This window comes from Hevea brasiliensis, chromosome 16, assembly GCF_030052815.1.
Source record: "Hevea brasiliensis isolate MT/VB/25A 57/8 chromosome 16, ASM3005281v1, whole genome shotgun sequence".
NCBI lineage: Eukaryota > Viridiplantae > Streptophyta > Magnoliopsida > Malpighiales > Euphorbiaceae > Hevea > Hevea brasiliensis.
In genome coordinates this window covers 67,332,296-67,437,088 of record NC_079508.1, presented here as the reverse complement: position 1 = coordinate 67,437,088, position 104,793 = coordinate 67,332,296, and the positions used below count along the sequence as shown (strand labels likewise).

General features: G+C 35.3%; 7 protein-coding genes and 2 pseudogenes across 8 annotated transcripts; 4 read left to right on the top strand and 5 right to left on the bottom strand.

Moving 5' to 3' along the window:
• Window positions 1-9,343: 9,343 nt before the first annotated feature.
• Window positions 9,344-10,477, bottom strand: LOC110631837 (uncharacterized). Its single transcript, XM_021779808.2, has 2 exons — window positions 10,244-10,477; window positions 9,344-10,157 (listed from the first exon to the last, which is right to left on the bottom strand). The coding sequence occupies exons 1-2, from the start codon at window positions 10,301-10,303 to the stop codon at window positions 9,570-9,572; spliced, it is 648 nt and encodes a 215-aa protein (XP_021635500.1). The 5' UTR covers window positions 10,304-10,477; the 3' UTR covers window positions 9,344-9,569.
• A 4,646-nt stretch (window positions 10,478-15,123) lies between these two features.
• LOC110631784 (putative transferase At4g12130, mitochondrial) lies at window positions 15,124-18,159 on the top strand (annotated as a pseudogene).
• Window positions 18,160-19,209: 1,050 nt separating this feature from the next.
• Window positions 19,210-24,675, bottom strand: LOC110631787 (probable leucine-rich repeat receptor-like protein kinase At5g63930). The gene is made up of 5 exons (XM_058138641.1): window positions 23,863-24,675; window positions 23,201-23,461; window positions 22,756-23,062; window positions 20,285-20,850; window positions 19,210-19,942 (listed from the first exon to the last, which is right to left on the bottom strand). Exons 1-5 carry the CDS (start codon window positions 24,290-24,292, stop codon window positions 19,461-19,463), a joined length of 2,046 nt encoding a protein of 681 aa, XP_057994624.1. The 5' UTR covers window positions 24,293-24,675; the 3' UTR covers window positions 19,210-19,460.
• An 8,747-nt stretch (window positions 24,676-33,422) lies between these two features.
• Window positions 33,423-34,137, top strand: LOC110631849 (probable calcium-binding protein CML13). The gene has a single exon (XM_021779845.2). It carries the CDS (start codon window positions 33,511-33,513, stop codon window positions 33,952-33,954), a length of 444 nt encoding a protein of 147 aa, XP_021635537.1. The 5' UTR covers window positions 33,423-33,510; the 3' UTR covers window positions 33,955-34,137.
• Window positions 34,138-37,028: 2,891 nt separating this feature from the next.
• LOC110631821 (40S ribosomal protein S13) lies at window positions 37,029-39,096 on the top strand. Its single transcript, XM_021779790.2, is given in 5 exon segments — window positions 37,029-37,165; window positions 37,257-37,329; window positions 37,411-37,549; window positions 37,639-37,825; window positions 38,746-39,096. Coding segments are annotated over 5 exon segments (459 nt in total). The 5' UTR covers window positions 37,029-37,142; the 3' UTR covers window positions 38,783-39,096.
• A 653-nt stretch (window positions 39,097-39,749) lies between these two features.
• LOC110631820 (uncharacterized) lies at window positions 39,750-46,158 on the bottom strand. Its single transcript, XM_021779789.2, has 8 exons — window positions 45,933-46,158; window positions 45,150-45,275; window positions 44,326-44,424; window positions 43,403-43,545; window positions 42,534-42,642; window positions 40,978-41,085; window positions 40,509-40,649; window positions 39,750-40,368 (listed from the first exon to the last, which is right to left on the bottom strand). Exons 1-8 carry the CDS (start codon window positions 46,002-46,004, stop codon window positions 39,946-39,948), a joined length of 1,221 nt encoding a protein of 406 aa, XP_021635481.2. The 5' UTR covers window positions 46,005-46,158; the 3' UTR covers window positions 39,750-39,945.
• A 2,926-nt stretch (window positions 46,159-49,084) lies between these two features.
• Window positions 49,085-64,617, bottom strand: LOC131174702 (UDP-glucuronate 4-epimerase 5-like; annotated as a pseudogene).
• A 4,302-nt stretch (window positions 64,618-68,919) lies between these two features.
• Window positions 68,920-86,594, top strand: LOC110631819 (amine oxidase [copper-containing] gamma 1). 2 transcript variants are annotated; one of them, XM_021779788.2, is made up of 6 exons: window positions 68,921-70,270; window positions 70,375-70,488; window positions 70,573-71,022; window positions 71,223-71,320; window positions 71,421-71,649; window positions 86,362-86,594. In XM_021779788.2, exons 1-5 carry the CDS (start codon window positions 68,987-68,989, stop codon window positions 71,629-71,631), a joined length of 2,157 nt encoding a protein of 718 aa, XP_021635480.1. In that variant the 5' UTR covers window positions 68,921-68,986; the 3' UTR covers window positions 71,632-71,649; window positions 86,362-86,594. The 2 variants fall into 2 exon arrangements, with proteins under 2 accessions (XP_057993443.1, XP_021635480.1); XM_058137460.1 differs by lacking the exon at window positions 86,362-86,594 and having other exon boundaries at window positions 68,920-70,270; window positions 71,421-71,774.
• Window positions 86,595-90,906: 4,312 nt separating this feature from the next.
• On the bottom strand, window positions 90,907-94,125 carry LOC110631846 (flavonoid 3'-monooxygenase CYP75B137). The gene is made up of 2 exons (XM_021779841.2): window positions 93,063-94,125; window positions 90,907-91,759 (listed from the first exon to the last, which is right to left on the bottom strand). Exons 1-2 carry the CDS (start codon window positions 93,999-94,001, stop codon window positions 91,139-91,141), a joined length of 1,560 nt encoding a protein of 519 aa, XP_021635533.2. The 5' UTR covers window positions 94,002-94,125; the 3' UTR covers window positions 90,907-91,138.
• Window positions 94,126-104,793: the final 10,668 nt, after the last annotated feature.

Below are 104,793 nucleotides of genomic sequence, written 5' to 3'. Positions count from 1 at the left end.
ATTATTTAAAATTTTTCGGATTTTAGAAATCGGGTTCGATTTTCCGAAAATAAAAACTTTGATGATTTTTAAAAATTAATTTAAAGACCACGTGACAAAACTAAAAATATATTTGGAGTCTATAAATTTTTCTGAGTTTTCTAGAATTTTTTCTGAATTTTTGGGTCTCGTTTTCTGTCCCAAGGCAGAGTAAAAATTTAAAATTTTGTATTCTGAATCGAACTGGCCAAATCGAACCGAACCGAATCGGACCGGCTCCTTCTCCTTCTTCTTTTTCTTCCCGCGTCGCGTCGCCTCTCTCTCTTTCACTCCCGTTTTCTCTCTCCTCTCACCTCCTCTCGTCGGTCAGCCGCCTTCCTAGCCACCCCAGCTCGCCGGCGCGCCTCCCCAACCGGCGCCTCCCTAGCCACCCCATTGTGGCGACTCTTGAACGCAGCGCGTCGCGGCGACCCGACGCCTGTGCCCGCCGTCTTCTCGGCCGATCCGGCCACCATTTGGGCCGGGTTTTGTGTCAAACACTATCTACACCTCGAGAGCTTTCCATAGACACTAAGAACACCAAAATCCATTGAGCGGTTTGTCCAATTTTTGTCCGGGAAGTTTTAGCCCATTTTGAATTTTGGGCTAGATTTCTCGCAAACCGTAAACCCCACGAGAAAACCGAGAGTACCAGAGCGCTACACTCGTCGAGAGCTTCGCGGGAATATAAATTTCAAAATTTTCCGACACCGATTTTCGGTGGGTCCCACGGAACTTCGTAGTGTTTTTCCGAGTATTAAATGTGCTTAGAAAATTCCGTAAAATTTATGTACTAACCCCCGTGTTGTGGGCTTCGTGTAAGTATCTTCAATTCGCGGAAATTCGACAGTTGTCCAGGTCTATAAATTTCCGGCCAGACAAACCGGCTACTGAAAAGGTCTTCGAATTGGATCGAGATTTTAGCTACCCCACCATTGTCAGACGTCCCGAGTGCGTCCCCGAAATCGGAATCGGCATGAGTAAACCCGAACTTTACTTTTTCGTAATTTTCTAGTACTTAAATGAGATTAAAAATTCATAAAATATTCGTGGTAGCTCAGAAAATTATGATTTTTTTTGCAAGAGCCTAGTAATATTGCTAAGGACCGCGGGGCAAAGTTTTAGAATTTTTAGAGTTTATTTGGGCAGTTTTTGCAAAAATGATCAATTATAAGGACTAAATTGTAAATTTACATATTGTGATTAAGGACTCTATGGATGGGTCCAGGAGGGGCTGTGTGATGTGATTGAGTTGTGAGTGTATGATTTGTAAATATAGAAGTGCGTTTTGAGCCATTTTGCAGGTTGGGTAAGTCCTAAGTATAGGGGAGACTCTGTCGGATTTTCGGTATGACTTAGGACGTATTTGATCTTTTCTTAGTTTGTATTGAGTCAAATTTATTAAATAATTATAATAAAATTGTCAGGTGAGCCGGGACAGCCTTCTTCCTCAGTCCAGCCATCACAGTGACTGCTGTCAAGTCTGTGAGTAAAATATTAATTTTAATTGTAATTTCGATATTATTATATGTTCAAGCATGTACATGCATCACTTATATGCATATATCTATGTAGTTAAACTCTAGGCACATTTTATGTTTCATTCACAATTGTTAAAGTATCATGTATGTTGTTGTGGTAATTTGGAGCAGTGTGCGTACGTTGGCGTGCGTGTGATATGGTGTTGGCTATAGATAGGACGAGTAGACACGGCTTGAGATCTTCGCTGGGACTCGGTCCTTCGGGGTAGTCACGGCTTGAGTTCTTCGTTGGAACCCCGATTTGGTTTATTAAGCGAAAGTCCTGCTTGAGTTTTTCGCTGGCACAGGTTGGATTTAAGAGAGCTGTATAGGGGATCAGTTCCCATATATTTATGATTTGACGTTACTGGGTGCGTGAGTGCTCCAAATTACCTTTTTGCTGTTATGATGTGAAAATATTGCTGATGTTGCATTTCACTCTACAGAGTGCATTAGTTTTAGATAGTTATAGAGATTATGGTTAAAATTGATATTTTACTCGCTCACTCCTGTTCAATATTTTTCCAGGCTACAGGAGGATATTTTTTAGGTTAACCTGCTTTTCTCCCTCGCAGGTCGTTCATTAATGTTTGTATAAACCTATTAACTCTTAGAATTTCCGCATGGGTTAGAAATATTTATTTGATTTGGGTCTGTAATATAAATTGTTATTTTGGACCTGTAAACTTATTATTTTATGCATGTTGATGGACTGGATGAGAGAGCTGAGCTCCCATTTATTTTTATGTTGTATGAGTATGTAGAGGGTGAGCTGAGCTCCCTAATTGATTATATATTGTGTTTACAGGTCGGGTGAGTCAAAAACTCCCCATTAAAAGGTCCATTTTATAATTGGATTTTGTCCGGTTGATTTTTTGAAATGGGACCCAAATGAGCCTTAGAGTTGGGTTAAGGAATAGTTAGGCTTACTACGGGTCTCGGGGGCTTTAGGCTGGCCCAGGTCTTAGCGCCGATCCGGCTCATAGGTTGGGTCGTGACATAATTAAATCCATTCTCAAGCAAAGTTATGCATATTTAAGCCTTCTTATATTCTGTGAGAGTCTATAAAAAATTTAATTTGGTTGAGGTGGGTTAATCTATATGTTATCCTTTTGGTTGTGTCTAATTTAAATTAAAACATCAAATTTCGATTTAAGACAAATCAATTAGTACAGAATCGTAGAATAACCAGATAGTAATAATCAAAGTGGCTTAAAACAATTACGTAAATTTTCGTGCAATGGAAGAAAAACTTGAACCAGCAAATAAAAAATTTTGAAAACCCAACGGAGGCATAGAGCCGCAAGTCGCAGCTTGTTCTTGAGGCTTTTATTTTGGTGATTACCTTCAGAAGAACAAAAGAAGAAAATTGACAAAATGTAAGAGCTTCTAAGTCTAACTATCCATGTTTCTCCTACTTTCTTCTCTTAAACTCTTTAGTTTGTGCGATCTTTCTTAATGCAATAATTCTGTAAGGTGAGAAGAATGTCAAGATACATGCATGAACTTTCATCTTTTAATGGCGGCATTAGGGGAGCAGAAACGACTTAAAAGCAAGAAACCTCTTTCGGACAAAAAGGCTTTTAGAAGAAATAAGGACACCTGGGACTGATTTTTTTTTGTCATTTGTAAGATTTAAGTCTTGCAACAATTTGTAAGTTTACCACTTGTAGGTTTTTGTCCGTTGTTTCGTGGTGACTAAATTTTTATTACTTCTTTTTAAATGCATACGTATGGGGTAACTGAATAACATTTGCTATTCTGCCAAGAAATTCTATTCAATAAGTAGTGGTGGGATCAAACTGCACAGTGAAGACCCCTTCAGAGTGGAGACTACGGGACATAAATTGAAAGTGTGCAAAATTAATAGTTATCAATTTAGATTTCCATTCATTATAGGCTAATAAACAAATGTGGTTTCTACGCTAAAATTTTCATCGGTTGAGAGTTCCATTAGTAGGAAGTTGCATAATACTTGTAAGTTGGTCTTTCACGCCTTTCTGTTATAATACAAGTGTTCATTCTGTCACCAGAAAAACTCCATTTGAGGTAGTTTATGGGAGACCTCCACCTGTATTGCTTTCATATGTTACAGAATGACTAAGGTTGCGTGATCGAACAAGAGCTGGTTGACCGTGATGTTTGTGATTCAAGAACTCAAGGAAAAAATACAATGGGCCCAAAATCGAATGAAGCAAGTCTATGACTTAAAGCACCAAGAGAGAGAATTTGTGGGTGATTTAGTGTTCCTCGATCGCATCCTTACAAGCAGAGGACTCTTGCTTTGAGAAAGAGTTACAAATTAGCGGCCAAGTATTATGGGCCCTTCAAGGTATTACAGAGAATTGGTGCTGTTGCCTATGAATTGGAACTGCCGGCCGGAACCAAGGTACACCCTGTGTTTCATGTATCTCTTCTCAAGAAGCATGTTGGAACTAAAAGCACAATACAGCAGCAGTTGCCATTCTTGGATGATGGTGGTGAATTAATTCCGCAACCAGAAGCTATTTTAGACAATGAGAACCAAAAGAAGGAAGCGAGAAGTCTTGATTCATGGCACAATTTATCTCCAAGTGAGGCAACTTGGGAGGAATTAAGTAAGATTAAACAGAAATTTCCAGATGCTTCTCTTGTGGACAAGAGAGTTGTTTAAGGGGAGGGGAATGTCACGTGACCCTTTCTACTCTTTGAATAAGTCTAAGTAATTGATTTTTTGTTTTATTTGTTAATTAGTTGCCCTTTTTCTTTTTGTTGACTAGCGAGTTTACTTCCATGTAAATAGCTATTCGTTAGCTATACCGCTATTTAAGTGAATGAATAATCAAGTCCAAGGCAGGAGAAATAACTTAAACGCGTTCTTTTGACGTTGAGGCCTTGGTTTCCTCCATTAAACCTACTTTACTTTTTTTTTTTTCCCTTAAGCTCATATCGAATAGGTTCAAGAAGTAAAAAACAGTTTGTACCAAAGTGGTATCAGAGCTCGGGAATGGACCAGAGAGTGGAACAATTAGAGCAAACTGTCCAGTCACTTTCTGGTGGACAGGAGGGAATTGCGAAGCGTCTAGAAGAGCTTTTTCCCAATCGAATGTGCGAATGGATCGGTTAACTTCCCAATCTTCTCAAAGGAAGGGCATCGATTCGGATCTGACAACTCGAGAATCCGTGATACGACCCTACGATTCCGGCTACCTCCTCTTATACGCCAAAGATGGTTAAATTGGACTTCCCACGCTTTGATGAAAAGAAGATGCCACGAGTTGGGTTTGTCGGCGAGCAGTTCTTCCAATTTCATCGAACCCCGATGAGGATAGAGTGGAAATAGCTTCCTTCCACATGATTGGAGACGCCCAATTGTGGTATCAAGTCTTTGCGAAGGAAAATCCTTCTATTACTTGGGACGAATTTAAAGAGGGATTTTAATCACGGTACTGCGCAAATCAACTAACAGATTTTTTTGGTGAGTTAGCGAAATTACAGCAGCAGGGCACTGTGCAATCGTATCAGGTTCAGTTTGAAAAACTGCTAGCCAAGGTGGGAGATCTATCACAGGCTAGGCAGGTGAGTTGTTTCGTCAGTGGGTTGGCCCCTGCGATTCGGACAGACGTTCAAGCCAATCGGCGAAATCTTTATCGAAGCCATTGCGCTTGCTCTACTTTGAAGCAAGAAATTCAGCTACAGGAAGGGATTCTCGCCACTCGCACAACGCATCAGGCACCACGTCAAAGCCCAACTAATTCTCCTCAGCCGGCTACTGGTAACATCAAGAGACTGACTTGGGATGAGCTCAACGAACGGAAGAGATTGGGTCTGTGTTTCAAATGCAATGAGAAATTTGGGCTGGACATAGGTGTAAAAGCTTTTTCTATTCAAGTCGTTCTTGAAGATAGCGATGATGATCTTGACATGGAAATAGAGGAGCACGATCCTACGGAAGAGATACCACCATCTCCTTACACGCGATTCTTTGGTTTTGAAGGACCAGAAACAATGAGACTTACTGGAACAGTTGAGAAATTGAAGGGAATCATTCTTGTTGATTCGGGCAGCACTCATAATTTTGTGAGTGAAAGTTTCGCAAAAAGAGCCGAGATTGAGCCGACTAATGCAAAGAAATTGAAGGTACAAGTAGCATCCGGGGAGGAATTAATAAGCCCAGGTAAATGTACACAAACACAAATACTCATTCAAGGAAGCACAGTAATTGTTGATTTGTACATTTTACCAGTAGAGGGCTATGATCTGGTTTTAGGGACTCAGTGGTTGCAAACACTCGGTCCAATAATTTGGGATTTTTCGAAACTTCTAATGGCATTTTCGAATGGGAAGCATGTAATTTTTCGTGGCTCTCAAATTCCAGAAAACAGTTGTGTCAATTTGAACACATGGAGCGACTTGTGAAGCTTCAAAGCGGGATTCCTATTGCAAATTACGGGGAGTACACAATCTTGTTAACAGGTTCCCGAAATGCATCCCGAAATACAAGGTCTGTTGGAAGAATTTAGAGGAGTTTTGGCCAAACCAAAGGGACTGCCACCACAACGCTGCCATGACCATAAAATTCCACTGAAGACCCCAGAACCGATTTCGGTAAGACCTTACCATTACCCCCATTATCAAAAATCCGAGATTGAAAAGATTGTTAAGGAGTTACTTACTGCTGGGATAATTCGGCCAAGCCAAAGTCCATATTCTGCCCCTGTTTTATTGGTGAAGAAGGCAGATGGATCTTGGCGAATGTGCGTCGATTATCGGGAATTAAACAAAAATACAGTCAAAGATAAATTTCCCATTCCTATTGTTGAAGAGCTGCTGGATGAACTTGAGGGTGCTCAATTCTTCACCAAATTGGACCTCAGATCAGGTTATTATCAAGTTCGAGTTAGCCCTCCAGACATTGGAAAAACAGCTTTCCGAACTCATCAAGGACATTACGAGTTTCTAGTAATGCCCTTCGGCCTCACCAACGCTCCATCAACGTTTCAGTCTTTGATGAATGAGGTATTCCAAAAATATTTGAGGAAATTTGTCCTTGTGTTCTTTGATGACATACTTATCTACAGTAAAACTTGGAGTGACCATATTCAACATTTAAGAATTGTATTTTCAATTTTGCAATCTCATCAATTATTTGTAAAAATTGAAAAGTGTCAGTTCGGCCAAAGGGAAGTTAAGTACCTTGGTCATGTGATTTCTAATGGTGGAGTTACTGTAGATCCAGCAAAGATAGAAGCTATTCAGAATTGGCCAAAGCCTTCATCACTGAAAGCTTTGAGGGGATTTCTGGGGCTGTGTGGTTATTACAGGAAATTTATTCAACATTTTGGGAAAATTGCTGGTCCTTTAACCAACATGTTGAAGAAAGATGGGTTTCGGTGGTCACCGCTGGCAGAAGATGCATTCAATAAATTAAAAGTGGTGATGACTGGTGCTCCAGTTTTGGCTCTACCGAATTTTAGTAAGCCATTTATAATTGAATGCGATGCTTCGGGGTCGGGCATAGGGGCAGTACTTATGCAGGAACGCCCAATTGCTTTCTTCAGTCAAGCTTTACATGGTAAGCACCTCCTTCTATCTACTTATGAGAAGGAAATGTTGGCACTGGTTTTAGCTGTGCAGAAATGGCGATCATACCTCCTCGGTCAGAAATTTATTGTTGGATGATCATCGAGTTTGAAGCACTTGTGGAATCAAAAAATCACCACTGCTGTCCAGCAGAATTGGTTGATGAAATTAATGGGGTTTGATTTCATTATACAATACAAGGGAGGCAAAGACAACATTGTTGCCGATGCTTTGTCTAGAAGGGAGGAATATGAGACTAATGGCGGGCAAGTTTTTGCAATCTCTTGTCCAATTCCACATCGATGATTCAATTAAGGAAGAAACTAATTCTCTTCGACTGAAAGCAAAGGTGCAACAAGTCCAAAAAGGAGAGAGGCACTGGGACCACAGGAATATGTAGATGGCATCTTATTTTTCAAAGGAAGGATTTATTTGTCTAAAAATTCAGCTCGATTCTGATATTATTGAGCAATTCCACAACAAAGACTCATGAAGGTTTTTCAAGACCCTCCAGAGGATAAGGTCCACTTTTACTCACCAAATCTTAAGAGTAAAGTGCGAACCTTTATAAGGGAATGCGATGTCTGTGACACAAAGTTGAAAACACTCTTCCCACGTGTCACATAACCACTTCCAATTCCTAATAGAATTTGGGAAGAAATTTCTATGGATTTTATTGATGGCCTACCAATTCGGTGGCAAGACTACCATATTTGTGGTCGTGGATAGACTTTCAAAATATGCCCATTTTGTTCCCATTTCCCATCCTTATACTTTGTGACTATTGCTCAAGTATTTTTGATCACATATTTAAGTTCCATGGAATGCCACCGTCCATTGTGTGCGATCGTGATCCGGCTTTTACTAGTTCATTTTGGAGGAATTGTTTGAGCTCAATGGTACTCGGTTCAATTTGATTCGCTTATCACCCACAAACCGATGGGCGTACAGGTGGTAAACCGAACATTGGAGATGTATCTCGGATGTTTTACAAGTTCCAAACCCAAATTATGGACTAAGTGGTATCGTGGGCGGAATATTGTTATAATACAAGTGTTCATTCTGTCACCGTAAAAACTCCATTTGAGGTAGTTTATGGGAGACCTCCACTGTATTGCTTTCATATGTTACAGAACAGCTAAGGTTGCGGCAGTCGAACAAGAGCTGGTTGACCGTGATGCTGTGATTCAAGAACTCAAGGAAAAAATACAGCGGGCCCAAAATCGAATGAAGCAAGTCTATGACTTAAAGCACCAAGAGAGAGAATTTGCTGTGGGTGATTTAGTGTTCCTCAGACTGCATCCTTCCAAGCAGAGGACTCTTGCTTTGAGAAAGAGTTACAAATTAGCGGCCAAGTATTATGGGCCCTTCAAGGTATTACAGAGAATTGGTGCTGTTGCCTATAAATTGGAACTGCCGGCCGGAACCAAGGTACACCCTGTGTTTCATGTATCTCTTCTCAAGAAGCATGTTGGAACTAAAAGCACAATACAAAGAAGATTGCCATTCTTGGATGATGGTGGTGAATTAATTCCATAACTGTAAGCTATTTTAGACAGCAGAACCAAAAGGAGGAAGCGAGAAGTCTTGATTCAGTGGCACAATTTATCTCCAGCTGAGGCAACTTGGGAGGAATTAAGTAAGATTAAACAGAAATTTCCAGATGCTTCTCTTGTGGACAAGAGAGTTGTTTAAGGGGAGGGGAATGTCACGTGACCCTTTCTACTCTTTGAATAAGTCTAAGTAATTGATTTTTTGTTTTATTTGTTAATTAGTTGCCCTTTTTGCTGCTGTTGACTAGCAGAGTTTACTTCCATGTAAATAGCTATTCTGTTAGCTATACTGCTATTTAAGTGAATGAATAATCAAGTCCAAGGCAGGGAGAAATAACTTAAACGTTCTTTTGACGTTGAGGCCTTGGTTTCCTCCATTAAACCTACTTTACTTTTTTTTTTTTTTTTCCCCTTAAGCTCATATCAGAATAGGTTCAAGAAGTAAAAAACAGTTTGTACCACTTTCATAGTCTTATTTTATCAGTTTGAGTTCAAATTTGATTTGTGTTGCATTTGCTGTGTAGTGTTTCACTGTACAACTATGATCATAGTAGAATTCTCTGAGTTGTGAATTAAACTGAAATTGAAAAGACGATATAGTACTGGATTTGCCCTGTTCATTTCTGTAAATTAATTCTTGTAATAATTATAATTAAGCTATCGGGGGATAGAGAAGCGAGGAGCAAAAGATGGTCAAGGGCAAATAACTTTACAAATTACACATGAGAATTAGAAGATGAAAATGCATCCATATGTTTTGTGAATCATATGAATCTTATCTATGAACAGAAACCTTTCCAAGCCAAAAAGGAGAGGGAAAGAGGGGGAAGCAGAAGAAAAAGTATGTACAAGTTAAAATTCTATGCAAAAAAAAAAAAAACCAGCAAGAAAGAAGTTCATCATCTCCTAGGGGAAATTACTTTCGAATGACATGTTCCTCACCAGATTGTGCATCTATGTGCTTGATCCATCTTTTCTTACCCTTGCTTAACCCAGAATTTCCCCCACTTGTAGCTACATGTGCAATATCAAGTCCCTTTCCTACAGGCAGAAACACAGACCTGACCAGGCGCCTGGACCCTCCTTCAAGAACTCCTATCCATCTGAAACTTGAAGCTCTCAAGCTAGCATTCTTGCACACCAGAACTGCACCCTGGTTGCCGAGCTTTGCTAGTCTCAACACTCTAGCAAACTCCTTTGGCCGCGAATCCACCACCAAGAAATCAATGCCTACTAGCCTCTGCAAAACCTCCTCTGGTTCCCCAAAAACGACTTCTGGTGACATCCCAGCCTCTTCCATGGCTTCTGCGTATTTAGATCTTGACTGTTCATCAGGGACTATACAAACGTGTCTTCCACCTGTGTGACGGCTAGCAATGGCTAAACCAATGCTTGTGGCAATAACTCCACCTTTTGACCACGTTTCTACAATAAGTTTGGCGTTCCATCCTGCAGCCATGGCTGAAACAAGCTCGGCCACAGCGGATTCTTGAAAAAGCTCACACTGCAAACAAAACCCAACAACAATTCCATGAGAAAACAGGACCAAAAAAAAATCCTGGAACAAAAATTTCCAGGAGAGTAGCTTACCGATTTAACCGTCTCGATATAGGCCTTCAAAGCAGTTTCAGGGGACCAAACGAGCTTCATTTCTTCCAAAAATCTTCTTTTTCTTTCTCTTCCTGGAGTTGTGTTTTACTTTGTTGGCAAGTTATAATGGTGTTGACAAATGAGAAATTGATGCTTGGCTTTTTATTTGTGAGTCTGAAAATGGTTTTTATTGGACCGTTGACATTAAACCGCGCAAATCCAACGTGTGGTGCGGTGTAGATATTGAGATTAAGATGAGATTAGCATTAGAATATAAGTATTTGTCCACCAACCTGATTTTGGAATTCTTCTACTTGTCATTTGCTTACAGGGCTTTACACCCATGTTTTCACTATAAAATTACGACTATGTTACCAACCAACCCATTAACAAATCACACTTATTTTTCTTCTTATATATATATATATATATATATTAACTTGTTCTTGAGTTAGCCATTTACCAGATAAGATCCACTTTGCATCTATACCAGTACACGTACCCAATTCAAAATTGTACAAGTTTCTTGATTAAGAATCGGATTAGCCTCGCTGTATTTCTTTAATTTAACAACCCTAGTTAATTACTTTCCTTGCAGTATCACGCCTGGCAACTGGCAAGTGCATAATCTGATACCTAATATTGTTATTAAAATTGGAAATATGATACCAAAGAGAGAAATTGAAAAATCGAGAAGATGAGACCAAAGAGAGGGGAGGGTCAAATAGAGTGGGAGAGAAGAACAGGTGAAGGTTCAGAGGCCACCGCGTCAAAATAAAAGAGTGTGAAATCTAGAGGTCCAACCATTTTCTCATGCCAAAAAATAAAACGGAAGTATTTGTTTTATCGGACCAATTGCCACGTCATTCATGAACTCATTCTTCAGCTGACGTGGATGTCTCGTGGCGTCAAGCCGACCATCATCTTGCCAGCTAATTAACGATTGTGTTATTGTAAACACAAACCCTTCTTTGGAACGTTATGCTGTGCCTGTCTTGCGGTTTACATTTTTTTTTTTAATAAAAGTATTATTTTAGATGTTAAATAAAATAATTTGAAAAAAATATTTTATTATTTTAATATTTTTATTATTAAAATTTATCAAATTTAATTTTAGATTATTTTTTAATATTTTCTGACTAGTATATCTAAAAAAGTGATTTTCTCAATAGCATTTTGTAATGTCCTTGCTCCAACTACTAGAAAAATTTTTCGCTTTAGCCCACTCCATCCTGAGCCTCACGATTTTGTCTCATAGATGGGATGGAGAACTTCATAGGAGGTCACCCATATTAGAATTTCTCTCAAGTGAACATGTTTAACCCAGAGTTCTTCTAACTCTCCAAGTCATTCCACCAAAATACGCCTTAACTGATTAGTTTTTCCCATTTTAATGTATGATTCGATTCATTTATGTGCCATGCATTACACTACCCTAAGTAGCCTCACCATCCTAGAAGGCTGTTGGGAGTTTACTCTCTTATGCCACTCTCTGTCTTCATTAGATTACTTTCTTTAGTTGGGTCTTCACACAGTTCTAACAGTAATGCCAAACAAGTCTCATCGTATTGTAACTAAAAAAGAGGGTAAGTAGTTCTTAAAAAATATAATAATTTAATTAAAATTAATATATTTTAAAAACAATAATTTTATGTATTCATTATTTTCATATATTTTCATTGACCTAAAAATATAATTTTCATAAAATAAATGAAGCTTAAATATAATTTTTTTTAATAATTAGTGGTTATCACAATTAATAAATGCTTACAACATACTTTATGTTTTATAAATAACTGAATAATTAGTGGTGGTTAATAATTATATTCTTGAAAGTGACTTTCACTAACTAGCAATCTTGCAAGAATCAAACTCCATCCATCCCTATCAAATGGATTGCTATTAAGCAACATAAATTCATACATCACATTTGACTTTCTAGGCATTAAAATAACTGTTTAATATAAAAAATTTAAAAAAAAAAAAAAAAAGGAAAAACGAATGCGATGATCCCTCTACGGTCATATCAATTCATTATTATTGCCATTTTCGTGGCTTTGTGTAGGGTCAAGTGGTGTGATATTTTACTACTTTTTTCTAAGATTTGATAGCCAAGAAATGGGCATCCGACAGTAACCTGAATTAGCAATTACGTAGCTAAAGGTATATATGTCCCAAGTTTTCAAGAAAGTAATCCTCATCATCATGATGTATATCACACTGCAAAATATACATTTATTAGATTTTCCTTATCTACAAATTGATGACAACATTCCAAAAATATATCAGGCGATTGTGTGAGTTTCAATCTGTATGAATTGATTTGATGTATTAGACTTGGTGCATGATCGTGTTATTGGTGGGAGGTTGGCTAATGATCAAATATTATCTAGAACATAAAGAAAGAGAAAACGTGTTCTCAACTATGACTACCATATATTTGTGATTATGCGTGTGTTGGGGGGATCAAAAGGGGAAAAATATAGCAGCCAAATTGTGCTTGAAGATATTATGGTTTGATAGTTCCATGGTTGGACCTTGAATAAGAAAGATCAACTATACTATTTAGGTCTGTTATCGGAATTAGGACTTCTATCTGTTGATGGTATTGTGTAGATGCTTCCATGGGTTGGACCTATAATTGAAAAATAGACTTGGGTTTAGGTTCTTGGATGAATTACCCAGGAAAGAGAGGGGTGGTTGAATATAGGTTGGGTTTGGTAAAGGAAAGATTAAAGAAATGGACGAGAGGGGTCATATTACGATTTCGACGTCTGGTCAAATGCAAATAAATATCGTTGATTTCTGTTTATTACAGTTATTTTCAATCCAACAGTTGTTTGAATGATCATATGCTTTTTTTTTTTTTTTTTTTTTTCAATTTGTAACTCTTGACAGGGATATAATTGGATGAATTTGTCTTAAAATAACATGACGGGCGGGAAGGGCTGAAATCAACCAACATAAGAGAGTGAAGAGCTTGTTAATTAATTTGTTATGGTTGAATCTTCCATGGGTTGGACCTTGAAGAGCAAACCTTTCACACTTTTTTTTGTGACCTGTCATGAATGTTTACGCAACAAACCAGAGAAATTGAAAGTGGGTTGAACCCTGAACACGTAATCTTGGATTTGGTTTGTTTAGATTCAGTTTGTTGTAGAAAAAATCAAATCAAAAATAAATGCGAATGGTCATTGTCACTTCAACGGATTGGACCTTTTAGAATTGAACTTTTTATCTTTGTTTTTTTTTGGTCATTTATGTAAAGCTCTTGCAGCTTTTGCTTTTTTCTTGGGCCAATAGATTATGTCTCAAATGCTCATGTTCTTCTTGCAAATGGGGTCCTGAATTAAATGATATGACATTTCTGCAACCAGGCTAGGCAATTTCCTTGATGGATGCTTCAGGAAATGGTCTCTCTCCCATGAAAATAAATAAGGCAAGGTTTTCAATTGAAAATGAGTTGGTAAAGAACATTATTGCTTAGATTGAGCTGTTGCATCTACAGGATACCTTGTAAACTCCCCCAAGTAAATGAAGAAGCCTGCGCTCCTCAAGTTAATTCAACATGCCCTTTTCACCATGGTGATAAAGGGCCGCATATAACTTGAGCAGAAATTGAAATTTCCCAGAAAATTCTTTTTCAAGTCATAAAACAGAAGGAAGATAAAATTCCTATGCATAAATCATTCGACTAGGCAATAAGAAGTAATTTTAAAAATATTTGACTTAACTTATAAAAATTAGTTTATAAGTGCTTAATACTTATATTTTGTAATTAATTCAAATTTTAAGTGATTACATGTTTAGTTAAAAGTGCTTATAAGTGATTGATAAAAAATAACCTATAAGTATATTTATTATTAAAATAATTAAAAAATATTAAATTTTAAATAATAAATTATATTAACTTAATTAAAATATATTTCAATCATATTACGATGTTTAAGTCTTGAAGGGGATATAAAATTTCTCGCATTATTATGCAAAAACCATTCGACTAGGTAGCAAAAAGTGATTTTGAGAATGTTTGATTTAACTTGTAAAAATTAACTTATAAACACCAAATACTTATATATTATAAGCAATTCAAATTTTAAGCAGTTATATATTTAATTAAAATACTTATAAATTACTAATAAGTAATTCATATGTTTAGTAAAAAATAACATATAATTACATTTATTATTAAAATAATTAAAAATATATTAAATTATTTTCTTAAATAATAAATTATATTAACTTAATATTTTATTATAATATTATTAAATATATATTTTAATCATATTACAATATAATTTAAATTTAAATTAAATAAACAAATATTTTATAGACGCATACTTTATTAAAATTAATAAAAATATTTTTAAATTTATTAAAATTAAAATAAATAATTTATTTAAATTATTATAAAAAATAAAATTTTTAACATAAATATGAAAATAAATACAATAAATATATATAATAGAGTTATAAAATTAAATAAAAGCAATAAAATAAAATATTTAGATAAACTAATTTATAAACATGTAACTTATTCATAATAAAATGAAAAATTTTTTTTCTTAATTTTTTCCCTTATAAACTTTTAAAATATCTTAAATAAATAAATCAACTTAAAATTATAACTAATATAAACTGATTTAGCCAATTTACAATTCTTTATAAATAATATAAAATTAATATAATCATTAATCAACTTATTAAAAATAACTTTATATATATATAAAACACTGTTCCATATATATATATATATATATGATTTCCCGCTGCGGTCTGCAATTTACATTCGCCAAATGCACAGTAAATGGCCAGAATAATTTTATGGGAACCCCTACGTGTCAAAAACCCAGGACTCCAAATACACGTGTCAAACAGGCAACTCACTTCATCTCCTTCTTCAACCATCCAAAAGCCAAAACCCTCCAATTCGACCGATCACCCCAAAACGGCGTCGCAAAATGCACCGTTTCAAACCCATCATCCACGGCTGCCACACCCTCAACAATAGCGCTACCACCACTGGACCCATTGTCTCCCGCTTAAAATCCCGGTCGGTAATCCGGTTCGGTGGACCAGACACCATCAAATTTCTTCAAGGTCTGCTAACCAACGATGTACGGAGGTTCGGTGAAACACCGGGTGAGTGAATGTCGTATTTGCCCACTCCCAATATGCCTACCGTCTCCGCGCCGCCTATGTACGCTGCTTTTTTGACTCTCCAGGGCAGGTTTTTGTGCGATTTGTTTTTGTATAGACCGGCACGGGCTGGAGAGAAGCTTGATAGTACAGGGTCTGGACCCGGGTCCGACAATGGTGGGTCGGTTGAGCTGTTGGCGGATGTGGACTCTTCTGTTCTTGATGAACTATTGCAGACTTTTAAAAGGTGGGTTCTCCTTCCCTTCGTTTTTTCCCTTAATTATTTTTATAGGATTTCGGGATCTGTATGTGAATGATCTTTTGCCTTCTTGTTGTAATTCTTAGCTGCTGCTAGTTTTGATAGATATGAGTTGGCACTGAGATACATGAAATAATCTTTATCGAATCTTGATTTCTTTGTTTGCTAATCATTATTATATTTACTCATATGGTAGCATCTGGAGCTGCAAGCTCTCTTAATCTAGTGAGTTTAGGAGCAATGGATAAGAAAGTATTTCGCTTTCTTACTTGTCAAATAGGAAAATGGGTTAGAGGAGCTGGGCATTCTGATTATTGGTTCAGGCAGCTGTATTGTTAGCTATTGAGGGGACTAATATTTCTTCAGGTGTTCAATATGTCTGGTCAGCTTACGTTTATTTTATTACTATATTCCTGGATTGTATTTGGCTGGTCACTTGGTCAAGCCGTCAAGGCATATGCTATATGTTGGTAGCAGATGTTTTTATGTTAATCAGGGGATGACTTTTTAGAAAAAAAAAAAAAAAATGGAAACGAACAAAACACCACTTCCCTTGTAAAAATGAACTAAAAGATGGGCTACTTAGCTAATTTTCAGAGTTGCATATCATTCTTATACGTGTAGATCTTGTTCTGAAATACCTGATGTTGGGTAATGCAGTGATGGTGCCAGTCTCCAAACTGCACTAATCAAGAATAGCATTTATTTAGTGCAAAAAAGTCAAAACTTACAATGGACTGATGGTTGATTAACAGTCGGTTCTTCTTATGATAAGAGGATCGTATTTGGAATATTCATCAGTACTTTTATTGAAATCGCCATTCACCAAGGTAAACAAGTGTCCAAGAAGTAAGAAATGTATAATAAGTAGTTGATAAGAAACAATTAAGCCTTACATTTCTGCATGTCATTCTTAAAATAAGCTTGAAATGGTGTTTGATAAATGTTTCCTAGCCATTTTATTTATCTGTTAATACTTTACTACTACTACTACTATTGCTTCTCCCTTTTTTTTTTTTTCAACTCCTCACTTATATAGCAGTCTAGGAGCAAAACTTGATTGTTAACTTCTATGTTCTGATGCAGATACTGTTTAAGGTCTAAGGTTGAGAAAGACAATGTGGCAGAAGAGTTCTATTGCTGGCAGCGTTTTGGTGGGAATCTTTCTGAAAAATCCAGACTTGCAGAAGAACCAGAGGCAGCTAGCATTGGCTGGGGCACGAGCGTTGATTGTTGTGCCAGTTCAGCTGCACAAGGGGATGATCAAGGATGGCAATGGTTTAAGGATCCTAGATTGGAATATCTTGGTTTCCGAGGAATCTTTCCATCTAATAAGACACGGTAGTTTTTAAACCTTCGTTGCTTGTAGATATTTGCATGCTTAAATTGGCACCTGGCTTTTGAGGCTGGAAACCACATGATTAATTTGCTTATAATCCTTGTGATAGATTCAGATGTGATTTACTTATTTTTATGTTCTTATTCACTAAGATGTGGTTGGTTGCAACACCTTTGGTTGAAGCTGGCAAAGAACCATGTGAAGAAAATTACCTACTGTGGAGAATAGAGAATGGAGTTGCTGAAGGCTCAACTGTGATTCAAAAAGGTTCATTCTTCTTTCTCCTTTCATGATTTCATCTAATTTTTTGAATTGTATAACTGTATTAATGGCATTAGTGTTTTCTGATTCTGTCTTTTGGAGCTAACAAGTTAGCTTCCTTTGTTTATCTAAATGTACTAATTGATCTTTCAATCTGAACTTAGGTGAAGCAATTCCACTTGAATACAATCTTGCTGGTTTAAACGCAATAAGCTTTGACAAAGGTTGCTATGTGGGTCAAGAGCTTATTGCTCGCACACAGCACAGGGTGGTCATTCGAAAGCTTTTGCTTCCTTTAATGTTTCTAGATGATAATGGAAAAGGTAGTCTAATTTTACATTCATTCGGATTCTGCTATGTCTACTACTTTTGCATATTGAGAGCTTTTTTTTTTTAAAAAAAAAAAAAAAACCGACTTTGTTTCAGAGGTGGAGCAGAGAGTTGCTTCTGGCTCGGGAGTGATTGACACTGGATCTGGCAAGAAGGTTGGGCCTGTGACAACTGCCCTTGGTTGTTGAGGGCTGGGTCTTTTGCGATTGGAAGAAGCATTTAAAACGTCAGGTTCTTCGACCATACAAGGTCAGGAAGATTTCAAGGTTGAGGCTATTAGACCAAAATGGTGGCCAGCTGAATTGTTTCCAAAGCATTAACAGCATAGTGCAGTTGCTTAGGATGTTAACATAGAAGGCAAGGGTTCCATGTTTCTTGACTTTATTTTGTCAAAGCAAACTGTACCGTTGATCTGGAGCATCCATAATGAAAATTTTGGTCCTTGGTAGAAGCAGGAATGGACGTTGTTCTGTGCAAAAAAAAAAAACTTGCCCGGAATTGGAATCTAACTTGCCCGGAATTGGAATCTTAGGCAAGGATTAAGACTGTTGTTCAGTAATTAAATAAAGCTATTCAATTTTTCGCTAATTAGATCAAGTTGTTGGACGGTCCCTCGTCTCTGTTCTGCTTTCAGGTATGCTTCTTTAGATTCTTGGTTGGCAGACCTTGTGGCAACTGCCTCTGGGTATGGATCCTAACAAGTGCAAATTTTTGCCCGCATTCTTAAAGCTGCTGTGTCTTCTGGGTAGTTCGTCTCACTAGCGTGAGGGCAGATTTGCTCTCCGAATTTTTGCTTTTATATGGTCTGCTCTAACTTGCGCACCGTGTATGGATGGATATTGGATTAGAACTGTCTCGTGACATTTTGAACCCTGCTCACCTAACAAGCGGTTGTACAACCTGCAAAGAGAATTTTTCTCCCTTCGCATAAGCAGCCGAGAACTTCCCAACGGGACCTGAAACTATGGGGGGTGAGCTTTCATTTATCATTGAAGCATTTGGGAGGACTCCCTACAGCCACGTTGAGAGTTCACAAGATGCTGCTTATATTTGAATTTGTGGATCAATTCAATCTCAATTAACCTGCATATTGACTAAGCACGGCAAAACGCTGCTGCTTATGTTTGAATTTGTGGATATGGTGTTCAGTTTTGGTTTTGGTTTGGGGTTTGGAATTGGAATCGAATTGAAATTAGTATAATTTTGATTCGGTTCTTCATTTTTATATATAAAAAAGATAATAATATATTTATAATTAAGAATTATAAAATAATTAATGTATTTATAATTAAAATTATTTAGAAAATAGAGAAAAATAAAATATAATATTAAATTGTATTTAATTCATAATTATATATAAATAAATATAATTATATTAAAAGTATATAATACATATAAAAAAATAAAAAAATATATGTATAAATTTGATTTTTAGTTTGGTTATGGTTTAATATGGTTTCAATTTGATTTTAATATGATTTTAATTTGATTTTTAGTGAAAAATTAGAACTATATTAAAATATTAAAATAATTTTGATTCGGTATGATTCATATCGATTTAATACAGTTCTTTGGTTCTTTTTTGAGCATGTGCGATCAACCACGGGAAAACGGAAAGGGCTCATTTTTTTCCTTTCCAGAGATATTACAAGGGGTTGTGCCAACTTCTCGTAAGGCTCTACGAAAAAACTTTTTTAAGTTAAAATCAAAAGAATTTGCTTCTAAGAGTATCTTGTCAATCAACTCCAATTTTACGATAGGCATTGCTGTTAGCCGTACTCTCCTTTGAAGGCACAAGAATAATAATAGCGTGACCAATTTGTGCTGTTTTGTGAGGTCTCCAGTTTCCTATTTGGGTCATCAATTTTCCAAAAAGGAGAATATAGCAATCAAGAACAAGCATTGCTTTTGTTCAGCTCTTGGATCACTGCCTCCATGGTTGGCCTGTGCTCAGGAAGCTCTTGAGTGCAAGCAAGTGCAATTTTTGCCAGCTTAGCTGCTTCTGACTCAGAGAAGTTTCCTTTAAGATTGGAGTCAATAAAATCTTCATATCTGCAAGATGCAGCTGCTGCGCGCATTGTATTGGTAAGCATCTGTTTACCAGAGAGGATTTGGAGGATGATCACTCCAAATGCATAGATGTCACTCTTTTCAGTAAAATGCCCAGTTGTTACGTACTCTGGAGCTAGGTATCCCATGGCAGCACTTATTTTAATGGTCGAGAATACAATGTCATCTGCTAGAAGCTTAGGAAGGCCAGAATCTGCAATCATTGGGTTGAAATGTTGATCAAGGAGGACTTTCTCCACAGATATGCGACGGTGGATTATGGCAGATTTGTTTGCTTCACTGCTGTGCAAATATTCAATACCTACTCAACACAAGACGACAATATCGATTTACAATGACAGAAACATAGAACGGTTTTCATCCTGTTTACCATGTAGCATTCTTTGAGTTTGAAGATATTCGGAATTAAAACCGAAGTCAATGCAAAAACCTAATAAATTAGCTCAATATCATCATAAATGGTAGAAAATTATTTGCTTTATAGTTCACTTATCAATTTTCTTTCATCTTATATCTAGTATGCAGATTGCAGCTGCTGATGATGGAACATATCTTAAGAAGTGAGAAGTAAGGATAAGCAAATTGAAACTTGCTGGGCTATGAGTAAATGACATGGAAAGACAATTTGTAGAATAAAACTGACCGTTTGCAATGCCATTGATAATGGAAGCCCTTGTGGACCAGTCGAGAACATGATTGCTTCCATCTTCAATATCAAGATATTTTGACAGGTCTCCCTTTGCAGCAAAATCATAGATGAGAAAATATTCACCCCTGCCCCTGGAACAACAAAAGCCTCGTAGTCTAACAAGGTTCTCATGTCTCAGAGATGTCAGTAAGTTCAAGCCCTTCACAAATTCATCTTCTTCAGACTTACAACTTGTTATGTTAATGCTCCTAACCTCTACAACAGAACCATCTCTAAGTATTCCTTGGTAAACAGATGAGAAGCTGCTCTTTCCCAATAAATTCACCTCAGAGAAGCATCGAGTTGCAGATTCAATCTCCTCCAGGTTGAATCTAAAGTCGTTTAGACTGTCTGCGAAAATTCCGATGCCATTTCGACAAACACCTAATGGATCCCACCCATTAGAGTACTCCAGGCTTACAAGTGGAGAAGCACCACCCCTATGGAACTCCTTAGCCTGGTCAATGCTCAGCCGTCCAACAGAAGACTCGGATGTATTTCCAATCTTTTGTTTTTTCCGGGGGCTTTTGATAAAAAATGTGTAATCCAAAATAAAAATATATAAAAAACAGGTGAGTTTGAAAATATTTAGAATGTTAATTATAATAGCGTTTTTAAGGTTCGGACGCTATTTATAATAGCGTCTGCATCAAAATTTTCACACGCTGGACGTTATTCAAAATAACGTCCAACTTTTTTCTAAATAATAAAAATTAATTAAAAAAAAATTTAAAGGTTGGACACTTCCAATTTTTTTTTTAATTTTTAATTATTTTATTTTATATTTTAAATAAAATATAAATATTATTTTAATAAATAAAATTATAATATATTATATTATAATATTTTTATTATAAATATTATTTTTAATTTAAAATTAAATTAAAATTTAATAAAATAAAAAATTAAAATTAAAAAAATAAATCATTAAAAATATTTAAAAAAAGTTGGACGCTAGTAGCGTCCAACTTTTCTTTTAATTTTTAATTATTTTATTTTATATATATTAAATAAAATATAAATATTATTTTAATAAATAAAATTATAATATATAATATTATATATTATAATATTTTTATTATAAATATTATTTTTAATTTAAAATTAAATTAAAATTTAATAAAATTAAAAATTAAAATTAAAAAAATAAATAATTAAAAATATTTAAAAAAAATTAAACACAACTTATAATAGCGTTGAACTTCTCTTTTAATTTTTAATTATTTTATTTTATATTTTAAATAAAATATAAATATTATTTTAATAAATAAAATTATAATATATAATATTATATATTATAATATTTTTATTATAAATATTATTTTTAATTTAAAATTAAATAAAAATTTAATAAAATAAAAAATTAAAAATAAAAAAAATAAATAATTAAAAATATTTAAGAAAAGTTTGACGGTTCAACTTTCTTTAAATTTTTAATTATTTTATTTTATATTTAAATAAATTAAAAATATATTATATTAATAAATAAAATTATAATATATAATATTATATATTATAATATTTTTATTATAAATATTATTTTTAATTTAAAATTAAATTAAAATTTAATAAAATAAAAAATTAAAAATAAAAAAAAAAATAAATAATTAAAAATATTTAAGAAAAGTTTGACGGTCCAACTTTCTTTAAATTTTTAATTATTTTATTTTATATTTAAATAAATTAAAAATATATTATATTAATAAATAAAATTATAATATATAATATTATATATTATATTATTTTTATTATAAATATTATTTTTAATTTAAAATTAAATTAAAATTTAATAAAATAAAAAATTAAAATTAAAAAAATAAATAATTAAAAATATTTAAAAAAAATTGAACGCTACTATAAATACGTCTAACTTTTCTTTAAATTTTTAATTATTTTATTTTATATTTTAAATAAATTAAAAATATTATTTTAATAAATAAAATTATTTACAAGTTAATATTATATATTATAATATTTTTATTATAAATATTATTTTTAATTTAAAAATAAATTAATATTTAATAAAATAAAAAATTAAAATTAAAAAATAAATAATTAAAAATATTTAAAAAAAATTTAGTAACATCTAACTTTTTTTTAAATTTTTAATTATTTAATTTTATATTTTAAATAAATTAAAAATATATTATTTTAATAAATAAAATTATAATATATAATATTATATTATTTTTATTATAAATATTATTTTTAATTTAAAATTAAATTAAAATTTAATAAATTAAAAAATAAATAATTAAAAATATTTAAGAAAAATTGGATGCTACTATAAGTAGTGTCTAACTTTTCTTAAATATAGTGTCCGAACCTTAAAAACGATTTCAGCCCAGCTTATCTAACGCCTTCTTAGTAAATATTTTTTTATTTGTTTTGGATTGCACCTTTTTTGTCAAAAGCCCTTCTTCCCGCGAAGAAAGAAAGTGATCAGAAATCCACCACCTATCAACATAACGGTGGCAGTAATTACCCCTGCAACAATCGCAAGTTGTGGAAATTTTGACGATTTTGAACAGTTGGTTTGGTTGCTAGGTACATGAAAAATTGCAGACGCAGGCATATTATTTGAAGTAGTATTATTTTTTATTGGTCCCAGAGGTTCAACTTGGTTGATGTTCACATTATCAAATGGAGTGCAAGCTCTCAGTTTTTGAAACCCACTTCCACATAAATCTTTGTTGTTCTCAAAGTGAAACCCTCCTTTTAATCTCTGCAAAGCTTCATTTTCAAGTGTAAAAAACTAAAATCAGTATAAGCCAACAATATGCACCACAAAATGACAGGAGAAACTGTATTCAATAGGGCACTCCAGAAAGATAGTCAAAAAGATGAGAGGAAAGAGAAAAAGAAGCCAACCAGAAGGGACCATTCCAGAAAGAGAATTGTTGCGGACATCTAGCACTTGCAATTGAGGAGCATTAGCTACTCTTGGAGGAATGGGACCGAACAAGCGATTAAAACCTAAATCAAGCCTTCTCAACATCCCCAAGTTCCCTAAGCTAGCTGGAATTTGATCAGTTAGTCTGTTATATTGCAATGCAAGAACTGTTAGCCACTTCAAGGACCCCATCTCTTTAGGTATGATCCCTGTTAGCTGGTTACAACATAGCTCTAAAACTACAAAACAAAGAAAAATCCAATTAAACAGGGTCAACCCATAATGCAGAAATCTTGAGCAACACTGACAACCAATCCAAATTTTTATGATGAGAAACTATCGAGTAAAGAAAACCCGGTTCTCATAAGTACTTCGACAAAATCATGTCCAACAAAACCGAAATGCAAACCATAGTGCACTATTGGAGACGAAGAATTTACACTACTGCATATTACAGTTTGGCCTGATTAAGGCATTTTATTTTTTCCCATATAATAAGCAATATCATGCATGATCTAAGAAATCATATTCATTAATGAAGAAGAGGACAAGGGGGGAAAAGAAGAAAAAGAACACTGAGGAAAAAAGAAGCAAGCAACACAAACAGTAATTTTACCCCTTTTCAAAATCAACTACTAACCTTGGAGACTAGCCATGCCAACGATCTCAGGAGGAATGCTCCCAGAAAGATTATTAACATTGAGATAAAGATCAGATAACTCTGTCAAATTTGCTAACTGTTTGGGTATCTCTCCAGACAGCGAGTTGTAATGCAAGTAGAGGCCCGACAAGCATTTAAGCTCGGCCACAGCCGGTGATACCGTGCCAGAGAGACCCTTTCCTTGCAGCGAAATGTTGGCCACTTTGCGGTGCTCATTGCAAGCAACCCCCTCGAATGTGCCCCTACACGGATCACCGTCGCTAGTCCAAGAGTTCAAGAACTTGTTGGTTGGGTCTAAGGCGGACTTAAGCTCCATCAAAGCTCTTAACTCGGTATTTCCGCAAACACGTTGTAGAGTAGCCAGCGCAAACAACAGACTGACAAGGAGGTAAGGGTAGAAGAACACCATGTTTGTTTTCGCCTCTAAATTTCTCTCTCTTGACTCACTGAAAATAAATAGACAACCGAAAACCCATTTCTATGCCTTCTCCAAGGAATTTTTAGCAATCCAACATGAAAAATCTTTCTTCTTCTCCTTCTGAGATTGCAAAGCAAAAGAATAAGAGAGAAGAAAAAAAAAAGACTCAACTTTTTTCAAAGACTCAACTCTTGTCTTCTGAACTTTTTCTGTGAGTTGCTGATCGTATCTGTATTCTCCAGAAATCTTGTTCTTTTTAAAGCACCGAAAGAAGCAAATAACAGAGACCCAGTTCTGTTCCTTTCCTCCCTGTATTGTCTCCGTACTGAGCCGCTATGATTGGATGGTAGGAGAAGCAGATTGCAGACAAGACAGTAGCGGAAATGAATACACGTAAAAGATGAAGGGAGAACGACAGATACTATTTAATGTGTATTTTTAACGAAACTATTTAATTATTTTATTTTAAAAAATATTTATTTTTTATGTGAAACATATAATTTTTATTTCTATAATTTAAATAATATAACAATTTTATTTTTTATAATTTTAAATTAATCAATTATTCAATTCTTATTTATAATTATTCTCTATCACCTATGATTAACTTATCAATAATTTAAAAAAAAAGTTAATGGGTAGATTAAACAGTTTACAAGGTAAAAAAAATAATTAATTAATTTTATTAAAATTTATTAATTAAATAATAATTTTTCTTTTTTTTAAATGATTAATAGGTGATTTTGGAAGGCTGGCACATTCACACTTTAATGTTAGCTGTGGATAGTGTATAGATATAGATAGCTTTGACAAATAAAATAGATATAGTCATGGCCATACGGATGGATAGATAAGAGGAGTGAAGATAGTGTGACACATTGGCTGGATAGCTGTGACTTTTGGACTCATGTCAACCATTGACCTTCAATAATAATTATTGTTACCTTGATTGAGCTGTTTCCCTTGTGATAAGAGTGGTGATCAAAGAAATTGGTTGTGATGTTTGTGATTTGCTAGTCTATGTTTCTGAAGATTGAGTGCAGTTTTTGAGGGACCTGACCAGACCAGACCAGACCAGAATACAAGAACCAAACTCACCAACTCCACTGTCTCACCCTCTCGCATTTTTAGTACCAAAGTTAATTTTGCTACTTTAGATATTAAAAATGTGAAATTTTAATTTTTCTAATAATTTCTTTAATTAAAAAATTCATAAATTATATATCATGAAAAAAATGTGGCATCGGATTTCATTTTGTTTATATACAATTATTTGTTACTTTGCATTTGATAATGATTATGATATATCACTGAGCTGAGCGGATAGTCTAATGATTAATTTGATGAGATAGTCTTATATCATATTGATTTGAGTCTGAGTACAGTATAATGACTAAATATTATCCATACTTATAAATATAATGAGAGACAGTAACGAATTATCCAATAGTTTCTATTTTATTTTAAAAGTGTCGGTAGCCAGTTTCTAACCGGTTGTCTGTAATCCTTAGAACCTCCGAGTCTATATAAGGAGTTGTTCTCTTCAGTTGTAATCAGATTAATTTTTCCTTTTAATAATATTCTCTGAAGTTTTTTTTTATGGCTTTCTAAGCTTTTCTCTTTCTCTCCGAAAACCTTTGAATTAATTAAATTAATTAAAAAATTAATTTATATATTACTAAGACGAGGCAAGATGACATAAAACTCTGAATAGCTAAAATTATATAATTTGAAATTTAATGTGTAGTAATTACATGCAATGCAAACCGTAGACAACTACAAATTTGAAGACCAGTCATTCCCGTGTTTTGATGTAATAAATAAAGGGAAAATTATAATTTCCTACGGTGATTTCACGCATTTCTCAAATAGAATTCTGAGCTTAAATTTTAGTTCTATTAGTAAAGAAGGGTAAAATATTATAGACAAAAAAAAATTATAGTAAATTATAGTTTAGTTTTTAAATTTTAATAAAATTTATAAATTAGCCCCTGTATTTTTAAGACTTATCTATTTAATCTTTAACATTTAAATAAATTTATAGATTAACCAATCCGCTCAATTTATAATTAATTATATCAAAAATATCAAAATAATATTATAAATTTACAATATAAATTTTATTATAAAATAGTCTCATATTTTATAATATTTACTATTTTAATTATAATATTATTATTTTATTTTATCAATATATTAAATATATTATATATTTGAACTAAAGAATTTAATTAAAAAATTTATTATTGCATTATATTATTTTATAATTAACAAAAAAAAATTTAGACACTTTCCCATCAACATATATTTAAGTATGAATAAATATACAAGTTTATTAAAATATCAATGATTAAAAAAATAAATTTTAAAAATATAAAAATTAATATAAAAATTTTATTAAATTTTAGAGACTAAATTATAATTTATTCTAATAATTTTTAAGTAATTTCCCCTTTTCGTTAACTATGCGTAAGTTTGAAATACACTTTCACTAGCCAAGCCTAAATTCGAAATAATTTTTGTCAGGAAGTTAATTTTAATATTAATCATAAGAATTTTTTTTAAGTTTTTAAAAAATAAATTAGCACATTTTATTTGATATTATGTTTAGAAGAACTACTATTGATAAACACAATCATTTAAATATGTTATTTAAAAATTATTAATTCAATATATTTTAATTAAAATTTTAAAATTAATTAAATAATTTAAACTATTAAATATAGGTTAATGATAATAATAATAATAATGCTGATCAATAAAGATTGAGAAAAGGGTTGTTGGGCTATGCTTGAAAGGGGTTGGAGGTCAAGGGACAAGCTCAACATGTCACCCCCACATCCACATGGAGCAGGTTGCACTATTTGTCACCCATCTAATTATGGAAAATATTTATTACATAAATTCCATTATCACTAAAATAATAAAAAATTCAGATTAATTTTTTATGAACGTAAAATAAACATGAAAAAATATCTGATGAATAAAAAAAATAGAAATCTTTACTTAAATATGATGTAATGAATCAAATGTATTTTTATTTTATGAATTAAAATTAAAATTATATCCCTTTATTCCATTTGAAAAAATATATGCGATGAGGATGATCTTTCATATATTTCATAAAGAAGCAGCCAAATCATCTTTTATATGGTACTTGCAAATTGCAATCTGTTGGACCCAACATGCAAAGAATTTGTATTTTCTAGTGGTTTGCATCCAATCAACGGTGAGAAAGACAAAATATCACTATTAAAAAACTTAGGATTCCTTTGGATCTTCTTAATTACTACCAACAATAGAAGTATGAGGTAATAATCTATAAAATAATCCAATAATGACAGACTATCGCAAGCTTAAAGAACATCTTTATGTTAAACATGATCAACCAAGGAAAAAAAAATTATTAAATAGCTATCAACAACTTAGGACTAAGAGTACAGACCAGAAGCACCAAATAAAATTAAATTAGTGGGACAAAGCTATAAGACAAACTTGACGTGCATTAAAAATAAAATCTTGCTAATTAGATCCTCAATCATGGTCCACAAGGTAAAAAAAAAAAAAGTTGCCCACTTTACAGTATGAACAGGGGAGCCATTAAAAAGTAATCTATAGACCATGTTTATGTGCCTATCTTTTTCAATGCTTTAATATCAAACCATCTACACTACTGATGCAAATAAAGCCCTCTAATTTAATTTAATTCGATTTGGGACACCCCTAATAAAGACCATGAAAATGATGCCATCTGATTGAAAATCAATGGTGCTTTACTTGAAAAATCTCCCCACCATTGTCGACTAGATTGTGATATATTATTAAAGGGGAAAAATACTTTTGGTATAAAAAGCAAATTGCAATCTTGATTGAAATCACAAATTCAAATACTTAGAAAGGTCGTTCTTTGATTTTCAACTTATTTCTAGAAAATATTGTTAAGGTTTGTCTTCTTTTTATTTTCTTCTCTGCGTAAAAGAGCTACATATCAAGAATTGAAGTTCTTGTGAAAAAGAAAATTCTGCGTACGATAACTTCAACTGCAAATTCCTTTTACTGTCATCTTTGGCTTTTATTTTGGTTAGATTTTTTACCTTTACCTTCCTTCACTCGGCTAGATACCAGGCAAATGTCTCTTCCTCTTTCAAAAGGTAACAACTTTTCCATTTGAGATTTCACGATCATGACAAATGAGTATAGGGGACCTTTCATTATCTTTTTTTTTTTTTTTTCTTTTCTTCATTCCTTTTTATTTAATTGTTATATATATATATATACATGGGGAGGATGGCAATTTTCATTGAATGAGACAGAGCATTGAGGCAATGGCAAAGCTTGCGAAGTGGGCTCTCAACTCTCAGTGGAAGCATATGCACAAGCCGTAATCTTCTTTTTGAATGGTGTTTTGCTTTTCGAGCATAATGATTTCTCCACCAATATAATATATAATAAACACATCAACCCCATTTGAGATGTTGCCTAGTGCTTGCACATGATTTCCAGTCATGGAGTTTCATATCCCTTGGGATCATGTATACTTAGCAGTTGTGGCTTCCATATGCCGAATTTTAACTGAATTTATAGTGCAGTTTGCAATGGAAGTAGTAGACTATTTATTTGTTGAATAGTGGGATTTTTTTTTAAATTTATTTGGTTTTAATTGGGATTAAATTCAAGATTTTATAATTTTGAATATGATTATCTCTGAATTAAAGTTAACTAATTTAAATAGTAGAATTTTCGTAATAATTTTATTTATTTATTTATTTATTTTCTTTTGGAAAAAGGAGAAAGACATTCAAAAATCAAAATGAAAGTAGTTGGGATAAAGTTTTGGGCTAGCAAACAGAGTTAGAATTATTATTTGGGCAGAACAGATGGCAGTAATGGGTTGGGTCAATGTACAAGGCCCATAGGAGTACTTGATCTCAGATTCTCAGACACTGGTGCAGTGCGACAGCGTGTGTGTACGACCATCTGTTTTTGTCTAAAAAAAAAACTGTAATTTTTTTTAAAATTATTTTCTAGCATGCAGATTTGTAGGGCTGATTAAAAACGAAGAAAGAATTTATCATTTTTTAATTTATCATTTTTTTCATTTTAATTTAGATGATAACTTTAATTTGAAATTTATCTCTTTAATTATACAATGTTTTGTTATTGAAAATAGCGAGAAATAAGCCTTATTCGGGTTAACTTCTCTATTTTCTGAAAAGTTGGTATGTAATTTACTTTGATGAAGGTATTCTTTATTTTTTGAAAAGTTGAGAAATAATTTACTCTCATAAAGTAAGTTACTTAACGAAATAAATTATTTCATTAATGTCACAATCCAAATTATGGGTCAGATCAACACTAGAATTTGGATCATTATAAAGCCCCAAAGCCTATAGTAAGCTCAATTATTTACCAACCCAAACACCAAGCCCATATTTGGCCCAATTCCAAAAAAATAACCAGACAGAGTCCAGCCGTAATATGGACCATCTAATGAGGAGCTATTAAATCACACAACCTATAATATCAACAAAATATATTTGGGGAGCTTAGCTCAGCCATCAATCATCCACAATGTTGAATAAAATCAATGGGAACTCAACTCCCTCATTCACCATAAGTATCCAAACATACAATTATACATACATAAAGTTCATAAATTTCAATCTCAAATTAATAAATATTATAGTCAAGCTAAATATTATAGTCCTATACATGCGGAGGTCTAGAATTCAAATTTAACATTACAAAATACGAAAATAGTAGCAAGTGAACATGCAAAGAAGGAGGCAAGTTAATACCCAAGAAAAGAAAAACCCTCTTATAACCTAAAAAAATAAGGTGAACATCAGTGAACATTCGACTCAAAAAGTAAATATTGATTTCACATACAATTTCTATAACTATCTAATTTTAATGCATCATTATAAATGAAATGTATCATCTTCATACAAGTTATACAAACCTAGTCAAGTTACATTAAAGATTATTTGAAGCACTCACACACCCGTGTCAAGTTCATACTCACACATACATATATGGGAAGCTGATTCTCTTACCCAGCTCTCTCAGTTTTAACTGTTAGCGAGATCAATTAAAAGCTGGACTTTCTCTTATTATCTAAATGCAGGGGTCAGCAAGATCAACTCAAAGCTGTGCTTATCCTGACTTATCTATAATAAGGATCAGATCCCAACGAGTCAAGCTCAAGCCGTGTTTACCCATCCTATCCATATCCATATATACCACGCACACACCAACACACACAGAGCTCCAGAATATTAAAACACAGCAACCAAAATAGTATCATCAAGTATAAATGCAAAATAAGGCATGCATAATATTTAAAACATATATTATGCATTGTGATTTTTGGGGATAAAAATCAGTCAGTCAAAAATTTGTTTCGTGGTCTTGAGCAATATTACTAAGTTAATACTAAAGAAATTATAATTTTCTAACCTATCACGAATATTTTATGAATTTTTAATTTAATTTAGGCACTAGGTAATTAAGAAAATTTAGGGTTCGAGTTTAGTTACCCCAATTATGGTGCTTGGGACGCATCTGGGGAGTCTGAAAATAGTGGGGTAGCTTATAACTTCAATCTGGTTCTGAAGTATTTCTGGCAGTCTGTCTGTTCATTATGATTGTGATTTTCGGGGATAAAAATCAGTCAGTGAAAATTTTACTTCGTGGTCTTGAGCAATATTACTAAGCTAATATGAAAGAAATTATAATTTTCTAACATATCACAAATATTTTATGAATTTTTAATCTAATTTAGGCACTAGGTAATTAAGAAAATTTAGGGTTTTTGTTTACTTACGCCAATTCTGATGCTTGGGACGCATCCGGGGAGTCTGAAAATAGTGGGGTAGCTTATAACTTCAACCCGGTTCTGAAGTATTTCTGGCAGTCTGTCTGTTCATTGTGATTGTGATTTTCGGGGATAAAAGTCAGTCAGTCAAAATTTTGCTTCGTGGTCTTGAGCAATATTACTAAGCTAATACGAAAGAAATTATAATTTTCTAACATATTACGAATATTTTATGGATTTTTAATCTAATTTAGTCACTAAGTAATTAAGAAAATTTAGGGTTTGGGTTTACTTAAGCCAATTCTGATGCTTGGGACGCATCGGGGAGTCTGAAAATAGTGGGGTAGCTTATAACTTCAACTCAGTTCTGAAGTATTTATGGCAATCTGTCTGTTCAGCCCGAAATTGCAAACCTGAGCAACTTTCGAATTTCCGTGAAACGAAGGTACTTAAGAGAAGCCCACAACACCAGGAATTAGGAAAAAATTTTTACAAAATTAATTAAGCTCGTTTAAAGCTTGAAAAATTACAGTGAAACTAGTGGGACCCACCGAAATTTTGGTATCAAAAAATTTTAAAATTTATATCATCATGAAGCTCTCGTCATGTAGAGCATGCCGGTACTATCGGATTTATCGTTGGGTTTTCGGTTTGAGAGAAATTTAGCTCAAAAATTAAACTAGGCTAAAACTTTTCGAGCAAAAATTGGACAATCTACTAAACTAAAATGGGTGATTTTAGTGTTTATAGAAAGCTCTCAATGAGTAGAAAGTGTTTGGGATAAGATCTGATTCAATTAGTGACCGATTTGATCTGATTTTGCTAGGAAAGATTGAGCTACGCACTGGGTGCGAAGGGATATTTGGAAGCAGCTAGTGAGGGGAAGAGGTGAGGAAGGGGTGTTGGTCGTCGGGGAAGGGAGGGGTGGCAGGAGGAGAGAGAAACGAAGAGGGAAAGGTGGGTCGACGGGGCGCCGAAGGTAGAAGGAAAGAAAAAAGAAACGGCTGGTCCGATTCGGTCCGATTTGATTCAATCGGTTTAATTTAGAATATCCAAAATTAAATTTCTACTCTGTCCTGGGATAAAAAATAAGGTCCAAAGGCTTTTTTGTTATGTATTTAGATAAAATTACAGTTTAAAATGTTGTTATAACCAAAATGAAAAAAAAATAACAAATAATATATTATCTTAACTTTTTAATAATTAAAAATATATTTTTGTACCTATTAAATTTCTTATTATTATATTTAATTTATATTTTAAAATGTATTTAAACTTAAAAATTGTTTAATTAGTGAAATAATAATAACTTGCTTCAATAAAATAAATTAAATTTATGTACAAAATATTCATCAAATTAATACTTAATTGTTTACTTAAAAGCATGAGTGTTTAATAAAATTAATATATATGTATGGGCATGGGTATAATTATAATTATATTAAATTATGAAGGACGTTTTTATACACTAAAAAGTGCAAAACCGTTGTTCCATCAGATGCGGAAACTGATTTTCAAAAAAGCATCACTTCACATGCTTTTCAAAAATCTGAGTTTTTGTAATTTGAAAATTAGTTTGAAAACTTAACCAAACACTCGTGTACTTTTTTATTTAAATTAATTTTTTTTTTGATAAAAATTACTTATTTAAATTTGCACCAACTAAATTTATAAAACGGATAGGCGCTCCTTACCATATTTTAAAATGTTTCATATCCAAGATTTGAATTCTAAATCACTAATTAAGGGACTAAAAACTCTTATAAATTAACTTTTTAAATGCTCAAACACAATATTACTTATTACAATAGAAGAAGATTTTATTGCTAATTATATAATATTATTTTTACATATTTTAAAGTTTTTTAAAAAATATAGAAATTATCATAATTTAAATTCTTAACTTTTATATTAAAAAAATTTAATCATTAAATTATTTATTCAATAAAATTGCACTATATTGTAATAAAATTACATGTCAATTGGCTAACATTATACTTGTAATAATTAAAAAGAAAATAAATATAAATTCTATAAAAAAAAAAATTTGGAGGTGGGGTCCTTTGTCGTATTTACATTCTGTGTCTGACACGCTGACTGATTCCAATCCAATTTCCAACATGGGCAAATGATTGCTTCCCTGGCTCAACTCGACAACATCCTTCCCTAGTCCCTGATTTATTAATCAATCATTACAATTCAATTCAATTAATCCTTCTAAACGTCGTCGCTTATCTCCCCACAATGGAACGATGCCGTTTCTTCCCTGAAAACCTGCCACCCTTTTCGTCGTTTCCTTCAAAATTCACGCACGCCATTTCCAGACACGCAGAAAGATTGGGAGGGCATTTTTCTAGAGAGAGAGGGACACGACCCGAATTCGAATTGGAAAATGGGCAAGGATCTCAGCGAGGAACAGGTATCCTCAATGAAAGAAGCCTTTACGCTCTTCGACACCGACGGTGACGGCAAGATCGCCCCTTCTGAATTGGGGATCCTAATGCGCTCTCTCGGGGACAACCCCACCCAGGCCCAACTCAAGACCATTATCGCCGAGGAAAACCTAAACGCTCCTTTCGATTTTCCCAGATTCCTCGATCTCATGGCTAAGCACATGAAACCCGAGCCCTTCGATCGCCAGCTCAGAGACGCCTTCAAGGTGCTCGACAAGGACTCCACTGGGTTCGTTTCCGTTGTGGATCTGCGCCACATTTTGACTAATATTGGAGAGAAGCTCGAGCCATCCGAGTTCGATGAATGGATCCGGGAAGTAGATGTCGGTTCGGATGGGAAAATCCGCTATGAGGATTTCATTGCTAGGATGGTGGCCAAGTGAAGTAAGATCGGTTAAGAATTTGGGCATTTGTTTTTGTTTTTGCTTTTTAAATTTTCAGAAGTACCGTGGTAAGGTTTGCATTTTGTTTTTGGCTTGGGGGGCTAGTGGTTGTTTGGGTATTGACGTGATGGATGATGATGGTGTTCTTCTAATTATTGAAGTAATGGTAAACTTTTCATTGAAGATTTTGGGGTTTTCTGTATGTGTTTTAATGTTTATAATGTGCAGTTGATGTATTGACGCTTTTACTGAATCTGCTTACTTTCAGGCAATTTAAATTTGTTGCTCTTTTACTCAAAAAAAAAAAAAAATGCTGCTTTTGATTGTATTTGGCTGGCTTGGGCTAAAATTAGTTTGATTGTTTTTCGTTGCGGCGTTTCCTTTTTTCCTTTCATGGCATTTCCTTGTAATGAAATGGGTACCATTTTTGTATAATTGTAAAGAACTTAGAATTTACATGTTGGCCAGATTTTTGTAGACCCTTGTGCATTTGGGATCATGGAATATGACCTACAATGGTCATTGATGTTTCCTTCTTGATATTTTTTTGTCAAAAATTTGGCTGGTGAAAAAGCTGGTGGAGATTATTGCTGAGAAAATGTATTCCTAACTCAACCTTAAAAACTAGTTCAAGCGGGGAGGTTTCTTATATACTTCATTATATTTTGTTGGCCGGTTGGGTTTTCTAAACTTTATTTAATCGCTGATTTTGAGCTCATGCCACGTATGTATGGTTTAACCAGTCCTAGATCGAGTTTTTGGTTTTCTCGAAGTTTTTCATTTTAAAATTGAAGAATGACAGAACTAGTTGATAGTCGCAGGAAAATAGACTATGGGCAAAGCCTAAAGGGTTTTAGTTAGGTTGTAAATATTTAGAATCATATCTTGATAACTCAATTCAGCAATGGCCGAGTGGATAAATGTTTCTACTTTGTTGCAGTGAACTTTGAGATATCAAACTAGCTTTGAACCTGGCAAGCTTAAATTTAAAAGTTTGTTCAATAAGTAATTCCTATCTGGAAGGCTGGTCTCTGCTGAGATTTGTATGCTCTGTATTGGGACAGTTTTGGGTTTTAGGAGCCTAGACTTTAGCTGATTTCTTTAGTTTATGGTGACTCTTATCTTCACTTTTGACTAAATTTGATTTGACATGATCTTTTCTTCCCATTGATAGTAGAACTATGCCCAGGTTTGCCACTTCTCACAGTTAATGTCAGTTTGAAAGATTGTGTTTGATAACTGCAAATGGTTTTTTCTTTGTGAAATAGAGTTCTGGTTTGACAGAAAGTGCACGGCTTGATTGTGTATAATGACTATATTCATTTAAGATTAGCTTATCTGCTGACGCAAGGGTTGAATTTAGTGACATTATCGTCAATTTCTTTCTTTGTAAATTGGTTTCATATGGGAATCATAAGACTGAACTCGTCAATTTGTTGGTCAAGTTAAAACAATGTTGTCATGTGGTTACTATTGGGGGGTTTTTGGCAAGGCAAGTTGGTTTTCATTGAAGTCTTTTCATTTCATGATTATAATTGATCCAAAAATTGAAGGAACTCTGGTTAAGATGCCTTTACAAGATGCCTTTACATATATGCTGACGCAATTGTTGAATTTCAGTATGAGTCTCTTAATTTGTACAGCATCACATGTTGTTGCTTGTAATCAAGGAAAAGTTACATTGGCTTGTATTTTGATCTTTTCCATTAAATAACTGTGTTATCTAAATGGGATGTCCCGGGCATGTCCTCCTATAATTTGTCAATCTCACTGTTGTGGACATTTGTATTTCTGAGTTTGGTTAGTTGAGTATCTAATGAAAGAAGAAAGCTTGAAACAGGGTTGGAGATAATGTCTTCATTTTTAATATCCAGGTGAATTGGAAGTTTAAATATGTCTTAAATGCCGTGCAGATACATTTATGGTTCCATTTCTAGTCTGTGATACAGAACCGCAGAAGATTTTAGTAACATTTGATTATGGACTGCAGGATTTAGTGTTATATATTATATTACTAATTTTAAGTTTTGCTTTTGCTCGTGGAGGAATTGAAGATGTATTTGGTTTAATGGATATGGTAAGACACTGGACAAGCATGTTGGCTCTTATAAACGAGAGTAACAGAAAATTTCTGTCCATGAATGATGGAACAATCTATCCTTCTTATGCTGCTCTGGGAAGTATAATTAAGCTCCAATCTGCCTTTCCAAGTTCAAGATTGAAACATTACACAACTTTAAAACTTAAAAGAACTCCAAAAGTGGTTGAGCCCAGGCAGCAAGGGATTGGGATTGACCATTTTTATTCAGTTCAATTAGCATATGTAATGAGTGTGAAGGGAAGCAAACCCTAGCATCTTGCCCATTCCAAAATGGAAATGAGACCCAGAGCAGAACTCCTGGGGAATTTACAATTTGGTTGTATTATACTTTAAATCCATAAGTTTTAGAAAATTATTTAATCTTTGAGTTTGCATTATATTATATTTTAATTTTTAAATTTTTAAAAATTAATTATTTAATTCTTTTAATTTAATATATAAAATAATTTAATTTTTATAATTTTAATATTTACAATAATTTTATTCATTGATGGAAGAAGGACTGTTACAAAATTTAAAGATTAAATAATTAATTTCTAAAAATTTAATGACTAAATTATATATAACGTAAAATATAAGAATTAAATAATTAATTTTTTAAAATTTAAAAATTAAAATATAATATAAAATAAAATTTAGAGATCAAATTATAAATTACTTTTTTATAAATATGAAGAGTAGCAATAACTTGAAATTATTTTAAAAAATAATAAATTATATATATTATACCATAATAAAGTACTTGAAGCTTAATTTAAAATACAAAATTTTTTTAATATATCAACTATTAAAAGTTAATAAAGATTTTATGTTACTGAAATTAGAGATTAAAATTTTATATTAAAAATTAAAGTTTAGTTACGTTGCTACATACCCAAGTTAAATAGTTAATTTTTTTTTAAAAAAAAAGGGCAGAGTGAAATTGACCTCTATTTGGCAAGGGCCAGAGCGTTGTCGTTTCGCATTTTCATCCCTTCCCATCACTCTTCATTTGCAAGCCAACCAGCTATTAGGGCTTCTTTTTCTCCACTCGTTCTCAGCTGAGCAACAGGTAAACTCGCCATTAGCTACCTCTTAGCCATCAACCATGGGTAGCATGCACAGTCGTGGGTCAGTCGTCTCGTCTCCTCTCTATCTATCTGTCAATTTGATATCTCTTCCTATTGACTAACAATTTTGCCTATCTTTTTGTTTTTGACAGTAAGGGTATCTCTGCTTCTGCCCTTCCTTACAAGCGCACTCCTCCCAGCTGGCTCAAAACCTCCCCTCAAGACGTAAAGCTTATTCAGTTTATTCATTTTCCTTTCCTTTCTCAGCAACCAAACAAATGATCTAATACTTACGCTACAATTCAGGTTGAGGACAACATCTGCAAGTTCGCAAAGAAGGGCTTGACTCCTTCACAGATTGGCGTCATCCTTCGTGACTCTCACGGTATTGCACAGGTCAAGAGCGTAACTGGCAGCAAGATCCTTCGCATACTTAAAGCTCACGGTATTGTAACTACGTTATACTATGTGTAGTGCGTGTTTTTCTGTCTGGTTATTTTCTTGCTGACACTGGATTTGTGTTGTATTTGGTAGGGCTGGTTCCAGAGATTCCAGAGGATGTGTACCATTTGATCAAGAAGGCGGTTGCGATTCACTAGCATTTGGAGAGGAACAGGAAGGATAAGGATTCCAAGTTCAGGTTGATTCTCGTGGAAAGCAGGATTCATAGGCTTGCTCGCTACTACAAGAAGACTAAGAAGCTCCCCTCTGTTAGGAAATAGTACGTTTCATAAACTCTTTTCTCAATTCCCTAAACATTCCTAATAAATTCTGTTCTGATTATGACTATCTGTTTGAAGATGATATGCCGTTGATTTGTAGCTTGTCATATTAGTATATGGAAATTTGCTAAGTAAATGATAGCACATTGTGATAGATAGATTAGTCGACGATTTATCTTATTTCCTGACAGTATTGGCTCAAACCTGCTTGTAAATTGATTTCATATTGTGCCAACAAGAAGCTGCAAACAGTTTGCTCGTTGTTGTTGGTAACATTTCATGGGCAATATCTTACATGTATGATTTAGTTTTAGGGGCTTATTTATTTCAGGAGTCTTTGGAATGAATGATATTGCAGAAAGTTATAAGGGATGCCTATTGAGGAATATTGAGGAAAAGTTGAGATAAGGGAGATTGACATGGTTTGTACATGTGCATTGCAGATGAATAAACTCTCTAATATGGAAGGTTAAGGTTAAAGACTATGCTATTGTTGGAGATAAGCAACTGAGGATGAAATGGGAAAGCAGTGATATAAGATTTTTGCCACTCCAGCGTTTCTTTATATGAAGCCATAAACTGAGGGAAACGTAGAAAATGGATCTGCATGGTTGATCCTAACTAGTTTGCGTTTAGACTTAGTTGAATTGAATTGAGTAGGGGTCTTACAATATTGGACTTAAACTGGCATGCTTGATGTCTTCAACTTCATTGTGATTGATTTTATTATTTCTGTAGTTTCTATATTTCTTAGCTTCTCCTCTTCTTCATTTTGTCTTCTTTGCATTTTTCCCGTCCCTTGTGGTTGCAAATACATTTGTGCATGTTTGTGCATATGACTTGTTAGTGGTTAGTGATTTTCATGTTTTTCCACCATTATAATTTGTGATGATTTCCTCTCTCGTATCAATTTATGCAGCGAGTCAACAACTACAGCAAGCACTCTGGTGGCTTAGTGAAAGACGTGGCTGCTATCTGCATGTTAGATGGGCAAGGTTCTCTGTAGCTATTGGATATTTACAGCGAAATTGGAGTCGATTAACAAAATTTTAGGGTAGGCAGAGAATAATATTTTATTTTAGTTATTAAAGAAACAATTCTTTATTATATTGTTATCTTTGTTTTTCAACTGCTGGCAGGTTGGTTGCTTCATCTTTGGAGCTATAAAATATTGATTAGGGTAAATTACAAAATGTGATTTGACATTTGGCAAAATTTATATTTGAATATTTGCTTCAAAAAATAGTTAAATAGTCGCAAATTTTGATAATTCTGTGTTAAAATACGATACATTTTAGCCCTTAATACTGTAGATTATGTATTTTTCTTTCGTAATTCATTTACTATATATAAGCCGATAATTAAGTTGCATCTAGGAAGGATTGTATTCTGGTCTGTTTGGAACCCCATATGCTCTGTTTGCTTCATTCTTTCTGCGCATTACCAAGTGGCCCTGAAGAACAGGACATTGCCAATCAGGATATCAAATTTTTTACTCTGTTCTTGACTCGAGTGACCTTCAGAACCACGGATCTCAAAATAGCAGTCCTCTCAAGGCAATGTTTCATCATCTTAAATCACAGTTCTGACCTGAAACCTTTCCCAATATTTTTTCCCTAATAATTTTTTTCGTGAGGAAATTTTTTAAAGGCATGGTAGAGTCGCAGTTCTTGGACTGTTTATAATAAAGATCTGTGCTCCTCTCTTTCTTTAAAAAGCATGCTCCAGGCGCGTTACGCCAGAGAGTTCATAATAATGTTAGGCTTTCCATGACATGCAAGGTTAATCTTTACTCCCTACTCTGTATGCTGGAACATGGCTTGCATGTCAAATAAGTAAATCATAGAGACACAGGAGATTTCTGCAGAGTTGATTCAAGATCTGCTTCGGGGTTGTGACCAAAACGCAGTGGGAGAAACAAAATTCTTTCAATGCACAAAATTCACTTGATCATTTTAAATTATCACAATCTTGAATGCCAAATGTACAAAATGTACAACAATGTCAAACAGAAGAACTGATTCTCAGCCAAAACATTAGCAACCTCCAGGAGAGTCAATTTGCAACAAATGCTTGTGGAAACTTAGCAGAGAAAAGAGAACAGTCATAATCTGAGCATCTATTTTACACCAGTTGCCCAAGTTTTTGACAACAATTTGGTTGTAATGTACAGCGATTGCACATAAGAGGCAAGCAAAAATGGAAGAATACTCTCACAAGTCGACTGCAGAAGGATATCAGTGGTTGTGATGTGTTGTTTCCTCAGTGATTCACGAAGATGTGAAATATCTTCCTGAGCAATGAGACAACCTTTTGCATTACTAAAGAGCCGCTTTTCTTCAGCGTGTGATTCTGAAATTTCTGATGCAGGAGCCAACTGATTTTCTCCAGATCGACTTTCGGAGCTTCCCCCATCTTTGGGTTGATCATCTGGATCCTCTTTCTTTTTCTCCTTTTCACTATGACTCCCTCCAGTGCCGTCTTTAGGGATACCGCGGACCAAATCTGGTCGAGCTTCAACCCCAACTCGTCGCAGGTGTAGCTGCATTAGGCAGATACACAATCAGTATTAAAGCATAGTTGCTAGGCAGAGAACGAAATTCTCTCTCTCTCACTCTCTTGCATATATATATATATATATATATATATATATATATATGCACACATTGATATTGCATAAACCTGAAGATGCAAGTTGACTTCATCCGGGCGAGAAAGAAATGGGAAATCGCCTCCTGTCTTCAAGTAAGCTCTCCTTGCTTCAGGATATCTTTCACTCAATTGGTCTTTGAGCTGTTGAGGAATTGCACAATAGTCGTTTGTCTTCAAGGAGGAAGCAGTAAACATGCCAAAAGACCGATATAGTTATCAGCAAAAATTTTTCATTTCCCTCTTGCAGCATCAAGCAGTAATCAAACTCAGAGAGTCCAAATTTAAATAAAGCTTTAGTTAGAATTGTAGTTTTGTAAAGAAAAGTCAATTGCAGATCTAACTTTTTTGAAGTGACAAAAAAAAAAAACCCTTATTTTTCCCAATAGGTCTGGGCTGATATCAGCCCTCCACAAACCTTGTTCTTTAGACTCTAATAATGCATAGTTGGTGGAAAGATATCTCAATACACATATATAGAAACAAACTTCAAATAACTTACATCCATTATAGTGATATATGAATCTGAAAGTAGAAGAGATCCAACCGAAGCAGCATCAACGTTCAAGGTCAATCTGGAAGCCAAGTCTTCTCTTGAAAGTGTTTCAACCTGAATTAGTAATCACACATCTCACAGTTGAAGGATTGACCAAGGTTTTAACCCTATTCTCATGCAGCATATGTTTAAATTCGCAACAAAGATCTGAGGCTCCATTTGTTTTATGGAAAGTATTTTCTGTATTTTTTGCCATTTGGCATGCCCAAAGAAAGTCCATGGAAAATAATTTCCAGTTAATGGGAAAGCCTTAGCTAATTTAGGGAGAACAACTCTCTGTCCCAAGGCAATTTCCCAGGTCTGATGACTTCAGTACAAAAACAACTTGGAGATTTCAAGGCCAAAAATCAATTCTATTATTTGTATATGTTGATTATGAGTTTCAATAAGTGTGTTGTGTTCTTCACTGGTTTAAATTGCAGGGAAAAGGCCTATGAATGGTATATCTTTAATTCATAACCTATAAACGAGCATGACAAAGTAGTGAATTGCCATTGTTTGTATTCTCAACAATAATTCACAGACCACAAAAGCTTTAAGTTATTTGTCTATATCATTCACCATAATTCCACTAAGATTAGGTACTTTCATTTCTTTGCATTGCATTCAATGAGCTTTGTCCTTGTTTCCGAAAAAGTCCGGCATTTTCCTTATATGTTTTCCCTTCATTTTTATATTAACAAGCAAGAAATTTGCCACAGCAGAAAATAATTCTCTGCTCCAAAAATTGGAACCACCTAATTTTTTAATGCTAAAATCATAGCAGAAAATAAACCATTTTCTCTGAAACAGTATCCATAGATGAGTTATTTTCCATGAATAAATGGAGCATGAGTGTAAGTAGTAAAGTATCAACCTATGAACAAGAAAAGGGTACATTATTCTTACTACTAGCTTTCAGGAATTTTTAAAAATACTAGAAAAGAAAAATAAATGAACATACAAGAGCAATTCAAAGAATAATAACATCATTCAGCAAGAAATCCGCATCCAAAAAGAAGAATAAGCAAGCTGCACCACATCTCAATATGTTTTTGAACAAGAGACTTCTTTTCAAATAACTGAACTGAAATGCAATGGTTTTTTATTTTTATTTTTTTTTTAAATCAATACCCAATCTTCAAGTTGAAAACCTTACACAATTTTATTCTTTTTGGGCTTTCATAAAATTTGAAGCATCTTTTTTTTTTAATCTCACTAAAAGGGTGTTAACATTTTTAGCAAATAACAAGAATCAGTAATTCCAATTTCCAAAACCTACACATCTGCAGCACAACAATCTGAGCAGTGATTTTTGAGGACAGAGCAAAATGAAAAAGAATAGATTAAACAATTTTAGAAGCATATGTCTTACAACATGGAATCAGCTTGTTGCTAATAAGATTAGAACAATATTAAATGCATCAAAAGAGATTTGATTAAAGACAGCATAAAGATTATGCTAATGGACAAGTGCAATGGACTTTTCAGCAAAGTCCAATGAATTAGGTTGAAGACCCTACCTGAGAAACAACAAAGTCCACAGAATCTGCAATAAATGGTTCATGGGGACCATCACGTATTCCAGTTAAGACATACCTTTTCAGCAAAAATGCAGGGGTCCAGCTGACACTGCATGAAAAATATCCAAGCCAATTTTATTGAGAAAATTTGTGAATTTGAACATGGTTACACAGAACATATCAGGCAAAAATTATGACAAAAACATAACTGAGATTAGAACCAGGAAGTAATAGTTGATACCAAATGATATTATAAACCAATTACCAGATAATTTTACAATTTTAGGCTGCCTTATGCACTTTGGTAAACACAAAAACTCATCAACCCGCCCCCTCTTTCCCAGTCCCTTTTGCCAGCATATTGTGGTCAGTTGCTATATAGATGCAACTCAGTAAAAAAAGCTGGATTTCTATGACTTCATAAATTAGCAGGCAGATGTATTCATGCACTTCGCTTAACACTTTCGTTCTCAACTCAACTCAACTACAACTGTTAAGCCCAAACTATTACACAAAATAATGATACACACTTTTGAATCTAACTTCAGCACATAAATATATAAGTTAATCAATAAATATATTATGACACATTTTATACTAATAACATCATAGCCTCTTCATATTTTATAGTCATTTCCCTTGTTTATTAACCATGCCATACCATATCCTTCTAGCATGTGGTGCCTTTAGAAAAAAATTTGATGAGATCCTTTCAACTGTGTACAATGAACACAACATTTCATGCATATGATTTCTCATCATGTGAAGCAATGGATATTGCATTCTGATACAGAAAATGCCAATTATATAACAAATGAAACACACATTTAATACACAAATAAAGATGGGCATCATAAATGACCACATACACAGGAGCCCATGGCATTGCAGCTGCAAAACTGCGTGTGTCCAAGAATGTATTTGATAGTATCAATGATCTCACTCGTCTTGGACGATGCTGTGCAAAAAGTTGTGCTAAGAAACCACCAAGAGATGTGCCATAAAGATGTATCTGTTAATACACATTAATCAGTCCAATCAAACTATATTTCAGTTCAGTGACTAAAACTAGCAAATAAGGATAAAATAGCCTATGATATATACAAACATATAATCTAGTAAATTCTTCACAATACAATTTCTTCTCATTCTCTCAGCAGCTTAACTGCATAGTCTGGCTGAAAGACTACTAATACAATGAACCAATGATCCAGCTAGAAAATACAGTAGGCATCATGTGGAGAACTAAAGGCAAAGCACCAATAGGTCATCCTTCATGAGAAATACATAAGGACCTTAAAATAATTCTACCTTATAACTTCTTGACTTAGAATCATAGAAATAGCTAGACTAATGCGACCATAAAGAGTTCTACAGCAAATTTCTCTCACAAGTTAATAATGAGAATATACTAGATATCTGGCGCTTGACTGTTTATATATCACTGAATCAACTTGAGAACAAGTTCTGAACTCAGTAGCTCTAGCAACAAGGTACCACCTAGTCTAAGTGGCCACTCTATAGATAAAAAGTTAAAAGAGAAAAAAAATGCTGGCTTCTGAGGGCTTGGTTTTTTAAATATTTAAAATACCATGAAGTAACTCAATGATATAAAAGGACAGGTTCGAATCAGTAGTAGGAATTCGGAATTTTTTTTTTTTAAAAAAAAAAGGGCACATCAAGAAAAACAAGCATTACACATACTACAAAACTACTGCACACAAAATTCAAGGGGTGAGTCAAAATAATGCACCGAGAAATGTTTTTGATATATGATAATGAAATTTCTTACATGATGAACATCAATGACATCCAAGAATTTTTCAAATGCTTGAACCCACTCATGATGATTCCATACACGAGGAATATCAACGGAAATCACCCGATAACCCTGAAAAATTGCAAAAGAAAAGTTATGTTCAACAGATTTAACAGGATCACATTGACAGCAATTACAAGTAGTGAAATCATGAAACCTAAAAACAATGGACAGTTATGGACAATGATCAATGTTTTGAAAACCACATCAGAATGGCCAAGTGGATTGGGCACCAGACTAGTGATCAGTTGGTCCAAATTAGTTTTGGTTTCATAATCTATCATTTTTTTTTTCTTATTTTTACCTTTAAAACCTTATATACATAACCAGCTTTTGACTGAGTTAAGCTGGTTGAACCAGTTAGCTATCAGTTTCACTAAGAGGTTGAGGTTCAAAATATTGGTTATGGTAACAGGAAATATTGAAGTAAACAACAAACGCTAGCAGCTTCAGAATGACTTTCCATATACACCAATACTACAATTGTTAGCCAGAACAAATCCTTCCAAATGGAAAAGATTTAACAATTTTAGTTGGTTCATTTATATTTCATTTTAGAAACAGAAATCCTATAACAAAATATGATTCTCATCCAAAATAGCATTACCAAGTGAGGTACCTGCCGTCAGAGCAAGAACTACAGAAGAAAGATATAATCATATGGATATCCACAGTGCAATATGACCATGAGAAATTGAATCTCCAACAATTTTTACACAAAAGAAAGTAAGAGAAGAAAGGAATCATCAAGCTTGTCCATCTATTTTTATAGCTGACTACAACACCCAACAAATTACCTTCATGGACAATGACATAATTTGTTTATAGTAAACATCAGCTGTCCCTGCTATTCCAGGAAGGCAAATCAATGGCGGAACCACTTTAGGACCAAAATCATAGTAACGCCACTGCTTCGTGCCAATCTATAAGGAAAATAAAACAGGAAAAGAAAAGGTCAAAATACAAATTGAGATGCAGTACATAAAAATCATATCAAGAAAACAAACGCACCTTCACTTGCAACCAAACAATTGATATAGAACAAAGAGTCCAAGGTTACAAACGAAGGCAGCAGTATAGTAAAATGAAGCCACGGATTGAAATTCACTATTAATACTCGACAGATGCAAAACTTAACCGAGAAAAATAGAAAAAAAAAAAAAAATCAAATTCAAGTTCATAAGAATACAGGGTAAAACACTCAACCAATTACAGCTTAAGCATCTCGATTCAAATATTTCATCTTTCAGACTGAAAATTGAAACCCAATCTATCGGACGGGATACATTCATCAATGGCTTAATACGAAACCTTATAACTAAAAGAAAAGCAAAACCAGTAACCAGAGTAAATAAACAAGTAAAAACCATGATCAAGCTAGAATTAAACACACCCAGATCAATAAATGTCGAAACTGATGAAAACCCAATGCAGAAAATTGACTAAGGAAAAGGAAACTATAACTAAAACCCTGTAACAAAATAAAGGTAAGACAAAAACCCATGTTGAAATTAAAGCCACAAAAGCAAAATCCAAAAAAAAAAAAAAAAAAAGGAGAAAGTGGATTGAAAAACACTAACAGGGATCTTGTGGAGAGGAACTTGAGACTTGAAGTAAACATAATCACCGGGCGCCGAGAAGACGCCTTTCATTGCTAATAATCTCGGCTTCTAACATAAAATCTCATATGAGGGGGAAGAAAGGATATCAGATTTGATAGAAGAACTGAATCACTGTTATTATTAATCCTTTTTTTTTTTTGGGTATCAATTTGGGTCGCTATTATTTTGACAATTTGGGTTTGATCGTGCAAGTATTGGCTGTTTTAATTTCCAATTCTATTTATGAATTAATTAATTTTCCCATAGAACCACGTGGCTAGTCTTAACGGTCAGTTGATGGAGAAAATTTTATGATTTCAAGCTAATCACATTCTGTATTTATTTATCGGAGAATATTTTCAATTTTTTTAATTTAATTTAAAATTTTTAATTGAAACTCAAAGAAAATTAATTAATTTTCTTGATTTTTAGATTTAAATTAAAAAAATTAAAAAATCTAATTTAAAATTAAAAAATCAAATTTTTCATTTTTTATTTAAATGAGAAAATTTAAAAAATATATTATAAAATTTTTATATAAATAAGGATATGTAATTTTAATTTTATAATATTTACGTTTATTATGATAATTTTGTACTAATTTATCTTATATAAAATCATTTATAGCATCTCCATTTAACAATAACGCTGTCAACTGCTCGTCAACGTTTGTGCAGCATTATTTGGTGCACTACAGCTTACAAGATTTGAAATATAACTTATTTTCTCAACATTTAAAAAAAAATTATTTTTTAATAAATATTTAATATCTAATAAATTATTTCAGTCAATAAAAATAAAAGCTTCTATTCTTATTAATTAAAATTTATCTCCATTGAGTAGCATTTTGAAATTATTTATTATAAATATATTAGGATAATATATTTTTAAAATGGTTTAAAAATAAAAAATATATATATTATATAAATTTTAAATTTTTTAAACAATATTAATATTCAAATTCCTAATTTTTAATTATAGAATAAACCTTTAATCTTAAATTACTAATTTTATAAGCTAAAGAAATTTTGTCTTAACTAAATATAAAAAAAAAAGTCTAACGAATATGTCATATTTTATATTTTATAAGTGGTTTATTAATAATTAATTATTTTGTCACTTTCAAATTATTAACTCACAGAAATTTGAGAAATTAAGACACTTGTTAAATTGAACCAGAATCATTCAGTATGATTTTGGACGAATCAGAATTTAAATCAGATTAAATCAAACCATATTAAACCAGAATCTTAGTTTAAAAGTCAATTCACAGTTCACCAAGTTGAATCAGGTTCATCCTTTTGGACCGTGGACCAGCATTTTTAAACCGATTCGAGCCAAAACCGGCCCAATGGTGGAGTCTAGCTGAAACACTTGAAGGGCGTAAGTCATTATGGTGAGGTTTTTAAAGGAAAAAGCTGTCAAATTTGAAGGATATGTGGATTAAAAAAAAGGGCTGGGTGCGTTTGAAGGTGGCGATTGTCTACTTTAAAGTTAGATTAGTTTAAATTAAAATTACTTAAATTTATTGATTGAACTGAATTTAGACTAGACAGAATTGGTTGGTCCTGTTTAATATCGGATCAAAAATGAAATTTAGAAAAATAAATTAAAAATATCATTAAATTTTTACATGATTTTTAACTTATGGAGGTTGGTTTTTCGGCTTGTGTAAAAGATTTGTGCTGCTTATGCAATAATTTGTTTTCTATTTTTCTTTTATTGTCGACCTGTTTTTATGGGTAGTAATGGTGCTATGATCTCTGGTTTTATTGATCATGCATGTCATCTCTGTAGTTCTTTATTTTCAGTCAATGATTCATGATTACATGATAAGATCTAGCATATGATCAAATCATCTTCTTGCCTTGCTTGATTGTCAATATTTGCTCGAGACCGAATATGTTTTGCCTGTGTAAAATTGCAGTCATTGTATTTTCTGTCATCCTTCAATGTCAATTATCATACGAAATTGTGATCAGTTGAAATTTGAGGGATGGTAAAAGCACACTCTGCATTTTAATTTCATGGTCTTTGATGATGCAGGGCTTCAATATTTTGTTCTTGTTTTATGATTTGTGATCTGAAGTACTTCATTCTAAATTTCTAATCAGATCATCTTCTTTTGTTGCGACTGATCAGCCAGTTAAGGTTATACAGATTCCTGCGAGACTTCCTGGTTCCTTAGTGGAGTGAGATCTAAATTTTTGTAGACATTTAATCTTGTTTTGTTAGCTAATTTTCTTGATCTCAGAAGTCAGGTATACTATTCATTGAAATTATTTAATTTTAGGTTTGTAAATCATTTTTCATGTTTTCTATTGCTTCATGGACAACAAGTTCCAGAACTAGGAATTTGCTGCTAATCGTTCCTCAAACGTATTCAAGATTGTGTTCAATGTTAAGATGGAGGAGATGTGGTTTCATATAGTGCAGAGTCTTAGTTCTTGATTCCTGCTATTCTTCAGTCACATGTCTCATCCAGAGGGAATTAAACGGAAATGGAATTTGGTTGATGGGTCCATGGGTCAGCATGCTGGCTATTCATTCTCCCTTGGGGTAGGCCGCTCCTCAAGTTCCTCAGTCAACAATGGGAGTTGGGCAACCGCTACAATGTCTTCAAGCAAAGAAACTGAAGAGGAAACAATGGATATGGAATCAGTCTTCATCTTCCATCTTGACAATGAGAAGATGCCATGTCCAAAGTACTCTGCTGGTTCATATCTTAAACGATCGCAGCCCTAGTTGGAACTGCAATTACAGCCCAAGGTGGACTTGGAATTGCGCCTCTGTTCTTGGCCCTCAAATTTTGATAGCTCTAGTGTCCATCTCAACTCTCCTCCACATGAATTTGGCATCTCCAAGCCACTTGCAGCTCGTGAGGCTTCAATTGCAGATGAAGAATCATCATGTTGGAAAACAGGGATTATTAGATTATTTCTGTAGCAGAATTCACATGATGATCGGTCAACTAACTTTTCTACTGGGATCCGGCAAGAAATTGCAGTGTTACTTCAATTGTTCCAGACCTCTCATCCCCAGTAAGTTCAGTTGCCGGTAATTCTGAGATATTACAGCGGCAAAAGTCACATAAACGCAGCTCTAGTTCCAAATTGTGTAAGGTTCAGGGATGTCGAAATGGTGCCAGAGGTGCTTCTGGTCGTTGTATTTTCCATATATGTGAAGAAATAAAAATAAATAACCACTGTTAATACAATACAGATATGCCCTGCAAAGACTACGCTTATCTGTTGACCCCGTGTAGCTCAAAATTAGCATTGATTTTGATGATAACAAAACTCAAAGAGAATCTATCTAACCCAACTTTAGATGTGTAGATTCTTTGTCTTATTACTAAAGAATTCTTGAAGTTGCATCTAATGAGAAAGGGTACTCAAAGGCATTTCAAGACAAATACAAAATGAGAAAAGGACAAGACTATGGAAGCCAAGACTCAAAGAAAAGGTATGAAAGGCATAGTATTAAGGAGTGAGTCTTAGGTTTTTTGTGAAAAGAATGAATGAGAATTCAGTCATATGGAGCTCAAAAATAAAATTTTATCTTCTGATTACTTTTTCTCATCATGACCTTGGATACTACCATTGAAATATTTTTTAAGGTCTAAATCATTTGACATTGCAAGTTGAGATATGCAGCTGTTGACTTAGTTTCCTAACTGGTTTGCTAAAATTTTCGGTTTGCTAATGTGTTTGCTAAAAACATTAGTTTACTAACCAGTTTGCTGACTGCTCCTAAAATTTTATTAGTTTGCTAACTGACCAGAGCTGCTCAACTTCGCACAAAAGGACAAAATAACGGCTATTTTGTCTTGGGCAGTGTGTATAACGTTCCAAAAGGGTTTCAAACGGTCTAAAATGATTTGGGACTATAAATACACATTCTTCACTTCATTTACACTTAATGAAAGCTTACATTTGAACTCCAACATTGATTTTTCATTTATTGCTTTCATTCAAGAGCTTTAAAGATTTTGAGCTTCCATTGGCAAATCAACTCATCTTTTCTTTATAGTTTGATTTGTATTGAGTAAGAGTGAGTGTTGAAATATTAAATTACATTCAAGAGAGGTTGTACAAGCACCTATTGAAGCTTGGGAGAGTTAGTGATTGTGTGTCACGACCCAACCTATGGGCCGGACCGGCACTAGGACCTGGGCCAGCCTAAAGCCCCCGAGGCCCGTAGTAAGCCTTAACTATTCATTTACCCAACTCTAAGGCCCATTTGGGCCCAATTTCAAGAAAACAAACGGACAGAGTCCGGCCATAAAATGGACTTACCAACGGGGAGTTTTCGACTCACCCGACCTGTAAACACAATATATAGTCAATTGGGGAGCTCAGCTCACCCTCCACATACTCATCAACATAATAATAAATGGGAGCTCAGCTCCCTCATCCAATCCATCAAACATGCATATCATTATACGTTTACAGGTCCAACATGATAATAATATTACAGACCATAATCAAATAAATACTTCTAACACATGCGGAAATTCTAGGAGTAAATAAAATTACACAAATATTGATAAACAACCTGCGAAGGAGAAAAGCAGGTTAACAAAAATAAAATCCTCCTGTAGCCTGAAAAAAATATTGAATAGGAGTGAGCGTTCGACTTAGAGAGTAAAATATCAATTTTAACCATAATCTCTATAACTATCTAAAACTAATGCACCCTGTAGAGTGAAATGCAACATCAACATCATTTTCACATCATAACATCAAAAAGGTAATTTGGAGCACTCACGCACCCTGTAGCATCAATCATAACATATGGGAGCTGATCCCCTATACAGCTCTCTTAAATCCAACCTGGTGCCAGCGAAGAACTCAAGGCGGACTTTCGCTTAATAAGCCAAATCGAGGGTCCCAGCGAAGAACTCAAGCCGTGACTACCCCTCGAAGGATCGGGTCCCAGCGAAGAACTCAAGCCGTGACTACCCGTCCTATCCATAGTCCACACCACATCACACGCACGCCAACGCACGCACACTGCTCCAAATTACCACAACAACATCATGGCACTTTAACATTTATCAATGCATCATAAATCGTGCCTAGAGTTTAACTACATAAATATATGCATATAAGTGATACATGGGCATGCTGAACATATAATAATATCGAAATTACAATTAAAATTAATATTTTACTCACAGACTTGACGACAATCACGTGGCGGTGGGCGGAGGAAGAAGGCATCAGCTCACGACAATTTTATTACAATCATTTAATAAATCTGACTCAATACAAACAAAGAAAAAGACCAATACGTCCTAAGTCGTGCCGAAAATCCGGCAGAGTCTCCCCTATACCTAGGACCTACCCAACCTGCAAAAAGGCTCAAATCACACTTCTATATTCACAACTCATATATCCACAGTTCAATCACATCACACAGCCCCTCCTGGGCCCATCAAATCAGTCATTCATCACAGTATGTAAAATTGCAATTTAGTCCTTATAATTGATCATTTTTGCAAAGACTGCCCAAATAAGCTCTAAAAATTCTAAAACTTTGCCCCGCGGTCCTTAGCAATATTACTAAGCTATTGCAAAAAGAATCGTAATTTTCTAAGCTACCACGAATATCTTACGGATTTTTAATCCTATTTAAGCACTAGAAAATTACGTAAAAACAAGGTTCGGGTTTACCTTTACCGATTCCGACTTTGGGAACGCGCTCGGGACGTCTGACAATGGGGGGCAAGCCAAAACCTCGGTCCAATTCGGAGACTTTTCCAGAATGCATGCGGCCCAAAATTTGCGACTTGGTCAATCGTCGAATTTCCGCGAATCGAGGATACCTACACGAAGCCCATAACACGGGGGTTAGTACATAAAATTTTCAGAATTTTCTAAGCTCATTAAATGCTCGGAAAAACACTGCGAAGTTCTGTGGGACCCACCGAAAAACGGTGTCGGAAAAATTCGAAATTTATATCGTTGCGAAGCTCTCGACGATGGAGCGTCTTTGGTAGCCTCGGTTTTCTCGTGGGATTCACGGTTTTTAGAAATCTAGCCCAAAAGTCGAAATGGGCTAAAATCTTCCCGAGCAAAAATCGGACAAACCGCTCCATGGATTTGGCGTTCTTGGTGTCTATGGAAAGCTCGCCGAGTAGATGATTTTAGACACAAGACCGGTCCAATCGGTGGCGGATCGGCCAATTTGGCCGGGAAGCTGAATCGATGCGCTGAGCGTTGCGGGCGTTTTACGGCCGTTTGAGCGGTGTGGCCAGTGGGAGGGTGGCGCGGCCACGTCGGGTGAGGCTGGCGGTGGTGGCCGCTGGGGTGGGGAGGAGAGAGAAAACGCGAGGAAGAGAGAAGGAGGAAGGAACGCGTGCGAGAGGAAGAAAAAGAGAAGAGGACCGGTCCGATTCGACCGGTCCGATCCGGTCCGGTTCGATTCGGCCGGTTCGATTCAGAATACAAAATTTTTGAATTTTTACTCTACCTCGGGACCGAAAACGAGATCCAAAAATTCCGAAAAAATTCCAGAAAACTCAGAAAAATACGTAGACTCCAAATATATTTTTAGTTTTGCCACGTGGTCTTTAAATTAATTTTTAAAAATTATCAAAGTTTATATTTTCGGAAAATCGAACCCGATTTTTAAAATCCAAAAAATCTCAAAAAATTCCTAAAATTTAAATAAAATTAAAAAACCAAAAATGCTCATAAATTTAATATTTTTGGGGTGTTACATTGTGATTGCACTTGAGAAGGTTTCAAGCTACCTTGGTGTAAAAGCTTGGTGTTGAGAAATTGTAAAGGGCTTTTGGTCTCTTGCCTTCAAAAGAGCAAATAGTGGAGAGAAGACTCAAAGAGGGTTCTTTGAGAGAGTGGATGTAGGCTAGTTAAGCCGAACCACTATAAAAATCCTTGTGTTTGATCTCTCTATCCTTTACCCTTTTACTTATGTGCAATTTTAAATTTTTCTTCATATACATGATATTGAATGTTGGTTAAATAGATTGAGTTGATAAATTTGTGGACATATTAAGTGACTTGAGAAATCAATTGTATATTGTATGGTGCATGCCTTGTTAGATATTGCCATATACATTGATTGAGGGTTAAATTGCATCTTAGGAACACATTGTTGAAGCTCATATTGTTTTCATTACATATAGAGAAACACTTAGTTGAACATAGCCACAATTTTTCATTAGGTTACAAGCAAGGGCCAAAAATTTGTTAAAGTCCAATTCACCCCCCTCTTGGACTATTTTTGGGACAACAAATTGGTATCAGAGCTTGACTCTCTTGCTTAGGGTATTACAACCTTAGAGTGATCCATAATGGCTAGTTCATCTAGTAATACTGCTGGTATACCTGCATCTTTAGTTGAAGGCTACTCAATCACTAGACCACCACTTTTCAATGGCACTAATTATTCTTTTTGGAAAGTAAGAATGAGAAATTTCATACAATCTGTAGATATTGATGCATGGAGAATTATTAAAAATGGTCCACATGTTCCCCAAAAGAATGGTCCAGGAACTTCAAAAGTTCCAAAACTTGAAGATGAATATGATGACAATGATTGGAAGAAAATTTTTATAAATGCCAAAGCTATCAATATTTTGCATTGCTCACTTGACCTTAATGAATACAATCGTGTTTCAGGATGTCAATCTGCTAAGGAAATTTGGGATAAGCTTGAAGTGACTTATGAAGGAACTGATGTTGTTAAAGAGTCCAAAGCAAACCTTCTTATTCGAGATTATGAAATTTATTTGAAATGAGGCCAGGAGAATCAATTGCGGATATGAGTACAAGGTTTACTGATCTTGTAAATCTTCTCAAAGCGCTTGGTAAAAGATTTGAGGAAGCTGAACTTGTGAAGAAAATTCTTAGATCACTTCCAAAGTGTTGGGAAGCAAAGACAACAGTTATCCAAGATACCAAAGATTTCAAAACGTTCACCTATGATGAACTCATTGGTTCTCTCATTGCACATGAGATGGTATACAAGAAGGATGAAGTTGAAAATGAGCAAAAGAAGAAGAAAAGTATTGCTCTCAAGTCAAATAAGGATGAAGATAAGAAGAAAGGAGTTGCATTCAAAGTTGACTCAAGTGACAACTCAAGTGCTTCGAGTAAAGATGATGATGAAATGGCTATGCTTGCAAGAAAATTTAAAAGAGCTTTCAAGAAAGGAGGAAGCAAATACAAGAAATTCTTGAAAAAGTATACTCCCAAGGATAAACACTTCAGAGATTCAAAAGAAGAAATTGTATGTTATGAGTGTCACAAACCTGGACATATCAAGCCCAAATGTCCATTGCTCAAAAAGAAGAAAGGAAAAGAAGATAGGAGCAAGAAAGCTATGAAAGTAGTATGGAGCAACAGTGAAGAATCTTCAAATGATGAATCAAGTGATAAAGAGGCTGCTCTTCTTTGTATGATGGCACTTGAAGAGAAAGTCGAAAGTTCACAAAAGGAAGAAGAAAGTGACAATGAGGTAAACTCTTATGAATCTCCTAATGTAGAAGAACTTGAACTTGCATTTGCTAGAGTATATGATGAGTATAGAAATTACAAGAGAAAGTGCACTAAAATGAATTTAGAGATTGAATCATTGAGATCACAAAATATTACCATGTCCAATGTGTATAAAGAAAATGAATTTTACAAAGGACAAATTGCCATGTTTAAAGAACTAGATTTAGAGTTGAAAATCTCAAAAGATACTTGTGAAATGCTCATTGAGAAAAATAAAGTTCTTGAAACTAAAGTAGAGTCTTTGACAAATGATTTGGCAAAATTTACAAAAGGAAAAGAAACTCTAGATGTACTTCTTGGAAACCAAAGAATTTCAAATGAGAAATATGGAATTGGTTTTGATGGTTTCATGAACTATGACAAGTACAAGAATCATTTCATTAAAGCATCTACATCTTCCTTGCCTAATGTTACATGTTATTATTGCAATAAAAGTGGTCATATGATTAGCTCTTGCGCATTTAGGAAAGGTCATCTTAAGGTAAAGAAGGTATGGGTACCAAAGGGAACCTTACCTAAGGTCACTAACCCCCAAGGACCCAAAGTTGCTTGGGCACCTAAAGCTAAATGATTAAATTTCAGGTTTGTTGCAAAGGGATGAAGGAAAGTGAAAAATGGTACATAGATAGTGGTTGTTCAAAGCACATGACTGGTGAAAAGGGCAAGTTTTCAAAAATCACAATGAAAGATGGAGGATACGTAAAATTTGGAGATAAAGGGAAAGGAAAAATAATTGGAAATGGCACAATAGGAACCAAACCTTGTATTGAAGATGTTTCACTTGTTGAAGGTTTGAAATACAACTTGCTAAGTGTAAGCCAACTCTGTGATAAAGGTTTTGAGGTAAAGTTTACTTCTTCTCTATGTACAATTAATAACTTAGATAATGATACATTGTTCATTGCAAATAGATCCAATAATGTTTACTTGCTTGACATGAATAATTTTGAAACTAATCATGGTACATGTCTAGTATCTCTTGATAACTCTAGTTACTTGTGGCATAGAAGACCAGGTCATGCAAGCATGCATACACTCTCAAAATTGTCTAAGAAAGAACTTGTTAATGGCCTTCCTAAGATTAAGTATGAAAATGAATTTCAATGTAGAGCTTGTGCACTAGGAAAGCATACTAGAGCATCTTTTAAATCTAAAAATATTGTGTCTACCACTAGGCCATTAGAATTGCTTCATCTTGATTTATTTGGACCCGTAACTCCTACTAGTCTTGGTGGAAAGTCATATGCTTTAGTTATTGTTGATGACTATTCAAGATATACATGGACATTTTTCCTTGCTCATAAAGATGAAACTTTTGAAAAATTCACCTCTTTTAGTAAAATGGTTCAAAATGAAAAAGGCTTTTGCATCTCATCTATAAGAAGTGACCATGGAACTAAATTTGAAAATGATTTGTTTGAGAAATATTGTGATAAACATGGAATTAATCATAATTTTTCAGCTCCTAGAACACCACAACAAAATGGGGTAGTAGAAAGGAAAAATAGGACTTTGCAAGAAATGACTAGAACTATGTTGAGTGAAAATAATTTGCCAAAATACTTTTGGGCTGAAGCTGTTAATACATCTTGCTATGTGTTGAATAGAGTTTTGATTAGACCAATTTTGAAAAAGACCCCCTATGAGCTATGGAAAGGAAGGAAACCAAATATCTCATATTTCAAAGCATTTGGTTGTAAGTGTTATATTTTAAATAACAAGAAGGATAACTTAAAGAAATTTGATGCTAAATCCGATGAAGGAATATTTCTTGGGTATTCAACAAAGAGTAAAGCCTATAGAGTGTTCAATAGAAGAACTTTGGTTATTGAGGAAACTATTCATGTTTTATGATGAGACTAATCCTTCTATTAGAAGGAAAAATGCTTGTGATGATAATAATGAGCAGATTTTTGGAAAAGAAAATTCAATATCAAGTCAAGAAATGGAACAAGTTGATGACAAAGATGAGGAAACTCAAGGAGAAACTACAATAGATGTCCATGATGCCAATGAAGATCAAATTAATGAAGAAATGCCAAATTTGGAAGAATTACAAGTAAATGAGCCTCAACATGAAGATTTGCCTAAAAAATGGAGATTCCATAGAAATCATCCCCAAGAAGACATTATTGATGATCCATCTCAAAGGATGATGACTAGAGCACAATTGAGAAGATATTTTGGTAATGTTGCTTTTGTTTCACAAATTGAACCTAAATGTTTTGAAGATGCTCAAAATGATGAAAGTTGGATTCTTGCCATGCAAGAAGAACTAAATCAATTTGAGAGAAATAAAGTTTGGAATTTAGTGCCTAGACCAAAAGATCATTCAATTATTGGTACTAAATGGGTTTTTAGAAACAAAATGGATGAAAAAGGCAATGTTGTTAGGAACAAAGCTAGACTAGTGGCTCAAGGCTACAACCAAGAGGAAGGGATTGATTTTGATGAAACCTTTGCTCCGGTTGCTAGAATTGAGGCTATTAGGATGTTGTGTGCCTTTGCATGTTTCAAGGATTTTATGCTTTATCAAATGGATGTCAAGAGTGCATTTTTAAATGGTTATATTGATGAGGAAGTGTATGTTGCACAACCAGGCTTTGAAAATCATGAGCATCCAAATCATGTTTATAAACTCACTAAAGCTTTATATGGTTTAAAGCAAGCTCCTAGAGCATGGTATGAAAGGCTTAGTAAATTCCTTTTACAAAATAATTTTCAAAGAGGCAAAGTGGATACAATACTTTTTGTTAAGAAGCATCATGATGATATGCTCATTGTGCAAATTTATGTTGATGATATAATTTTTGGTGCTACTAACGAATCTCTTTGCAAGAAATTTTCTAAGATTATGCAGAATGAATTTGAAATGAGCATGATGGGTGAGCTCACATTCTTCCTTGGACTTCAAATTAAGCAAATGAAAGATGGCATCTTCATAAATCAATCAAAGTACATCAAGGATATGCTAAAGAAATTTAAAATGGAAGATTTGAAGAGCATGGACACTCCTATGAGTTCAACAATTAAAATGGACAGTGATGAAAAAGGTAAAGAAGTAGATACCAAGCTTTATAGAGGTATGATTGGCTCTCTTTTGTATCTTACTGCATCTAGGCCAGACATACACTTCAGTGTTTGCTTGTGTGCAATATTTCAATTATGTCCAAAAGAATCTCATCTAAGTGCAGTTAAAAGGATTTTTAGATATCTCATTGGCTCACAATCAATTGGTTTATGGTATCCAAAGTGTGAATCATTTAATCTTGTTGGCTATAGTGACTCTGATTTTGCTGGATGTAGACTGGATAGAAAAAGTACTTCAGGTACTTGTCAATTTCTTGGTCTTGCACTAGTTTCTTGGCACAGTAAGAAACAAACTTCAGTAGCTTTATCTACAGCTGAGGCAGAATATATAGCTGCTAGTAGTTGTGTTGCTCAAATTTTATGGATGAAACAACAATTGGAAGATTTTGGTTTAAAATATAATCTTGTCCCAATTAGGTGTGACAACACTAGTGCCATAAACTTGGTCAAAAATCCAGTCCAACATTCAAGAACTAAACATATTGAGATCAGACATCATTTTATTAGAGATCATGTTCAAAATGGAAATATCAAAATTGAGTTTGTTACCTCTGAAAATCAACTTGCTGACATTTTTACAAAGCCTCTTAATGAAGAAACATTTTGTAGAATTAGAAGAGAAATTGGTATGTGTGAACTATTTGTTTGAAATTTAATTCATAATAATTTCATGTTTTACATTTTGTTTAATATGTGAGTGAACTGCTGTAATATAAGTTTGCTAAGAAATCTTTAAAGAATATTAGCTAACTTGTTTGTATACTCGTGAAATTAGTTTACTAAGTTGTATGCTAATATTGCGTGACGAAAATTAGTTTGCTATATCTTGTACTGTTCAAATTTCAAACCGAAAGGTGATTGTTCTTGAAATTTTTCTGCATGTCCAGCAATGCATTTATCTTTTCACATTTGATATCACATTCTCAGTGCTGTGTCAGTCATGTAAAAATGTTTAGGTGTGCATATAGGGACAGATAAACTTGTTTGAAATATAGAATAAAATAAAATAAAAAGTAAGAAAACCGGTTCAGTTGAAAGTACAGTGACAATGAAAAGCGCGGGACTCAAGAGGACTTAAACCCTCTGCCACACGAAACCCCCACGCGTTCTCTCTCTCCTCTGTATCGATTGCCGTCACCTCCCAAAACATACCCAATACCTCTTTCCGGCGAAACATACCCTAACTCACCAAAAATCTCAAGTTTCCTTTCCTCTTCCTCTCTTCACTCACCGAAACACCATTACCCGATTTTATTTTTGTCTTAATGGCTCGCACCAAACGAAAATCCCCTGTCGCTGCAGCTGCTTCTTCTTCCTCGTCAGCCTCTGATGATGTTCCTATCGCGGCATTGCGAAAGAAAATGAAAGGAAAACAAAACTTGCCGAAATCGAAATCCGCTAGTGAGTCTTCAAACTCGTCTAAGGGTGTCGAATCCTCTAAATCGATGCCAGAAAAGAAAAAGGCAGGACAAAAGCAAGGGATGGATACCAAACGAAAAATGCGTACCGAAAAATTTTCGGGTTCAGTGGATAAAGCACTATTGGATTGCAAATTCATCAAATGGGAGAACTTTCATCAGGTAAACTTTCAATTTAAAGAGCTTTTTGAGTTTCAAGGATGGTTGGATGTGTGTGAATGTGCAAATGAGTACTACCCTAGGCTTGTTCAAGAATTTTATAGAACCATGAGAACTGTTGATGATGAGGATCGATTTGAAGTGATTTTGAATACCAACACATATAGTATTTACTGTTGAGCCCGATAGCCACGGCTTTGAAATTGCCCAATGATGGAAATAGAATTTCCACACATAAGGATGTTGCTAGGGTGGCGGGATTCAATCTGGTTGAGTTTGAAAATGAGGTGTTCCTGCTAACTTGCCAAAAATGAGAAGTCCACTAGCACAAAGGCACTTCAACATATCAAAATCATTCACAGTATGGTGAACTATATTTTCTGTCCTAAATCTGGCAGTTATGGGTATTTGAGTCACTTGGACATGTGTATTATGTGGCATATTGTGCATAAAGTTAGATTGAATCTAGCTTATTTAATTTTCAAAAACATGTGCAAAGCTTATGGAATTGGAAAACTGCCGTATGCACACCTTCTGTCTGCTGTGTTTAAAGAGCTACATGTGAATGTTTCTAAGGAAAGCTCTCGGGCTGACTTGATAGTGCTTAGAGAAATACATTCAGACACTGATGGGAGAAAGACAAGATTTGAAAAGGGTGGTTCCTCCTCTGCTAAGGTTGATTCTGAATCAGCTAGTGCAGTTTTGAGTGAAATTCAAGGGATAAAAGCTACTGTTAATGAACATTTTAGCTCAACAAATCAGTCCCTTGACATTCTCAGAAAATTTGTGGATGTGGTTGACTATAAAGTGAGTCACCTGCTCACTCAAAATGAGGAGTTAAAGAAGCTGATTATGGATCTTCAGCAGGCCAAGAAAATTGGAGTTCCAACTAAAGTTGAAATTTGCTACTCAAGTTTCTGCTGATAAGGGAGAAAGCAACAAAGTTGAAGAGTCTCCTGCTGCTATGGCATATGAAAGTGGCCAAGTAGCTGAATCTGAACCTGAACCTGCAGTGGATGCCCATGTTGAGCATGCTAGTGACCAGGTCCTTGAACCTGAGATTGGTCCTACAGCTGATGTACCTACTGAACTTGATGGTAAAAAGGTTGTAGCAACTGAAAGTGAGTTACCAAAGGAAAGTGCAACGGTTCTAGAATCTGAAAAAGCTGTTGAACCTCCACCTGCACCACCAGTTGAGCCAGCTGCTGCTCCTACGCAGCACCAGGAACCTTCTTTAAAAGATCACCAAGCTAGTGCTCAAACTCATTATCTGCGATTCTTGCCCCTGCAGCAAAGAAAGGTAAGAAAAGGTACAAGTCAACCGTGTCAAATCCATACCAGACCCTCGCTGCTGCTCTTCAACCACAATCTGAAGAAGATGAGCCCGAGAAAGATGATCAAGTGGCTGAACAAGCACCTCAGCCCCCTGTTATTAAACTCCCTAGGAAGAAAATGGTGACTTCAAAATCCACTCGCAGAGAATGTGAGACTTAAATAGCATATCATCTGGATTTTTAGTTTACTATCTGCATATTTAGTTTCCTAGTCTGTTTGCTACTATTGGTTTTTAGTTTGCTACTGTCTACCTTACTGCGTTTACCTTGGGCTAACATGATTCCTTTTGGATTATTTTCTCCTATTTCCTTTTTGATTGATGACAAAAAGGGGGAGAATGGATATGGATATGTGATTTGTGAATATGTGTTCATGTGTTCATACCTGTGTTGATGAACATGGAAATATGGAAATGTGTTGATATATGTGTTCATGTGTTCATACCTGTGTTGATGAACATGGAAATATGGAAATGTGTTGATATACTTGTGAAGTGTGATGATATGTGAATATGTGTTGATACTTGTGTTGACGGAAATGTGTTTATACTGGTGTTTATATTTGAGAATTGTGAATATGCTTTATAGCATAAATTCAGGGGGAGCTTATAATAGATTTCTTGGAAATTATGTGCATATATTTAGGGGGAGCATTTTCGGTATACTATACTTGGATTTACATATTCACATAAACTTTCACACACTTTTATTTTTTATTGTTGATTCAATTGAGTTTTGTCATCATCAAAAAGGGGGAGATTGTTGACCCCGTGTAGCTCAAAATGAGCATTAATTTTGATGATAACAAAACTCAAAGAGAATCTATCTAACCCAACTTTAAAGTGATGTGTAGATTCTTTGTCTTATTACTAAAGAATTCTTGAAGTTGCATCTAATGAGAAAGGGTACTCAAAGGCATTTCAAGACAAATACAAAATGAGAAAAGGACAAGACTATGGAAGCCAAGACTCAAAGAAAAGGTATGAAAGGCATAGTATTAAGGAGTGAGTCTTAGGTCTTTTGTGAAAAGAATGAATGAGAATTCAGTCATATGGAGCTCAAAAATAAAATTTATCTTCTGATTACTTTTTCTCATCATGACCTTGGATACTACCATTGAAATATTTTTTAAGGTCTAAATCATTTGACATTGCAAGTTGAGATATGCAGCTGTTGACTTAGTTTCCTAACTGGTTTGCTAAAATTTTCGGTTTTCTAATGTGTTTGCTAAAAACATTAGTTTACTAACCAATTTGCTGACTGCTCCTAAAATTTTATTAGTTTGCTAACTGACCAGAGCTGCTCAACTTCGCACAAAATGACAAAATAACGGCTATTTTGTCTTGGGCAGTGTGTATAACGTTCCAAAAGGGTTTCAAACGGTCTAAAATGATTTGGGACTATAAATACACATTCTTCACTTCATTTACACTTAATGAAAGCTTACATTTGAACTCCAACATTGATTTTTATTTATTGCTTTCACTCAAGAGCTTTAAAGATTTTGAGCTTCCATTGGCAAATCAACTCATCTCTTCTTTATAGTTTGATTTGTATTGAGTAAGAGTGAGTGTTGAAATATTAAATTGCATTCAAGAGAGGTTGTACAAGCACCTATTGAAGCTTAGGAGAGTTAGTGCTTGTGATTGCACTTGAGAAGGTTTCAAGCTACCTTGGTGTAAAAGCTTGGTGTTGAGAAATTGTAAAGGGCTTTTGGTCTCTTGCCTTCAAAAGAGCAAATAGTGGAGAGAAGACTCAAAGAGGGTTCTTTGAGAGAGTGGATGTAGCCTAGTTAAGCCGAACCACTATAAAAATCCTTGTGTTTGATCTCTCTATCCTTTACCATTTTACTTATGTGCAATTTTAAATTTTTCTTCATATACATGATATTGAATGTTGATTAAATAGATTGAGTTGATAAATTTGTGAACATATTAAGTGACTTGAGAAATCAATTGTATATTGTATGGTGCATGCCTTGTTAGATATTGTCATATACATTGATTGAGGGTTAAATTGCATCTTAGGAACACATTGTTGAAGCTCATATTGTTTTCATTACATATAGAGAAACACTTAGTTGAACATAGCCACAATTTTTCATTAGGCTACAAACAAGGGTCGAAAAATTATTAAAGTCCAATTCACCCCCCTCTTGGACTATTTTTGGGACAACATTATCAATGGGCAAATCAAACGCATTGCAAGTCGAATACTCCACCTGTGTATCATAATCAAATGAAGAAAGATTACAAAGTATGTGCGAAAATGGATATTTCAAATTTAAAGAACGTTTATCATTCACCAGTGTAATAACTGAGGTACCATCTCACAAACTTCTTCAGCCCCGTTTCCAAATCAGTTGTAGGCTTATAGCCAAGCTCCCTCTGCGCAAAACTAATATTAGCGTGTGTAAACTCCACATCCCCATTTCTAGGCAATGGCAACACCTTTTTCTTAGCCTTCATCTTCAAAAGACTCTCCAATATGCCAATAAGCCGACTCACAGGTACTCGCGAAGTATTCCCCAAATTGAAGACCCTCAATTGCGCTGCCCCCCTCTTCTTTCCTCCACTCCAAGTGCTCTTCTTTGCAGTATCCAAGGCCGCCAAACACCCCTTCACGATATCGTCAACGTAGGTGAAATCCCTTGCTACACTCCTTCCATCAGCTGTTTGGAAGATACCGATCTCCTTCCCCTTCAAAATATCCTTAGTAAAAAAGAAATACGCCATGTCGGGCCTTCCCCATGGCCCATAAACAGTGAAAAACCGCAACCCAGTAATGGAAAGACCATAAATATGGTTGTACGTATGAGCAATTTCCTCCCCTGCCTTCTTAGTTGCTGCATATAAACTCGCAGGCTGACCAGTCCTATCCTTCTCTGAAAAGGGTACCTTCGAATTAAGCCCGTATACAGAGCTGGATGACGCCCACGCAATTGCAGGCTGCGGATTCGCTAATTTACAAACCTCAAGCAAACTGACAAACCCGCCAACATTGCTATGCACATAAGACTTGGGATTTTGCATTGCATAACGTACTCCAGTTTGAGCAGCTAGGTGCATTACATGGGTAAAAAGCACCACATCAAAAAGCTTCTTTAATAATGCCATGCCATTGATATTAGGGCTGAGCACAATACGGTTCAAACCGAAAAATCGAACTGAACCGATTCAATTCGATTTAATCGGTTTGATTTTTAAAAATTAATCGGTTCGGTTCGGTTTTAATTTATAAAAATTTCGGTTATTTCGGTTCGGTTCGATTTTAAAGAGAAAAAATCAAACCGAACCGAATAGTGATTTATATAGTCAAATCGAACTAAATCGAACCGAATCGATTTTTGAATTAATTTATTTTTATGAAAAATTTATGAATTATATTTAATTTTATATATATTAATTATTTAATTTCATTGATTAATGGTTATTAGGTTCAAACCAAAGTTAAAATTAGACCAAATAACTTAAAAATCAAGTCTAAATTAAAAAATTAATCAAAAATCAAACTGATCGATTTAAACCAAACTGAACCGAATTAAAACGGTTCGATTTAATTTGATTTTTCACTAATTTCGATTCGATTCGATTTCTAAAATTAACAATTCAATTTTTATATTTTAATTCGATTCGGTTCGGTTTGAACACATTGCTCACCCCTAATTGATATCCCCTTCCACTATAAAAACCCCAGATAGCTCTAATAGCTTTTGCCGGGCTCTTTTGAGGCTGGTATCGTAGTAGTGATTGAAATTGTCAAGCCCAAGCACGCCATCTCCCCGACGTTTCAGCGCGACGGAGACATGGGTTCCGACGAAGCCAGCAGCACCGGTGACCAAAACAGTTAGGCCAGTGCGTAATTTGGGACGCGCAGATTTGGCGACCTTTTTCTCCCAGAGAGGACCGCCAGGTGGATCGGTTTTGGCTTGGCAGTGAGGGGAAGGAGGGGAAGGGGAGAGGAGGAAGACAAAGAGAAAGACAATAAAGAAGAGAAAGGAATAGAAAGGGAGTTTGGACAGAGAAGAGTGCAACCGCAGAGAACGATGGTGAGGGTAAAGGTACGTTGAGGATTTGTCCCTTTTGAATTTGCCTGGTGTGGAAGGCGGAGTGGTATTAAGGAGCGAGGACAAATTGTGCAACAAAATTTATGAAAAACCACCACTTGGGATTCTGGCATTTGTCGTGGCGACGGTGACCGCGATTGCGACGATGGATCGCGGTGGAATGATCGGTGGGCTTTTATGGGTTGAACGGGGGCGTCTGGACTCTGGAGTTGGGTCTTCGTCAAAGTGGCGGCGTTTTATGAGGTGAGGTGTGGAGTGGTTTCCTGTAAGGATGGCTACGGGCATTTGGTTCACGGTAGCTAATAGTTGGCAATTAAATAAGTAAATTAAAATATTTGATAACTTTAAAAAAATTAAAGTTGATAGGTAGTTGGTATAATATTTATTAATTGTATTTTATATTAATTATATTTTTAAAATTATTTTTTATTAATTAATAATTAATTTAATTTTTTTATTATATTATTTTTTTATTTTAATTTAAAAATTAATATTTTAATTTAAAAATTAATATTATAATTATTTTATATTTTTTATTTAATATTTTAATTAATGTATTTTAATTTTATTAAAATATTTTTTTATTAATAATATAAATCAGCTATTAACTAACTGTAACAGCTATCGATTTTCAGCTGCAACAGTTAAACCAAATAGGACCTAAGGATAGTGTTCCATAAAAATCATCCTACTCGAACTCAAAATTGATTAATATTATCAAAATCTGAATCCATTTCAAATCCGTTTAAAATTTATTCTCAACTATCCGAATCCATTCTAAATTCGATTATTATTATCTGAAAAAAATCAGAATCCGTTTAATTTTATATATTTTAATTAATATTTTGTATAAAAATTATTTTAATTAATAATTTATATTTTAAAATTTTAATAATTTCAAAAAATATTTAAATTCTATTTTATATAAAATAAAATATATAAAAATTTATAAATATCATTATAAAAATATTTATTTTATATTAAATTAAATATTTATATAAACAAGTTCGGGTAATAAATACCAATATATAAAATAAGAATCCGATCTAAATCCATCATGAGTATTATTTTTTAAATTCAAATTCATCCTGAACTCGATTATATAATATTCAAACTCGTCTTATTAAGATTTGATTAGATCGAGTATCCGTAAAAATTCGATCTATTTCCATCTCTAGTTACTAGTAAGAAAAGGGAAATGAGAAATTTTGCAGATATATGGAAAGAGAGTTATTTTTGATGATCGGTAGACAAGGTTTTTCTTTTTTTTAATGACCGGTTGACCAGTTTTATTAGCCTATTAGGGATTTTTTTTTTCTTCTGTTACAAGTGATTTATGCTTTTTTTTTTTCTATGAGTGGAAAAAGAAAGTAGCCAGAATATTTTTTTTTTAAATAAAAAAAATCCTCTAGTAGAATTAAGAAACAAGATTTGCCTTTTTTTTTTTTATATGAAATTCCAAAAGCAAGTTCTAAATTGATTATTTCGATTTACCGATAATCACTCTATGTCGAGACATATCGTTTATTTATAAAATAATTTTTATTTATATTTAGTGTAGGAATTTAATTAATTAATAATTATCATTTTAATTAAAATTATAATATATCTCACTTTTATATATATATATAATTTTTTATTGATTACGTATTTATACGCCTCACTATAAGTAAAAATATATATAGATAAGGGACTTTAGGACCTTAAATGGCCACTTCGTTCCTAAACAACTATAAGAAAATGAGATTGCCTAAGGGCTCTGCCAAGCTCCTTTGTGGTCTCTGACATTTCCTATGGTCGTGAGTTTCATCCTACTTTGTTTCTTGCTCCCAATCACCCTTTTGAACACTCCACGTGATGCTTGTTGTGGTGCTTCTTATGTGCTACCTCGCATGGCTTGTTCGAGCTCTTTTGGGTCTCCTTGTTCTTAGCGTTTGTCCTCTGGGTATCCTTCCAAGTTCACACAAGATAGGTGACGCAACTCTTTTTGTATTTGAAACCGCATTTGGTTTGTTTAATAAGCATCTCCAACTAGGGTTCTACTATAGCAGGCTTTTTTTGTTGGGGGCCTGCTTGCTAGATAGTCTAAGAACCATTTTTTTAAGCCTTCGTCTTGTTGTTACGTACTGGGCTTCTTTTCATGGCCTGTGAGCTTGTAATCCCTCTATTTTTAGTGTAATCATTTTATCTCTTGGCAAAAGAAAAAAAAATAAATACCCGATACCTATTTTATAATAAAAGAAACTTTTTTACAAAAAATTCATGGGAAAGCTTTGTGTTAAACTTTTTTACAAAAAATTCATGGGAAAGCTTTGTGTTATTTGATAAAAAATAATTTATTAATTTATTATTTATATTATTTATAAATAAAATAAATTTTACCACAAAATTAAATCAAATAAAATCTAAAAAAGTTTAAAAGTGCTGAGACATCCTTTTAAAAAAAAAAAAAATTATAAGAATGTATTATATTTTTTATTAGGCCGGCATTTGACAATAATTGGCTATGCGAATGACATCAAAGACTTGTCTATTATAAAAATTTTATTTATTAATTTTTTTTTTGTCCAATTAAAATGGACAAATTATATATTGTTTTGAAATATTCAAATAAAAAAAGGTATAATGATTTGTCATCAAATAAACTGCACAATTGAACTTATTTAACACCAATAATACTAAATAATTTACATAAGATGTTGAAAAATCGAAACGCTTGTTAATAAATTAAGGGAGTTTGGCACGATTTAATAAAGATAATTATTATATTTATAATTTAATTTTCATTAATATTATTAAAATTTTTAAAATAATAAATAAAACAAAAAATTTAAACAGAGGAAGTAACCTTCTACCAAACACATTCTGCGGATCAAAGTGAGGAACCAGTAAAGTAAAAAGGAAGAATTAAAGAACACATGGTTAAGATGTTGAAGAAAATGACTTGATAAAAAAATGTGTGCGTGGAAAAATTCAATTGGACAGTGACTGCCATGTATACTTATTGCATGGACTGCCACCGCCGTCTGCATGCGTAGAGACGATTTATTCACAGCCTCACCCTTATCGTCCTCTTCTTCCCTTTCTGGAAGGCCTGTTAAGTTGAGATTGGAAAGTGGCCGTTTTCATGCATTGAAATCTATTTTAAGACAAATTTCAATTAAATTTCCAATGCTAGAAAATATTTGCATATTATAAAAAAATATTTAATTATTAAAATTTCATTTGTTTCATAATAAATTTTTTTTAAATATTTTTCATATTTTTATTATTTTAAAAAAATATTATAGGAAATTATTTTTCTAATAATGAGAAAATGCTTTTTTAAGTTTAGGAAAATAACTTTTTATTTTAAGATTGAAAATTCATTTTCCTTTATATTTACATTATTTTTTTAATTAAATTTTTGGATCATCAAAATTAGTGACCAATTATTATTTTATTTTTTTCACTTAGTTTTTAACAATAAAATTAATGATTTTTCAATTGATTTTTAATGTTTTATTAAACAATAAAAAATAATTTATTTTTATAGAAAATATTTTTTATAAATAAATTATTTTCTACAAAAACAAATGGATTCTAAAATACTAATTCAATAAACCCTTTCTACCATGCTCAATTAAATTTGCAAGGTCACATTAAATTATATTTTATACAGTGACTGTCAAAAAATAATATATCTCCTTCTCTTTGTTAAATTAGGGAATTACATATACTTTTACGCATTATTAATAATAATTTTATAACATAAAATTGTAATATAAAAAATAATTTTAATTTATATATTTTTTTAATTTTAACATATGAAAAAAAATAATATTTTAAATTTATATTCAATTAATATATAAAAATAAATATTTATTTGAAAATTTTATTAATTATATAAAATATCAATAAAATAATAAAAATTAAATATTAATATAAATTTCTTATTTACTATAATTATATAAATAAAATTTTATTTTATTTTTTCTATAAAAATTTATTAAATACATAAAAAGGAAAGAGAGGGAAAATAATATTGTTGATATCTTTGATAAACTAAAAACAACATAATAAATTTTTAAATAATAAATTTAATGATGGATAATTTAAAATTTGATAATTAATTATTAAATATTATTATTTAATCATAAAAATGAAGGTAGTATTGAAAATCCTTAGAAGAAAAAATAAAAATAAATTTAATAATAAAAATATTTTTAAAAAATAAAAAATAAAAAATCATTTTGGCTTTTACTCATATGAGGACACTAGACAATGAAAAAGATAAAAGCAATTTTTCCATTTGTCCAGTTGCTTTGGAGTTGTAAAGGTTCCCATATCATTGCTTGACAAAAAAAAAATCCTATATATATCATTATATCATGCAGGTTGAGGGACCCAAAAATGGTTGCTATGCTGTCTCGTTCTTCTCTCTTTTTGTAAAAGAATGGAAACTGCTTCATATGCTCATTTCACCTTCATCTTGTTCGTAGTTCTATTCATTTTTGCATATTTCTGGTACCTTCCAAACAAACTAGATTTCCAGCTATGGTGCACCTCCAAGAATCGAATTCACTCCAACTTGGACTTGGTTTTGGAGACCCAGATCCACAAGCCCAACGACCACACAGGGGAAACCCCTCACCACCCACTAGACCCACTTACCATACAAGAAATCAACAAGGTCAGAACCATCCTCTCATCCTATGAGCCCTTTTTGTCTTGCTTCCCACCTATTCACTATTTATCACTTGGTGAACCTGACAAGCACCGGGTCTTGTGGTGGAAACAAGGCGACCCTCTTCCTCCTAGGAAAGCACTTGTAATTGTGCTATTGAATGGGCAATCTCATGTGCTTACAGTTGATTTGGAGTTGGGCCAAGTCACAAGCCATGAAATCAATCCTTGGTCGGGGTACCCTATGGTGTCTATGGATGACCTTTCTGCCGCAATCCAGGTGGCACTATCTCACCAAGAGTTGAACCAATCTGCCATCGCAAGAGGGGTTCCCTTATCGGAATTGACTTGCATCACACCGTCACCGGGTTGGTTTGGGCCTGATGAGGAAGGGAGAAGGGTTACTAAGGTCCAGTGCTTCTCTAGCCAGGGCACAGTCAATTTCTATATGAGGCCACTTGAAGGGCTAACAATAACCGTGGACCTCGACAAGAAAGAGGTGGTGGAATTTCTTGACAAGGGGAGAGGAATTCCAGTTCCAAAAGCCACTAACACAGATTACAGATACACAGCACAAGACAAGCCACTAGAAATGGAGCCAATAAACCCAATATCAATAGAACAACCGAAAGGTCCAAGCTTTAGTATAGAAAATCGACACATGGTTAAATGGGCAAATTGGATTTTCCACCTGAAGGCTGACCAACGAGCTGGCATGATCATTTCCCGAGCTATGGTTAGGGACTCGGAGACTGGGGTGCTAAGGAGTGTGATGTACAAAGGGTTCTCTTCCGAGTTGTTTGTGCCTTACATGGACCCAGATGAGAACTGGTATTTTAAATCATACATGGATGCCGGTGAGTTTGGTCTGGGGGCAACAGCGATGTCACTTATGCCACTAAATGATTGCCCGAGGTACGCACACTATGTGGATGGAATTTTTGTGTCTTCTGATGGGAAGCCATATGTTCAACCCAATATGATTTGTGTGTTCGAACGTTATGCTGGAGATATCGGTTGGCGTCATTCGGAGATCCCTGTTAATGGTTTTGAGGTGCGTAACTTTGTTAGAGGATTAGATTTGTTTAGTGTACCATGGTTACTGGTTAGACTTAAAGAGATACTGAAGGCTTAATATTGACTTAAAATGTGGAACAGATTAAAGAAGCAAGAGCTAAAGTGACACTAGTGGCTCGAATGGCAGCATCAGTAGGAAACTATGATTACATTTTTGATTGGGAATTTCAAACTGATGGTTTGATTCGCATTAAGGTCGGTTCTATTACCATACACTTAAGCTTCATCCCCTATCCCCCTTGCTTTATTGAGTGTAAGCATGTGCTTTGTATCTAGCAGGTGTCTCTTTCAGGGATGCTAATGGTGAAAGGGACAACTTATCAAAATGTGTATCAAATACCCAACCAAGAAGAAATGTCGAGCCCTTTAGTCTCTGAAAACGTTATCGGTGTTGTTCACGATCATTTCATCACTTACCACCTGGACATGGATATTGATGACACTAATAACACACTTGTTAAGGTTCATTTAGTTAAGGAAGAGACTTTGCCAGGTGAATCACCCAGAAAAAGCTACTTAAAAGCAAAGAGAGAGACAGCTAAAACAGAGGAAGATGCAAGAATTAAGCTTAAGCTCTATGACCCTTCAGAGTTTCATGTAATCAACCCTTCAAGGCGGTCTAGGTTGGGAAATCCTGCAGGGTATAAGATTGTTCCCGGTGCGACTGCAGCTAGCTTGCTTGATCACCTTGATCCTCCACAAAAAAGAAGTGCTTTCACAAACAATCAGGTAATTTCCATCCTGATATAGTTGCACTTGTAGAACCTTAGTTATATATTGAGCCAGAGCTTGAGATACCTCTGCGTATAGAATTACAGGAATCAAGTATAAATATGCTCCAACTCTCAAATTTTGAGAATTTTCTTGAATCACTAATTATGGAACCAACCTGTTTTGGGCACTTAAATTGTTAGCTATTTTGTTGTTAGATATGGGTGACCCCCTATAACCGAACCGAACAATGGGCTGGTGGACTTCTAGTGTATCAAAGCAAGGGAGATGACACAATTGCTGTGTGGTCTCAGAGGTATATGCAGACTAGAGAACCTAAACATTAGTTTGATGATTTTGAATTCTGTTATTTAAGCATAAATTAATCAATGCTTCTTACTTTTAATGATGGACAGGAATCGAAATATTGAGAATAAAGACATTGTGTTATGGTACACCATGGGATTCCATCACATTCCGTGCCAGGAGGATTTCCCTGTAATGCCAATTGTGTCATCGAGCTTTGATTTAAAGCCTGTCAATTTCTTCGAGAGCAATCCTATTCTAAGAGCTGCACCATTTTTTGAGAAGGACCTACCCGTCTGTCGTCCTGCTGCCTCATCTTGATCGATGGGTTGTGTTCAGGTAGAATCATATCCAGTTTTATTTGAGCATGTAAATTGAATGCCATTAACTATAAAGTTGCCAGTTTACATCCGATTCTAATGATTGATTCTGCCATTTATTTTAATGGTCCCATTTGGAATCTAGAGACTTGAGTCCATTCTACATCCACCATTATCTATTGGATTCGTGACTCAAAATAGGATTATTTTTATATAGGTAAAATTATTCTTAAATTGAATGGTATTTCTAATTATATTAAAATTGAGAGAACTAATTGTAATTGAAAATGTGTATGATACAATTAAAGTAGTAAATGTTGGTCATATCTAAGAGACTAAGAGGATTAGTCTAGGGAGTGGACCACATATCGATGTTTTGTGTATATACTTTATTTGTTTTTTTATATTTTACACTCTTCAAATGCAATACTCACCAAATTATTTATGCATAAAATATTTTTTAAAATATATACATTGCACATTTAAAAAAGTTATACCCAGAAATTTGATGTAAAAGTTATATTTTATAAAGTTATTAACCCTATCTACATATATTTAATTAATTGGCTCCAAAAAAAGGATCCATGAATTCTTCGTCCAAAATTAGCAATGGTTACGTATTATTTCAAACACGCACACACACCTTTTTTACCTCCCTCATTTTTTACCTTTTTTATGAACGCACCTTTTTTACCTTACACACATGCCCTCCTTTTTTATGACAACACACACTACCTTTCTTATGAACGCACGCCTTTTTTACCTCCCTCCTTTTTTACCTTTTTTATGAACACACACACACACCTTTTTTACCTCCCTCCTTTTTTGACCTTTTTTTGTGAACACACACACAGTCATCCTATTTACCTTTTTTATGATTATTTACTATCAAAAGGAAAGAGCTTCTTTTCACTGTGTAACTCATTAATTATAATCCGTACATTGTGCATTCATTATATAAAAAATATCCTTTGTATTGTCCTTTATATTATTTATAATTATATTTTTTATTATTTAAATTTTAATTATACTAATCTATCATGAGTATTAGTGAGCAATATTCTAAAATTTAATAATAATAATAATAATAATAATAATAATAATAATAATAATAATAATAATAATAATAATAATTTTTTGAATATAAGGCTAAAGGGACCAATCATGTACTTATATAAAAGTGCAGATAGGGGTGAGCACTATTTTGGTATCAGAGTTTGATTATGTCTGTATGATACATACTTCAACAGTGAGTAAGGAGAAACTTTAAAACTTTGATATTCCTTTCCTTTCTGTTTTCTGCCATCTTCTTCCTAAGTAAGCGGTATATCGGCTAGAAACTAGTAACCGCTTGAGTCATTCACTTGTTGAAGGTAGAGCAACTTCTAGACACAACGCCACGTACCAAAACATGGCTTGCCAAACACCTATCCTTGTTACGGAAACAGTTCTGCAATCCCCTTCTCCATCAGAAATTGTAAATCTCACCTCATCTCTCTCTTTCTCCTCTCCTTTGAAAAGAACACTTTCTTCTCGTATCGATAATCTCATAGAAATTGCTACCCTACCTAAAGTCGCACAGGTTGAAGAATCTCTTCTACCCCTTCTTAGCCCCTACAATATCTATCGACGGTCTGGATCTCTGATCAGATCTATCATATCTCTTATTTCCTCTAAAAGATCTCTGTCTAAAGAATATGTCCAGGCTTCTCGCATGGACCAATGCTCTCTCCAGAGCTCATCTGCTGAACAATACGTGACCCTAGAGATTCCACCTCCATTAATCCCCAAATGGAGACAAGAAGGATTCTCTCATCTACATTTTGGAGTAGTAAGACTTATCCTCAGTCTACATGGAAGGCGCGGGCTTTCAGTCACTGCCAGAGTGTCACTCCTCGACACCAGATTCCTTCAATATGAGCATGCTGTCATTGAAACATGTCTTACCACCCTACACGTTGGAAGCGTGGTATTGGCCTTCTTTCCAAACTACAATCTCTCGCTAAGAGATCCTCATCTCAGTACCGCTCTGAAGGTTCAAATCTAGTTCACTAGAGCAACTCAAGTGACGTCATCTATGATGGCTACTCTACACCATCAGATCATTTACAGGCTTCAAGATCATGCAGTGGATCTATCATAACCATCTGTTTCAAATGATGCTTTACTTGTCTTGGCTGATACCGAGTCTACACCAACAATAGTACAGATACCTAGGCAACTGCCTAGAAGTGAGCTTGAACAGCTCATCCCAAAGGATTGGCTAACCAACTATAAGAGGCATCACGCCACCTCTCAGCCAATCCAGATTACAGAATCTTCTTTTAGAAGAAATGCTGATGGCACGGTGCAGACCACTTTCCAACCACCTCGGCACTCCACAAGATCCTTACCTATGTTTCAGACCATGATGGTCTAGCCATTAAAAAAGGAACAAGAAAATTTCCCTATCAGAGCAGTAACTCCAGACAACCATTACGTCTATCCAATGAAGATAGATGGTCATTGCCCCTGGGATCTCCCAGGATCTGGCATATGTGACCCAGACTGTGACTGCTGCGACAACTACTGGGAAAATGAATACGACCATCCCTTGTCTGACAAAAATTAGAAAAAGCTCACTAAGAAGTCTAGGACTTCTTGCAAATCTCCTTAAGTCCTTAGAAGGGATTATCTTGACAATAGTCCATGGATAGGCATCCATGAAGAGACTAAACAAAAGAGGCCCCTTCCAATATGAGCTTGCTTTAGAAATCATCAGAAACAAAGAAGGACGGAAACAGTCTTCTCCTATTCCTTCTCTTACTCCTCCTGCACTACCATTAATGCAGCCTTGCATGATGTTCTCTCCTGCCTCTTATGAAGCGGATTTTCCCCTGCTTGCTCAGCAGACAGACCAACATACTAAAATATCCATAAGACCTTTTATTCATTTAACTAAGGTTGATATTGAAGGTCAAACCCGATCACTCAAGCTGAAGAAGTTCTGAACTGGCAAACAAAGAATGTAGCAGTTCAAAACAAGACATTACAAAGGATTGACTCTAAGATTGATCAGGTCCTTACAAGGACTCAGCACATCGATCACAAAGTGGATTCTTTCACCGCATTTGCCCAGAACATGTATAAAGATCTACAAGAGAAGATTACACAGCTTGACAAGGATCTCAAATCCTTGATTAACCAAAGAAGATTTGGAATGGAATTTACTCAGAAAGAAGCTGAGATCAGGAGGTTAAAGAAACAATTGGTTCAGGTTGAAGGAGATCTTCATAAGCCAGTAGAAGCACCTGCTTATTGCCCATTTTCTACCCAAATGTCTCACAATCCTTTCCTTCTAACTCCTAAACCTGCTTATTCGCCTTTTGGCCCTTTCAACTATTCCTATGAGCTTTCTCCGATATCTTTTAATCCATCTCCCTTGTTTAGACCAACTCCTTCTTCGGCTTCCACTAAATATGAGCCCAAAAGCCCATCTTCTTCGGAAAAAACTCAGGCTACAAAAAGAAGGATTGATAAGGGCAAGGATAAGATGTATCCTGATCCACCTCCTCAACACATGATGTCATTACCTTCTAAATCCGAAGATGTCTCTTCGCCAGATGAAATAGAAGATTTCTCCAGTAATGATAGTGAAACGGAAGGGATGGATGTTACAGAATTACTCATGGCTGATCCTCCACCAGCCACATCACAGACTAGCCCTTCGCCAACTACAGACTCCACCAGTGGCACTACAGGCCCTGCAGGACCTCCCCAGACCCAAGACCCGCATATAGAAATACCCGAAGACGATCCGATATTGAATTTTGGTATGCCAGGAATCCAACAACAACAAAGGCCCAGCTCAGGCCCATGGCTCACTTTGGATGATGTTCCTCCATCCAAATGGAGAGGCCGACTTGCAGAATTCAAAGCTTGGCTAGATGTTCAAATGCTTCGAGAAGGAGCAGTCTCTCACGCTGTTCTCAGAGAGTTTATATCTCGGGCCATTGGAACACTCCAAGACTGGTTTGCTTCTTTTGGAGAATATCACAAAGCCTAGTTTTGCCACCTAAATATCCTGCAAGCAATCAATGCAATTTTCGCTAAATTTCTCGGAGACGCATCATTATATAGCAAGCAACTGCGTCAGGAGTTTTTTGACATGCGTTGCTGTTTATTAAAAAGGACAGATATTGAGAAGCATTATCAACGCATGGTCCAGCGCTATTATTTATTGAATGACTACAATGACATAAACCTGCGGCACACTTATATTGCCTCTCTCCTTCAAGCGCTGCAACCAGAATTACACAGAAGCATTGCCACTACTCGCAGAGCTATGAATGCCATCACTATTAGGAAAATACACCAGATGACACTGGCTTGCCTAGACAAAATGTGTGAACAACAGAAACTTTTCAAGGGCATCATTGATAACAGCAAAGCCTTGAAGAATGTCTGCCAGAAGTCCCACCTTGCTATCAAATGTAAGGAGAAGAATTGTGAGTGCAAACCAAAGAAGATAGGTCATTACAAGAAGTATCCTAGCTCTTCCGGATCAAAGCCTCCTCTCAAATACCAAAAAGGGAGGAAATCAGTTCGATATTTCCGAAATAGAAGATTGGGGACGAAGAAGTCTGATCGTTGCTATATCTGTGGCAATCGAGGGCACTATGCAAAGAACTGTCTCAAGAATCCTAACAAGGCTGTCAAGCTCCTACAACATATTCAGTAGGCTTCTCATATCTCTCTCCCAGAACCACAGTTATTGAGGTTAAAAGACTGGTTCGTCAAGTATAAATTCACAGTTCAGCATATTAAGGGAAAATATAACTTAGTTCCAGATCTTCTATCTAGACCTAAGGAACTTCACCTCATCAAAGTCACACTTCGCATTTCCCTTAATACTCATGGCTTAATCCTCTTCCCCAAACACTCCTAGCTATCTCGTCCCTGCTCCATATAGTTTTCCGTTTAGTTGCTCTCCTAACCAGCCCAATTCGCTAAGGATCACCTGTTTCATTATCTGAGTGCCAGGAATACCCTGAGAGGATTACTCCCCTCCTCATCCACCTTTATTCCTAACAACCCATTTCTCACATGTTTCAGCATCCATCCTGACAGAGACCTTATCCTTGAAGAATTATGGCTCCTTTGGTGCATGATAACTTTATATTCTACTGGTATAGAGTTTCCCCTCCTATCACTGTACCAACACACCCTCGACAGAGCAAACAGGACTCTCTTGTTTAGGTTCCTGGAGTGGTTTAAGCCCATTTTAGCATGACAATACACTCTCAGGCGACTAATAGAAACCCATGGAGTCGAAGAAAGGCCCATTAGGACTCAGCCCAACATCAGGACCATGTTTATCATGCATAGGCCTTTCTCCAAAAGGTTTGATGGAATTCTTTAGATCCAAAACACTGAGTATGAATGGAGGACCTACGAGGGCTCTATCACGGAAAAGGACACTATGAGGCCACTAAGAAGACAGCTGGCAGAACATCTCTATGAGATCAACACCTTTCCTCACGTGAATTGTACGTCTTTCGGACCCATCCGGTCTCTTGCCAATGATCCCATAGATTGGTCCCATTCAATCTGGCAGGATTCTCAGGATCCAATGGATATCGAAGCACGATAAGCCACCGAAAATGCTGACCCACTGTCACCAGTTGTGCACAGCCAATGGCCAAAAGACTTTTTTAGAGTTGATGACTCAGACGACTCTGATTATGACACATTCAATCTGTCAACAACGCCATGATCAAAGTTAAAGCCTGTTGGCCATGATATGTAATAAGTGTGATAATAAGTGTGCTTTTACTGTCTTTATTTCTTTTTCACTCTGTAAGAATCTTTTACTTTAGAGTGTCGGTAGCTAGTTGCTAACTGGTTACCTGTAAAGCTTATAATCTCCAAGTCTATATAAGGAGACTCTCTCTTCAGTTGTAGCTAGATTTGGCACAAGCTTTCTCTGAAATAATATTCTAAGTTTCTCTCCCATGGCTTTCTAAATACTCTCCATTTCTCCTAAAAATCTTAGAATATGTATTATACTCCTATAATTAGAGATACGTTTGCTTTACACTTGTCTCGATAGAGGATCCTGTATATCAAAAATATCTTTGTTGTGATATTAGATGCGACGGTCCCGTTATTATGCTCATAATGGCACAAAAGGGCACAGCCAAAGAATACCTATGGAGAGGGAAGAGGCATAGCATGAGTGTATTATGTGTATGATAAGGGCTCCCGGCTTATCTTGGTACAGAGCCTCGTAAAGTCCGTGCGGTCCCGAGTTCGATTTCGCCCTTTGCACAAAATGCAAACTCTACGTTAAGAGCTGGGCCTGACACGTCTCGCGCAAGTGGAGTGTGGTGGGTTGGGCCCGAGGACAGGATAATAAAGAGAATTTGGTGCCCTGACTAGACAGGATATTCTTTTAGAGGAGATTTGCAAGAAGTCCTAGACTTCTTAGTGAGCTTTTTCTAATTTTTGTCAGATAGGGGATGGTCGTATTCATTTTCCCAGTAGTTATTGCAGCAGTCATAGTCTGGGTCACACATGCCAGATCCTGGGAGATCCCAGAGGCAATGACCATCTATCTTTATTGGATAGACGTAATGGTTGTCTGGAGTTACTACTCTGATAGGGAAATCTTCTTGTTCCTTTTCTAATGGCTAGGCCGGTTGGGCCCGAGGAGGGGATGATAAAGAGAATTTGGTGCCCTGACTGGACAGGATATCCTTTTCAGTTCAAGTAGTATCAAAGCCTCGTAAAGTCCGTGCAGTCCCGAGTTCGATTCCGCCCTTTGCACAAAATACAAACTCTGCGCTAAGAGCTGGGCCTGACACATCCCGCGCAAGTGGTGCGTGGTGGGTTGGGCCCAAGGACGGGATGATAAAGAGAATTTGGTGCCCTGACTAGACAGGATATCCTTTTTGAACTGAAAAGGATATCCTGTCCAGTCAGGGCACCAAATTCTCTTTATCATCCCGTCCTCGGGCCCAACCCTTTGAGAAGAAAGAGAGAGATGAGGTGAGATTTACAATTTCTGATTATTTCTAAAGCAAGCTCATAGATTGGAAGGGGCCTCTTTTGTTTAGTCTCTTCATGGATGCCTTTCCATGGACTATTTTCAGGATAATCCCTTCTAAGGACTTGAGGAGATTTGCAAGAAGTCCTAGACTTCTTAGTGAGCTTTTTCCAATTTTTGTCAGATAGGGGATGGTCGTATTTATTTTCCCAGTAGTTGTCGCAGCAGTCACAGTCTGGGTCACACATGCCAGATCCTGGGAGATCCCAAGGGCAATGACCATCTATCTTCATTGGATAGACATAATGGTTTTCTGGAGTTACTGCTCTAATAGGGAAATCTTCTTATTCCTTTTCTAATAGCTAGACCATCATGGTCTGAAACACAGGTGAGGATCTTGTGGAGTGCCGAGGTGGTTGGAAAGTGGTTTGCACCATGCCATCAGCATTTCTTCTTAAAGAAGATTCTGTAATCTGGATTGGCTGAGAGATGGCGTGAAGCCTCTCATAGTTGGTTAGCCAGTCCTTTGAGATGAGCTGTTCAAGCTCACTTCTAGGCAGTTGCCTAGGTATCTGTACTATTGTTGGTGTAGACTCGATATCAGCCAAGACAAGTAAAGCATCATTTGAAACAGGTGGTTGTGATAGATCCATTGCATGATCTTGAAGCCTGTAAATGATCTAATGGTGTAGAGTAGCCATCATAGATGACGTCACTTTAGCTACTCCAGTGAGCTGGATTTGAACCTTCAGAGTGGTACTGAGATAAGGATCTCTTAGCGAGAGATTATAGTTTGGAAAGAAGGTCAATACCACGCTTCCAGCATGTAGGGTGGTAAGACATGTTCCAATGACAGCATGCTCATATTGAAGGAATCTGGTGTCGAGGAGTGACACTTTGGCAGTGACTGGAAGCCCACGCCTTCCATGTAGATTGAGGATAAGTCTTACCACTCCAAAATATAGATGAGAGAATCCTTCTTGTCTCCATTTGGGGATTAATGGAGGTGGAATCTCTAGGGTCACGTATTGTTCAGCAGATGAGCTCTGGAGAGAGCATTGGTCCATGCGAGAAGCCTGGACATATTCTTTAGACAGAGATCTTCTAGAGGAAATAAGAGATCTGATAGATCTGGTCAAAGATCCAGACCATCGATAGATATTATAGGGGCTAAGAAGAGGTAGAAGAGATTCTCCAACCTGTGCGTCTTCAGGTAGGGTAACAATTTCTATGAGATTATCGATGCGAGAAAAAAGTGTTCTTCTCAAAGGAGAGGAGAAAGAGAGAGATGAGGTGAGATTTACAAATTCTGATGGAGAAGGGGACTGTAGAACTGTTTCAGTAGCAGGGGTAGGTGTTTGGCAAACCATGTTTTGGTACGTGGCGTTGTGTCTAGAAGTTGCTCTACCTTCAATAAGTGAAGGACTCAAGCGGTTATTAGTTTCTAGCCGATATACCGCTTACTTAGGAAGAAGATGCAAGAAAACAGAAAGGAAAGGAATATCAAAGTTTTCAAAGTTTCTCTTTAGTCACCATTGAAGTATGTATCATACAGACATAACAAGGCTCTGATACCAAGATAAGCCAGGAGCCCTTATCATACATATAATGCACTCATACTATGCCTCTTGCCTCTCCTTAGGTACTCTTTGGCTTTGCCCTTTTGTGCCATTATAAGCATGATAACGGGACTGTCACATCTAATATCACAACAAAGATATTTCTGATACACAGAATCCTCTACCGAAGCGAGTGTAGAGCATACGTATCTCTGATTATAGGAGTATAATATATGAATAAAGGTTTTCATTAGAAATGGAGAGTATTTAGAAAGCCATGAGAGAGAAACTTAGAATATTATTTCATAGAAAGCTTATGCCAAGTCTGACTACAACTGAAGAGAGAGTCTCATTATATAGACTTGGAGATTCTAAGCTTTACAAGTAACCGGTTAACAACTGGCTATCGACACTCTAAAGTAAAAGATTCTTACAGAGTGGAAAAGAAATAAAGATAGTAAAAGCACACTTATTATCACACTTATTACATATCATGGCCGACAGGCTATAACTTTGATCATGGCATTGTTGACAGATTGAATGTGTCATAATCAAAGTCATCTGAGTCATCAACTCCAAAAAGTCTTTTGACCATTGGCTGTGCTCAACTGGTGACAGTGGGTCAGCATTTTCGGTGGCTTCTCGTGCTTCAATATCCATTGGATCCTAAGAATCCTGCCAGATTGAATGGGACCAATCTATGGGATCATTGGCAAGAGACTGGATAGGTCCGAGAGACGTACAATTCACGTGAGGAAGGGTCAGAGGTTGATATCCGTTGATCTCACAGAGATGTTCTGCCAGCTGTCTTCTTAGTGGCCCCATAGTGTCCTTTTCCATGATAGAGCCCTTGTAGGTACTCCATTCATACTCAGCGTTTTGGGTCCAAAGAAGTCCATTAGGCCTTCTGGAGAAAGGCCTATGCATGATAAACATGGTCCTGATGTTGGGCTGAGTCCTGATGGGCCTTTATTCGACTCCATGGGTTTTTATGAGTCGCCTAAGACTGTATTGCCATGCTGAAATGGGCTTGAACCACTCTAGGAACCTAAACAGGAGAGTCCTGTTTGCTCTGTCGAGGGTGTGTTGGTGCAGTGATAGGGAGGGAACTCTATACCAGTAGAATATAAAGTTATCATGCATCGAAGGAGCCATAGTTCTTCAAGGATAAGGTCTCTGTAAGGATGGATGCTGAAACATGTGAGAAATGGGTTGTCAGGAATAAAGGTGGATGAGGAGGGGAGTAATCCTCTCAGGGTATTCCTAGCACTCAGATAATGAAACAGGTGATCCTTAGCGAATTGGGCTATTTTTGGGATAGGCTGGTTAGGAGAGCAACCAGGCGGGAAACTATCTAGAGTAGGGACGAGATAGCTAGGAGTGTTTGGGGAAGAGGATGAAGTCATGAGCATTAAGGGAAATGCGAAGTGTGACTTGATGAGGTGAAGTTCCTTAGGTCTAGACAAAATATTTGGAACTAAGTTATGTTTTCCCTTAATATGCTGGACTGTGAATTTATACTTGGTGAATCAATCCTTTAACCTCAACAACTGTGGTTCTAGGAGAGACTTGTTCTTGAAGTCTAGGATTTTCGGGAATGATGAGCTGTCTATGACTACTGTAAAGTGGTGCCCTATGAGGTGGAACTCAAATCTCTTAATCCCGTTTCTGACAGCCAGTATCTCTTTTTACACTGAGTGGTAGTGTTTCTGTGGCTCTGGGAGCTCTCCACTACCATGTCTGCAGATATGCTTTTCTCCTTGGATCTCTTCAATAAGGACAGCACCCCAGTGGGTGTTGCTAGCATCAGTCTAGAGGACACGATGTCCCATGTTGGGAATCTTTAGAGGTGGTAGATTTGAAGCCACTGCTTTTAGGGCCTTTACTGCTTCTGTTTGTTCTTTTCCCCAAGGTGGTGTATCTTTTTTAAGCATCCTTGACAATTGACTAGTGTGAATGGCGACATGTGGAATGAATTTCCTGATGTAATTGACAATACCGAAAAACTGTTGTATTTGCTTCACTGATAAGTCTTTGTCAGGAAACTTCAACAGTTCTTCTGTAATGTGTGGACCTGGCTGGTATTTTCCATCTTTGAACTTCATTCCAAGGAAGTCTATGTCAGTCTGGGTCAAAGAACTCTTTCTTTCTGATACCATGATGCCATGAGAATCCACTATGGTTTGGAAAGTGGATAGGAGAGCTTTGTGGGCCGTGACATCCTTTGAGAATAGGAGGATGTCGTCAATATAGATGAGAGCAATGTGGAGAATGAGCTCAAATATTCTTGTCATGGTCTTTTGAAAAACAGAAGGGACTGTTATTAGTCTAAAGGGAAGGACAGTCCATTGATATTGGACCGCAGGAATGCAAAAAGCAGTTTTGGACCTGTCTGATGGCTCAATCCCTAACTGCCAAAATCCGGCCTTAAGATCAAACTTTGAGAAGATGTGGGCTTCATGGCGCTGGGTGTATAAGGCTTCAGGCTTTGGTATCGGGAACTTATCATCCTGAAGGAAATGGTTGAGAGGTTTATAGTCAATGACAAGCGTCTTTTTTCCTCTTAACCTTTCAGATCTTTTTTCCACATAAAAGGCTTGGCAAGCCCACTAAGAGGATGTAGGCTCTATGAGGCCTTGTTGGAGCAACTGTTTGCATTCTTCTTGGGCCAGGTCTAAGTCTGCGGGGTTCATCCCCGAATGTGATGCTTTGGTTGGGTTTATGTCTTCATTAAGCTTGAATGGGAGACGGACAAAAAACTCTGGGTTCTTCCACAGGGGATGGTGATGGTGATGGTGGAATTGTGAGTGAGAATCTGCACAGGACTTTAAGAGGAGTTCTTTGTGGTCGTGGAATTCAACTGAGGCATCAGCTAAGGAATACAGCCTAGGAACAAAGATGAAGGGCTGAAAATTCCTTTTGTATTTTAATCCAGTTGAGAGGATCTTCAGGTGTCTTGCTTGCTGATATAGGTCGAATCCAATCACCAGGTTTTTATCAGGGAGGTCTGAGCTAATGACCTTTGTCCAGAGGATTCAGGTGAGAAAAAATTGAATTCCAATGGGTTATTTGGTGATCAGGCTGGTTTTGAAGATATTTCCATCCGCTGCTTTGAAATATTCTGTATGTGGGACCCAGTATTCTGGAGGTAAGATGGTGGGATTCATCATGCTTTTATGGGCTCCAGTATCAAGGAACCCAATAACACTTATGGGCCGCTCATACTTGCTGGGTAAAATATGCAATGGAACCAGCGGGATAGGAATAGTGTCTGGGTCATAGGTTGGGCGAGACGATTGGATATGTTGAGCTAGGTAGGAAGGGTAATGGGCTTCAGAATCAGAGTCAGAGCTTTCTGAAGACAAAGATTGGGCCAGATCAAAATCAGTATCTGCTCCTAGAGCGAAAACAGTTTCTTCATCTGGTTCATCCTGCTCAGAGAACAAGGATTCTATGTCATTATGCTCTAGAGAGATATGAGAAGCCTGCTGAATATGTTGTAGGAGCTTGACAGCCTTGTTAGGATTCTTGGGACAGTTCTTTGCATAGTGCCCTCGATTGCCATAGATATAGCAACGATCAGACTTCTTCGTCCCCAATCTTCTCTTTCGAAAATATCGAACTAGTTTCCTCCCTTTTCGGTATTTGAGAGGAGCCTTGGATCCGGAAGAGCTAGGATACTTCTTATAGTGACCTTTCTTCTTTGGTTTGCACTCACAATTCTTCTCCTTGCATTTGATAGCAAGATGGGACTTCTGGCAGACATTCTTCAAGGCTTTGCTGTTGTCAATGATGTCCTTGAAAAGTTTATGTTGTTCACACATTTTATCTAGGCAAGCCAGTGTCATCTGGTGTATTTCCCCAATAGTGATGGCATTCATAGCTCTGTGAGTAGTGGCAATGCTTCTGTGTAATTCTAGTTGCAGCGCCTCAAGGAGAGAGGCAATATAAGTGTGCAGATTTATGTCATTGTAGCCATTCAATAAATAATAGCGCTGGACCATGCGTTGATAATGCTTCTCAATGTCTATCCTTTTTAATGAACAGCAATGCATGTCAAAGAACTCCTGACGCAGTTGCTTGCTATAGAATGATGCGTCTCCGAGGAATTCAGCGAAAATGACATTGATTGCTTGCAGGATATTTAGGTGGCAAAACTGGGCTTTGTGATATTTTCCAAGAGAAGCAAACCAGTCTTGGAGTGTTCCAATGGCGAGATATAAACTCTCTGAGAATAGCGTGAGAGTTTGCTCCTTCTCGAAGCACTTGGACATCTAGCCAAGCTTTGAATTCTGCAAGTCGGTCTCTCCATTTGGATGGGGGAACATCATCTAGAGTGAACCATGGGCCTGAGCTGGGCCTTTGTTGTTGCTAGATTCCTGGCATACCAAAATTCAATATCGGATCATCTTCGGGTATTTCTACATGCTGGTCTTGGGCCTGGGGAGGTCCTGTAGGGCCTGTAGTGCCACTGGTGGAGTCTGTAGTTGGCGAAGGGCCAGTTTGTGATGTGGCTGGTGGAGGATCAGGCATGAGTAACTCTGTAACATCCATCCCTTCCGTTTCACTATCATCACTAGAGAAATCTTCTTCTTCATCTGGCGAAGAGACATCTTCGGGTTCAGAAGGTAATGATATCATGTGTTAAGGAGGTGGATCAGGATACATTTTATCCTTGCCCTTATCAATCCTTCTTTTTGTAGCCTGAGATTCTTCCGAAGAAGATGGGCTTTTGGGCTCATATTTAGTGGGAGCCAGAGAAGGAGTTGGTCTAAACAAGGGAGATGGATTAAAGGATATCGGAGAAGGCTCATAGGAATAGTTGAAAGGGCCAAAAGGTGAATAAGCAGGTTCAAGAGTTGGGAGGAAAGGATTGTGAGACATTTGGGTAGAAAATGGGCTATAAGCAGGTGCTTCTGCTGGCTTATGAAGATCTACTTCAACCTGAGCCAATTGTTTCTTTAACCTCCTGATCTCAGCTTCTTTCTGAGTAAATTCCATTCCAAATCTTCTTTGGTTAATCAAGGATTTGAGATCCTTGTCAAGCTGTGTAATCTTCCCTTGTAGATCTTTATACATGTTCTGGGCAAATGTAATGAAAGAATCCACTTTGTGATCGATGTGCTGAGTCATTGTAAGGACCTGATCAATCTTAGAGTCAATCCTTTGTAATGTCTTATTTTGAATTGCTGCATTCTTTGTTTGCCAGTTCAGAACTTCTTAAGCTTGAGTGATCGAGGTGATTTGACCTTCAGTATCAACCTTAGTTGAATGAATGAAAGGTCTTGTGGATATTTTAGTATGTTGGTCTGTCTGCTGAGCAAGAGGGGGAAAATTCGCTTTATAAGTGGCAGAAGAGAACATCATGCAAGGCTGCACTAATGGTAGTGCAGAAGGAGCAAGGGAAGGAATAGGAGAAGACTGTTTCCGTCCTTCTTTATTTCTGATGATTTCTAAGGCAAGCTCATAAATTGGAAGGGACCTCTTTTGTTTAGTCTCTTCATGGATGCCTATCCATGGACTATTGTCAGGATAATCCCTTCTAAGGACTTGAGGAGATTTGCAATCAATTTAATTCGATAATTCGATTCGGTTTATATAATAAATTGGTTTGGTTTTAATTTTTAAGATTTTTTATTAATTTGGATCAGTTCAATTTTAGAGAAAATAATTTCGGTAAAACCAAATCGAACTGATTAAAATTGAATTTTTTAACATTGCATTTCTGTGTCAGCTCAATGGCTAAGTGATATTTTTTTGTAGTTGAGGGTTCTGAGTTCGAACCCCACCTCTTGCCTTTTTTTTCTTTTTCCACTTTTATTGAAGATTAAATCCTAACCATTCATCTGTAAATAATTTATCTCAACCGTCAATTCCTATAACATATATTCTCCAAAAACTGTACTTCTCTTCACTTCTTATCCTATTGTCGCAGCCCAAGTTCTCTCTCTCACATTCTTTTTATTTCATCTCTTCTTCCCCTTCATCTTGTTCTTCATTTTTTCTCCTTCATCTCGTTTCTTCATATGGTTCCAAGTCCAACCCAATCAATTCTTCATTTCTATCAAATTTTGCATGTTCATTTCTTTTCTTTTGTTTTATTATCAATTTAAAAAAAAAATTATGTATATCACATGCTCATCAGATGAGTGGCTGCCAAACATTGAAAGATTGGGCTCAGGGGCATGGATGCTCACAATCGATCGTCAACAACTGGCACTGGAACGTCTCCTCTATTTTCCAATTCATTTGCTACGATTTCGTCATATTGTGATTTATAGTTAAAATGTAAATTTTGCTTTTCAATTTTTGTTAATGAAATTTTGTTGTTGTTAAGATCAATATTGTGTTTATGGAATTTTTAAATTTTTTTTGTGATTTTTTATCTACTGTGATTTGAGCATGGAAGAAAAAAAGTGAAATTTGAAAATTGATTATTTAAATCGCTAATTTATTTCGGTTTAATTCAATTCGATTGGTTACATATTTTAATTTAATTTGATTTTTAATTTTATAAAAAATTTTATTTTCAATTTATTCAATTAGTTTCATTTTAAAATCGAATTGACCAAATGTTCAGCCCCAGGTACCACTAGTACTTTAGAATTCGGATGTTTTGTTTACTTATATGCATTTAATAGACATGTCAGACGTTAAAACCATGTGAAGGAATTGCAATCTTAGACAACAGCTCTCTACATTCAAAGTGAAAAGACGAGTTTTTGAAAGTTATTTTTGAAAATCATGAGATGCAGAGTTTTTCTTCATCCCATCAAGTTGTAATTATATATATTTTTTTTAATAAATGTCACAATAATTAAAAGAATATTTTGTTAGTTGGGATCCACAAATTATATCAATGTTTTTGTTTGCTCATTAACCAAACTCTAAGGCCCATTTGGACCCAAATTCAAGAAACCAAACGGAGTGAGTCCGGTCATAAAATGGACTTTCTAATGGGGAGTTTTTAACTCACCCGACCTGTAAATACAATAAATACTCAATTGGGGAGCTCAGTTCACCCTTCACATACTCATCAGCATAAAAATAAATGGGAGCTCAGCTCCCTCATCCAATCCATCAAACATGCATAGAATATTAAGTTTATAGGTCCAAAATAATAATTTAGTTTACAGACCCAAATTAAATAAACATTCTAACACATGCGGAAATTCTAAGATTTAACAAGTTTATACAAGCATTAGTAATCGACCTGCGAGGGAGAAAGCATGTTAACCTCAAAAAATATCCTCCTATGGCCTGTAAAAATTTTTGAACAGGAGTGAGCGTTCGACTCAGAGAGTAAAATATCAATTTTAACCATAATATCTATAACTATCTAAAACTAATGCACCCTGTAGAGTGAAACTCAACATCAACATCATTTTCACATCATAACATCAAAAAGGTAATTTGGAGCACTCACGCACCCTGTAGCATCAATCATAGTATATGGGAGTTGATCCCCTATACAGCTCTCTTAAATCCAACAGAACTCAAGCGGACTTTCGCTTAATAAACCAAATCGAGGTCCCAGAAGAACTCAAGCCGTGACTACCCTCAAGGATCGGGTCCCAAGAACTTAAGCCGTGACTACATAGTCCACACCACATCACACGCACACCAACGCCCAAATTACCACAACAACATTCATGGCACGTTAACAGTTATGAATGCAACATAAGTCGTGCCTAGAGTTTAACTATATAATATATGCATATAAGTGATGCATGGGCATGCTGAACATATAATAATATCGAAATTACTATTAAAATTAATATTTTACTCACAATCAGGCGGAGGAAGAAGGGACAATTATATTATAATTATTTAATACAATTGACTCAATACAATTCAAGAAAAGACCAATTGTGTCCTAAGTCGTGAAAATCCCCTATACCTAGGACCTACCCAACCCGCAAAATGGCTCAAAACACACTTCTATATTTACAATCCATATATCCACCAATCATATCACACCCATCAAATCAATCATCCATCACAAGATGTAATATTTCAATTTAATCCTTATAATTGACCATTTTTGCAAAAACTGCCCAAATAAGCTCTAAAAATTTTAAAACTTTGCCCCGCGATCCTTAGCAATATTACTAAGTTATTGCAAAAAGAATCATAATTTTCTAAGCTACCACGAATATTTTATGGATTTTTAATCCTATTTAAGCACTAGAAAATTACGAAAAAGCAAGGTTCGGGTTTACCTTTGCCAATTCCGACTTCGAAACGCGCGACGTCTGACAATGGGGGGCTAGCCAAAACCTCGGTCCAATTCGGAGACTTTTCCGGTAACGGGTCTGTCTGGCCGGAATTTCGCAGACCCGGTCAACTGTCGAATTTTCGCGAATCGAGGATGCCTACACGAAGCCCATAACACGGGGGTTAGTACATAAATTTTTTAGAATTTTCTATGCTCATTAAATGCTCGGAAAAACACTGCGAAGTTCCGTGGGACCCACCGAAAAACGGTGTCGAAAAAATTTGAAATTTATGTCGCCGCGAAGCTCTCGACGAGTGGAGCGTGCTAGTACCCTCGGTTTTCTCGTGGGATTCACGGTTTTCAAGAAATCTAGCCCAAAAGTCGAAATGGGCTAAAAACTTCCCGAGCAAAAATTGGACAAACCGCTCGATGGATTTCTGCGTTCTTGGTGTCTATGGAAAGCTCTCGCCGAGTAGATGATTTTAGACACAAGACCCGGTCCAATTGGTGGCCGGATCGGCGGGAAAAAAAACGCGCGCAGGAGGAGGAGTGAAAAATTTAGCTTGCCCGCTTGAGCGCTTGGCGCTGCAGGGGGGGCGAGCGGCCGGGCGCGGCGGTGGGGGTGGGGCAGGGGTGTGCGGCAGGAGGAGAGAGAAAACTGGAGGAAGAGAGAAGGGGAAAGGGACGCGCGCGGGAGGAAGAAAAAGGGAAGGGAGCCGGTCCGATTCGATCGGTCCGATCCGGTCCGGTTCGATTCGACCGGTTCGATTTGAAATACAAAATTTTGAATTTTTACTCTGCCTCAGGACCGAAAACGAGGTCTAAAAATTTCGAAAAAATTTCAGAAAACTCAGAAAAATACGTAGACTCCAAATATATTTTTATTTTTGCCACGTGGTCTTTAAATTAATTTTTAAAATTCATCAAAATTTATATTTTCGGAAAATCGAACCCGATTTTTAAAATCCGAAAAATCTCAAAAAAATTCCTAAAATTTAAATAAAATTAAAATACCAAAAATGCTCATAAATTTAAAATTTTTGGGGTGTTACAGTTTTAGTGATATATATTAATTTAATTTCAATTAAACAAAGATCATGATTTAATTATGGAATTAATATTGATTTGATTTGTATTATTGTGTTGATTAAGATGATCAAATAATTTTTTTGTATTAATACCTAATTAGAAAGTAATGGTGAATCACTATGAGTATTGTCAGCTTAATGGTAAAATAATATAATTTTTGCACATAAGAGGTTATATTTGAAGGACGGTATCTGACTCATTTTCTTTGGATTTTAATAAATAATAAATTTTCATTCAAGTATGAAGAAAATAACCTCTAATTTAATCTTCTGAAAGCAATGCTTACTAGGGATTAGGCTTGTGATAATAATATGTAATATAATATTATGTAATCTAAAGGCTTAATGTTAAAAAAAAATATATTTTTTCAAACTTTTATAATTATAAATTTTTTTGACAATTTTACTATATTTTAAAAGTGCTTTTAGTTTATAAATTTTTATTGATATTTTCATAAATAATATAGAATATAAGGGTATTTTAGACATAACTGATGTCTTCCTCTTTCCACATTTATATATGGAACAGATAGCAGTACTTTTCAATACAGCTCATTTGAATAAAATCACATGCATATATATGTCCACGCAGCCATAGATGGAAACTTTGCAAAAATTGGCAAATGTCTGGCCAAAATGAAACTTTACCATAACTTACATCCATATAATGGGAAATAATAATAGACCTTTGAAAGCAATTACGTAAAAAAGAAAAAAACACCCAGACATTGCATAGCTGTAATGACATTGGGCTTAAAACAGTGGCCACAATCAAGATCAGAAAGGCATCTAAATGATACGTGATTGGTGAACCACGTATCCGTGTGCCCATTTCCTGAAACAGGAATCACTTTCAGAGATAACAGTGGTCTCCATTTTTATTAAGCCTTGTACATTTTCTTTGGGCCCATCAACTGCTTCTAGTTTTTAGCTCCATAACTGGCACTTAAAAGGGCAGGGCTGTTAATTTTTATTTTCTTTCTTTCGATTTGTAGAATATACTGCAAAATAACAGTTTGTAAAAAATGCAAACCATAGGAGAATGATGAGTGAAACGGTGAGTTTCGGAAAATTATATTTTAAAATTTGTTTCCATCGTTACATAATTTTCAATGGCTTTAGAGCTAATCAACTATATACTATTATTATTGTGAAGTGTATTTAATTAATAAAATTAAAAAAAAAAAAATCAATAGGCCTTTATCAAACGATGTGATCATATCGATGTGGTATCTTTTAATAAAGGGGTGCACGCAATGCCTGAAAGAGATAGAATGGGATGATTTTTATGGAGAAGAGAACAACTTTAACGTTGCTGTTAAATTTGAGTTGTCATCTTAACTATGCAATTTTGTTCTGTTGTAATTATATAATTTATTGCAAATTTAAAAACCAATGGACATCTATTGAAATAAATTGAAGATACCAATTCAACCAAGTCTGATGGGATTTAACACTCAATATAAATACAGAAGCAGAGAATAATGCAAATTACATCATAAGCCTTCGAGAGATTTTTTTTTTTTTTTTGGCCTTTTTGAACAACAAAGTTTCATGTTTGGTTGGGACGGCTTATGATTTGACGTACAATTTATAAATATTTGTGCAATTAGGACCTATTCATAGAGTGCAGGATCAGATAACCTTGGTGTTGGAATGGCCAGCAGAGGATTCTTCAACTTCAAAACAATTCCAAACTTCTCTGAAAGATCCATATTTTTTCCTTCTGGCAATTTCCAATCAAAAGAGTGGAGAAGGGTAGCAAGTGAATACAAAAACATCCTCTCAGCCATTGCGATCCCGGCACAAATTCTGCGTCCAGACCCAAATGGGAAATAACTGAAGTCACTTCCACTGTAGTCCCATTGACTATCCAAAAACCTCTCAGGTCTAAACTCCAATGGATTTTCCCAAGCTGAAGGATCTCTATGGATCGCCCACACGTTAATGAAAACTCGAGCACCCTTAGGAATAGTGTAGCCTCCCACAATGCAGGTTTCACTTGGACAGTGAGGGACCAACAGAGGGAGTGCAGGGTGCAGCCGCAATGACTCTTTCATGATGGCACATAGATAAGGCAATTGGTCTATGTGAGACTCTTCTACTGTGTTGTTCTTTCCAAGTACTGCATCCAATTCTTGCTGAGCTTTTTTCATCACTTCTGGCTTGTTCATTATTTCTGCCATGGCAAACTCAATTGAGTTTGAGGATGTGTCTGTACCACCCACAATCATATCCTGCAAACAAAGCACACCAAATTACACACACACACACACACTATAAATGATAGTAATGAAAGCAATAAAGATATTACTACTCATTATAAACGTAAAACTATTAATATGACAGCAAAAATTTTCTACTGAAATAAAGTAGCAATATCATATTCATATCAATAGGATTTCTCATTTGTTGTGTTTTTCTCTGCAACGTTGGAAGGAATTTGGATTGGCTTTTGAATTTAACACTTATTTTAATTGTGGTCACAAAGCTTCAGATTCTCTTTATTTAATCACTCAATTATGATTGTGGAGATGAGAATGTTAAGGTGAATGAGTGGTCACACTAGACTAGATAAAATCCGTAATGAGAGTATTAGAAAAAAGGTAAGTGATGACAATTGAGTATAAGTTGAGAGAATGAAGATTGAAGTGGTTTGGTCATGTGAAGCGTAAATACATTAGGGTTAGAGGATTCGGAGGCTCCAGTTGGACAAGTAGAGCACATTAGGTTAGAGGATAGAAAGAAAAGAAGGGGTAGACCTAAATTGAGCGGAGGCTCCAGTTGGACAAGTAGAGCACATTAGGTATGATAGAAAGAAAAGAAGGGGTAGACCTAAATTGACTTGGAAAAAAATAGTACACATGACCTAGAAACATTACACATAATCGTTTAGAATGAAGAAAGAGAATCCTAGTTCTTGGAACAAAGGCTTAGTTGAGTTGAGTTGAGTTGATCACTCAATTATGATATGAGAAACCATTAAGAATTCAATTCGGGATTGTGAGTGATTTTAATCTACACCACATTTTCAATGTAATAGCACTGTTTTTTGTATCTGATGTTAAATTCTATACGCAAACAAGTTTTCTTGCAATGTGCAAAGGAACGTCATACTCATAGTTGGATTTTCTTGGAAACCTGTTTTTTCCAGGTTTTCTTTTGCTTCTTTCAAACTCTGGTCTTAAATTAGCAAACAGATGAAACGAACTTCCTAAGTGCCAACTTCAAGTGATGCAGAGCTAACCACGTATAACACTAATATCATCATGTTTATTGCCTAGTGCAAAAAATTCTTTTTCATACCACCAATATCAAGTTTCCCTCTTCCTTTCTACCCAAATGATAAGTTGATAACCTTGTCTTAGCCGGTATTAATCTTCTACATTGTATTCTTAATCAACTATTAAACCATGCAATTAATTCATAATTATACAGATAAGCCAGCTAAATTGTTCAATGCGTTCTGTTTTTTAAAGATTCAAATTCCTAATGATATTCTGTATCATCATACTCATAAAGAAGGGCAATTTTACATACCATGAGCAACGCTTTGAGGTGGGTCATGGTAAGCGGTGTCTTGGTATCTCCCTCGTCCTTCACCTGCAACAAGAACTGCAAGAAGTCTTTACAATCTTTGCCACTATCCCTGCCATCTCCGTCCATCTTCACCCTTTTATCAATCATCTTCTCAAATATGCCATCAAACTGCTTCGCCAACCTATCCATCTTCTTCAGCAGGCCTTGCAAATCAAACCGCCCCAAACCCGGAAAAAAATCCGAAACATTGGGCTTGCCCAATAACTCAGTCATGTCCGCAACCACTTCCCTAAACTCTGCTCCTAGGCCAGCCCTCTCCTTCCCTTGTACCGTGCCTCCCCACAACATATTGGTTATCACGTTTAGTATAGTTAAAAAGACTTGCTCTCCAAAGTTCACGGGTGACCCAGCCTTACTATAAAGGTAACTCACGGTTTGTCGGACCTCATGGCGGCGAAGGGTGTAAACGGAGTCCAAGGTAGTGTTGCTAAGCATTTTGAGAACACACACCTTTCGCAGCATCCTCCACTCTGGCCCATATGGAGTCCAAACGATATCGGAACCACCGTAAGCGGCAGATCGGGCCACATCCGGGACATCTCGATTAGCAAAGGTTATGTCCTGGTCTTTGAGAACTTCTCGGGCCAGAGATGGGGAGTTGACCACGATTCCAAGCTTGTATCCGAGGCGAAGCTTCAAGATTGGCCCGTAAGTACGGGCCAAGGATGCAAAGTATGAGTGAAGATCCGGGTCAAGCGAGGCGAGGTTGCCGATGAAAGGGAGGCCTGGAGGGCCTGGTGGCAGTGGCAAGCTCCCTTTCTTGGAGTTGACATACGCCCACGTATACCAAAGGACGGCAAAGATGGCGCAGAGGGTGAATAATATGGCTGCAGAAAAATCGGTGCCGAAATTTCCAAGAAAATTTGAGACGGTTGTCATGGGAGTGGTGTGGAGATAAAGAAGTTCAGCGCTGTTTTTCCAGGATAAAGACGAAGAAGTTCAGCGCTTTTTTTCCAGGATAAAGACGAAGAAGTTCAGCTTACCATATATAATGAGTAGCATTAATATAGAGGAGCAGGCTAGAAGCCGAAGATGCTATATCTATGAGTAACGACTTTAGAAAAAAAACAAATGTTTGTCATCATAGTCAATAATAATTTACTTTAATAGCCAATGATGAATATACGTGATAATGAAAAAAAAATATTTTATTTGTCTTTTAGTAATAAATAAAAAGAAAAATTAAAAAATTAAAATAAATAAGATAATTTAATAATATTTTATTTTAAAAAATAATTTCTTATATTAAAATTTGAAGTGATATTTAGAGAAATTTTTTTTAATAATATTGATTTTAGGATTCATATCCCACTTCACAAATCTAATCACTCATTATAATATAATTTAATAATATGATAGATTTAAAAAATGATATTATTATTATTATAGATAGTAACGACGAAAGGTAGATTATCACTGTGTTCACGAAATAAAGAAAGGTCTCTGAGGGTTTTCACTATTATTAGTGGAATTAATTATTGCAAGAAGCTTGCAGTGGTACAATGGATTCCTTTAAATAGCAATTTAAAAAAAAAAAAATCCCTTATAACTGTCCAGTTTCCCATTCGGGATTATACTATTTTTTTTAAAAAAAAGTCAAATTTGGTCAAATTTATCTAAAATTTCAATTAGAAGTGCATTAACAGGTGTTCGTGAGATATGCCTGTGAACCTCAACTAGTTTAATACCTTTTAATATCATATTAATATTTTATTTTCTATTTATTTTTTTATGCATGTAAAAATTGTATATAAAATATTTTTAAAAAAATTATTTTTGAACACTTTACAATATTCTTGATTTTACAAATGTAATATATATATATTATGTTTGATGTAGGATTAGAATTATGTTTTGAAGGGACCTTTTTAAAAATAATATTTTATTTTTTTCTAAAAATGACATAAAAAATAATTAATTATTTAAAAAATTTTGAAAAAATTATTTGCAGGCATTTTCAATAGTATTAATTTTTTCAACATGAAAATTTTCATATTTGTTGTAAGGAAATTTTACAATATTATTATTTTTAATTTTACATAATTAATTTTTCATTTTTAATTTTACACAATATTATTATTATTTTACAGTTAAAAGTCCGACAAAAGATTATTAATTTTGTTTTAAAAGAAAGTTATAGGCTGAAACTTTAATTTGAGTAAATTTAACCATCGCCTCAAACTTTAGTGGCAAATTTGATATTTTTTTTCAATTTTTATTTACTTTCATTATACATTTATTTCACACACTAAAATTTTGATTGGGATTAATTAACTTTAAAATAAAAAATATATGTTGATATGGAGAGGAACTTCAATTTGGACAAATTTGACTTTCGCCTCAAAATTCAAGATTGAATTTAATCATTCTTTTTTCCATACTCTTTTTATATACAAATTCAAGTACTGCCTCTATAAATTCAAGGGGCAAATTGTCCACCCATGAATTATCCAAGAGAGGAGTTGAAGAGTCCAGTTCAGTAGGCCGTTCGAAACTAACATCTAGTTCGTCATAGACAATAGGTTTACACTTCCCATTCCTACTTTGGCAAATGGCTTTAAGCCAAAGATTACAATGTACAAAAACCAAATCATTGAACTTTTCCAGCTCCGTTTAATTTGTTGCGTTTCTTTGTGTGAATGCTCTTAAAGGTGCTCCAATTCCTTATGCACCAGTGGGAACTATAAGATTGGCCAAGTACTGTCACGATCTAAAATTTTGAGCTGTGATAGGCGTATAATTTAAATATTCTTAAATCATACAAATCTTATTAAGAGTATCTTGAATAAATATATTGTCACTTATTAATCCCAAAAAATAGACAAAATCCAAATAAACAAAATACTGAATAAATATCTTAAATATCATATAAGTAAACTACGGAGTCTCTACAGATTTCAAATAAAAATTTAAACTGTTCAATAAACAAAACTAATTATTAGCTCGAGGAAACATGAATTCGGGCATACCATGAGAACAAATCAAAAACTATCCCTATCCAGAAAATGGACTAAATATTTGGATCAGCTGTAGAATTCTACTGATCTGAAACAGATAACAGACAGAGAAAGAATGGTTTGAGCTAAATGCTCAGTGAATGATAATTATAGCACACAACGGAATAGAAACAGGCAGATGCTTGATTACTTTCACAATAAATTTTCTATTTAATAAAATCATGCTCATGCTGTCAAAATCATTAATAAAATAATTTCATAAAACATATATATAAAAGAAATTAATTCAATAAAAATTTTATGGTACAGTGCACCAGGGTGATGATACCCCACATCACCGAAGGCTAGATGGTAAGCGCGCTACCAGATATTAGATACATTTCTCCTCATTCACAGATATCAATGCATATGATACTAATGCAAACCATAAACTGCAATAATGCATGACTCGACAATGCAACCTAATACCGTGATAGTCCACACAGTGAGGCCAAATAATAGAAACAAATACTGGGCACAGGTACCAATTCAAAACAGACAATTAATTTGTACAAATCAATCAAAATCAATAAAAAATTTCAGATAGCAAATAATAACTGATAGTGCAATTCCAATAGTTTATTTCAATAATTTTAGAGAGTCAATAAGATCAAATCAATCTCAAATCAATTTAGTGTAATACATCGATAAATTTTATAGTCAAATATCAATCAATATAAATACATTAAAGGCCTGTTTCCGGAATCTTAATGGCTCTAATGTAGAGATAGTTGACAAAATCAATTATTTAATCAAATTCAATAATAAAATAAAACTCTATAAAATCACATGTAAAATAATTGTTAAAATATTGATTTAAAATTTCATTTAATAACAAACTTAATGCTAAGAAATTTTAAAAATGACTAAAACGATACCATATACTATAATTATCACTTACCTGAAACCTCCAAAATAATAGCTAGAGACAATAAAAGAGAGACAATTTCAGCTGAAAGAATGAATTTTTGAATCTCCTACATATCCAAAATATAAAAGAAAAATATTAAATAATAATAAAATAAAATAACTTTAATATATATATATATATATATATATATATATATATATATATATATATATAAAATCTAAATTGAATGTTACTATCTCACAGTAATCATGATCAACCCAATTCAATTTTATTGGTCAAAGAAAAAATAAATCTAGAGTAGTTGTAACAAATCAAGGAAAGAAAATAAAATCAAATTCACCCATTACTGAATAAAAAATGAGAATTTTTACCTTGAAAACAGAATCAAAGGTGATGAATAGAGAAATAAAAATTTAGGGATTCTCTGCCCACATCAGATTATAAATCATAAATTTATATATATATATATATATATATATATATATATATATATATATATATATATATATATATATATATATGTACATATATAACAATAATTTAAAAGATAATGAAAATACATGTTGGGAGTATTTAGTAGAAAAAGGAGGTAACAAACAGGTTTTGAAAGCAAAGTTTAGCAGAAAAGATGATTAGAGTATATATATATTTCAAGAGTTCTATTAGGTGTATAATGGGATAAAAATTATTGTTGAACTGGGTTATTCAGATTGCAGATATATATTTTATTTCAAAAATAATATCTATATCTAAAAATAAATAAGTAGACCATCCAATAAAATATATATATATTTTTTATAAATATATTAAATTATTGTTAACTAATTAAAATAAAATAATAATAAATATATATGGGTTTCCACATACTTCCCCCCTTAAAAAAATTTGGTTCCCGAATTTGAATAGACAAAATTCTAACCTGAAGGATCAAATAAGTGAGGATATTTGGTTTGCATTTCAGATTTTGCCTCTCATGTGGCCTTACTACTTGTGTGATTATGCCGCAAGACTTTGACCAAAGCCACTTTCCTAGACTGGAGTTTCCTAATTTGTCGATCTAAAATCTTTATTGGTTGCTCCTCATATGACATATCATCCCTAAATTGTATGGTTTGAGGTTGCAAAACATGAGATGAATCTGGTACATACTTTTTAAGCATAGAGATATGGAAAATTGAATGTACATGTGCAAAACCAGGTGGAAGGGCTAAACGGTAAGCAACTGCTCCAATTCTCTCCAAAACTTCAAATGGACCAACAAAACGAGGACTAAGCTTCCCCTTCTTCCCAAACCTCATGATTCCTTTCATAGGTGAAACTCTCAGAAATACATGATCACCAACCATAAACTCTACATCTTTACGCTTAGGGTCAGCATAACTTTTCTGTTGACTTTGAGCAGTCAAAAGTCGATCACGAATTAATCGAACCTTCTCTGAAGTTAATTATATCAACTCTGGTCTAGTAAGCCTTATTTCTCCAACTTCTCCCAACAAATCGGTGACCTACACTTTCGATCATATAATGCCTCATATGGAGCCATATCTATACTTGCCTAATAACTGTTATTATAAGCAAACTCCACTAAAGGCAAATGATGATCCCAACAACCACCAAAATCCATAAAGCATGCACGAGCATGTCCTCTAATGTCTGTATGGTCCTTTCTGACTGTCCATCCGTCTGAGAGTGAAAAGCAGTACTAAAGTCTATTTGTGTTCCTAAAGCTTCTTGGAATTTCTTTCAAAATCGAGAAGTAAACTGAGTACCACGATCAGAGACAATGGAAACTGGAACTCCATGAAGACTAACAATCTTGTTTATATACAACTATGCAAGTTTAGCAAAGTCATATGTAGTCTTCACAGGAAGAAAATGAGCAGATTTTGTCAATCTGTCCACTATCACTCAGATTGCATTGTAACCACCTCGTGTACTAGGTAAACCCACAACAAAGTCCATAACAATGTCCTCCCACTTCCACCTGAGAATAGGCAATGGCTGAAGTAACCCAGATGTTCTCTGATGTTTTGCCTTAACCTGTTGACAAGCCTGTTGACAAGTCAAACATTTAGCAGCAAAGTCTGCAACATCCCTCTTCATGCCACCCCACTAATAATGCTCCCTTAAATCACGGTACATCTTAGTTGAATCTGGGTGTACTGTGTAAGCAGAATAGTGTGCCTCCTCCATGATTTCTCTTCTCAACTCATCAACATTGGGGACACAAAGTCTAGTGCCATAATGAAGAACTCCATCATCATTTAACATGAACCCTTGAGCTTGGCCTTGATGAATACTATCTATAATCTGACACAATTGAGAATCCCTCTTCTGAGCAGCCTTAATTCGATCAATCAAGATAGGCCTAACTCGAAAATGTGCTAAGAATTATCCAGCTATGATTTCAAACTCTACTCCCTGATCTAGCAACTCATATAATTCACCAATCAGAGGCCTCCTATTGATAAATATATGAGCTAAACTACCAGAAAACTTCTTGCTTAAAGCATCAGCCACCACATTAACTTTTCCGGGGTGATACTGTATGGTGCAATCATAATTTTTCAGCAATTCTACCCGTCTCCTTGGCCTAAGATTAAGATCACGTTGGTCAAAGATGTATTTGAGACTTTTGTGGTCAGTAAAGATTTCACAACCCTCACCATACAGATAGTATCTCCAGATTTTTAAAGTAAAAATTACTACAGCCATTTCCAAATCATGAGTTGGATAATTATGCTTGTGCCTTTTCAACTGACGAGAAGCATATGCAAAAACCCATCCATGCTGCATCAAAACACATCCTAAACCAATCATAGAAGCATCACAATACACTACATAACCCCCTGATCCAAACGGAAGGGCTAACACTGGTGCTGTAGTTAAACGAGTCTTAAGCTCCTGAAAACTTTTTTAACAAGCCTCAGACCACTGAAATTTTACATTCTTTTGTGTCAACTTAGTTAAAGTGTAACACCCTAAAATTTTAAATTTTATGAGCATTTTTGGTATTTTAATTTTATTTAAATTTTAGGAATTTTTTTGAGATTTTTCGGATTTTAAAAATCGGGTTCGATTTTCCGAAAAAAATAAACTTTAATGATTTTTAAAAATTAATTTAAAGACCACGTGGCAAAACTAAAAATATATTTGGAGTCTACGTATTTTTCTGAGTTTTCTGGAATTTTTTCAGAATTTTTGGACCTCGTTTTCGGTCCCGAGGCAGAGTAAAAATTCAAAATTTTGTATTCTGAATCGAACCGGCCGAATCGAACCGGACCGGATCGGACCGGTCGAATCGGACCGGCCTTTTTCCTTCTTCCCTTTTTCTTCCCCGCGCGCGTCGTCCCTCTCCCTTTTCTCTCTCGTTTCTCTCCCACCCCACCACGGCCACCACCTACCCAAATGGCGCGCCAGCCTCCCAGGCCACGCCTAAACGGCCGAAAACGCGTGAACGCCGCCGCTTTGACTTCCCGCCAAATTCGGCCGATCCGCCACCAATTGGACCGGTCTTGTGTCTAAAATCATCTACTCGAGAGCTTTCCATAGACACCAAGAACGCCGAAATCCCTCGAGCGGTTTGTCCGCTTTGTGCTCGGGACGATGTTAGCCCATTTCGACGTTTGGGCTAGATGTCTCGAAAACCGTGAATCCCACGAGAAAACCGAGGCCACCAGCATGCTCCATTCGTCGAGAGCTTCGCAACGACATAAATTTCGAATTTTTCCTACCCCGTTTTTTGGTGGGTCCCACGGAATTTCGCAGTGTTTTTCCGAGCATTTAATGAGCTTAGAAAATTCTGAAAAATTTATGTACTAACCCCTGTGTTATGGGCTTCGTGTAGGTATCCTCGATTCGGAAATTGATAGTTGACCGCAAATTTCGGGCCGCATGCACTGCACGGAAAAGTCTCCGAATTGGACCGAGGTTTTGGCTACCCCCCCATTGTCAGACGTCCCGAGTGCGTCCCCGAAGTCGGAATCGGCAAAGGTAAACCCGAACCTTGTTTTTACGTAATTTTCTAGTGCTTAAATAGGGTTAAAAATCCGTAAAATATTCGTGGTAGCTTAGAAAATTACGATTCTTTTTGCAATAGCTTAGTAATATTGCTAAGGACCGCGGGGCAAAGTTTTATAATTTTTAGAGCTTGTTTGGGCAGTTTTTGCAAAAATGATCAATAATAAGGACTAAATTGAAATTTTGCGTATTGTGATGGATGACTGATTTGATGGGCCCAGGAGGGGCTGTGTGATATGATTGAACTGTGGACATATGGATTGTGAGTATAGAAGTGTGTTTTGAACCCTTTTGCAGGTTGGGTAGGTCCTAGATATAGGGGAGACTTTGCCGGATTTTTGGCATGACTTAGGACGTATTGGTCTTTTTCGTTGTTTGTATTGAGTCAGATTATATTAAATAATTGTAATATAATTGTCAGGTGAGCCGGGACAGCCTTCTTCCTCCGCCCAGCAGCCTCAGTGACCATCGTCAAGTCTGTGAGTAAAATATTAATTTTAATTGTAATTTCGATATTATTATATGTTCAGCATGCCCATGCATCACTTATATGCATATATTTATGTAGTTAAACTCTAGGCACGATTTATGTTGCATTCATAACTGTTGATGTGCCATGGATGTTGTTGTGGTAATTTGGAGCAGTTTGCGTGCGTTGGCGTGCGTGTGATGTGGTGTGGACTATGGATAGGACGGCGATCCACGGCTTGAGTAATTCATGGGACCCGATCCTTGAGGGGTAGTCACGGCTTGAGTAATTGGACCCTCGATTTGGTTATTAAGTGGAAGTCGAGCTTGAGTAATTCGGCACCGAGTTGGATTTAAGAGAGTGTATAGGGATCGGCTCCCATATGTTATGATTGATACTACAGGTGTGTGAGTGCTCCAAATTACCTTTTGATGTTATGATGTGAAAATGTTGTTGATGTTGCATTTCACTCTCTGAGTGCAATAGTTCTAGATACTTATAGAGATTATGGTTAAAATTGATATTTTACTCTCTGAGTCGAACGCTCACTCCTGTTCAATATTTTTTCAGGCTACAAGAGGATTTTATTTTGGTTAACCTGCTTTTCTCCCTCGCAGGTCAATTATTACTGTTTGTATAAACTTGTTAAATCCTAGAATTTCCGCATGTGTTAGAAATGTTATTTGATTTGGGTCTGTAAACTAAATTATTATTTTGGGACCTGTAAACTTAATATGCTATGCATGTTTGATGGATTGGATGAGGGAGCTGAGCTCCCATTTATTATTATGTTGATGAGTATGTGGAGGGTGAGCTGAGCTCCCCAATTGACTATATATTGTGTTTACAGGTCGGGTGAGTCGAAAACTCCCCGTTGGTAAGTCTATTTTATGGCCGGACTCTGTCCGTTTGTTTTCTTGATATTGGGCCCAAATGGGCCTTAGAGTTGGGTTAATGAACAGTTAGGCTTACTACGGGCCTCGGGGGCTTTAGGCTGGCCCAGGTTCTAGTGCTGGTCCGGCCCATAGGTTGGGTCGTGACATAAAGGTGCTGCAATACGAGAGAAGTCTTGAAAAAACCGTCTATAATACCCTGCTAAACCCAAGAAACTACGAATCTCTGACATAGTTGTGGGTCTAGGCCAATGAAGCATTGCCTCAACTTTCTTCTTATCAATACACACCCCATCCTTAGATAATGTATGGCCGAGGAAAGCCACACTATCTAACCAGAACTCACATTTTGAGAACTTGGCATATAGCTTGCGTTCCCGTAAGATCTGAAGGACAATTCTCAAATGCTGTTCATGCTCTTCTTTACTCTTTGAGTACACAAGAATGTCATCGATGAACACTGTAACAAATTGATCTAAGAAAGGCTTGAAAACTCTATTCATGAGATCCATAAAAGTGGCTGGAGTATTGGTAAGACCAAAAGACATTACAAGAAATTTATAGTGTTCATACCTAATCCTAAAGGCCGTCTTGAGTATGTCTTCTTTCTTGACCCTTAATTGATGATACCCAGATCAAAGATCAATCTTGGAAAAATACTTTGCACCTTGAAGTTGGTCAAACAGGTCATCTATGCGTGGAAGAGGATACTTATTATACACAGTCACCTTATTCAATTGCCTATAATCAATGCACATTCTCAAAAACCCATCATTCTTCCGTACAAATAACACAGGAGCACCCCATGAAGAAACACTAGGTTGAATAAACCCCTTATCTAGTAGGTCTTATAGCTGCTCCTTCAACTCCTTAAGTTCTGCGGGTGCCATACGATAAGGTGGCATAAATATGGGCTCAGTTCTAGGAACTAAGTCTATACCAACTCTATCTCTTGCTCCGAGGGTAAACCTAATAAATCTTCTGAAAACACATCAGGAAACTCCTTAACCACTACAACATTCTCCAAACCTACACCTTCGACCTGAACATCTCTAACATAAGTTAGATACCCCTTACACCTCTTTCGCAATAATCGTCTAGCACTCACTACTGAGATAAGATTACTAGAGGCTATACTGCAATCTCCCTGAAATTGAAATTCTACCTCCCCATGAATTTTGAAGAGTACAACTTTATTATGACAATCCAATGAAACATGATAAGTGGTTAACCAATCCTTTCCTAAAATCACATCAAACTCAAACATATCCAAAGAAACAATATATGCGGCTAATTCCCTATCTCCAATGTGAACTATACATCCCCTATACACCATATCAATATCTATTGCATCCCTCATAGGTGTTGATACAGATAAAGGATACTCTAACAAAGTAGGTGGTGTACTCAATCTCATGGAAAAGTATGGAGAAATAAAGGAATGACTGAAATTAGGATCAAATTGTACTCTAGCATCAAATAAGCAAACAGGAAGTATACCTATCACTACTGCATTAGATGCCTGAGCATCCTACTGAGTCAAAGCAAAAACCCTAGCTTGACTTCTACCACCAGATGTATGTCCCTAAGTTTGAGCAAATCCTCTACCACCAGAACCTCTACCACCCTGACTGCGACCACCAAAACCCTGACTTCTACCACTATACTATGAAACTGGTTGAACCTGAGACGGAGCAGAATGTGCTGCTTGACCAGCACCCTGAGTTGTCTTCACTAGTAGGACAGTCCTGTCTATAGTGTCCCAGCTATCCATAACCAAAGCATGCTCTAGTGACCTAATGACAAGTGCCCTTATGTGGCTTACCACAATGCTGACAAGGAGCGGTAATAGGCTCAGTGCTAATCTGGTTATACCGAGCATTCCCTGCATGAGTCCTCTGCTCACATCCCTGAACAATTCTAGTGATGTGCCCTATTGCCAACTATAGACTGAGAACCCTGTTTATTATCCTGATAAGAACCCTGATGACTCTGTCCTCTATTAAATTGATTACCTTTACTATCTTTCTTAAATCGCTTGCGTTGCTTACGAGCCCAACATTTATCATCATACATCTTCATATGTTTAGCCCGATCAACCACCTCCTCATATTTAGGTAGTCGTAAAGGAGCTACACAATCAATTAGTCTGTCTCGTAAGCCCTTTTCAAACCTGCGAGCCTTCTTTTCCTCATTTTGAATCAAGTGTTTACCAAAATGGGATAATTTTGTAAACTTCATCTCATACTCTGTAACTGTCATTTTACCTTGCTTCAAGGTTTCAAACTCCAAAGCCTTAGCCTCTTGAACACTAGGAGGGAGAAATCGCTCTAAGAAGAGAGAGTGAAACTCAGGCCAGAGGATAGAACCTTCGGGTCACCCATTCTTCTTAGAGATATACCACTCACGAGCAACTCCCTTA

Excerpts from the sequence above, each read along its gene's own strand:
- LOC110631837 (XM_021779808.2), bottom strand. The coding sequence starts at position 10,303 with ATGAAGCTCGTTTGGTCCCCTGAAACTGCTTTGAAGGCCTATATCGAG. Across the intron at positions 10,158-10,243 it reads ATATCGAGACGGTTAAATCG|TGTGAGCTTTTTCAAGAATC; the intron begins GTAAGCTACTCT and ends TTTTGTTTGCAG.
- LOC110631787 (XM_058138641.1), bottom strand. The coding sequence starts at position 24,292 with ATGGTGTTCTTCTACCCTTACCTCCTTGTCAGTCTGTTGTTTGCGCTG. Across the intron at positions 23,462-23,862 it reads TGGCATGGCTAGTCTCCAAG|TTTTAGAGCTATGTTGTAAC; the intron begins GTTAGTAGTTGA and ends TTTGTTTTGTAG. Across the intron at positions 23,063-23,200 it reads TTCTGGAATGGTCCCTTCTG|CTTTGCAGAGATTAAAAGGA; the intron begins GTTGGCTTCTTT and ends TTGAAAATGAAG.
- LOC110631849 (XM_021779845.2), top strand. The coding sequence starts at position 33,511 with ATGGGCAAGGATCTCAGCGAGGAACAGGTATCCTCAATGAAAGAAGCC.
- LOC110631820 (XM_021779789.2), bottom strand. The coding sequence starts at position 46,004 with ATGAAAGGCGTCTTCTCGGCGCCCGGTGATTATGTTTACTTCAAGTCT. Across the intron at positions 43,546-44,325 it reads ATGTCATTGATGTTCATCAT|ATACATCTTTATGGCACATC; the intron begins GTAAGAAATTTC and ends GTGTATTAACAG. Across the intron at positions 42,643-43,402 it reads GCAATGCCATGGGCTCCTGT|TGTCAGCTGGACCCCTGCAT; the intron begins GTATGTGGTCAT and ends TTTTTCATGCAG.
- LOC110631819 (XM_021779788.2), top strand. The coding sequence starts at position 68,987 with ATGGAAACTGCTTCATATGCTCATTTCACCTTCATCTTGTTCGTAGTT. Across the intron at positions 70,271-70,374 it reads TCCCTGTTAATGGTTTTGAG|ATTAAAGAAGCAAGAGCTAA; the intron begins GTGCGTAACTTT and ends AATGTGGAACAG. Across the intron at positions 71,023-71,222 it reads GTGCTTTCACAAACAATCAG|ATATGGGTGACCCCCTATAA; the intron begins GTAATTTCCATC and ends TTTTGTTGTTAG.
- LOC110631846 (XM_021779841.2), bottom strand. The coding sequence starts at position 94,001 with ATGACAACCGTCTCAAATTTTCTTGGAAATTTCGGCACCGATTTTTCT. Across the intron at positions 91,760-93,062 it reads ACCTCAAAGCGTTGCTCATG|GATATGATTGTGGGTGGTAC; the intron begins GTATGTAAAATT and ends CTTTGTTTGCAG.